This window comes from Prosopis cineraria, unplaced genomic scaffold (genome assembly GCF_029017545.1).
Source record: "Prosopis cineraria cultivar Desert tree isolate PC_DT_omini unplaced genomic scaffold, ASM2901754v1 PC3, whole genome shotgun sequence".
NCBI lineage: Eukaryota > Viridiplantae > Streptophyta > Magnoliopsida > Fabales > Fabaceae > Prosopis > Prosopis cineraria.
In genome coordinates, this window is record NW_026555334.1 from 3,719,106 (window position 1) to 3,863,284 (window position 144,179).

The window sequence follows — 144,179 nt, forward strand, 5'->3', positions numbered from 1 at the left end:
TCAATGTAATTTAGTTCGGCTAAATTTCAAATAAATTATACCTTAGTCTTTAGATTCTTGTTATCCATACACCTATCTATGTATGTATGCAAGAGAGAAATAAAAGTTTGGGGAAGTAGAATGCTCAATGAGACCAAGACATGTCTCTGGACTTGAAAAATGATTATAGAAATACTTATAGATCACTCATCAACAAGGTCTTTAGATTGACAGCAGAATTTGATTTCACAACCTCATGAGTTATGGGACAAATCCTTACTTAGTAGACCAACTTTTATTGCCGTTATCCATACACACACATATAATTCGCTAAATCTAGGAAGTAAAGCATTAGCAGGGTAAAAGTGAGTTAGAAGCTATCAAAATATATATATATATATATATATAATTTATGCAAGAAATGATCAAATCATATCAACCAAGTCATTAAGCTCGAAGCATTCAAATATAACTGCCCGATGCATCATCCAACCTACAGAATTTGCTGATCATAACAAAAAAGGCAACTAAGGAACTCAGTGACCAGTCCAAGACATGTAATTATCCCTGTTGGAATACTGAGTCTAATCATCATCCACTGGATTGTGGTCGTTCTTCACAATCTGCAAGGAAAGGAAAGCATTCATTCCGTTAGAACTGCAGAAAGCCTAGCTCAACCGATTGGCGCATGCTATATACAACAAAGATAATGTCATGAATTTTTCAAAAGGATTGTAATGAGCCTGAGCCTTGTTGTAGATAAATACAATGACAACATGCAATCCAAGTACTAACCTCATTTAGATTAGTGTTGATAAAAGCGAAAGATGCACTCAAAACGCAAGGTCTATAAAATGCCTTAAGCGCAAGGTGCTAGAAAGGCGCGTTGTCATGGGGCCATTACTCTTTCCCCAAAAAACTAGCTCCATGAGGCATATAATGCACTCATTTATACAGCTAGAACCCTCCCGAAGTCCTTCCAATGTAGGATGTAACAGCATGTCCAAGTGAGGTGAAGTAATGCCGTGTGAAAATGCATAATGGACATACAACAAGCCATAGATAAAAAGGCAACTGTAAATTTACTTGACCTTCATGGACATACTCTGAAAAATTATGTCATATAAAGAAAACATAGAAAAAAGTAGCAATCATTTTATACATCATGAATAATATTATGGGGAATTGCAACTAGGCACCAAAAGGCGCCTGTCTTTTGCTTGAGAGAGGCGCACACAAGGCACCCAAAGGCAAGCACTTGAGCGTACTCATCGCCTCTCTTCACATGAGAGGCGATGAGGCTGTTCTGGGCACAACACTAATTTAGATAAGGCTTGTTATTGTCATTATTTAATGCAACGAGTCATATAAAAACGAATCCAGTAATAGAGTATTCAACTTCATTTACCTGTATAATTTTTATTTTTCTTAAGAAATAAATTACTAAAATAAAAGCATACCATCACCAACACTGCATTACTCATTAAAAATGTCCTATTTTCTTTCCACGAATGAATCGTCAAGGTAGTAAGGGAAAAATAAATCCCCATTAACAGATGATACTCAGCTTTCTACCAAAACCCTAGAGTGAGGGAATGCGCCTTAAACTTCATTAATGAAAGACAAAATATCAAGATTCAACTTCAGCATGATAGAAGAGAAACTGATACGACCCTCTATTCTAACAAGCTTAAAACAATCAAAAACCAGAAAATACAGTACAAATGAGACTGAAAATACTCTTGCTGAATAATGAAATCAAATTACAATGAAGATAATGATTCAAGTGAACCCCAACTCTCTTATACAAGCACTGAAACTACAATCATATAAAGTTGAACAGTACACCGAACTTTACAAAATACACCCCCACAGAACAGGAGCACAAGACATCAGCCACTGGACTTTTGAGAGGCCAGTACTCTCCCAAACACACTCCACTCTTCAAAAGATGGAACTCCCTCCCTTTGGCAGAAATGAAGGATTTAAAGACCAAAAAGCTACAAGTCTATACCCTAGCTGTACGTAAGTCCTACTCACATGCCACTTCCTTTCCCATACACAGCCAGGAGCCCCAGCATAATTCTTTTGTCCACTGGAGTTGCTCTTTCCTACACCATTTCCCTTATTATAGATTATGCTATAGGCCCTAGGAAATGATTAATAAATCTTTTCTAAATCTTCAGCTCTATCAGAAACACACAAATTGAGGACATGACGTGATAACAACAGTAGACTTTAAAAAGTTAAAACACTTGATTTTAAACAAATAAAGATGATGCCAAATACCTTGTTCATATCTGACAGAAACATCCTTAGAAAACACATGAACAGAACATCAAAGGGTCACCAGAGATAAAGCCACATCGCACAGAGCATTTAAAGACACAAGCACTTGATAAAAAACCAAGGCATCTAAAGATAAGGCTTTTTTTTTTTTTTGTCAATGCTAAAGATAAGGCACTTATCGCCTACTATTGAATTAAATAAACAGAAGACAATGACCACAAAACCTTGTATAATTTACATTCAAAGACACTACCTGAGATACATATTCTTTGATCTTGTCACTAATGGGTCCATCTAAAGCTCTTTCAGCGAGTTCATAATATAGAGTATTGCCCTCAGGACCATTGACGTTGTCCTTCTGTAAATATCTGCAAACGAAAAGATAACCCAAGAGTTACTTTATTCTTCTTGAGACAGTTTTGGCAAGTAGACGCACCATAAACTGCAACAGCTCATTAAAAAACCACAAGATTGAGCAATCACCTTTGCTGAACAAGAAGTTCTAATGCATGCTTGACGTTTCCAAATAGGGGATGGCTTTCTTCATTTTCAGACAAACCCATTCTCCTCATATGGGTAAAGAGACTTTCTACAGAGCATTCTCAAGAAAAGGAGTTCTAAGGTTACAGACAAAGCAGCTGAATGGGTGAAAATATTATTACTGAGAAAAAGGACACAGAAAGAGCAGATAATTTTATTCCATCATTGAACCAATGCTTCTTTTATGCATTACACATAATAGGCACTTTATGAACCTAGGCCAAAAAAATTTACAATAGAATCTCTAAAAGTAAGGTTGTTGACAATAAGCTCCAAAAATTCGAGAAAAGAGAGGGGGAATAGGAATGCTATTCTCTCACTCAAGATGAGAGTAAATATAAATCATGCCCAGTTTGGATTAAGTGAACATCAAACTAGGCTCTTGAAAAGAAAACCAACTGTTTTTTGATGTGTAGGCGTATAAATCACTGCAATCATATGGTTCTATATTTTTGTTTCAAAAAATGCCAATCAAGCTCCTGGTTCTATCATAATAGACTAGATTCTTTGCACCATATAGTTTGCATTTGAACTATATATTTTCAGATTCCTTCAACACCGAAATAATCCATCTGGACACTACAATATAGTTGCATTTGACTATCAAAAGTCTACCATTTGCTCATGCATACATAAATAAATCAGGTTTAAAAGACTAAATCTGCAATATACCCGCAGGAATTTTCCCACCAGCAAGATGTACAATGCTAACAATGACAAAAGTGAAACCAGTCAGATGTGCAGTATTTACATCCACAACATATTTTTTGTAAACATTGGGAGGTAGCTGACTAATGAGGATGTAGGATTTTGAATCTGCAACATCTGGAAGAAAGCAAGCAAGTATAATTAGCGAAATGGATAGCAACAACTAGAAGAGGAGTACAGACAGATTTGAATGTAAAAGCAATTTATTACAGTTTTTTTCACTTTTTCTTTCTTGCTTGCTTCTCTTTAACCATATATGCACACCTTATTACATTACAATATCAATGAAAACTTATCATACTTATCATATACCAATACAAGGTAAAAGGTTTTTCCTCTTTTTGTTTGACCAGATGTGCACACGCAATATCAATAAAAAATCATCATATACCTATCCAATGTAAAGGTATCCATGTCAGTTTACGTTCCCAACCCAACCATAAAATATACTTCCTTAGAGCTATATCTTCCTATCATTCATAAAGGTAGAAACCACATAATTTTTGAACCATCAAAATTCATTTTAAGTCATTATGATCCATAATGCCCACAAAAACCAATGTGATCAATGAGAAATATGCATAAAACATTAGCAACCAAGACCATGCATGATATGATTAAAAAGAAAAAGGTCCATATAGTGGTTCCATTAAATCTGCATAAATTGCTCAAATTATTCATTAAAATTTCAGCCAATATGGGGATTCAAGAGGCTGCCTATTGTAAAAGTCTTGCATAACAAGAACAACTTGATTTCTCACTTTGTTGAGAAAGCTGTGACTGGTTTTTGGACGACGGTTGGGATCTTTGAAGCTCTCTCATTTCATAGCCGAATATGCTAGAAAGCTTATATGTGGCCTCATTTATCACAGAAGCAGGAAGGTTACGCTGGTGATAATTTTTAGTAACCAGTTGAGTAAGCTCAGTTCTCTTAATTGGGCACCCTGAGTTTTGATGAGTTTTAAAAAGCATATAACGGATTACTTCTCCAACAAGCTTGTCTTTTTCCTGGAAGGAAAAGGTAAGTTTTGATTAATCAATTTATCTGACTCAAATATTTAAAAAAGAAAAAATAACGAGTGCTGGAGACACTCACCTCCATTGAAATTCCATACTGTGACCAATCCTCCACTGTAGTTGCCATTCTGCCAACAAGATGCAATATATTACATTGATTTCACTGTCTAACCAATAGGGAATAATACGTCATGATAAAAAAAAATAAAGTTTAAAGGATATCCTTGGAGGTGAAAGAAAATATATAGAGAAGCCTGAGCTAAACAGTAAACAGTGTTCCAGTACCAGTTTATTTCACTATCTTCTATATAGCCTACACACCATTGAGTAAAGTTCATATATGAAGTTTATAACTTCAATTATGAAAGTAGGTTCTCATAAATATTGATATTGACATTAAAAGATGAAAATAGGAAACCAAATATGTATTTGTAAACGCACATATCATATCATGCAAGTTAAACATCAACAAGCTGAAAACCATGAGGGGTTTGTCACTGCACAAGAAGTATCTCACAAGATTTACACTTAGAGAAGAAGTAAATGTTTTATATACAACAGTAGATTAATCCAAGAATTTTTTGTTAGAACAGACCGTGCAACTGTAACATAAAAAATCAATATATCAAATATTAAAAAAAAGAAAGAAAGAAAGAATGAAAGAAATGATCATTTACCAGTGATCAAATTAAACCATCATGTCTAAACCCCCCAAAAGAAAAACACCAATAAGAGGCCCTTTTTAACTCAGAATCACTAAGTTGGATACACATCTAAACCGCAGAATCACAAGCAGACATATTGCAGGAAGACAAAGAACTTCAGTCACTTATCCACTGAAATCTTTGAAATATCCATAGTTGATATACCTTCTAATTTTTGTTCCAGATACTTCCACACAACTCGAGCCAAGTCATTTGCAAGATCATAAATCAGAAATACCTCCAGAATTTTCTAAATTGATGATGAAATAAAGAGATTAATAAACAGAATGCCAATACACAGCAAATCCAACATTGCAAAACAACACAATCAAAAGCATACAAGTCGCTAGCAATCAAAATGAAGAGGGCACAATTATAATAGCCAATCACACACCATTCAAGAAACAACTAGTAAAAAAACAAAGAAATTAAACTCAATCTGTAAATATTCCCAAATTCAAAAGCGTCAACATTCAAACAATTGCACCACCAGATTCGAAGTCAAATTGAAATGAAAAATTCATAGCAAAGCAAGAACACCCACGCAGGGGGGAACAAATTCAAATCTAGCTTCAAATCCAGATTGAACAAATCAATCTCACCGGATTTTGGGAAAGACCCAGAGTTCGAGCCTTCTACACTACTTGTCTGAGAAAGAACAACCACGCAGGGCTGACAACGGTGGACGGCGTCCGACGGAGTGTGGAATGCTTGTCCTTTTCTTTTCTTTTGTTTTTTTTTTGGGGCTAAAGTGGTGTGCTTGTCCTTTTATTTATTTATTTATTTATTTTGTTTTTGGCGCCGAAGTGAAATGATTGTCCGTCCGCAAAGAAAGATGGAATGGAGTGACTGACAAATGGTAATGTCGTAAAATGTATTGGGGAAAGGGCTATTAAAGAGCACTCTCTCAGAAACCCAAAAAAAAAAAAAGCAAAAAAAAAAAAAAGAATACCCCCTCCTGATTTAATAAAATATTTCATTTTAAAATAACTATAAAATAATTTATTTAATAAAAACAATAACAAAAATAATTATATTTTAAAAAATTAAAAATATTTTATATTTTTAAACATCTAACCCCTCAAAAATATCTTATATTTTTTAATAAAAGGAGTAAGAGTTACGTAATTAGCTTATATATTTAATATATTTATATCTAATTAAATTATGAAAAATAAATCTCAATATATTAATAAAATTAATAATAATAATTTTTTATAGGGAAAATAATTTATAAAAAATTTACATATATTAATTTAATTAAAAATAAGTACATTAAATATATAAATTTTCTTGTTATTAAACGATCGGATAAGCAAGGCCAAGAGTAATAACAATTTATTTAGTTGTTTTTTTGTCAAAAAAGAGTCCATTTTATTAATCACAAATACTATAGGCACCAATAACCGAAGCTAAAAAATACTCTAAAAAAAGTTACATACAACCTACCACAACACAACTCACTGAAAAAAGAAAAAACAAACAAAAAAACTAAAAGCAATTAAACAATTTTAACTTTGTTCAAGTCATCACAAGAACAATCAAAAATAAAAATTCTAACAACACTTAAATCAGCAATCAAAAAATCAGATAAAGAAGATGTAACTTTTAAAAGCCATCTGTTAGGACACATTCTCTTAGAACCCATCACTACCAACAAGTTAATAGTTTCATTGCCTTGGCAAACCACCAAAAAAAAAAAAACAAACATCCTTGCATGAATCCCAATCAACTTGAATATCTTGCAACAAATCAATACAATACCTATCATAATCACTTGAAATCTTACCCATAAGAATCTAAAAAAGCACCTCACAATCTATCTTTATAACCACTTTTTTATCAACAAAAGAATTAGTAATTTTTAACTCTTCTAAAACTGTTAAACATTCTGTCATAAAAGGTAAAGAATTAGTCACAATCTTCCCACAACCACCTAAGAAATCACTACAAGAATTTCTACAAACCAAACCAACACTAACTCTCTTACCAAAGTCAGCAAAAGACCCATCAACATTAATTTTAATTTCATTCTCAGCAAGAAATCTCCAAGTAGGACTTTTAGATAATGAATTATGATTACAAGATGGCCCAACAAGATTCAAAAATTTCTTCACACTTCCATACTCAATTACAATCCTTCTAGCATTCACAATAACCTTCGTAGCATCTATTTTATCACTATTAAACACCCAGCTACACCTACTTTTCCATTTTTCACAACAAATAGTAGCTATTAATGCCCTACCTGAAGAATCAATCTGCTAATTATCACATAACACATCCACAAACCACTTAACAACATTTGAGCTATCATAATTAAGCATCAAAAATCCCAAACTATACCCAAAGCAGTAAGCTCTAACTTAAGGGCAAGTAAATAAAAGATGTTCAGTTGATTCAATATTGTCAAAATAGATAAGGCAAAAAACAGAATTAGAACACTTCCTTTTAGTCAAATCTTCCTTTGTAGCTAATGCTTCATTAAGAACCCTCCAAATAAAATGTTTAATTTTAGGAGGAACCTCTAATTTTCAAACACCATTCCAAAGACACCTAGAAGGAAGATAAGAATAATTTTTCTATTATTTTACTGAAACCAAGTCAGCATTTTTAGCCACAAAATAACCAAACTTAACAGAATATGAACCATCCTTATAAGGGATCTAGATCAACTTATCCTTCCCTACCATAACAGGTAATCTGATTTTCAAAATCTCTTCTTTATCCTCTATAGAAATCAAATGACAAATAGAATTTAAATCCTAACAACCATTAACAATTAAAGAAGAGACTCGAACCTTTGTCATCTCCTCACAAACACCTTCACCCTTCAAACACATACTTTTCAATCCCAGAATCCAAGTATCTTGCCAGATACACACCGAATCCCCATCCTAGATTTTCCAAACAGAATTATTTTTCAACAAATCACACCTTCAAGAATACTACTCCATCTCCAAGAAGGTCTTCTCCCCTTCTTAGCTTCAAACAGATAACAATTTAGAAAATAAAGATCCTTTAAAATTTGGCACCAAAAATCATTAGGATTTTGAATCATCCTCCAAGCAATCTTAACAAGAAATGCCTTAGTAATAGCAATAAAATCCCTAAAACTCATAAACTTTTAGTGGCTGTCATTAAACTCCATTTTCTCTAATGAATCTTCCCACCACTATCATCCCCATGACACCACCAAAAATCAAATATTAAACTATCTAACTCTTTACAAGTTTTAACTAGAAAGGCAAAACAAGCCATTGGATAAATGGGGATTGCATTTGCTACAGCGTTAATTAACAATTCTCTACTAGAAAAAGTTAACAGTTTTTGTTTCCATCCTTATATTTTTAGACCCACCTTATTTATAACAAAAGCAACTAAAGTAGCTTTAGCTCTGCCCTAAATAATAAGATGACCTAAATATTTACTTGGCTAATCAATATCAGAAATTTGCATAACCTTAAAGATTTCTCTCCTCAAATTAGTTTAAACATTAATAGAAAAAAAAAGAGAGACAAGATTTCTCCAAATTAATTTCTTGTCCTGAAGTTGCATAACACATTAAGAATTTTTTTCAAAACCAAACAATTAGCTTTCTCTGCCTCAATAAAAAATAGAGAATCATCAACAAAAAATAAATAAGACAACACAAGACACCCCTTTGCCAACCTTATGCCCTTCAAATCCTCATTCTCTACATGAAATAATATCATTTGAGACAAAACATCAGCCATAATAACAAATAAAAGAGGAGAGAGAGGATCCCCTTATCGTACCTTTAAGGGGCAAATTTATCAACTCATCTGCAATCAGCAACTCAAATTTAGTAGAAGACACACATTCCATGATCTTCCTTACCCATACTTCACTAAAACCCATTCTCAACAAGACAACCTTTAAAAAATCCCACTCAACACAATCATAAGCTTTACTTATGTCAACTTTCACTGCTAATTCGACCTTTTTACAATCCTTTCTTCCTTCCAAATAATGAAATGATTTATGAGCAACAATAATATTATCATGAATCATATGACCAACTATAAAACCTCACTGTTGTTGAGAAATGCATTTATTCATTAACTCATGCATTCTACTAGTCATTATTTTTGCTATGACTTTATAAATGACATTATAAAGACCAATGGGTCTAAATTGAGGCACAAATTTAAGTCTGTCAACTTTCAGAATAAGAACAATACTAGTCATATTAATCTCATTTAAACTAGTATCATCATTAAAAAGTTGAAAAACCAGCCTACAAACTTCATCCTTCACCACAAAGCAAGAGGATTGGTAAACAAACCTGTTAAACCATTAGATCCAAGGGTATTTGTTGGATTCAACTAAGATATTTCCATTTCAACTTCTGTAATAGAAATAGGAGCCAGTAGCATAGCATTATCTTCAACAAAAAAAACCTCACGAACATATTGCAATGCTTCCTACATAGGTCTTCTACTTACAGAAGAAAATAATCTTCTATAAAAGGCAGAAAAATAGTGTTAATCTCATCAGAATTCTCCAACCAAGTCCTATCATCAACTTTTAACCTTAGAACTTTATTTTTGGCCCGACGTTGTAACACTGTGTTATGAAAAAATTTAGAATTCTTATCCCTAAAACTAATCCAATTAACCCTCGCCTTTTGCCACCAAAAAAACTCTTCTCTTTTCCATGCTTCTTCAATTTGTCCAACAATAAAATCAGCATCAACCTTTAAATTTTCATCCCAAACCCCCTGATTATAGTGCTATAATTGTTGTAATAATTCATCAATTAGCTTATATTTATTAGGGAATTCTTTCTTGCTCCACTTCCACAAATCTCTCTTGTAGGAATTCCGACAAATAACAATTTCTTGAGTAATATTAACCCAACCCTTTCTTCTTCTCTTCCGACTTGCATCCACCATTGTGAAGAAATCTTCTTGGGATACCTAATTAGCATCAAATCAAAATTTCTTTTGTGATTTTTCCTCGATATGATAGAAATCAAGGAGAATAATGTGATGGTCCAAACTAACATGGTCAAGATAAAAAACCATTGCCTTTTCAAAGGACTATCTAAACTCTGCATTTCTAACACACCTGTCCAACCTCTCCTTAACATGATCCTCCCCTAATCTCCTATTAGTCCAAGTAAATTGTGGACCATGAAAGCCAATATCCATTAAACCACAATCAGATAAAGTAATTTAAAAATTCATAACCATCCTTAGGGCTCTTGGTCTCCCTCTCATTTTTTCAAAAACTGAAGCAAGATCATTAAAACCCAAATACAACACCAAGAGCCAACAACCCCTCTAGCTAAAGATTTCAACTTGTTCCAAACCACTTTCCTTTCACTTTCCAAAGGATGGCCATACACAAATGTAATAACATGTGGAACAAAAAAAAAAACAGAAGAATAAACCTTAGTATGAATAAGGTTTCAAGAGTGAAAACCCATATCAATAGTTGCTACATTCCCACCACAATGATAGGCCACCAAATCTCCCACAAGGATTAATAGAAAACTCATTTACAAAACTGCACCTTCTCTTTATTTTTTTTCAACTTCTTATCCATCATTTTGGTTTCCATAAGGAAAACTATTGAGGGCTTAAATTTTCTATTAATCTCCTTGAGATTTTTCACTGTCAAGGAAGCCCCCAAGCCGTCAACAATTGTTACTTGATCTTTCTCATAACTTTTTTGAAAAAAAAATTAAAGGGCAATTTGACTTTTAAACTATAGATTTAAGAACATCTAGGATTCTAAATTTATTTTTTATATAATATTTTCTTTTAATTTTGAAAATAATGTAATTTTTATTAACAAAAGTTAACTTTAAATTCTTTTTTTTTACAATGTTCTTTTTACAATGTTCTTTCTCAACTTTTAAAAACAGTGCCATGTAACTCATATAATTAATAAATATTAACTTTAACCATGCTAACTAAAATATAATAGAAAAGAATCCCAAAAATTATAGAATTTCTAAAAATTGGGTCTAACAAAATTATACTCCCTTTGTTTAAAAATATAAGGCATTTTTAATCAAATCTCACCTCCAATAAAATAGTTACCTACTTTCAAACTAACCTTATCTTTTCATATTTACCCCTAGTAAATACCTTATAATAAATATAAAGTCATTATCAATAAGGAAACTTTTGAAAAAAGATAATAATTACATCTCAAAAGACTAAAAATGCTTTACATTTTTGAACATTTAACTTCTCAAAAAATATTTTATATTTTTTAATAGAGGAAGTATAAGTTTTTAGATAAAATTAAATTTTGTTAACAGTAAGAGTTACATCATATTATTTTCAAAAATTGAGGAAGCACATTGCACAAAAAACAAGTTTAATATCTTATATACCCTTTGGACTTATAATTTAAGAGTTAAATTGCCTTTAAAAAAAGTTATATCGTATTTTTATAATACTACTACTTCAATGATACGAGTTCCACATTCTTGTTCCTTTTCTTACCCTTTTATTAATGGGACATAAATTTTTCGAAAATAGTTTCTCTCCAAGCTTTGTCTCCTGAACCTTTCTTGCCCTCTGAAAGTATTTTATGTATGATAGGATCGTAGGTTCTTCAAATACAAAAGTCCAAAAAAAAAAATTGTGTAGAACTGTTTTTCCATAAAAACGACGAGGGCACATCAGAGAAACAACAGGAGAATTGCGTTGCCCAAATTTTTCTTGGAAAAATGCTTTCCATATCAACCACTTTTTTACTTTCAATTTTCCTTTTTCCAAGAGCCCCAAATTTTTCCTTAAAAATGGTCCCAAATTTTTTCTCCTCTGACCTTCATCATTAACGGGCCTCTCAGATTAACTCACAATTTAAGAAAAAAAAGTCGTAGGCCACCAATAAAAACCCTTGCAGAAGGACAACCAATCAAATCATGTCACAATGCCAAAGATTCCTAAATTCTAACGAAGGGGGATCAAATTTTAATATATAAACTATCATGTATTGCTTGGTAAGTAAATCAATCAATGCACATACGTGATTGAAAATAATCATTCAATCTCTCATTATGAAATATTAATATTCTTTAAAATTTTAAAGAACGGGTGATTCTGGGAGAATTCATATTAAATGAGTACAAAACTTTAAAAGAATCCTAAGTAAATGTTAACTTGAGTGAGCTTATTATTCTAACAAAGGTTGAGGCCTTTAAGGATGGCCATAAGTTCATACATCAAATTTGGAATGTTTAGAGTTGTACTCGTCCCAATTGACTTATACATATCCCGTTTATGTTGGGATGGGTTTGTCTCGGCATGAAAAAACACAAGATGGGACTCAAAATATTCTTTTGGACTTCCTGTCCTGTCTCGACATTATATATATTCTTTTATCATATATCTTAATTATTATGCTTTTTTTGGTTATATTTTCTGTTTATTTTTACTTTATTTAATTTTGCATTGCTCTGTGATGTTCGATTTAGCCAAGCAAGTTGCGAGATATATTTTCATAATTATTGATATTGATTTAAAAAATTAAAAACACAAATCTAAATTGCTACCATTTAAGTAATCTAATATGTTTATTTTTTAAGTTTATGCCTAGGCCTAGTTGTTGTTTATTGTAATCCAAGTTTACAATAGATTCTAACCAAATAGCTTCCACATGCATAAGGACTGTTGAATTAGGGTGTCTTGTATCCTCATATCTATCTATTTGTGTTAAAACTCAAGTGATTAATTATATATACAAAAATATGATTATCTATATGTGTTGATTGAATATCACTAATCATTTGAAGATACAAATAAGAGAGGCTAAAGAAAGTAAGGATGATCACCAATACATGCTAGTTTTGTCCCAAGCCTATCGAAATAGGACAGGACAACATCCAAAACTAGATAAAAAACGAAACAAAATTCAAGTACTAATCATTAAGACACAAGACAAGAGTATCATAACCCTGTCTCATAAACACCCCTACATCAAGTAATAACCGAAATACTTGGTGAAATTCTTTATCCAATTTTCTTAATCATCCTAAATGAATCCAACACCACCATAATTATTGATAGATTCATCGATATCAAGCTTAACCCACCTTGCTTTTAAGAGGACACTCGTGGTCTTTTTTTTTTTTAAACTCTACTTGTTAATGGGTCACATGATCAAGTGCCAAAAGATAAAAATATGGAAGGAGTTTAGTAGAAGAATTGTGTAAAGCGTAATGCTTGTTAAAAAAAATGATATGAACATTAGACCGAAAAGTGACGAGTGTATTAATACACTAACAAAATAAGCTAAGCATGGGGATTGTATAATTATCCACCACTAAATAAAATGGATACATTAATAATTGATCGAATCTAGGCAAATTAAAGAAAATTAATCACAATTATTTCATCTTAGTTTTAGTTTTTATTTTTTGAGCTTTCTTCTTGAAAGGCATTGGATTCAATAATCGCTTGAAAGGTGATAGATGCATTCCGCTCGTTGTCCCCCGCTTCACTCTAGATCTACCTACAGATGATGACAATATAAAAATCCAGAACATCAGTGCCTTTGTTTTTCATAAATAAAGCTCAATGCAAGTTATAGTTTATTGCAGTTACCATGACTCTCTGAAGAATAAAACAATAAAGATGGAGTACAATGAATTACATATGACCCACATATCAAGAAATAACTTGATTGTAAACGAGCAGGTCTGATTTTGAAAATCAACTTTGTTGGCAGCTCAGCAATGTGAAAAGAACACAGCCAGAATCATTTTCTCAAGTTGCAGGATCGCATAATGCAATATAATTATGATCAAAGGAAGCATAATGCACAAGGCTTGCTTATGATAGTAGGAGTCATCACTGCTCAAAATAGTTAAAATGGTTTGGGGGGAGGGGCGGGAGGCATATTTTTGAAAAATGAAATAATAAGCAAACTTAAGTCTAGGGATACCTGGCATAGACTGAACCTTGCCATGCTGGTGAGAGTAAATGCAACCTTCCACATGCTTTTGATCTTTCATAGTTATATTTGCTGTTATTTGCGTTGCAATTGAACAATCATCTTCCATTTGTACCTCATGACATGTTTTTTGTGACATCTCACCAAGTTCAATTGCTTCAGATTCATGTCGTTTAAATTGTTCATCCGCCATCGAAGTTTCACATATAGATTGGTTCATCTCCAAGGCGGTACGCTCTCCTATTACAATATCCTCCTTTGGCCAAGTTTCCTGCATCTTGGCGATCCCTGCATTCAAATAGATGTCAGAGGTTATCTTAATCTTATTCTAATTATATGCAATGGCAGGAAGATCAATTTCTGTAGATTGGGTGATGATTTTTCTTTTTTACCATGAATATCGTGTGTCCCCTCCAGTTTGGCATCTGCTGAGGATGTGTCCAGTTTCTCATCCTCCTCTGGAATTATACCATCCAATGCAATACTAGTGATGCATTTATCTGATGCATATTCATGTGTTTTTTCTTTTAAATAGGTGCAATTTTCATCTATATAATTTAGACATTTGAACTCTAACTTTGTACCACTTGTTGGAGTCTCTATTTCTTTAGTGACTCTAAAAGCTCCAGAAGAGCCGTTAGTGCAACTTTTCAGTGTAACACTGTCACAGTGGGAAACATGATGTATTGCTGGAGCATCAGATAATCCTTTGTCTGATTCAGGACAAACGTCAAGAGTGGATGACTGCTCAATTGGGTTGTTAAGCACAGCTGTTGAGGGAGTTACTTTTTCAGTAACATGCAGGGAATTATCGTTATCATCTACGAAGGTAGGGGCAGAATTAGCAGCAGATAAGAAGTCCCCGACTTGAAAACCATGAGATGGAATGCTGCCAATTGCAGAAGCAAAGTCAATGGCTTTTGTAGTTCTTGATGCCTTGCAGGATAAAGAAAATGATTTGGCCATGTCATCCAATAGCAGATCACCTTCACCACTAGAGATGGGATCCCACTTAAGCAACTCATTATGCCAAGCTTCTTCAAACTTAGATGCTGCAGCAGATGGTCCAACTTCTACTTTTATTGCCCCTTTGTAATATTGCTTTTTCCTCAAGGAATTTGTTAAAAGTGTCCTGCAAACCATTTGAAATGATATGCAATATACCTTAAATGAATCAGACATTTGAAAGACGTTGGCAAGTTGTCACATTCATACCTACAGTTTTTAGAAATGGCTGCTTTAGCTTTCTCCTTGGAAAGCCCAAGTAATGACGACAAATTAGCAACATCGTAAGGCCCTCTAAGCTCATTAACTGAAGGAGCAGCACTTGATAATATAATGTTTTTTCCTCGAGTCCAATCCACCAACAACTATACATTTAATCAGATTGTAAGCTACTTTCTTGAAAATTTGGGCATGAATGAGCAAGATATGAGCATGTAATTTGAATTCCAACACTAAAACAAACAAACTTCCACTTCTAGAAGCATTTCTAGATCTATCCACTTATAAGTTGAAACTTAGAAGAAAACTATACTGACTTTATTCATCCGCAAAGTAAGACAAATCTATGAGTGTGGCGTCCTGTCTTCCAAGTTCCAAGTGCCAGTTTAACAAACCTCTCGTCTAATATGAATGGGGTGTGAGAGTCAGGCAAGAAAAGAAAAGATGGCAAAACTTCCATAGTTCCATCCACATCCTTTAATTCAATAGAAACAAAACCACCAATCCAGAATGTCCTAGCAAGTTTACTCGATAAGGCCACATGACACAGTGATCGAGACCAATATAAGTCACAATAAAATAAAAAATGCACTATGAAGAATACACAATCAAGGTGTTCCAAATCTTCTAATGCGTTTAGTGATTTAGCAATTGGAAAAAATAGAAAATATAGAGGAGTCACCATTACCTTGGCATTGCATATCAACTGTCTCCTTATTTGAGTATCCATGATTAGACCAGAGTAAATAACTTCAAAACAAACTCCCCGCTGCATATCAATAATCCCAATGTTAATTTAGATATTGTCTGAATCATTGAAATGCTCTTCTCATTATTATCTTATTTTAAAAGAATAAGAATTAAAACGAAAAAATTTATGGTTGAGAACAAACCTCAACAGCTGCTTTGACCATAGGTTGCTTCAGTCTAAAGGGCAACTTGCCAGAGAAATCTATCGAAATGATATCCACCTACAATAACATTAAGTACCAGAGTTTCAGGATCTTCAGTTGCTAGTAGATTGTCATCAGCTCATTGCTAGCAATTGTTTATTTATCTCTCCTTTACCACATGCCTTTTAGCAATTGTAATGAGACTACAATTGATAAAATGCAAGCTACTATTTCCACGAAGGATTCTGCAACTAACACAATTTTGGAAAAGGAGTGCCAAAAAGGAATTATCCATTTTCCTTCCTTTCCAATAATCATATGTTTGAAAGCAAATAAAATACAACAAACCTCCATTCTTTCACATGCTTGATCAAACACAGTCTGATTCAATGGCCTTATGGCCACCAAATCATAGGTCTTCAAAATGGGATTTCCTGAATTAAGAGCCTGAGCCTGCAATGAGTTCTCCACGCAAACAGTAAGGCGTGTATACTGACGGAACGGGGCAGCTGATGGGATTCCTAGAAGGTCACGGTGGAGCTTGACAGACAAGGAAAGAGAAGGAGCAACCTTGAGGAGAGACGAGAGGGTGAGTAGAGGAATGCAGCAACGGTGGCTATCAGACATCACACCCTTGATTGTACGGTTATAAGCAATTCCTGTGTAGCCCAACTCCATAGCCTTCACGACAATCTTTATACGTTGTCTTTCAAGAGTGGCCTTGTCAGTCGGCAAGCGTTCTAGGTACGGTACATTTAGGTCGAAGAAACCCATGTCTCTATTGAGATTCAGAGAAAGAGAGGAAGATAAGAAGGATGTTGAGAAGTTCTTGCAAACACTGAGAGCATCACCTCAGCTGTTCTCTGCCCAATCAGAATACAACAAGTCACTTCATTTTGATCCCAGCTAGCTGCTAGATCAATTCAAATTCTTAAGTAAGTCAAATTTCAATTAAAATAAAATAAAATAAAAAATCTGAATTTAACTTGCATCAGGAAATTTTGACAGAAGAACCCTAACCCCAACAATATTGATAATTCCCTAAAGCATCCAAAGGCTAGCCAAACTTGCCATTTCAAGCAAGTCTGATGCTTGAAATTGATTTTCTAAAAAGACATCATGTATCATTGTTTAAGGTAGCTCAGTAGCTGGAACAAACTGAAATACATGACAAAAGAGTGTTCAAATGGCAAAGAGAGCATCTTTAGGCATAACAATGTTCCTTAGAGAGCACAATGTAGAGACAAAAAACTCTGAAATTTACTAAAACTGATAATGCGCCCTGAAGTTTACTAAAACTGATAGATAGATTAAATCTCAAAGTCCAGAAGAGAATAATCCAAACCACCCCTGCCCGCTGGAGTCTGTTCCTTCACTTCAGGTTCCCATAAGATAATTTTGTTGTCAACACTATGGAAACATTACAATCCGTTACTTTGGAAATTAACTCAAAAATTACAAAGCTCGAAAAATTATAAAGACCAACTACGCTAAACCAGTGATCTGGCAATTAAAACCCTCATTCTCCAGGATAAAAAGCATCGCTCTTATAAACACAAAGTTGTCTCTCATTTTAAATTCTTCACTTTTACAATAGAAGTATACTAAGGCTGGTGAAATCACATTAATATCAGCTAGACCATAGTTTCTCCCCACAGCCAATCACACTCAAATTATTCCCGTAAAAAATATACTGACACTTAAAATAGCAATCCCTCACCTTCGATAGGCACATTAAGGTTCGAATCTCAAGCACACCACAACAGAGTCGAGATTCGAGAAAAATAGGAGAGGCGACGAACCTGGAGCAAGAAGGCAGAACACGAGAACTCACGATCACTAAGAGGAAGAGGCAACGGCGGAGGGCAAAGAACTCGAGCACAAAAGGAAGGACGGCGAGAAGCACAGAAATCAGAAGAAACACGGCGAGCGAGAAGCTTGAGCCCGTCGGTGCACGAACAGGAACACGATGAAGGAGGAGAGGCGACGACCAACGGGCGACGGGGCGAGGCGGAGAAGAGATTATTAAAGAGGGAAAGGCGGAGGCGTCTAATTTCTTTCCTTCTAAAAATTAAGCTTTGTTTGGTTAAGAGGGAAGGAAGGGGAATGAAGGGGAGGGAGAGGGATTGGGATAGAGCTAATGATTCAGATAAAATCAGGCTTATTTAAATTAAATTTAATTTAAATCAAATTTATTTAAATTGAGTTTAAAGAATTTTATTTTTTAAAAAAATTTATATAATCAAGCCTGATTCTAACATTTTTAAGCTTCGGGTTTATTCAAACTGACTCAAATACTCAAAACTTTTTAAAAGTATTATTTTTATTTTTTGAATCAATTTTAATTTTTAAATAATTTTATTAAGTGTAAAATATTATCTTAATTTTAAAAAATAAAATAAAAATAACTTATTAATTTTGTATTTAAATAGCTCTGTTATTATTTTATAGTATTATGTATAATTTATTCATGACTATTTCCTTTACTTGTAAATTAATGTCTTAGTTGTTTAAATATTGCTCTTATCATAGTCATATATAAATATTTTATATATTTTAATTAAATTATATTATTTTAATTATGATTAAGTTGATCTCAATTCAATCATAATTAAACTACTAACTTAAAATTATTATCCCAATTAATTTAAAATTTTTAATAACTTTTAGGTAAATTATACTTTTTATTTTTATGGATATAAAAAAATTGTTATCATTATATTATATAAAAAAATTATTTAATTATGAGTAAAATATTTTTTTGAAATTATTTTTTTAACTTTTTATATTGTTTAACTCTTATATATAAAGAATTTTTTCTCTAGTTTACTCTTAATTTTTAATTAAATCTAGCATGAAAAATAACTAAATAATTATTTAAGAATATTATTCTATTTATTATGTTTATTTAGTAGTAGAATCGAGAATTCGTATATGCCTAAATTTTATTTTTAAAATTATTTTTAATTTTATGTTTACTTTAAAATTAATTATCTTAATTTATAAAAAAAATAAAAATTTATTTTTTTATATGCAAATGATTTATAGGACTCAAAATTTTGTTTAAAAAAAATTGGGTCTTAAAATATAAAAATCAAGATTAAAATATATTTTAAATATTATTTTAAGCTATTTTATTGATTAAAAATAATAAAAATATGAAATATAGCTATTTTAAATTTTTTTAAAAAAATAACTACATTAAAACACTTATATATATAATATTTTCGTATAAAATGATATAAAACTTAAAAAATTAATTAATATTTATCATATTTTATATATATTTTAAAAATTTATTTTTTTATTCGAGTATTCGGGCCAAGCCCGAATCCAATTGGGCTTGGCTCGAATTTCCTTAGGCTTATTCAGGCAGAGCTGGCTCGAACAATAAAAAATTACTTTTTTTTATTTGGCCCTAAATTTTTCAGGCGGGTTCGAGCTGGCCCGTCGGACTTGGTCTAAATTACCGACTCTAATTTGAGAAGGGACGGAAGGAAAGAGGATAAAAAGGGGAGAGGAGGGAGGCATCTCCCATATTGAGGGGAGGTTTTAAAAGAAGGGGAGTAAAAATTTTGAAAAAATCTCTCTTATTCTTTCTTCTCCTCAAACCAAACACTATGTAGAGAAGTAGAAAGAGAAGAGAAGAACATATTTAAAAAACAAGCTAAATTATACATTGCTTTCCTAACTTTAAATCATATATACATAATCTTCTTAGCATTTAAAATTTTAAAATGAATCAACTTCAATTCTTATATATTTATACAGATAACTTTATACTATTAATTTTAATATTTTATATCTTAATTAGCTATACATAATTTAAAGTTAGGGGTTATTCATATATCAGTCAAAATTTAAAGTTAATATATATAAAAATAAAGTTTAAGGGATATATAATAAATCACAAAGAATTATTTATATGAATTTAAAAGTTCAAGGAGTTTTATTATTAAATTTTAAAGATTAAAGAAATTATTTATACATGGTTCAAAGTTTAGGAGAGTTATATATAATATAGCCTTAAAAATAAGATAAAATAAAAAGAATATATATATACATATATATATATATATATATATATATGTATATATATAGGTTTTGATGAGATGTTATAACTGTTAGTCCAAACGAACTTAATTTAAGTTGGACTTATTTAAGCTAGTTCAAATAAGCCTAAATTTATATTAAAGAAAAGTTCAAATAATTAAGTCTATGTTAATTTCCTTAGATTTTCAAGCCAACTTGGATACAAGATTATTAAAAAAAATTATTTTTCTTAAATCAATTTTAATTTTCACCTTAAAATCAATTATTATTATTATTATAAAAATATAAAATATATTTTTTGACACAAATAAAAAATATTGAAGAAATATTGAAGACTCAACTTCTTTAAGTTCAAAATATATGTTCAAAATTATTTAAAGTATTTTATAAATTAAAAATGATAGAAATACAACAATATGACTTTTTAATTTAAAAAAACTATTTATAATAATGTGCTCAGGTATATATATGATCTCTTTGTGTAAAATGTTTTCATTCATAAAGGATTAATAAATATTAACTATATATTCCATAAAAACATAAAAAAGATAACACATGGATATTTGGGATGAGATTTGGCCTAAACTTTTTTTAATCCATTTAAGCCAAGAATAGGTCCAAATGTTAAAAGATATTTTTTCAATATAGACTCAATTTCTTTAAACTTATTCAAGCTAGTTTGTTGAGTTTTATTCAAATTACTAGCTCTATCGAGACCAAGCTCATAAAAATACCTCATTTTTCCACCGCCTTAAATAGTTGGTATGCTTTTATAATTGTAGGAACATAGACTTTAGGAGCTATCAATTATCATGTAGTTATAAAGAATCATAAATATATGTCCAATTATAATAATCACATTTCAATCCCAAGATAAATAATTCAAAATATGTTATGTACTCATGATCATCATTTTCAAAAGAATAAAATTCTATAAATATATATACAGCAGGGGATATGACTTTTTCTCAAATATTCCTTCCATAAAGCGCGGGGTATAAAATCCAATTCATCATTATAAACATGTGTATGTAGATAAACATACTTTCTCAAATCACTTTTCTAAGCCACTTTTTGAATCTAGATAACTTCAATATAAATTCATAACTTTTCCAATACTAAACGGCATTCAAACTAACAATATAATTCTAATCTTTTTCTAAGGCACCAACATCGATATATACATTTAAATATCATTTTTCAAACATTATATATATATATATCATAAAATTATACTTAATCAATATTTATGTGGCTTAGTACCAAAAATAAGGTTCATATAATGAATAATATTTCTAAAAACTCCCACAAATTTTTGAAAACTACTTATGCTTGCAGATGTCATGATAAGAATTAAATCCTAATTACCTTAACCCTTCAATTTAGAAGGGCAAAAGGACTAGCTAGAATTGCTTCAACAACTTGAACAAACACCACATGGTGATCCAATAGCAACCACTTGAATATTCAAAAACCCAATTTGAAATTTACAGGACCTATAATAGCAATACATACCACAATTAAGGTTTAACCAAAGAAAGACTAGATAACATAAAAATACAAGCTTCTCAACCGGCTAAATTTATATATTTTTCAGGTTTCATAAACTACAATTATCCAATTATAGTCAAATGGTCAATGATCCTATCAATTTCAACCACCCAAATCAACTTCACAATTTATTTTCAAATAAGCCCTTTTTAGAGTAAAAATCTCAAATTCAAAACAATACACCAAATTAATTCAAAATCCAAAGAAATTTTAGACATAGTACTTTGATACCTAAAGTTTCTAATTGAATCAATTTTTCTTTACATAATATTTTATTTGTTTGCTCCTACCAAAAATCTCTAAAAAATTTGACATAAATTTCAAGGAAAAAATCTATAGAACTTTCAATCCAACCAAAAATTATTGTTCCAAGAGGCTTAACTAAGTTACTCATAGTTAGAATTTAAAGTTCTAACAAAGAATTTACTCTCAAAATCAAAACCCCTTTTTATATAACTTAGGGTTTGAGCAAATGGGACAAATTTTAAGTTTTCACTATTTAAATTAACATCATAAGCAATAAAAACCTTTATTTAACTCCCCAAACCATAAATCAATAACCAAATAACTCAATTATATCATATTTCCAACCTCAAGTTTGGATTCGAAAGATGAAAAAATTATCTTACATCTATTCAATATTAAATTTTTATTAATTAAACATGTTTAGAGAATTATCAATATTCTAAAACAAGTCTTAATTATGTAGGGTGTTACAATGTGCACTTCCCTTATATGTAGTGTTTGGTTTTGCAATAATAGTTGCATTTAGTAATCAATTACAACTTTTCTTGTGTAGAACATAAAAGGGGAGAAAGGGTGCAAAATCAAATGACTCATCATGTTACTAACATGTATTTGCCTTAGAGTCTGTTTGGTTTAAAGGGAGGGGAGGAAAAGGAAGAAGAGGTGAGAGGCGAGGAGGGAAGGGAGGAGGAGGAAGGGAGGGGGGCTCCCCCCAATTTTGAGGGGGGAGGTTTTGAAAGGGAGGGGAGGAGGGGAAATTTTTAAAATTTCTCCTTCCCTCCACCAAACTAAAGGAGGGGAGGGGAGCGCCTCCCCTCCCTCCCAACCAAACATAAGCTTAAGGTTATGGTTATGCTACAATATAGGAGATAACATTAAACTTTAGTGAGAAAATACAAATTTTAGAAGAGAAAACAAATTGAATGAAAGGTTAAATGAAAAATAATAAAGACAAATCATGTGCAGAAAACTTAACAATAAATGACCCTGCGTTTGAAAACAAAGGTTATACGAATGAACGTGCTTTTTAAGGTAAGTGCGAGATTGCTGGCTAAGTAGATCTAATATCAATGGGAGTGTATGCAATTGATATTGGAAATTGTTGTTGTCTCGTTAGGCTCTTCGTAAGTTAAATAGTATATCTATTTCTTGATGTAGTTTGCACCTTGATATTTTTTTTCCTTAGCAATTAGATCATTATAAGAGTTGATCAAATATATTATTAAATATTTTTGTGTTATCAAAAAAGAAATTTTACAAATTTTATGATGACAAAGCAAACAAAATATTAAAGGTGGAGAAAACCAATAGTTTGAATGCTTTTAAGTGAGAAACAATTGAGGATGTGCGTGTGTGTGTATTGTTAAGTAAGTTTATTATTGAAATTGTGAGAAATTTGGATAATATATACGTTGTAATAAATCACAATGCAAAAGGCAACATAGAGATTATACAAGCAATGATGAAGTTTAAAAAAGTCATAGGAAAATTGTACGATCAAGGGCAACGACTATATCATATAATCAATAGAGTATATTGATGCCACATAGGGGTGTTCAATCTGGACCCGTCCTGATTGGCCCGGTATCGTCCCGATCATATCGGGATGGGTCTTGTCCCGGCCCGAAAATAATCGGGACGGGACTTTACGGGACGGGACAGAAAAGGGGTTCGGACGGGACGGGACACGGGATTACCATCGGGACGTCCCGTCCCGTCCCGAATATTATATATATTATTTTTTATTTTAAATATATTAATTATATTAATATAATTTATACTTATATTAATTATATCAATTATAATTTTAATACTTACAATTCTTATTTAAAAATAAAGTATTTTTATATTGATAATTTTAATGGTATGGAGTAAACATGGCGATATCTTTTTTATAATATATTAATTATATTAATATAATTTATCTTATATCTATCTATTTAATAACTTTTATTTATAACATACTTCTTGCTTATTTTTAGAAGAGTAATTAGTTTAGTATATCTTCACTAAAGTAGAAGAACAATTATTTGATGTTGTATTTGACTTGCCTGTTGTTGCTAATTTTATAGCATAAAGATCACTTGTATTTTTTATTATAATATGTAGTTGTGATTAAAATAATTCAATAATTGATTTTAAATTATTGTTATTTATGTAATTGTGTTATTTTGATTTTAAACTTAATAAATTATATAATTTAAAATTTTAATGAACATTATTATCCAGATTTTTTTTCGATATTATTTCATTTATCGGGACAGCGGGACGTCCCGATCTTATCCCGATCCCGTCCCGACTCTTAACGGGACGGGACGACTTTCGGGACGGGACGGACACGGGACCAAAATTCAGTCCCGATCTTTTTTTCGGGACAGGACACGGGACGGGGGTGTCCCGTCCCGTCCCGTGAACACCCCTAATGCCACAAGTAGCAGGAATACCACGAATAATTGTTAATTAATATCGAATATCGAATATTGAATATTGATTTTTTTTTGTGGGTAAAAGATTGGAAGGTTGACTAAGTAATGATGAAGGAAAATAATTTGATGTAAAAGAGGTTTTTTTTTTGACCAAGATGTAAAAGAGGTTAATCATCAAGAACATTCACATATGAAATGAAATTTCTACACAAAATTGGATGTGCATACTTTAAGAATGTGTAAACGACGCGTGCTTTGATGTAAGCATATGAATATGATAGGGATGTAAAAATTAGTGATATTTAGGTTGCGTTTATATGGATGGATTTAAGTTAAGAGTTTGAATTTAAAATTTCACATTTAAAATTCATAAATTCAAAATTCTTTATTCGAATGATATAAAAAATTTTAAATTATAATATTAAAATTCTTTATTTGGATCTAAAGAAAAATTTTAAATTTTAAATTATATATTTGAATTTAAAAGAAATTTGGACGACTGGTCAAAATTGCCGATCCAAATGGCCAACTTTTACTAGGATCAAACAATTAAAGCCGACTAGGACTGTAGCACTAGCCATGACCAAGACAGGACGCCCGACTTTCATGGGGATTGAAGCGACACGATGACGAGTATTGAATGGTTGACTTCCATCGAGACCAGGCCAACAGTAATGACGGGAATCAGATGGTTGACTTCAATCAGGAGCAGATCGATAGTAATGACGATGACCGAATGACCAACTTCCATAGGGACTAGACTGATGGCAACCACCAAGATTGGATGAGCAACTTCAACTAAGATCGGACCAATGGCAAAAACACGAGATAGGATGGCCAACTTCCACAAGGATAGGATGGGAACTTTCATTAAGATCGGACTTGGTGGAAGTCGGCCTTTCGATCTCGGTAGTAGATTTCTGTTAGGTTCTAGTGGAAAGCAATTGTTTAGTCACTATCATCACTGTCAGTCCAATCGTGGAGGAAGTCGGCCGTCCTATCAAAACTATTGTCATCAATTTGATCCTTGTTATCATTATCAGTTTAGTCTAGTCTTGGTAGAAGTCAATTATCTCGTCCTGGTCGTTGTTGTCAGTTTCAGTCTTGGTGAAAGTCGGCTGTCTCGTCCCAATCATTGCCATTAGTTTAGTCTTGATAGAGTCGATTGTCCTGTCCTAATCGTCACCATCACCGTCAATTCGATCAAGTCCCAGTGGAAGTCGGTTATCCTGTCTCGATCGTCATCGTCAATCTAATCAGGTCTCAATAAAAGTCGGTCATCCCATTTCGATAATCACTGCCTGTCTGGTCTCAATAGAAGTCAGTTGTCTCGTCTCGATTATTGCCATCAGTCCGGTATCAGTGGAAGTCGGCCTTCCGATCTTGGTCAACAGTGGCTTGTTTTTGTCAACTTTAAGGGTCCAATCTAATTACTGTTGACGGGCCAATCAAGCCTTCGTTGATTTGGTTCAAATTATAAAAGAGATTGGATTAGAATTTGAAATAATAGGAGTTTGTAAAGAATTTCAAATTATAAAGAGATTAAGATGGAACTTAGATTTGGATTTGAGCCAAATTCATTATTTGGAGATTTGACCTAAATTCAAATCTATATATATTCATACATAACATTAAATTATTGTAAAAAATTTTTCACAAGAAGCTAAAGGGGGTGGAGTATGTGTTAGTATAATTGTATTATACGTTTGCCTATAAGGAATTTTTTTATTATTATTTAAAGTTTGCAAAAAACAGGGTTGACAAAAATTGTTTAGTGAATAGATAACTTTTTTGTGTTTCAAAGATTTATGTCAAAATAATTTTTTGGAGAGTTAACTTGTAAAGCTTATAAATGACACATTGTTATGAATAAAATATAGAAAGAATGAAAACAAGAAGACAAGGAGGAGGACAATAAAGAATAGAGGCAATAAAAATAAGTATAATCTCTTTTGTATTTTTTTTTTCATTCTTTACAATATAAATAGCATGCCCTGTTTATAGGCATGATTAGGGTTACACAAGTGATGATGAAAAATAAAGAATAATTAACATTCATTAATGGTAAAAGTTTCATGGGAGAAGATGAAATAGTGAGGAAGATGGACATTCACGTGAGTTTTAATATTCATAACACTTTTCATTAAATGTCCATTACATAAAAATGTATCTCATTAAAAACTTCAACTAAAAAAAATCTTGTGAGACAGAAACTTGGTAGAGGAAAAGAGTATATCATTTATTTGTAGTATATTATCTAATACTGTCTAATTAAAAATCTTATTAGAAAAATCCAATGGAACAAAACTTTGGTTAAAGAAAAAAGAGTACCATATGTATTTACTCTCTCTCATGACAATATCACTTTTAAATAAAAGTGATAATGAAAAATAAAAAGTAATAAACACTCATCAAATGGTGGGGGTTTCATGGGAGAAAATGAAAATGTGAGAGAGATAAACATCTATATGACTCTTAATATTCATAACACAAATGTTTTATTGAATACCTTTTTAAAAGTATTTGTGAAAGCTAGAGATTCTCCATAGAAATCAAATAATGTTATTTCTTATTTTTTTCACACCAAGAAAATTTATTTATTAAAAGAAGAAAAAACTTATGTACTTAACCTTATATATTTAAGGTGTTTATTTTCAATTAAATCAATATATATGAATCATTTATATATTATTTATTTTATAACAAACTCTTATTATTAATATTATTAATACATTAATATCAACTTATTTTGATTTAATTGGAGAAAAGTACATTAAGCATATAATGTTAAATACATAGGTCTTGTCCTAAAAAAATGTAGAGAGAGTAATTGTTAAGCTTTACTTTTAAAATTCAAAAAAGATTTTATTTACAATTTTTATGTCGTTTTTCCAATAAAAAATGAAAAGTTTTGAATATGTACAAAATCTTGAGATATATTTTCGCACTGTAACACGTCTCCTTGCGAGGTAGAACTTGAATCCCATAAATTCAACACTCACTTTGAAGGTGTTAGAGTGAATTGAAAATAATGTGATATAAAATTTTAAAAAATATGATGGGGAAAAAAAAACCCTCCTTTGTAATTATCATCGGAAGATTACTGTTGTTCTACAGTATTAGTATTAAAAAGCAGGTTATATATAAAAAAACTATGTGGGCCCAGTTTATATATAAACGTTTTAATTAAGAAGGCAACGGTATTAATATTAAAAAAACAGGTTATAAAAAATTTGTGTGGGCCGTATTATATTAAAATCTCACTCTATTGTATTACGGTTGGCATCTGACTTATCTTTTTAATATTTTTTTATCTATAATTTTCTTTATTATTATATAATAAATAAAAATAAAAGATTATAAAGGCTTTATAATAAAGTGGCATAGGACCCACGGTAAAAAATGAGTGGCGAATATAAATCAATACTCAAAAAATATTTTCTTTTAATTATGATATAAGATAATTTAATTTGTAATGTAGGGTATTGAGTAATTTTTATAATTGTATATATAGATAAGTATAGTTTAAAATTTGTTAGTAATTTTATTTACTTATCTCTTTTATATTTTATCTATATTAAAAATTTTAATCTTCTGCTTATTTTTAGAAATTGATCTCATTAAAATTTTCTTTCCTCATTATTCAATTCTATTGCAACTGAAAATTAATATCCCATGTATTATATAGGTATAAAATCTAGTTATATGTAATAACACGTTTGGATCCTTGTATTATTATAATGTAATAATAGAGAAAACTTATTGTAATAGAACTCTTTTTTTTTTACCTATAAATAGAGGTGCTTGAAATTTATTAAAAAGCCATATTTCATCATTACATACATATATTATCTTATATATAAATAGGATCTTGTTGATTTATGGTACGATTTTTTAATTAAATCAATTTATATATACCAAACAATTCATAATTGGGGTGTTCTAAATAGGTAAAATTTTGCAAGTTCAATATTTATTTATCGATCATTTTTAATATTAATGTTGCCACAAATTTTTAAAATTTAATATCACTAAAGCTAAGAAATTGTAGTGAATGGTGTTTTAAATCAAATGTGCACGATCATATAAGTTTCTTAAATGAACTAATGAGTATGAGTATTATAATAATTTTCAGTTCGAAATAGTGGTCAATGATCAATATGTATATAAAGATCTTGTTAAAGGCAAATAATTTTTTGTTTGACCAGGTTTTAACTTTTAATACTATACCATTTATACCATGTAAGATTTGAAGTTAAAAAAAAAAAAGATGGTGCAATGTCTTTGAAATTAAATTTTAATATCAAACGTAAAAAATTATTCACATGATTTTAACTAAAGGTTAGTCTCTCACGCATTATATGGAAGAATCAGTCGGATTGCTTGTTTTGGCCAGGAAAAAAAGGGTGGCATGGATTGTGTGATATGAATCAATAATAAATGAATAAATATGAGTAAATATTTTTTTTTGAAATTACAAAACAAGTCAAAAGACTGAGAAATAAAAAACTAAGCGTTCTTATCAGCTAAATATGGCACAAAGCAAGCCAACGGTGGTGTGCTTAGCAGAACGAAGTCGGCAGCGTTGTTATGAGCTTCCCTGGCCAGAAGTTCAGCCAATATAAGTAAATAATTGATTATTGAGTTTAATTAAATGATAAATAATTTATGGGCAGAGTCTAATATAATGGTATAATTTAATCTAATGCAAAAATTTAAAACATTAATCAATCAATCAAATCAATAATAAATCAAGGTTAATAAACACAAGTGGTATATATGTCAGCGTAAGAATACTGTCATCGGTATTCGGTAAACTCGACAGCCGAAACCTCTTGTGAGTTTTATCCTCGCTTGCCATGGAAGCTGTCGTTGAGCTCTGAAACAAGGTAACGAAGAAATTTGCCTTTTCCGTTGTGATTGTCACATGCTCTGAAAATTATCCCATAGCTTCCTTCTTTCATCACTGATCATTTATCCGGCAGCGGTGGCGGCTGGGGCTCCTAGATGTCTATTATCGAGACCCCGACCGTCGAATGCGTTCATCAGCGCGGCGGAGGTAGCGCCGATCACCATCGTGCTTCCACTAAACGTAAATTTGATGATTTCGCAACTGCCTTCAACGATGACGGTGAAAATTTTGTCGATTTTTGTGATTTATGTGACTTGGTGTCGGTGAGAATGAGGAAAGACGAACCGAAAGCCGTAAATTCTTGCAATTCTGAAACTTTTAACGGGTCTGTCCCAGATGTTGTTGATACTAGGATATCGGGCACTGCCCCGTATGCTTGTTCATCGCGGTCCGAGTCCACTCGGCCGTGGTCGAAACTGCAGTTTTTCATTCGATCGATGTCAGAAGGAAAAACTATGGTACTGGATGCTTGTCCACAAGATACTGTAAGATCGATTCATGAACGTATCCAAGCAATTACGGGCATTCCGCTGTTTGAGCAGAGATTGATATATATGGGTAAACAGCTCCAGTGGGAACAGACTCTGGTCGAGTGTGCAATTGAGAGAGATTGTCATCTTCAATTGGTTGGGCGCATGCGCAGCACAGAACATCCTCAAGCTTGGCAGGTAATCAACGATATGGTTTCTCTAATTTGGCGTCTCTGCAGGGGTGAAGTGGAGCATGATGCCTCGAAAATTATCAAAGGCCTTATAACTGACTATTTAAAAATGACTCCTAGAATTGATAATGATTCAGCTTCTGGTTATTTCCAGATATTTTTGTCTTCATCTGCCCCAGTTGTGCTTGTTATGCTCTATATGTCACCCTATGTAGGTAACAAAGAATGTGCTGATTGTTCAATTAGGCATTTTATGAGTTCCTGTCGCAGCACCTTGTCTAAGTCATTGCATACTAAGTGCGCGAGTGTAGTGTTGGAGTTTTGCAAATTACTCAGAAGGGCGGGTCCTGAGGATCCTTTGTATCTCTCTTGTCGGAGCACCTTTGGGTCTTTATTGGAGACTGCTAATATTTCCCATGTTTCAGTGAGCGACAAGGAATTAATTATAATTAAAGATATTCTCCCTTTTGTTCGAGAAATTGCAAAGAGATTGCTGAGGGCTTTGGATATGAGTATGGAATCCCCCACTAGTGTAGGGCCATTGTTGAGTGATGTTCGGGATTTTACTGCATTCTTACTCCCTCTAAGGACTAGAATCAGCAAGCAACAAGCTTTCAAGAGTCTATATTCTTCCAAGTCTGATGAAAAACTAAATAAGCTCCTGTTACTTGTGGAAGAGGATGATATTCATCTTATATTTAGTGAATTATTGCAAAAAATGGATCAGTGCCTTAAAAAAATGCAGGAATTTGTGGCTGCCAAGGAACGAGAGGAGGGAGATAATCTTCCGGCATGGTCTCAGTATCTTTCCATCTTGAAGGAATTGTATCACCTTTCTCAGCTCTATGAAGGAGCTGAAGAAGAATTTTGGTCAGTTTTGAGACATCAAAGAAGTATGCTGGTTCTACTTATCACCCAGTATGCAAAGCGAACTGATGATCATCAGTGGATTCTGGAGCACAAGCATGTAACGAATTTTGAATCTAGGAGGCATTTAGTGATGCTGATGTTCCCCGATGTAAAAGAAGACTATGAAGAATTGCATGAGATGCTCATTGACCGGTCTCAGCTGTTGGCAGAATCATTTGAATACATAGCACGGGCAGAGCCTGAATCTCTACATGCTGGTCTGTTTATGGAATTCAAAAATGAGGAAGCCACAGGTCCAGGTGTACTGCGAGAGTGGTTTTTCTTGGTATGCCAAGCTTTATTTAATCCACAAAATGCTCTTTTTGTGGCGTGCCCAAATGACCAGAGGAGATTTCTTCCAAATCCTGGTATGTTCCATCTAGAATATCAGCTCAAATGCATTTTTCTCCAGAGTAATTTTCTTTCCCATCTCTGCTATTTACCCTGCAGTGAGAGTTTTTAGTTTCAAATGTTATGTACTTGATTAGGGTTTGTGTTGTATAAATCTATGGAAACTTTTAATTTGGTGATTTCCAGCGGTGTTGAATTATAAAATAATCCCTTTTAAGTATTCTTAAACCTAGAAATAAATTGATGAATGCAAGAAAGCACCATATCCTGAAAATTTAAATCTTGCAATAAACCTATTAGCTACGTTAAAGTTTGATAGTATAAATAATCCATCCACAAACAATGTCACATATTGCAAAGAAAATCATACAAACATAATCCATAATTCCAAAATTATGATATAAAATCTATATAAATGTAATATCCGACAAGTCAGAAATGAAAGTAGCCATTTTGCATCAATCAGTGCTCATGAGCCTTCTACTTTCAGTCACACCTGAAAATCTGAACTATATATAAAGAATCAATTATCAATTATATGAATACAAAGAAATGTCTACTAATAAATGTAAAAATGAATAGTATGAAATTGAGAACATTATCTTATTGAATGACATCATCAATCTCCTCAAAGTTGTTAAATTCATGAAGATTAGAGATGAATTCTGGCTAGATTCTTCAGTACCTTAATTTCTCCAAGTTAGGCTTGCCAACAGTCTCTCAAAATTGTTATTCTTGAACATTCAGCTCTCTCATGCTTACACTAAAGCACTTTATTAACGTGTATACTATAATGGATTAGCGGCAGAACAACGTATTTATGTGTAACACACCTTATTTACATTTATAATGTGTGTGTGTGTGTGTGTGTGTTTTTTCCCCCCCTTGTCTTCTTTTATTGCTTTTTCTTGCTCCTCTTACTTGATGTTTTCCTTGCTTAAATCCCCTATGTGGCAAAGAAACTCAATTAATACAGTAATCATGTGCTAAAACTCACCACAAATTAAATTATTGCTCCCCATTAACCAATTTGATAATTTTTCTCTTTTTAATTTACTTCATCTATTCAAATAAATTTGATGAATTCCTAATTACTATGAAAAAATTATGTTAGTTAATATCAAATATAGGGATTCAGCATGGGATAAGGATCTCGATGGGCAGAATGGGAGGGATTGATTGAAGAATTTGGTTTAATATAGGGATGTCACTAAACAATGATGTATTAGAAGAAATTAAAAAACTATAATGAGCCCTTGAGGCTGTAGAGTACATTGGTGTAGAGTGATCCATATAGCTTCGAGCCAAGTTAGGCTTCTTAATCCTAACTGCTAACTTAAAGCTTGGTTTGACTTGAGGGGCCAACCTTCCCCCCCCCCCCAACTTGTGTTGTGCTTGTCTTGGTTATTGATATAGCACAATAGTGTCGTGTAATCCTTGTAGCTAACTCCACTTACTAGGATAAGGCTTGTTGTTATTATGTGTTGTGCTTTTCTTCTCTTTTCTTGACCAAACCTAGCTTGAATTGATCAGGTCAATTTAGGCTTGCCATGTCTTTAGGTTCTATGCACTGTCCTAGTTAGTGGCTAATATTTAGTTTCTGTGCACATAGTTTTTGTGAATTCCTACAACTTTTTGTTCTGATCTTTACATTTTCAAACTATTCTTTGAATTCTTTGTTCTTCTTGATGTAACCTCTTTTGTCATTCAAGATTTAGCTTGAGTCCTTGTGAACAATTTAGGGCTGATATGGAAATTGCCTAACCGTAGTGTGATGACATCTTCGATTACCATCAATCTTGTATGTTGATAACTCGATGACAAAAACTGTGAGAGCCCAATGCATTGGAGAAAGTTATCTTGACAAAGCTTGATACGACCAATATGCCCTTGAAACTTTGATGATGATGATGATGAAGAATGTAGAATTTAGATTTGGTCCACTAAGCTACTGTTACATGGAGATTAGTGATTAGTCAGGAAAGGCTTAAGAGAGTTACTTAGTTAGTTAGTTAGGAGGCTCTTATTAGTGTAAATAGGAGCATATATTGATGTGATGAGAGTCTTATGGCTCAACAACACACTTTTCTACACTCACTACAGTATCAAATCTGTTTCTTCAGCCAACCAGCACCGTTATTGGAAACATGATCCATGATGGTGAGGTTGAAGCAAGAAACAATTGCAGAAGATTACTGAAATAAGTTTGAAGCAATTCTATGGGAAACTGATATACCAGAATCCATGACCATTAATTGCTTGGTAAAAGGACTTTGATTAGATATTCAAGGAAGTGGAGGGAAGAAATTCAACCTTGAAGGTTAAGCAGGAATGGAGGGCTAAGAGTGCTTAGAATGTTAGTGGGGTGAAGTGGGGAGGTATGTGGGATTTTTGGAGGCACCAAAGGGCAATTTTAGTCAGTTGACTGGCGAGAGAATTTAGAGCAAAGATGGAGACGGGTCAAATAATTTAAGCAACGAAATGGGGATTCCTATTACATCTACAAACAATAGCTGTAGTACAGCCAGGGACTTTTTGATGTTGAGCTTAATAGGAGATGAGAATTGGGGCTATGTTTCAAGTCTGAAGCAATTATGGGACCCAATCACAAGTGCAATGGGAAGCAATTTTAGATGTTGCTAGTTACAGTAGAGGATGAAGAAGAAATGATTTAGACTGAGCTGCAGAGTTGGTGGAAGATATATTTGAAAAGGTGATCGCAACCATGAAGTTAAAACTCACTTCAATCGTGGGATTCATTGGCTGCAATACCATGAAGTTAGTTTGAGAGTTAGGAGGAAAGCATGTGGCAGTTCTCATTGATAGTGTAGCCACTCATAATTCCATATTACCATACAGAGTGAAGTAGTTGGTAACTGAAGTGCATGAGTCACGCTATTATTTAGTGATGGCTGGGGATGTTAGAAAAAGTTATTCCAAAGACGAGTGTAAGGAAGTTGAGTTAGAGTTATAGGGCCACAAGGTCAATTTTTTTTTTAAATTTTATTCTTATTTTTTCCTCCTTCAGTCTTGAGAATGTGGACTTGGTTCTAGGCATAGCTTGGCCTGAGTTCCTTGGTGATATGAGAGTGAATTTGGGACAACTGTACGTGAAAGTGAAGGTGGACAGAAAATGGATCTGTTTAAAAGGAGACCCAATTCTCAGTCAAACCCAAGTTTCATTTAAAGCCATCAAGAAGACCTGAAGAAGGACAAGGATAGGGGTATTTGCTGTAGTTTAGAGCTATTTCACTGGAGGTGAAAGAAACAAAAGCATATGTGTCATTAGAAATTTGGTGTTTATTGAAGCAATTTTAAGAGGCCTGTGAGCCAATTAAGGGACTACATCCCCCCATTGTTTGATGGATTGTTCCCCAGCGATGATGGAGCAGAAATACCTAGTACAAGACCCTATTCCTGTGCCCATTCTCAAAAAACTGAACTAGAGAAATTAGTGAAGGTAATGCTTAATACTGGGATTTTTTGGCCAAGTAACAACCTCTACTCTAGTCTTGTATTGCTATTGAAGAAAAAAGAATCAAGTTGGATATTCCATGTGGATTTTGGAACCTTAAACAAGGTCAGAATCACTAATAAATATCCCATACCAGCAATAGACGAACTCTTGGGTGGGTTTGGAAGTCCTTCATTGTTTACAAAGCTGCATCTGAAGCTAGCTACCCCCAAACTAGGATTAGACTTGGTGATGAGCCCAAAACTGGTTTTAGAACCAATAACGGGCATTATGAAATTCTTGTAATCACCTTTGGGCTCAGTAATGGCCTGTCAGTATTCCAATCTTTGATGAACGACATATTCCTAAATTATTTGAGGAAGTTATCTTTTATTAGTTTTCTTTGATGACGTTCTAATATATAGCTTTAATATGAAGCCGCATTTGGAGCATTTGACGGTTGCTTTAGAGGTAGAAGTGTCATTTAATTAATTCAAAGAAGATTGCATTTGGGCAAGTGCTTGAATATTTGAGTCACATTATTTCCTCAAGAAGGGTATACGATGATCCATCAATAATTGACGCTGTGGTGAATCGGACAGTTTTCAATAGATGCAGTAAGCACTTTGGGCACAGCTTCCATTTGTAGGCTCGTGGCCCTGATTCTTGTTGCCATCACTGTGTCGTGAGGGAAGAATGGTGGCTAATGTGCTGTCACTTTAGTGGGTTGGATAGCCAACTGTTGTAACCTTGCTAGAACATCTAATGATGGAATATCTGGACTAGAGAGAATTTGAGTATGAACAAGAGCAAGGTCTGCTTTAAGGGATGCAAGGGTAAGAACCATGAAGAATCTCTTTCTGGGTCAATCTTTCCCACAAAAGTGTTCATATGGTTGGTGTTTCACTGCTTAAAGTGAACATCTTAGTAACCAAATCATGTAAACACTGAACATCATTGCTATACATTGACTTGGATTTTTACCAAAAAGAGCAACAGGTCCTTTAATTGTGATGGATGTGCCACAACTTTTAGTCATTTGATTGCTATAATAGGGTTCATAACTAATTATCAATTTTCTTCTTAGTTGACTGGTCATTTCTATGACATTCTCCACTGTTGTCACCTAGTGCTTCTTATAGCTTTATTCAAGGAATCAGAGCGCCACAAAAGTTTGCCATGTTCTGTAATTAGGACCATCTAATTCTTCTGGAGCAATAATGGGAGTGTCTGAAATGAGATGAGAAAAATGCTCATTTTGGGGGCTAAGCTCACTTTGGTGATCGAAAATTCTGCTCCTCTGTTTTTTCCCCATTTTTTTTGTGTGTCCAAGATGGAAGAAACTTTTAACACAAAAATGCTGTTGTTAGTGAGTTTCCATTGCCATCTTATGCCCACCCAAGGTTGCTTATTCGCAAATTTGTGTGGCATGCAGCATGACATATGAGTATGAGTGTGGAGGACTCCATAATTCCCAATATGAGGGGTATAGGATGTGAAATTGTGTATAATTAGAAGAAAATAAAAGGTATGTTACTTTCGTAAAAAATGGAGTGAGGAGAGGTGCTTTTTATTTGTTTATCTTGTGCCAATATAGCTATTATGATTCAAATAATATATTTTAAATTATATACATTAAAATAATGCATAATGTTCTGTCCCCATTGAAGATTTTTGAAGGCAGAACAACTTAGTTTATTTGATCAGGACTAGTATAAATATAGGGGAAGTAGCCCACAAGTCAGCGACTTCCTAGAATCTTGCTAAAATCATGGAGATAAATGTAATAAGAGTAGCAGTAGAATTATTCTGATGTGGGTTGAAGTGCAAGGCCCATTGAAAAACAAAAGGAATTAAATAATAAGACCCTGATCTATTATAGGGGAAAAACTGAGCCATTCGACGGCCATCGTCTTTCCTTTTATATCTTCTATCAAAATTAAAAGCCAAAACTCATAATCAATATCTCAGTTAGCCAATATGTTCTCTCAACCATTCTCTTTGATGCTAAAATCCCAAGATATGATAATTAAAATTAAAAATACATTCAATAAATATATCCTAGTAAATAATTCATTAATATATAATAAAGTAAAAAACTATGTCATTAGAAAGACCAAATAGATAAGGACAGCTAGACCTAACCACCTGTGGTCCACTTTTGTATCTAGAGTCTTCCTGTTTGTGGATTATGGAGGCCAAATAAATTGCCACAATTATAGCCTTCAGGACTCGGGTAAAATAAAACAAAGTGTACAAGAGGAGATGAATGAGTCCAATGACTGATAAGACTGATACATATGTGAACCTTGATTACTGTCAAATGCTAGACACACAATACAGACACTATCACATGACAATACTTGGGTAAGGAAAAACAAATTGTACAAAAAAAGATGATTAAGTCCAATGACTGATAACACTGATACATATGTGAACCAACTCTGAATACTGTCAAATACTAGACACACAATTTAGACACTATCATATGACAATATATTATAAAGTGTAAGTATGATTCAAAGAGCTATTTTATTCATATCATGTGCCAGTCACATAACAGCTTCATTGTTAAATTTTGTTTTATGGAGGACATCTATGATCATCTTTCAGGCATGTAAGCAACTAGTATGCTGCCAACCATTCTTGCCTATTACTTTTCTGCCTTTTGTGTTCGAATCAATTTTAATCCTCATATGTTGCTCCTCTCTCTCTTGGTTCTATTATTGCCATTTCCTTTTTCTATTCTTTGGTTATGATAGTAATCATCTGATAGCAGCTACTCCTTGCCTTTGTGGTTTGCTGCTATGTCTCAAACTTCAAAATACAAGTTCGAAAGCTGGCATCCAAGAAAATTAATCATATCTTAGTTTATTCATATAAATTATAGCTATATATGCTTTGTGGAATTTGTAATATATTAATTTATTCAATATATACATGTTTTCTCTTTTCTCTCTCTGTTTTTTTTTTGGGTGCTCTTACAATCCTAATGTATATGCTCATTTTACAAATGTAGGACAGGAAGACCCTTACAAGAAGTGGGAAATCTTAAGATATTAGATTGGTTTTGGTATCTTTATTTTAAATTCTTAGAATTTAAATTATCTTTAAATAAAGTTAGTTCGGATTAGGACCTATAGGAGTTATCCTATTATCCTTTTGATGCAGAATGAGGAAGGGGAAAGGGAGAAGGGAAGTGAAAAGAATAGAGAAAGAGAGCAAAGAGAATATAGATGGGAGAGAAATTCAGAGGAGAGGCAAAAGGATAGCAATTCTTATTCAATCAAAGGCGTGTACAAAGCACTTGAGTTAAGGTGCTATTTATTGGCTTCAAATTTAACCTTAGAAATAAATGCGAGAATATTCTAGAAATTTTAAATTAAATGTAAATATTATAAATGATAATAATAAATGCAAACATCCTAAAATAATCTAAAATATAACCTAGTAACATGAAAGATTACATTTATCCAAACTAAATTGAAATATAAATATAAGAAATCATTCTAATAAAATAAAAATATTAAATCTAATTAATCCAATATCCCTTAATTTCTTCCCTACTTGAAAGAACTCTCCTTTGGAGAGTAAAATTGGTGATAACTCTTGAAAAGCAAGATGTGGGTTGAGTATTCCATTCAGTGCTTAGGACTATGGTGTGTGGTGATGACAAGCTTTGATTTTTTTTTTTTCAAAGGCTGTGATAACAAACTCAGGTGATTGTGGTGGTTTGGCAAATGGAGGTTTTGGAAGGAAATGATTTGGCTCTAACAACACTTAAAGTTCAAGCTTTTTTAACAAATGTTTGAAAAAAAGATTTAGGAGTTGAGATGACTTTTGGCAACGAAAGTGAGGTGGGAATTAGGCTCTAATACCAATTGAGAGAAATTCAAAAAGGCAAAAGGATAGCAATTCTTATTCAACCAAAGATGTGTACTAAGCAAATGAGTTAAAATACTATTTATAGACTTTAACCTTAACTCTAGAAATAAATGCCAGAATATTCTAAAAATCCTAAAATTAAATGTAAATATTCTAAATGATAATAATAAATGCAAATATCCTTGAATAATCAAAAAGATAAGTTTGTAATTTGAAAGATTATATTTATTCAAACCAAATCAAAATCTAAATATAAGAGATCATTCTAATAAAATAAAAATATTAAATCTAATTAATCTGAGATCCCATTACTTATCTTATCCAAGATTATGTTATTTACTATTATTTTAGATTTTATCATTTATTTTTATGTTATATTTTAAGATTTAAGATTAGATTTTATTATTTTAAATACTTGTTACCTATACCTCTATAAATTGCCCCAAGCTCTCTTCAATCGTTAGGCCTTTTTGATGAATTGAATAAACTTGAGAATTTTGTTCACTCTTCCTTGAGTTCTTTTCTCCCTCAACTTCATGCATCTATTTCTCCCTCATTCCTTTCAATCTCTCCCTCCTTTCTCTTCTCTCTGTCTCTCTCTTTCCCCTTTCTCCCTTGTCAGGATGCCTCCTCACTTTGGTTGTCATAAAACTCATTGGAACTATAGCCTAAATTGTCCATTTTAACATAGCGCTTGACATTTGATCCTCCCATAGCAAGAACCATAACCAGTATTAACTGCTTATTGAATGAAGTTTATGCTTATTAGATACTGCTTCTGGACCACAATGCAAGGCATCTTCTGTGTGGTCCAAAATATAGGACAACAACAAGCTTTATCCCATTAGGTGGGGTTGGCTACATGGATTATATGATGCCATTGTGCTCTATCATTACTAAACTTTTAGAAATATTAATTAAAAGGTCTCACTCAATAATCTCCAAAAGTATTTTCTTTGGTCTTCCTCTACCTTTTTTGACAGGGCTTAAAGTCATCTGTTCCACTTTCCTCACAAGTGCCTCCCATGATCTTCTTTGTACATGTCTGAATCATCTCAAACGATTTTCTATCATTTTTCTTTCAGTAGGTGCTACGTCCACTTTTTCCCGTATTCGCTCATTTTGAATTTTGTTTTTACATGTATATTCACACATCCATCTTGACAGTCTCATCTCTGCTACTCCAATTTTATACTCTTGCTGTCCTGTCAAAGCCCAACATTCACTACCATATAAAATTGTTGGTCTTATAGTAGTTCGATATAACTTTCCTTTAAGCTTATCGGGTACCTTACAATTGTAGATAACAACTTCAACACTTCTCCAATTAAACCACCCCGCTTGTATCCTATGTGCAATATCTCCATCTTCCAAAATATAGAACATTGAGTAATTTTTATAATTGTTTTTTCAACTATACCTCTACTTTATTTATTACTCTTTTTGAAGAAAATAATGCATTAGAATTTTAATTATTATTATCAAAGCACTTATATAGGGTAATGAGGGTAAAATTGAAAAGATGTAAATTTTTGTTAAGAAACTAAAGTTTCAACTATCCTTTTTGATAACCATTAATTAGTTATCAATGCCTTATATTTTGGTTCGGGGGGAGTAATTGAAGAAGTTCCTTGCATCATCCAGTGGTCATGAAGTATTAGGAAGTTCTTTCAGGTGGGGGAGAGTGGTGAAAGATGGAAAAATCCTTCAAGGAGTAGAAGACCCTAAGATATTAGATTGATTATGTGTTATCTTTATTTTAAATTCTTAGGATTTTTATTATCTTTAAATAAATTTAGTTTGGATTGGGATTTATTGGATTTGTCATATTATCCTATCTTATCTAGGACTATCTTATGTAGGGTTATTTTAGATTTGACCATTTATATTTTTATTATCTTTTAAGATTTAGATTAGATTAAATGTTATTACTTTACACAATTGTACCATGGCCGTGCATTAGTTTGGATTTCCATTTGTATGGCTTCTTTGAAAAGATTCAAAGTTTTCATTGTGTTTGCTTAGCTCTATCTTTGAAATTGCTAAGCCAGATAGCCACACAAAGCTTTAGAAGGCTTTGTCAAGCCACACTAATAGTTCTTCATCAATTTTTGTATCTTCCTTTTTTGTGTTTCGAGCCCTCCCTATTTGCTATGATCAGAGCACTTGCAGCAATCTCAACTGACTTGCCTCATCTTTGGAGAAAGGAATTGGCAATCATGCATGTAAGGGTTTTTAAAAAAAAAAAAAATTGCAAGGGGTCCATTTGCTTGCCTTGTGTTACTAGGTAGAAAGAATGACTCCAGATGGTACTTCTTTGTGGACTACGTGGACCTCAACTTGATCACCTTACCAGATAAGCACCTAATGAACACCTCAATTAACTACATAGTCTCTTCTTTGTGCCCACCCGGGGCCCAAGAGAAGTTGACATATCATCAAAATCAGGTTCACCTAGTTGACCAATTGCATTCAGTTTACCCACTATAAATTTGTGGTAATGTCGCTTGCATTCCCACATTTCAGGCATCCATGAATGATTTTGTCCATCTTTGTATCTAAATTCATTTTGGTTTTCTTCAACAACATCTTGATTTACAACTAAAATCTTGAGTAGGTTTTCTCCACACTCTTCACACTTATGCATACTTTGCTTGTGTCAGAAAGTGTTTGTCTGGCTAGCTGCAGGTAGGGGTGGAAATAGGCTAGGCCGAGCTAGGCTTTGACTAAATAGGCCTGAGCCTGTGTGGTAAATTAGAGGCTTGAGCTTGGCTTGAAACTTGTATAAGATTTTTTTTACGGCTCAGGCTTGAGTTTACCTAAAGTCTAGTGCTTTGGCCTGGCTTGGCTTGGCTTGAAAGAATTTAAAAGTAAGTCTTTTAAATAGGCTCGCATTTTGGTTTTAAATGTCTCAAATATACTTTAAGACTATCGTAGTATACAACATATAACCTGATTTATCAATTACAATATATAATAATTAAAAGGACTTACCAACTATAATACAATAACATAATAAAGTAACAACATTCAAATTAATATACAAGTCTAATATGATTGAAAATATAAAAAAGAATAAATTGATTTAAAATCAAATAGTGAAACTGATGTATTTGTGATATATTACATTAAATGTGTGTGTATAAATAGGCTGGCTTGTTGAATTTGTAGGCTAGGCATCAAAAAATAGGCTTGGCCTATTTAATTGAATAGGTCTAATTAAAAACCTGAGCTTAGCTTGAGCCTGTTTATTAAATAGGCTAAGTTGGATCTGAAGTAAGTTATTGGCCTGTTCTCACCTCTAGTTGTAGGTTCGATTTTTGAGCCACTTAATTTCTAATGCTAGTGTGGGGATTGATCTGTACGAAGTCAAAGTAGTACTCTAATGGCTTTGCCTAGCATTGTTGCATAACTATGTAGCTTTCTATATTTAACCAACTACTTATAGTAGTTTTGCTCTAAAGTGGCACTTTTGCTCATCTATGAATAGACATTACCAAAAAGAATAGGTTCAAGTGGTTCGCAAGAGTAGAGGAGGCATTTCAGCATCAAAGTTAGGTGCTAACCATTGTTCTTGTGTTGCAGCTACCCAACTTCACCAATGATATTTATGATTGAGGTCAATGTATATTAGGTGGTTCGAACATGTACAAAGAAGACTACGGGTGGCACTTGTGAGGAGAGTGGAACAGATGACTTTAAGCCCTGTCAAGAAGGGTGGAAGACCAAAGAGAATACTTTTGGATGTTGTTGAGCGAGATTTTTTAATTAACAATATTTCTAAAAACTTAATAAATGATAGAGCATAATGGCATCATATAATTTATGTAGCCAATCCCACTGTTGTCAATGTATACTTGAGGAGTAGGAGCTATATTTTGGCAAGCAAAGCATCTTATTGCTTATTTCAATGTGGGTTTATCTTCTTCAAATTGTTATAAATTTTTTTATGATTGTGAACTCATGGCTGGACTTGCCTTTATCTATGAGGCTACTTGTTCTTTGTCAAAAATGGTCACCACAGCCTTTAGCATCTTCAGCAATATGCTACTACCAAGCAAAATTGCTTAATCCTGAAGCTTCTCCATTTTGATTTCACCAACATATAAATATAGCTTGTACTCCTTTAATATAGGCGTCAAACTTGATCATAATGGTGGGTAGAAGTTGCTTATGAATTAGAGTTGCGCCAACATCATGTAAAATACATCCCATGCTTCATGTATATCTCCTTTGTTCTGTGCTTGAGCACATACCATCCAGACCGCCCACCCCTTTGCTTCTTTCAGCTGACTGGGATCTTCATACATATCATGTGAAAGCTCAAGCAAGCTGGTCACCCGTGTCTTGAAATCTTAATACAACTAGTAGAACATGATTTGATTGCTCAGCGATTTCCTTCTTGCCTTGAGTACAAGTTGAATTTTCAAGGAGGAGTATTATGAGCCTCAACATGCATATGTCAGGAGAAAGAAATGTAGGGCAGAGGATAATGAGGCTGACTATATCCTGCCTTCTTTGCTTAAAGTCAAATTGCATTAGATGGGGTGTGAAAGTGGAAATGTGATGCAATGCATGGAGGTTTGGACCAACTTCTCCCATTATATGCTGTAGAGATTCCATGTGCCCCACTTCGGTGAGTTAGGAATTTGGTATAAATAATAGCTCATTTGGGCAACATAATATGTATATATACAAGCGCACGTGCCTCTTAGGGTCAGTTTATGATTGTCAGATCAAAATTTGTGGTTTCTATTGGGAGCTTTAATCTTATTCACATGAACTTTGACATTGGGGAAATTTGTAGTTTAAGATTCCTGCGTTCAAAGTTCTTCCAATGATAACATTTACTCTCTGGATCCATTTTCAATTCTTTGGGAACTTGTGTCTAAGAGGAATGATGTAGCTCCTCTTTGAACTTGATCTCCTATTTATTTATTCATTTGTAGTCTGTGTTCAACATTTTTCCATATTGATGTATATGTTGTATCAGTAGTCATTGATTATCATTCTTTGGACAATCAAATTTATTATTATATCCTTTCTACATGCCTGCAGCATCTAAGGTGCATCCTTTGCACCTTGATTACTTCACCTTCTCTGGTCGAGTTATCGCATTAGCTTTAATGCATAGGCTACAAGTGGGTATTGTTTTGGATCGTGTGTTTTTCATGCAATTGGCCGGAAACTATATTACTTTAGAAGATATACGGGATGCTGATCCATCTTTGTATCGTAGCTGCAAGAAAATATTGGAGATGGATGCAGATGTCATTGATTCAGATGCTTTAGGACTGACCTTTGTTAGAGAGGTTGAGGAATTGGGATCCAGGAAAGTGGTTGAGCTTTGCCCTGATGGGAAAAGCCTTGTTGTTAATAGCAAGAACAGGGAGAAGTATATTGATCTTCTTATACAGGATCGTTTTGTAACATCTATATCTGAGCAGGTGTCACATTTTGCTCAAGGTTTTGCTGATATTCTTTGCAACCCCAGACTCCAACAGTTCTTTTTTCGAAGTCTAGATCTTGAGGATCTCGATTGGATGCTGCATGGGAGTGAAAGTACCATTTCTGTTGAAGATTGGAAGGCACATACTGAGTACAATGGCTATAAAGAGACAGATCCACAAATAACTTGGTTCTGGGAGGTATGCAAGTTATTCATTCATTCATTATCTTGGTTAAAAAATTTAAACTATAATATCTTTATCCGTTTGTTTTCTAATTTTATTTTCCAGTTCCGTCTTTGGTGATGTAATTTTATTTAGGGTTAAAGTGCAAAAATAGCCATAAAATATTTTGTGAGGGGTTATGGGCATCCTTAACTCAAGTATGGTGCTATTTTACCCATCAACTCTATAAAACAGTGCAAAAATCTCAGATTTGCAATAGAGACCTAATGTCCGTTATGTAAATGGGTTGGGGAAAAAATATCCATCCATGAAGTAATATACTATGATGCAATTTTGCTCGTCAATTATAAAAATGGTGCAAAAATCCCCCATTCGTGACAAATGTTCTTGTTAGAAAACATTGACCATAAATATTAGAAACATTGAAATTTTATTTGATATGAATTGCATACATAGAAATATATATATGTTAAAATTTGTCCTAATTGGTTGAAATTAACGTTAGGCATGACTTTTTATTTTGTCGCACATGATAGCCACATGAGTATATTTTTATTCAAAACTCACCTAAAAGCTATCCCAACTCTTGACTCTCCTCTCCCTGCTACCCAAGTTAGTTCAAACTCAAAGTCACTCCCCTCTACTCTTGACTGTAAGGTGTGATAAAATAAAATATTATGCTTAGGGTTTGTGTTGGTTAAGAAAAATTTGAACACATATATTTCCTTATTTACATTTTGGGTCAAATAAAATTTGAAGTTTTTGACATTCACTGTCGATGTTTGCTGACACGTCTTTGTTTTAGAATGGAGTTTTAGGGTTTTGGGTAAAATTGCACCATGGTGTAGTGCACGATGGATATTTTTTCCCCTAATCCATGCATACGTGGCAAACATGTGGGATTCATGATGGTTACTTGACGGATGTTTAACTTCTGTTACTTGACGGATGTTTAACTTCTGTTTAATTTCATGATGGTTACTTGACGGATTCATGATGGTTGATGTGTAAAAATTGTATCATACTTCAGATAAGGGTACTAGCAACTTTTCATAGAATACTTTGTGGGTATTTTTGCACCTAAATCCTTTTATTTATTCTCCTCTCATTAATTCAAAGCTCTTGTAACGTCGCATGGAACCACAGAGATATTTCCCTGACGATCTCCAATAGTGAAATACTATGCTGACATCACATTGTAATGCCTTGTCCTTGTTTACCAAAAGGGCAGCACCATAGCGCTGACATATATGCCGTTTACAATTTCTTTTTTTCTTTTTTCTTTTTTTTTTAGTTGAGTCTGGTTGCAATGTTTAATTCAAACGTTATTCAGTTTTGAGATGATTGATACCTGTTTTGCCTTTTTGGGGGAGACATAGCAGATTGTTGGGAAAATGTCAGCAGAGCAAAGGAAGGTTCTTCTGTTTTTTTGGACATCTCTGAAACATTTACCCGTGGAAGGTTTCAAAGGTTTGTCTTCTCGTCTCTACATTTACAACAACAAGGAACACAATGATCACCTTCCTTCATCGCACACTTGCTTCTTCCGGCTGTGTTTCCCTCCATATCCTTCTTTCTCTGTCATGCAAGATCGTCTTCGAATCATCACACAGGAACACATTGGCTGCAGCTTTGGTACTTGGTGAATATACTTGCATTTTGGATAGAGGTGATTATGACTGCACATAGAAATATTGGCTCTCAACTCTTTGTACAGATTATAGGATAAACTTGTCTGTCTGTCTGTTTGTGATCAATGTAAGAAGGCGCTTTAGTTATGGTGTTCAGATATAAGGGTAGCGAAGTCATTGTTCTCCTCTCAAATGTTTATATGTTTAGGGTATCAAGGAAAGTATGATTTCAGAGGGAAATGTAGTATGTTTCTGTGGTTTATCTGTCTTGTCGTAACTCTTACTCTGGACACTGAATATCTGTTGTCATTAAACTCTGTAGACTGGACAATTATGCTCAAAGAGCAACTCTTTCCGCTTATAGTTCTATAATTATAACTAGTGGAAATTTTCTACTTTGTGATCCCTCCTCTCTACAATTTCCCCACTAACTAAATAGTTTCATGATTATTATCTTTATTTATGGATAAAAATGTAATTGATCGACTTCAACATGACTGTAGTTATGGGCGTGTGTTTGTGTGTATTTTGGGTAAAGAACTTATGGTTATGGTTCTATTTTTGCCAGTGATGTCATTCATTTTAGGTTTTTCAGACATTGATAATTTTGTTTACCCATGTTGTTCATAGAGCAGCTTTCAAAATTATGTATTAATTATTTTGTCCAATATATGCTGGCACTTGGTTGGGTGGTTATTTTTGCTTCACTCATTCCAGCAAATATTTCTCTTTATTAAAAATTGGTAGGAGTGCAAAAATTGGAAGAACTGACAAGAATACTTAAAAGGGATAAATTAAGTGTTTAGAAAACTTGAATTTTAAGTATTTTTCTGAACCTTCCAATCAAGGCAAGTTATTAACTCAATATAGATGAAGATACATCATTATTTTAACAAGGGAAAATCACTAAATTAGGACCACAAAATATTGCAAATGACAAATCAGGACCATAAAATATTGCAAATGACAAATCAGGACCACGAACTTTTGAAATTGAATGAGATCATGGTATTCTTTTGCAATTAACAAAGGCTAATTTATACATTATTCTCCTGAATTTTGAATCATGTATGCATAACTTTCTTAACTTTGGAAACTTTACAATGAATCTCCTTGAACTTTTATATTTATATGATTAATTTTATATATTAATTATCTACACATAATTTAAAATTCAGGAGGGTTACCTGTATATCAATTAAAGTTTGGGAGCTTAAATGCCTACAAAAGTAAAGTTTAAGGAGGCATATAAGTAATGGCTTGGGATTATTTGTATAAACTTGAAAGCTTAAGGAAATTTATTGTTAAGTTTTAAAGGTTAAAGGGGTTATTTATATATGATTTAAAATTTAGAGGAGTTGTGTGTAATTTAACCATCAATAAATATTTGTTGTGACTGAAATACTCAGTGAAACTAACAAGCTTCAGACAACTATCAATCAGCTTAGAAAAAAATATCATTCTACAAGAATTATGAAAATTGCAACTAATGATGGCACAAAAAATAAATAGAAGTTGGTAGTGCTGAGCAGATTTGGCGAAGCTTCATGTTGCCATCCTTAAATTGGAAAAAAGGGCATGCAAACTTTATTGATGCATTGGAAGAATGAGAACATGCTATTATATGGTCCCTATATCACAAGAGCTAGCCACTAAATTGCACATCTAAGCACATGCTATGGTATTGGAGACAAACTTGATAATGGATCGACTCAAGAACTGCTACAACTATTTTTGTAGTAAGTATTCACTTTCATTATTATTATTATTATTATTATTATTATTTACAATTGACATCCTTATTCCTTAATATCTTATGAATTCAAGAAGACATAGGAGACTTGTAGGAGTTAAGTCTTCAAAACCCTTTGCAAATACTAATAACATATTATCAACAAAGGGTTTGCTAGGCCTAAGACCAATGTAACATATTGCTCATGTTAAGAGAATGCTGCTTCACAATGGTCCCTCAATCTACTCCACTTCTAGCAGACTTGCCATGCCCACATATTTCTCAAGGTAGACAAAGTAGGTAATGTTGAGGCTATTTGTTTATATAACCATCTTCTGTGGTTAAAGATGAAGTAGAACAAGACTAAGGGGCCCTATCTTCTAACTTGTTTACTCGTTCCCACCAGCTTAGCTCTCTAAACATTAAACAATTTTGGGTCATCTATATCTTTATTTGATGATCCAATGTTATTTGTAATCTACTGCAATAATTATACATTTGAACTTGGAAGACCTCAAGGGAAGAATCTACAACTCCACAACATTTGACTCCTTTATGGAGTCTCCAACTTTTTATTTAAATACCCCACTAATTGCACCAATTTTACAAAATCATTAGAATCTTAACATGAAAATCCTACAAGACAAGAGCGACCATGTGTTATAAAAAGACTAAGATGTAATATCGGAAACCATTATGTATAAATTTTTTTTGCATGTGAAAAATTTAATCTTTAATTATTATTAAAATTTAATAGTCTTTTGTTATTACTAGCTCATTTATGTTAGGATAGGTTGGCATGCAAGAGGAGGGTGAATTGGGTGACACTTAAAAACTTTTGAAAACTTGAAAAGAGTGAAGAATTGAAGTGTGAAGGAAGAAAATGAAACACATGAGATTTATACTGGTTCAGCCACAAACTTGGCCTACGTCCAGCCCTCAAGATCACACTTGAAATTTTTAACTAAGTTCACAAGCTTCAATGGGTGCTTACTACATAGTACAACTCTCAAGACTAAACTTGTCTTGATTCACTCAACAAACCTTGCTACAATCTAACAAGTTGTTACAAACACTTGAAATTTTTTTTTTCAAATTTTTTGAGAAAATAAGATAAGACTTTGCAAAAAATTCTCCTAAAGAGTAAATGAGATTACAATTGAAAGTTTATTAACTTAGGAGAGCTTTTCACAATTCTTTTCAAAAATAATTAATGAATGTAAGATGTAAAAGCATAATTTGAAAGCTTTTTTAAATGTATAAAATGATAATTTTTTCACTCAAGGATTATTAGCTCTCATTTTAGTTCAAAATGAATCATTTATGTAGTTTTTGAACGTTGATAGATTGTTGGAACAGTGATTCTATCCGTTGATGCATTTTCTTGTAAGTGTTTGGTACAATCATGCGTGAATTTGCATTGGAATTGTTCCAAAAAGCTATATGTGATAAATTATGTGTGAACATCTTGACCGCTCACGCATGGTTTTATACTCTTGAACAATCATCTAGTTATGTGTGCCAAAACTCATATGGTACCATATTGCTTTCTCGCGTGGTTTTGCACTAATGAATACACATTCAATTTTATGTGCTAAAACTCACATGGTACCTTATTGCTCTTTTGCTTGGTTTTGCACTTATGGATATACTCACATATCAGAGTGCTAAAATTTGCAAGTGCGCCATTTGTACATAAGAAACTAACATTAGTTCTGTGTGACAAATCACGCGTAGAGCCTCTTCTCTCTCACACACGAAATGGGTGGCAGAATGCAAAGCCATTCTGTGTGATAAAACTCACGTGGAACCAGAAAGCTATCACTCGTGAAATTGCAAGAAATAAAGCACAAACTTGTATTTTCATGTGTAGAACTTCACATAACTTAAGCAAAATTTTGCATGATCAAGAGATATAGATTTGTGAATCAATGATCATACATGTGAACAATTTTAGCTTGGCTTGAGAAGACTTGAGACTCAATAAAGCAAAATATGATTGTGCAACAAGTGACAAATCACGTGTGGTTACCATTAGTTTCACACATGGTTTTGCACTTTGACACAATGCAATGAAGCATGGATGCTAAAACTTACATGGACAACACAAGCTTTCACGCATGGTTTTGCATGTAGAATCAAAGCTTGACGCATCACATAACACAAGAGCTTAATCACGCGTGAATCACTTCTTCATACTTGCGTAATCTAGTAGTTAGTGTGCCTAATATGCAGAAACTCATGAGTGACCTATAGAATCATGCGTGATTCTGCCTCTCACAATGCAATAGCTTCTATGAAATTCAACACGCAAGAAAGATATTGTTTGCAAGCTTTAACACACTTAGATGAGTCTTAATGCATGTAAATAGGACATATGATGCATTCATTTTATGATTATAAAAGGTGACTAAGCTCTCTAAGTTTTCACATTGAATCTAAGAGAATTTAAAAATAACTTATCCTAAAACTTCTTCATCTTCTCTTGATTTTTCATGCTCTTGGGGTTTTATCTTTATCCATGATTCTTTATGTTTGCAACACAACAAATACTTCTTCTTTTGGTTTTGTAATCATCAAAATACATGATCCAACAATCTCTCTCTTTTTGATGATGACAAAACCTTAAGATAAAAGTTTTGAAAGTACAGAATTATTTAACTCGAAGTAAAGAAATTGAACACATGAATTACAAACATGAAAATTTCATTGATAACAAATATATTACAATTCATAACAAGACATATTATTAATGATTAAAGAGCTACACAAAAAGATTTCTTCCTAAGGCTTAATTCATACAGCTTTCCCTTAAGCTTAGCCTACTCTCTATATATCTTCTCCCCTTTTAGCATTATCAAAAAAATGTAGGCCTTCCCAAGAGAGAGGAAACACGATATCTAAGATGGGCTTCCAAAATTTCTCTATCAGATAGAGAATCTGGGTTGAAGGTAGGAGTTGACAGAACTATTGCCCATGTAGAAGAATCATTTGGATTCATAGGTGGAATGGGATCCAATGCTTTAGTTGAGCCATCAGTAGCTTGAGGAGAGGATGGAGACAACTCTTGATCAACATTTTCAACTTGTCCTTTAGGAGGTAAAGAAGCTTGATGTTGTCGAGGTTGATCTTTAGGCCCTTGATCCTCAGGTTCTTCAATAATGGGTTTCTCAATAGTTTGGCAAAGGGAAGGTTTTGGTTTGTCTGTGTTTAGGGATTGATTTCTTTTCAAATATTTTGGTTACTGATTGAGCAGAGGAAAAGGCAGGGAAAGTCATTGGCATTTGTATAGATGAAGGTGTGGCAGGCTCTCTAACATTTTGAGTGAGTTTACCAACAAGCTTGGTAAGACTCATATCATCAATGTCTTCAAAGAGCTCTTCAAAAGATAGTGTTTCTATAGTTTTAGCTATGTCTGAGTATTTTAGTGGAGAGGGAATATGAGGGAGTGGCATGCCATCAAAAGAATGAATAAGCTTTAAGGTATCTTGATGGCTTTGATATTCTAGTTGGGAGTCAATAGGTTGAGCCGAATCCAGAGGTTCGTTTTATAGGTAAAGGTGGATGGATGACCTTTGGTCCTTTTGAGAAAGAAGATTTTCTTGCTGTTGAGAGAAAGGGTCAACAAGCAAGAGCATTTAGAATGGAGAGTGAGGTGGGTTAGAAGGATTTTGGAGGTTAAAGATGAATCCACTATGTGAATCAAACCTTCTCTAAACTTTAAAGGACTAGCCTCATCTTCTTGTTTGATAATTCCTCCTTGTGCCTCAAAAATTCTAAGGTGATCCATGATTCTATCCAACTTGTCATTTAAATATAGCATCATATTAATGTCATTCTTGAGATGCATCACTGCTTGATCAAGCTTTCCTTTAATTCCATTGAGGATTTTGTAAAGAAAAGCACTTGACATGTTAGGTGGAGTGAGCATTTGAGGTAAAGGCTAAGATGAAAATGCTCCAGCAGCTTTAAATGTTCTAGTAGTAGTCTCTTAGGTATTTTCTTTTCTTCCTTGCTACAATAGGATCAACGAGCTCTTCTCCTCTTTTGGAACAAAATTGTTCCCTTCCAGCTTGAATTTCATTTTGTAGAGAGCAGTATTCTTAAATTCTTTTAGCTCCAGTACTGCTCCTTCAGTGTATTTGATATGAGATCTTTTAAGGATAGCAGAAACAACAGATGCAAAATAAAGATTTCTATCCTTCTTCTATTCCTTCTTTCTCTTGGTGTCAACCTTAGAGGCATGTAACATCTTAGTCAATATATAGTGACAGATATTGATCTTTTGCTTCTTAATCAACCTTGTCAAGAACTGAGTCTTGAACTCAGTGAAAGTGTTAAAGGAAGTCCTTTTGTTAACAAAGAATCTTTCCACAACACATGCTAGCATTTGGTGCTTGAATAGGAATGAAGTTGGTTTGAAGATGAATCCAGGCTTTAAAGCTTCTTCTTGCACATCTTCTGTCATCATGGTAGCCTTATATTTCTCTTCATTCATGTGTTATCTAGGAGCATTCCTTTAGTTGGCATGATCAAACTTTTAAAGTTTCAGACCCCTTACTTCAAGACCAAGTATGTGTCCTAAACTCTTTGGAGTGAAGTACATTGGACACCCTTGAACATTAGCCTTATAAGTCTTCTTATTTTTATCTCATCCAAAGCTAGCATAGAAGGCCTTCACAATATCAACTGAGTAACAGAGATCAAGCTCCAAGAAGCCTTTATAGTCATTCAAATATTCATCTATATCAAAATTATGAGTTTTGATAAAAGAATCATATTTGGTATAATGACTTGTGACCACCATAGCAGAGAAGTACTAGTTGAGTCTTATCTGATGATCGAAGCTAAGAAGCTTTCCTTCTTGGATACTTGCCTCTGAAACTTCACTTGGAGGCACGTTGCTACAATCTTGAGATAATTCTCTACCGAGTTTGATCAAAGCTTTTTCTTATTAATCAGTCGATGCAGGCTCTGATGTTGAAGTAGGCTCCTTGGATTTTCTTGGAGTTTTGAGTCTCTTAGATGATCGAGAAGGTGATTTACTTCTTTCTCTAATCAGAGCTTCAGTGACTTTCCTCTTCCTTATTACCTCCTCACTGGTTCTCTTTCCAGTCATATTTGTTCTTGCCATCACAAAGATTTTGAGAGAAGAGACATATTTAGGTTAAAGAAAGAGATGAAATTTGAGTGAACTGAGGGACAATAAGTAGATTAAAAGAGATGGGTAAATCAATTCGAGTACTAAAATAGCCAGAGAAGAATCAAGGAGGCAGTTAAGAAAGAAAGATAGAGTAACAGTTAGAAAAATGAACATTAGTTCACACGTGAAAATGAAAGGCAGACGAGGAAGATATATATAAATAATGTAGGATTACTGTTAACCTCTAGAATTTCATGTTATTTCATCACATTTTTCTTAAATTCTAATCCATTTTGGCTCAATTGTGTATGTTTTTATTGCCCAAATTAGGAAAATGTGCATTTTGTTTTGGGTTTGTATTCTTAGCTTTAATTTGATATTTTTAGCCTAATTTCATGTTATTTTAGTTGAAATTTTGATTAGAAGCATTTCTGGAGCTTTGTGAATGTTTTTAGAAGGCTTTTGGATGAAGAAATCAAGCACAAAATCAATGATTTTCGTTACCTGCAAAAACAGTGCAAAACTGCCAAAGTCGTGACTTTCGTTTGCGACTTTTGCCACTGTCAGAAAAACGCTGCGTTTTATTTATTAGAAATTGGTTGGCTAGGACATATATATGCTGAGAGCTTGACCCAAAACGTATTCTTCAGACTTTTAAACACATTTGGAGCTTGGTTGTGCTAGGGTTTGGGTATTAAAAGAGTTGGGATCAAGAGATTGAAGCCTTGAAGACATTTAGAGCTCATTTTCTTCGGTTTTTCTATTCCTCCTCCCTTTCTTCTCTTGTAATCTGAAATGGGTCTACTTATTTTATATATTTGTAGCTTGTGGATGATTATGAGTAGCTAAACCCTTTGTTCTAGGATTATTTGGAACCCTTGTATGGATTAACACTATATTTCTCCTCTCTTTTTATGATTAATGATATATATGTGTTTATTTTACTCTTTCCTTAATGCTTGTAAGTGATTGGCCACCATTTAGATGTTGGGTTCATTTAATTGATGCTTGAGAGGGTTAGGTTGAGTGTAGAACTTGGGTAAAATTGTGTAAGAACTTGATATTTGCATGTTGAATGGATGGTTTTGCTAGTAAGACAGAGATATACTTGCTAGCTTTGCATAGCCATATTAGAGTTGGTGTTTAAAATTGAGTTTTATTAATTGTAACAAGAGATTGAGCAATTAATTTAACTAAACATTTGTTCATGACTTGAGAAAGCTTGTCCAAATATTTTTAGAACCCTAGGTTAGCACTTATTTTCATTAAAAGCATTTATGAAAGGAGGTGATTTTGGTGTTATAAAATATAAGGGTGATAAATAATCCTAGGTCTCAATTTTGGTTTGAAGTTTGTGAATCATTCATTTTCTTTATTTTCTAGTGTTAGTTTCATTTGCAAAATCATTTTCACTTAACTATGTGTAGCTCAACTTGATCGAATTTGCTTAGTCTTTTGCTTGATTATTGTTTTTGAACAAATCCTCGAGAGAACGATACTTTACTTTCATTATATTACTTGCTACGACATGTGCATTTGCAGTGAGCAATAAGTTTTTGGCACCATTGCCAGTGATTTGCTTTTGAAAATATTTTGATCAACCTTAGATTAGTGATAGTAGATTCCACTTGAGCTTTGTAGATATTAGTTCTAAATTTTTATTTTGTCTTTGTTTAGTGTTTTTGTTTTAGTTTGATACTTTTTTGGTTGTTTTCTTCTTCAGGTACCCATTTGGCATATGCAAGCCATAGGCCCAGAAGGATTGGAAGTTATACTTGAAGGATTAACAATCTTTGAAGAAACTGAGTCTCCTAATTCTAAAAGAACTCCTAAAACTCAACTTGAAACATAGTAGAAGACCAGTATGACACCGCCTCAATCAATGACTTTGCTAACTGGAATTTAAGGGGTACTCAATCTTATATTCGAATGCCAGAGTTTCAAGCACATACTTTTGAGATCAAGCCCACCATGATCACAATGCTTCAAATGAATGGTGTGTTTCATGTTCTATTCAATGAAGATGCTAACAAGCACTTGATGTCTTTTGTGGAAGTATGTGATTCTTTCAAACAAAATGGGGTGCCTAAAGATGTCTTGCGCTTGTGGTTATTTCCAATTTCTCTACAAGACAAGGCTAAAGAATGGTTCAACAATCTTCCCAAAGGTTCTATTGGTTCATGGGAGGATCTTGAGAACAAGTTTAGAGCTCGATTCTTCTCTGATGATAAAATAGTGGAAGCAAGAGATGAATTTCTTAGCTTTAAGCAATATTCAGATGAGCATCTCTATACAGCTTGGGAGAGATACAAGATGTTGATGAAGAAATGCCCTAATCATGGGGTGGATAAATGGGTAGTATTTTAAATTTTTTGTAACTATCTGAATCCATCTTCTAAGGCTATGGTTGATTCTATCACAAATGGGAGATATCAGAATGTGCCTGTCAATGCAATTTTTTGCCTCTTAGATCAATTGTCTGCAAAAAACACTCAAAACATAGATAGAAGGAATACATCAATGGTGACTAGTGTTAAAGATAATTTTTCTTCCCAAATTATAGCCATCTTGAATGCAATGAACAAGAATTTTAATGTGTTGGAATCTTAAATGCAAAGGGAAAATTCTCATAATGTGCATGCTATCTAAGCCATTCTAACTGTGTGCAATCAATGTAATGATATTCACATGTCCGATCAATGTCCTCTTTATATGACCACTAAGTCTGTCAACTATATGGGCAAGCTTCAAAACCCTCACAACCCTTACTCTTAAACATACAACTCAGGATGGAGGAATCATCCTAATTTTTCATAGAGTCAAGGGAATTCTTTAAATTAACCTTCATCCTCTAATGTCAAGCCAATTCACCCTCCAGGTTTTCAAGCTCCACCAAAGCCAATGCCGATTAAGGAAGAGGAGTCTAGAATGGAAAAGGTATTAGCACAAATCTTGAGTAATCAAGAGTTTGCAAGAGTTGAAACTAAGGCAACTCTTACTCTTTATGATACCATAATAAAGAATCTCATAGTGTAAATGGGGCAATTGGCTTCACAAATGAATGCTATGTCAAGAAGCAATCTATCTAGTGACACTATTCCAAAGCCTAAAAGGGATCGTAAGGAGGAGTGTAAAGCAATCACTTTGAGAAGTGAGATGCAATTACTCGAAGTTCTTATGCCAAGTGCAAGTCATGTGAGTAGTGGTGCTACTAAGATGGTTGTTAATGATGAAGTGATTAATGAAGAAATTATGGTTAAAGAAAGTGACAACTCAAAGAATAATCAAGAAGAGAAAAAGAATGAAGATAAAGCCAAAAAAGTTGGTGATGAGAAAAAGCAACAAGAGGCCAAGCCAAAATATGTGCCTTCACCACCCTTTCCTCAAAGGCTTAGGAAGTAACAAGAAGATGGCCAATTTAAAAAGTTTCTTGATATGTTCAAGCAATTTCATATCAACATTTCTTTTGTGGAAGCTTTGGAGCAAATGCCCAAATATGCTAAGTTCATGAAAGATGTGCTCTCTAAAAAGAGAAGGTTCAATGAGTTTGAGACAATTGCTCTAACCAAGAGCTATATGGATATCATTAAGTAACTACCTCAAAAGATGAAGGATCCCAGTAGCTTCTCAATTCCATGTTACATTGGAAATAAATTTTTGGGTAAGGCATTATATGATCTTGGTGCTAGTATCAATCTTATGCCTTTTTCTATTTTCATTAAATTAGAGTTAGGTGAAGCTAGACCAACAACCATGACTTTGCAATTAGCGGATAGAAGCTTGGCTTATCCACGTGGTGTTATTGAAGACGTTCTTGTAAAAGTAGATAAATTCATTTTTTCAATTGATTTCATTGTCCTTGATTATGAGGTGGATCGTGATATTCCTATTATTTTAGGAAGACCATTCTTGGCAACCACTAGAACCTTGATTGATGTTGAAAAAGGTGAGCTTACTATAAGGGTGGACGATGAGCAAGTCACTTTTAACATGCACAAGTTGATGAAATCTCCTAATGATCTTGAGCAATGCTTCTTTATTGATATGCTTGATCAAGTTGCACAAGAAGAATTCGATGAGGCAATTCCTAATGATTTTTTAGAAGCCTTGTTGGTAGGAGCTTAATTAAAGACTCAAGATGGAGAAGAGTATATGGCTATCATGAATGCATAACTGAGTTATTCTAGAAACTGTGTCTAATTTAAATCTCTAGATTTATCTCTTGGTAGACCATCTTTGAAATCCTCTATTGAAGAGCCACCATCTCTTGAGTTGAAGATATTACCTTCTCATCTTCAGTATGTCTATTTGGAAGCCAACAACACCTTGCTAGTGATTAACGGACTTGAATGCACCATAAGAAGAGCAACTTGTGGAAGTCTTGAAAGCTCACAAAAGAGCTATTAGGTGGACTATTGCTAATATAAAGGGTATTAGCCCTTCAATTTGCATGCATAAGATTTTCCTTAAAGACAATCATAAAGCTTCTGCGGAATATCAAGAAGGTTAAATCCTATTATGAAGGAAGTAGTGAAGAAGGAGATCTTAAAATGGCTTAAGGAGGGCATTATCTATCCTATCTCTAATAGCTCTTAAGTAAGCCCAGTTCAATGCATTTCAAAAAAAGGAGGCATAACTGTAATGGCTAACACCTACAATGAGCTAATTCCTACCCGCACTGTCACTGGGTGGAGAGTATGCATGGATAACCGAAAGCTAAATGCGGCTACTAGAAAAGATTACTTTCCTCTTCCCTTTATTGACCAAATGCTTGACAAATTAGTTGAAAGGGAATTCTTTTGCTTCCTTAATGGGCATTCGGGCTATAACCAAATTGCCATAGCTCCAGAAGATTAAGAAAAAATGACATTTACTTGTTCTTATAGAACTTTTACTTTTAAGTGCATGCCTTTTAGGTTATGCAATGCATCGACCACTTTTCAGAGATGTATGATGGCAATTTTCTCTGATATGATTGAGCAAGATATGGAAGTCTCCATAGATGACTTCATAATTTTTAAGGATTCATATGATGAGTGCTTGATCAAGTTGGCCAATGTGTTGAAATGATGTGAAGAGACCAACTTGGTCTTGAATTAGGAAAAATGCCCACTTCATGGTTAAGGAGGGCATAGTTTTTGGCCATAGAGTCTTCAAAAATAGCTTGGAGGTGGATAGACCTAAAATTTTAGTGATTGAGCAACTTCCTCCACCTACTAATGTTAAGGGTGTAAGGAGCTTTCTTAACCATGCAGGATTTTATCGCCGCTTCATCAAAGACTTCTCCAAAATAGTCAAGCCTCTTTACACTCTTCTTGAGAAAGATGTTGAATTTAAATTTGATGATTCATGCTTGAAAGCATTTGAAGAGTTGAAGAAAAGACTTGTGTTTGTGCCTATCATGATGGCTCCTGATTGGAGTTTTCCTTTCATTATGATGTGTGATGCTAGCGACTTTGCTATGGGTGCGATGCTCGGTCAAAAGAAAGAAAAAGTGCTTCACCCAATTTACTATGCTAGCAGAATACTTGATGATGCTCAAAAAAACTACACCACAACTAAGAAAGAGCTACTTGTAGTGGTGTTTGCTTTTACCAAGTTTAGATCATATCTTGTGGGTACTAAGGTGACAGTTTACACTGACCATTCAGCTTTGAAGTACCTATTCAGTAAGAAGGAATTTAAGGTAAGGTTAATTCAATAGGTACTACTTCTACAAGAATTTGACTTGGAGATTGTTGATAGGAAGGGTATTGAGAATCAAGTAGCAGACCATCTTTCTAGGTTGAGTACTGATGCTCAACTTAAATCTAATATTGTTATTGATAAAGCTTTTCCTGATGAGTAACTCTTTAAGGTTGACAACATTCAAGCACCGTGGTATGCAGACATTGTCAATTATCTTGTTTGTAGCATCTTGCCCTTTGATTTGAAGTTTCATCAAAAGAAAAAGTTTCTTCATGATGCTAAGTTGTATTTTTAGGAAGAACCTTATCTATTTCACTAATGTGCTAACCAAATGATTAGAAAGTGTGTTCTTGAGTGTGAGCAACAAGAAATTCTAAGATGTTGCCATTCTTCTGATTATGGAGGCCACTTCAGGGGTGACAAGATAGCATCTAAAATCTAACAAAGTGGTTTTTATTGGCCCTCTTTATTCAAGGATGCATATGACTTTGCTTTAAAGTGTGATAGGTGCCAAAGGATAGGTAATATCTTTAGAAGGAACGAAATGCCACTCAATAACATGCTTGAAGTAAAATTGTTTGACGTATGGGGCATAGACTTCATGGGACCATTTTTCATGTCTTTTAACAATCAATATATCCTTGTTGTTGTAGACTATGTCTCAAAATGGGTCGAAGCGACGGCATTTCCCACTAATGATGGTAAAGTGGTGCTCAAGTTCTTGAAGAAACATATTTTCACCCGCTTTAGAGCACCAAGAGCCATTCTGAGTGATGGTGGTACTCATTTTTATAACAATCAATTTCAATCTCTCTTGAAGAACTATGGTGTCAAGCATAAGGTTGCACTTGCCTACCATCCTCAAACTAACGGGCAAGCTGAGATTTCTAATCGGGAAATCAAGAAGATACTTGAGAAGACGGTAGGAGTGACAAGAAAAGATTGGTCCACTAAACTTGACGATGCATTATAGGCTTATCAAATAGCTTACAAAACTCCTATCGGCATGTGTCCATACCGGTTAGTGTTTAGGAAATCCTGTCATTTACCCGTAGAGTTAGAACATGGTGCTTATTAGGCTATCCAAGAGCTCAACTTTGATTTTAAGGCCGTGGGTGAAAAGAGACTTCTCCAACTGAATGAACTTGATGAATTTCAGTTCAATGCCTATAAGAAGGCTAGGAAATACAAGGAAAAGACAAAGAGATGGCATGATAAGAAAATTTTATGCAAAGCATTTGAGCTATGCCAAAAAGTACTCTTGTATAACTCTAGATTAAGATTATTTCCTGGCAAACTCAAGTCTAGATGGTCAAAACCGTTCAATGTGGTCCAAGCATTCCCTCATGGTGTTGTTAAGCTAGAGAGCATTGAAGGAGAAATATTTAAAGTCAATGGGCAACAATTGAAGCATTGCTGGCATGGTAAGGTAGACCGTGAAGCAATCACCTTGCCCTTATCCGATGCCTCTTGAAGAAGAGAAGAGTCAAGCTTAATGACTGTAAAACAAGCGCTACTTGAGAGGCAACCCAAGCTTTAAACCTTCTATTTTGATTTTTCTTTTGTAGTTTAGTTGTTTTGGTGAAGTTATGTGTGATCTTGTCTCTTTTGTAGGTTAACAAGAAGATATGAAGAAGTATAAGCCTTTGGAGAAGCAAGAAATGTAGCCAAAGAACAAAAGAGCACAAAAGAAAGGAAAATTTCAAGGAAGTCGAGCCATTTAAGTTGTTCTTATGCTTATAAACTTGTCTTGGCAATTATTTTGAGCTTATTGAAGTAAATGCAATTTTTTTTATGGTTTGATTTCTATGAAATTTTGCCCTTTCCATTCGAACTACACTGTTCACTATAGCTTCCATGCCCGTCTACTACTGTATCTCCCTCTCTGTCATAGCTATTCATGGAGCTTAAGGGTGTTTTTGGTGCCATTCGTCCCTATTTCTCCCTCTCGAGCTTCAATCCCTGCTCTAGATCTGAACGCCATTGACCCTGAGTAGCTTAAACCCAATAAACATCATCGCATTCCCCGTCATTAGCCCACTTGTCCGCTATAGCTGTAACAGCTTTCACTTTGTATCTTCCTCGTCTTGGCTGTCAGCTCAAGCCGGTATAGCTAATTCTCTTCCTATATTCAATAGCATTTCCTTTTCTTGATTTGAAAAATCCTGCTGTGTAACCTTATCATTTTTTAATGTATTTTGCTCCTTATGATTACTTTCGATTGCGTTTTTAGTTTTGAATGAAATTTTTAATGGTAAATTGCTAGAACTGGTCTGGCTTGGGATTTTATTGCTGTGTAAATTTTGATATTGAATGCCAATTTAAAGTGTCGTTGAAGAAAATTTTCCCAAGCATTCATAAAACTCAAGAGTGATTCATCAATCTATGGCTAGCTAGATTCATGTTCTGATTTTAGGGTGTCAATTTTGGAATTTTTGTGGTCTTGACAAATTGCTTAAGTATGTGAGCTGCTGTTGATTAAAAATGCTCAAGGAAATACTATTGTTAGTTTATGGGTCTGGTAATTTTCTTGTTAAAGGATTGAATTTTGATTGATATGGAATGAAATTGCTTAATGGGATGTTTTCAATATATTTGATTGATCTCATTGAATTTGGCTGTTGGAAGATTCAAATTACTTGAGGCATGTTTTGTAGGTTCTATGATCTAAATTGGCAAGAATTATGTAATCGTGCTGCTGTATGGTTCTAAATTTGGATAGTAAGGAAATGTGCTATGTTGAATTTTAAGCTCTATTACTGGCATTTTTTCTCTCAGAGTTTTATGGGTATGATTGGCTATTTACATATTGATAATTCTATTTTTGGCTTACTCAGAAGGATTGAAAAAGTGATATTGTTGGCATGCTTGTACAAGTTGAATTTGGTGAGCATGAATGGGCTATATTTCTTTAGTTGAATGCTCTCATTATTAAACTTGAGCTCATGATTGTAATCAATGTTTAGCATTCATTGTCATGCCTTCTAATTTTAGACTTAGCATTGATCCTCATGTTTTGTACCCTTTATTAAGTTTAAATCTTTGTATATGGAAGCTAGACCTTATTTAAACATGTTGTACAAAGTGTTGTTTTGTGCTAGCTTCATTGAATCTTGTTTGTTCTGATTTGAACTTTTGTCATTACTTATGCTGGCTGTTGCTTATTAGTGTTGCATTGAGCGCTTTCTTGTAGGTAATGGGTAAGAAAAGTATCCCACTTTCTAAAAAAGCCAACGTCACTAAGGTTGGTAAAAGTTCTAAGGGATTGAGATGGGATAAAACCCGATTTGCCACTACTGCGGTTCAAGATTATTTTGAGCAATATTTGAAGGAGAGAAAAATAGTTCAAGAAAGACCCTTCCCTTTAAGATGGTTTGAACAATTTTACAATGATTTGCATGATGTCTATCATGCCACTAGCCTCATCCGTGAACAGAGCCATACCTCTCAGCCGCTTGTTGAAGCTTACTATGCCTACGCTGCTTGCAAGGATACCTTACAATGTAAGGTACGGGGCAAATGGTTAGAGATCACTGAGGACACATTTCAAAAGGTGTGCAACTTTTCTCCAATAGAAGAGTGCCAATATATCATTTACAAGAGTGATAGAAATCAATTGCCATTTGATGATGTAGTTCGAGTGCTATACCTTCCTGACAAAAATATTTGGCAACATGACACCCATGGCAATCCCAAGAGTATTCTACGCTATAATTTAAACATGACAACTCATATATGGTGGCACTTCTTGGCATCTAATGTTATCCTAGTGACCCATATGAGCGATGTGACTGTTGATCAAGCTGCCCTTTTATATACCTTGATAATAAGGCAACCTGTCGACTTTCCAAAAGTCATGTTTGAGTACATGCAGAAGTTGCCTAGAAGCAGATATCGCAAGCAGGAATTTGGATTCCCACACTTGATTACTCAAGTGTGCTTAGAAAAGAAGGTTCCCATTTATCTAAAGGATCTTATACTCCCTCCTTTGCCAAAGTTCAGTTATAGAGAAATTCAATGTGCTGAGGGACTAAGAGAGGTGCCAGATCAAGCTGCAGATGGCAGGAGGCATATTAATCCACCTCATGTAGAGCCTACATTGAGCAACCTCATAGCACTCATCCAGAATATGCATGAGGGCTTCCAAAGCCAGCTGGATCGGATTGACTTCAGGCTCCACCGCATTAAGCTATTCTTGCGTCAGAGATTTCAGATAGATATGCCAGAAGAAGAAGAGGAGGCCAAGACCAAGACTCAGACACTCACACTAACTAGCTTCACCTTTCTTTACTTTACTGCCTTTTATTTATGTTTTTAATTCTAATTAGCTATTGATTAATTCTTTTTGGGTAAATATGGTTAGCCATTATCTTCTAATATCTTTTGTGTTGGGCTAACTTTGAATTTTTTGTAGCTAATATGTGATACCTTGACTAATCTTTCGCAACTAATTATTTTATAATAACTTGTCCATGTGCTGGTGCAGTTAGTTGTATTTTTAGACTGTCTGTGGATATACTTCAAGTATACTGTTACAGGTTTCTAATTTTTTGTGCCTCTCATGCACCTTTTTGGTTGTTAAGTTACATGAGAGAGGGCCCTCATTTTACTCTTTTGACAGTGTGGACACTGTTCAATTTAAGTTTAGGGGTGAGGGTATTATTTTGGTTAATTTGACATGAATTTCAATTTTAAAACTTAGCTATTTACTATTCCTCTTTTTTGAAATTTAAGCTAGATTGAGAAATTATTTGTTGAACAAAATGCATGATCCAATGATAGAATGTTGCTTAAACTGTATGTTTTATAGGAAGTTGTGATCAATATTTTGGCATGCTTGATTTGCAGGGTTAAGGCTTACTTTTTGGTAATTTATGAAATTTTCTTTTGCACTTTTGAATCAAACAATGATTTGAATGCCTCTGTTAGGAAATTTTATGGCAAGTTGATGTGCATTTTCTTTCTCAATTGAGAAACTCTAGAACCTATCTTGGAATCTCTTGAGGCATTTTAATCACTTCACATGATATTAAAATATGATTTAGGCATTCTTTCAAATGCATTTGAACCTTGCAAGCCTACCTATTGTATCATTTTCACTTGAACCCTTTTTTTTAGCCTGGAATTGAAAATCTTATGTATTTTTCTTTTTGAAACCTATATTAGATCCTAGCCTCTACAACTTGAAAAACCATGAATTACCTTACTCTTGAGATAAGTGATAAAAAAATTGTGTGTGCTAGTGATGAAGATTGGTTTAGTTGTTCAAAGAGGTGTTGCTGTTGTAAATTTGGGTGTGAGGAATGGAAATGAAGTTTGAAATTCTACTAATTGTGCTCCTAAAAAAAGTATAAAAAATAGAAATATACATGAAAAGAAAAAAATGCAATGAAAAAAAAAAAGTTTCAATATCAATAAAGTTGGAGTACAAGGAATGGTATTTGAGATAAGTTTGGAGGAAAGTATTTGTCTAGCAAGGATGGAATGGTTGGCTTCTCATTATCATTTATCTCAAGTTTTTTAAATTCCATTTATTCTTTCATTTCAATTAGCCAAAACCTTCGGCCACGCTATAAGCTTACAAAGTCCCATTAATTTTGAATTATGTGAAATGATCTTTTAGTAGAGAGAGAAGAAGAGTTTAGGCATATGAAGTCTTGATATTGAGCTTGTTTCATGCATATTGAGTTGTTACATCTTGACTTGATAGTTGCAGGAAAATCATTCTCTGGTCTCACATACACATATTTCTAAATTGTTAGAAAGCATGATCTTAATTTATGAATCGAGCATTCCTTTATATTTCACTACTATTCTCTTTAATATATATTTGGAGCAACTAGTAAGGATATTTTCATGCATGCTTAGTAGATGAATAATTGGTCAATCTAGTTGTTTTATTGCTTGTTTTACTCGAGGACGAGCAAAAATCTAAGTTTGGGGGTGTGTTAACCTCTAGAATTTCACATTATTTCATCACATTTTCCTTATATTCTAATTTATTTTGGCTCAATTGTGTATGTTTTTATTACCCAAATTAGAAAAATGTGCATTTTGTTTTGGGTTTGTATTCTTAGCTTTGATTTGATATTTTTAGCCTAATTTAATGTTATTTTGGTTGAATTTCAATTAGAAGCATTTCTAAAGCTTTGTGGATGTTTTTGGAGGGCTTTTGGATGAAGAAATCAAGCACAAAATGAATGATTTTCGTTAGCTGCAAAAACAATGCAAAACTGCTAAAGTCATGACTTTCGTTTGCGACTTTTGCAGCTGTCAAAAAAACGCTGCGTCTTATTTATTAGAAATTGGTTAGCTAAGACATATGTATGCTGAGAGCTCAACCCAAAACATATTCTTTAGATTATTAAACACATTTGGAGCTTGGTTGTGCTAGGGTTTGGGCATTGGAAGAATTAAGATTAAGAGATTGAAGTTTTGAAGACATTTGAAGCTCATTTTCTTCTGTTTTTCTATTCCTCATCCCTTTTCTCTCTTGTAATTTGAAATGGGTCCACTTATTTTATATATTTGTAGTTTGTGGATGATTATGAGTAGCAAAACCCTTTGTTCTAAGATTATTTAGAACCCTTGTATGGATTAACACTATATTTCTTCTCTCTTTTTGTGATTAATGATATATATGTTTATTTTACTCTTTCCTTAATGCTTCTAAGTGATTGGCCACCATTTAGATGTTGGGTTCACTTAATTGATGCTTGAGAGGGCTAAGTTGAGTGTAGAACTTAGGTAAAATTATGTAAGAACTTGATATTTACATGTTGAATGGATGGTTTTGTTAGTAAGATAGAGATATATTTGCTAGCCTTACATAGCCACATTAGGGTTGGGGTTTAAAATTGAGTTTTATTAATTATAATAAGAGATTGAGCAATTAATTTAACTAAACATTTGTGCATGACTTGAGAGAGCTTGTCTAAATATTTTTAAAACCCTAGGTTAGCACTTATTTTCATTAAAAGCATTTATGAGAGGAGGTGATTTTGGTGTTATGAAATATAAGGGCGATAAATAATCCTAGGTCTCAATTTGTGTTTGAAGTTTGTGAATCATTCATTTTCTTTATTTTCTAGTATTAGTTTCATTTGCAAAATCATTTTCACCTAACTATGTGTAGCTCAACTTGATTGAATTTGCTTAGTCTTTTGCTTGATTATTGTTTTTCAACAAATCCTTGAGGGAACGATGCTTTACTTTCATTATATTACTTGCTACAACCCGTGCACTTGCAGTGAGCAACAAGTTTTTGGTACCGTTGGCAGTGATTTGCTTTTGAAAATATTTTAATCAACCTTGAAGAATCTCTTGCTGGGTCAATCTTTCCCATAAAAGTGTTCATATGGTTGGTGTTTCACTGCTTAAAGTGAACATCTTAGTAACCAAATCATGCAAACACTGAACATCATTGGTATACATTGACTTGGACTTTTGCCAATAAGAGAAACAGATCCTTTAATTGTGATGGATGTGCGACAACTTTTAGTCATTTGATTGCTATAATAAGGTGCATAATTAGTTGTCAACTTTCTTCTTAGTTGACTGTTCATTTTCGATGACATTGTCCACTGTTGTCACCTAGTGCTCCTCATATCTTTATCCAAGGAATCAGAGCACCATAAAAGTTTGCCATGTTCTGTAATTAGGACCATCTAATTCTTCTAGAGCAATAATGGGTGTATCTGAAATGAGGTGAGAAAAATGCTCATTTGGGGGGTAAGCTCACTTTGGTAACTAAAAGTTCTGCTCCTCTTTTTTCCCTATTCTTTATTTGTGTGTCCAAGATGGATGAAACTTTTAACACAAGAATGCTATTGTTAGTGAGTTTCCATTGCCATCTTAAACCCACCCAATGTTGCTTATTCATAAATTTTCGTGGCATGCGGTATGACATATGAGTATGAGTGTGGAAGACTCTATAATTCCCAATATGAGGTGTATAGGATGTGAAATTGTGTATAATTAGAAGAAAATAAAAGGTATGTTACTTTGGTAAAAAAATAGAGTGGGCAGAGGTGCTTTTTATTTGTTTATCTTGTGCCAATATAGCTATTATGATTCAAATAATATATTTTAAATTATATACATTAAAATAATGCATAATGTTCTGTCCCCATTGAAGATTTTTGAAGGCAGAACAACTTAGTTTATTTGATCAGGACTAGTATAAATATAGGGGAAGTAGCCCACAAGTCAACTACTTCCTAGAATCTTGCTAAAATCATGGAGATAAATGTAATAAGAGTAGCAGTAGAATTATTTTGATATGGGTTGAAGTGCAAGGCCCATTAAAAAATAAAAGGAATTAAATAATAAGACCCTAATCTATTATAGGAGAAAAACCGAGCCCTCCAACAGCCATCATCTTTCCTTTTATATCTTCTATCAAAATTAGAAGCCAAAACTCGGAGTCAATATCTCAGTTAACCAATAAATTCTCTCAACCATTCTCTTTGATGCTAAAATCCTAAGATACGATAATTAAAATTAAAAATACATGCAATAAATATATCCGTAATAAATAATTGTTTAATATATGATAAAGTAAAAAACTATATCATTAGAAAGACCAAATACATAAGGACAGCTAGTCCTAGCCACCTGTGGTCCACTTCTGTATCTAAAGTCTTCTTGTTTGTGGATTGTGGAGGTCATATGAACTGCCACAATTGTAGCCTTCAGGACTTGGTAACACAAAACAAATTATACAAGAGAAGATGAATAAGTCCAATGACTGATAAGACTGATACATATGTGAACCTTGATTACTGTCAAATGCGAGACACACAATATAGACAATATCATATGACAATACTTGGGTAAGTTAAAACAAATTGTACAAGAAAAGATGATTAAGTCCAATGACTGATAAGACTGATACATACGTGAACCAACTCTGAATACTGCCAAATACTAGAGACACTATTTAGACACTATCATATGACAATATATTATAAAGTGTAAGTATGATTCAAAGAGATATTTTATTCATATCATGTGCCAGTCACATACCAGCTTCATTGTTAAAGTTTGTTTTATGGAGGACATCTATGATCATCTTTCTGGCATGTAGATACATAGTTATTGATAGTGGCTGCAGAGTTCCCATGTTAATGTAAGCAACTAGTATGCTGCCAACCATTTTTGCCTATTAGTTTTCTGCCTTTTGTGTTCGAATCAATTTTAGTCCTCATATATTGCACCTTTCTCTCTTAGTTCTATTATTGCCATTTCCTTTTTATGTTCTTTTGTTATGATAGTAATCATCTGATAGTAGCTACTCCTTGCCTTTGTGGCTTGCTGCTATGTATCAAACTTTAAAATACAAGTTGGAAAGCTGGCATTTAAGAAAAGTAATCATATCTTAGTTTATTTGTATAAATTCTAGCTATATATACTTTGTGGAATTTGTAATATATTAATTTATTCAATATATACATGTTTTCTCTTCTCTCTCTCTCTCTCTCTCTCTCTTTTTTTGTGCTCTTATTCATTTTACTCATGTAGGATAGGAAGACTCTTACAAGGAGTGGTAAATCTTAAGATATTAAATTGTTTTTGGTATTTTTATTTTAAATTCTTAGAATTTAAATTATTTTTAAATAAAGTTAGTTTGGATTAGGATCTATAGGATTTATCTTATTATCATATTGATGCAGAACGAGAAAAGGGAAAGGGAGAAGGGAAGAGAAAAGAATAGAGAAAGAGAGCAAAGAGAATATAGATAGGAGATAAATTCAGAGGAGAGGCAAAACGATGACAATTCTTATTCAATCAAAGACGTATACAAAGTACTTGAGTTAAGGGGCTATTTATGAGCTTTAAACTTAGCCCTAGAAACAAAGGGGAGAATATTCTAGAAATCGTGAATCAAATGTAAATATTATGAATGATAATAACAAATGCAAACATCCTAAAATAATCTAAAATATAACCTAGTAAGATGAAAGATTACATTTATCCAAACCAAATTGAAGTATAAATATAAGAAATCATTCTAATAAGATAAAAATATTAAATCTAATTAATCCAATATCCCTTCATTAAAGAGCACAATGGCGTCTTGTAATCCATGTAGCCGACCCCACCTAGTGGGATAAAGGCTTGTTGTTGTTGTTGTTGTAATCCAATATCCCTTCATTTCTTCCCCCCTTGAAAGAACTCTCTTTTGGAGAGTAAAATTGGTGATAACTCTTGAAAAGCAAGATGTTAGTTGAGTATTCCATTTAGTGCTTAGGATTATGGTGTGTGGTGACGACAAGCTTTGATTTTTTTTTTTTCAAAGGCTGTGATAACAAACTCAGGTGATGGTGGTGTTTTGGCAAATGGACATTTTGGAAGGAAATGATTTGGCTCTAACAACACTTTAAAAGTTCAAGCCCTTTTAACAAATGTTTGAAAAAAAGATTTAGGAGTTGAAATGACTTTTGGCAACAAAAGTGAGGTGGGAATTAGGCTCTAATACCAATTGAGAGAAATTTAGAGAGGCAAAAGGATAGCAATTCTTATTCAACCAAAGATGTGTACTAAGCAAATGAGTTAAAGCACTATTTATAAACTTTAACCTTAACCCTAGAAATAAATGCGAGAATATTCTGAAAATGCAAAAATTAAACACAAATATTCTAAATGATAATAATAAATGCAAATATCCTAAATTAATCTAAAAGATAAGCTAGTAATTTGAAAGATTATATTTATTCAAACCAAATCAAAATCTAAATATGAGAGATCATTCTAATAAAATAAAAATATTAAATCTAATTAATCTAATATCCTATTACTTATCTTATCTAGGATTATGTTATTTAGTATTATTTTAGATTTTATCATTTATTTTTGTTATCTTTTAAGATTAGATTTTATTATTTAAATAATTGTTTCCTATAGCTCTATAAATTGCCCTAAGCTTTCTTCAATTGTTAGGCCTTTTTGTTGAATTGAATAAACTTGAGAATTTTGTTCACTCTCTTCCTTGAGTTTTTTTCTCCCTCAATTTCATGCGTTTATTTCTCCCTCCTTTCCTTCGATCCCTCCCTCCTTTCTCTTATTTCCATCTCTCTCTCCCCCTTTTCTCCCTTGTCAGGATGCCTCCTCAGTTTGGTTGCCATAAAACTCATTAGAACTATAGCCTAAATTGTCTATTTTAACATAACGCTTGACATTTGATCCTCCCACAGCAAGAACCATAACTAGTATTAACTACTGATTGAATGAAATTTGTGCTTATTAGATATTGCTTTCGAATCACAATATAAGGCATCTTTATGAAGTTTTGCGTGGTTCGAAACATAGGATATTGAATAATTTTTATAATTGTTTTTCCAACGATACATCTACTCCATTTATTACCTTTTGGAAGAAAATGATGCATTGAAATTTTAATTATTATTATCAAAGCACTTATATAGGGTAATGAAGGTAAAATTTGAAAGATGTCAATTTTTTTTAAAGAAACTAAAGTTTCAACTAACATTTTTTTGATAACCTTGAATTAGTTATCAATCCGGCAATGCCTTATATTTTGGTTCGGAGGGAGTAATTGAAGAAGTTCCTTGCATCAATTAGTCATCATGAAGTATCAGGAAGTTCTTTCAGGTGGGAGAGAACGGTGAAAGATGGAAGAATCCTTCAAGGAGTAGAAACCCTTAAGATATTAGATTGATTATGTGTTATCTTTATTTTAAATTCTTAGGATTTATATTATCTTTAAATAAATTTAGTTTGGATTGGGATTTATTGGATTTGTCTTATTATCCTATCTTATCTAGGATTGTCTTATGTAGGGTTATTTTAGATTTTACCATTTATATTTTATTATCTTTTAAGATTTAGTAGATTTATATTAGATTAAATGTTATTATTTTACATAATTGTACCATGGCCGTGCATTAGTTTGGGTTTCCATTTGTATGGCTTCTTTGAAAAGATTCAAAGTGTTATTGGCGTTCTTAGTGGAAAATGATGAAGTTTTAGAGGCTGAAGGAGTCAACTTCCTGTTGCTCTGGGTCCCACCACTTAACAAAGCACTTTAATAAGAACTCCAAGTGTTTTGAGCATTATGTGATGACAAATTAGAAGAGGTGGCCATGTGCGAAGGAACCTGGCCACTCGTCTTCCTCTTGGTTTGTCGCTGTAGCATGATTTCTTGCGTCCGAGCTAAGGATCGTGCTTCTTGAAGTATGCATGGCTTGAAAAGTAGAACTACCTGCGCAATCTTCTGCTAATCCTTCCATATATGCTTTGACTAGATAATCTTGTAGGAGATCCATCTTACAAGCTATAGTGTTAAAGGCATCGTTGAAGTTTGATAAAGATCCCTGTTGACGAAGATGCGTCAAATCGGCCATGGGAGTCTCATGCATTGGACTGAAATGCTCTCGTAAGGACTGGGCATATTGTTCCCAGGAAGGTTCGATACCATCCCATATTTTCTTTACCGCGATATGCCATGACCAAGCCTTCTCGTCCAGATGAATGCTTGCCATCTGAATCTTGTCATCATCGGGAGTACTATCAAGATTGAAAAATTTTTCACAGTGCATGAGCCACCCCACCACGTCAGAGTGCGAGAATTTTGGGAATTCCATCTTCATAAACTGGGTCGACTACCTATAATCTTCTCTATAGCATGGTCCATTGTCTCTGTTCCGACATTCTTCGTGTCTGTGTTCACATCAACCTCGTTTGTCATGGTTATTCAAGCCACCTTCTCTATCATGCATGAGCAACTGGAGTTGATTAGAGATACCCTCTACCATTTCTAATAAGGTATCTAATTTTTTGAATCTTTCTTCCAGTCTTGCAACTCTATCATCCATTTCTTGCTGCTTTTAGGTGAGAGTTTTCACCATATACCATCGAACATGAATAAAGGAAGTGCCAAGGACAGTCTGGCTCTGGATACCGCTATTAGATGTTTGTAATTTTAGAATTGATGAATATAGAAGAGGGTAGGTAAAGGGAAGAACAGAGAAGAGCAAGAGAAGAAGAGAGACGAGAGGTTAGAGAAGGAAAAGAGAAAGAGAGAGAGAGAGATGAGAGGTTCTGAATAATCTAAAGTCTATTGATCCAACAACAATAACAATATAATTGAATAGAGAAGTATTTATAGGACCTTACAACCCCCAACAGCTATACCGAACTAACTAACTAATTTCATGTTAGAATTATAAAAACATAACACAAGATGCTTCAGAAGGCTTTTTCAAGCCACACTAATAGTTCTTCAACAATTTTTGTATCTTCCCTTTTTGTGTTTTTCGAGCCCTCCCTAGTTGCCATGATTAGAGCACTTGCAACAATCTCAGTTGACTTGCCTCATCTTTAGAGAAAGGAATTGCCAATCACACTTGCAAGTAGTTTTTTTTTTTTGAAAAAATTGCAAGGGGTCTATTTGCTTGCCTTGTGTTACTAGGTAGAAAGAATGACTCCAGATGGTACTTCTTATAGATTACATGGACCTCAACTTGATCACCTTACTAGATAAGCACCTAATGAACACCTCAATTAACTACATGGAGTCTCTTCCCCCCCCAAAAAAGAAGTTGAGGCATCATTAAAATCAGGTTCACCTAGTTGATAATTGTTAGTTGACCAATTGCATTCAGTTTGCCCACTATAAATTTGTGGTAATGCCGCTTGCAATTTGTGGTAATGTTGCTTACATACCCATATAGCAAGCATCCATGAATGATTCTGTCCATCTTTGTATCTGAATTCATTTTGGTTTTTCTTCAACAACATCTTGATTTACAACTAAAATCTTAAGCAGGTTTTCTTCACACCAATGTTTTGAAACCTGGACCGAACATCGAATTAGAAAGAGCAGCGAGTCACGATTCTCACAGTTCAACCGGTTAGACCGGCGGTCAAACCGGTGACATAAAAATTAAATAAAAAATGATATTTATATGCATATATATATATATATATATATAAACAAGACATTAATTTGACCAAAAAAAACAATAATATATCAAGCAACACCACAAATCCACATTGCATAACATGTTTTAATTGCTCAAAATCTCAAACAATGACATCACAAATCCAAAATATATGTCTCAAACATGTTCTAATTGATCAAAGTCTCAAAAAAGATACCACAAATTCAAAATATGTCTCAAACATATCATTGCAAAGTTCACAACATCAGAAGTTTAAATTTTCATGGCTTATCAAATATTGGGGAATCTTGGTTAATCCAAGCATGTGCAGGCTCAAAAGCATCAACATCTTCACTAGAGCTATTAACATCCTCTTGAGAAAATAATTGTAAATTAAGTCCACCAATGGCTTCACCATCTGCCGTGTTGCCTCTTTGCTCATTATCTTCAAAAACAAACATTTAATGTATATAATCAAATTCATGAGAGTCACATGATAAGTGATAAAAAAAAGTGAAAACATTAAGTAAAGAACACCAAACCTTCCTCATCTTCTTGATGAATGATAGCTTTTGGTAGCACTGTGTCATTATAAATGAGATCTCGTTCTATCTCATCAATATTGAGTAAAGAACAATCATCTTCTTTCATTACCCAATACTCAATCTTATCAATACTTTTATAATCAATAGGGTCCAAAGCTTTCTTCTTAGCAACTTTAATAAAAACACATGATAGTAATAAAGCATAAAGATTCATGTAACTTATTTTTTATAACTATAAATGAAAGCAAATTACCTATTCTTTAATCAAAATAATAAATATAGACAAGATCATTCAATCTTTCATGCTCCAACTTATTCCTTTTCTTGGAGTATATTCTTTCAAAGACACTCCAATTCCCTTCACAGCCCAAGGAAGATGCAGTTTGGCCTAATATCTTAACAGCCAAGTCTTTAACATTTGGACAGCTACTCCCAAAATGCTTCAACCATTCATCTATCATGAGAAAAAATAAGTCATTAGAATATATTTTAAAGGTAAAAACAACAACAATCAAAGATAAAAGTATAAAGTTTACCAGGTCGCATGGTTTTTGCGGATTCTATAGCTAATAGATGACTAAAGCTTCCACACCTTTTTTGGTATTGTGTGCCTTCTAACAAAAACTTGGTCTTATTAGAAATTTTTTTTCTATCTATCACATTAAGATATCCTTGCATAACCTCTGGCTTTCTAGAAAAAATTTTCTTATCATAAAGGAAAGCAGGATTGAAGAGATATGCTGCTACATGAAGATTTTGTCGAAGTTGAGAATCCCACCTTCTCTTAATAGTACTTGTTTAAGGCTTGTACAGAGATTTTTTGTGCCTAAAAGTATTCTTTATAGCTCTTTTTGCTCTGTACATGCCATCATAAACATAGCCAAGTGAAGGCCGATCATTAGAATCAACAATTCTCAACAATCTCACAAGTGGTTTTACAATTTCAATAACAATTTTACAATTATTCCAGAATTGATTGTCCAATACAATCATTGTCACATCCTTTGCCTTTGAATCCTTGTAGTATCTAGATTTTACAAATGTCTTTCTTGTTATCAAAGCTTGAATATCATGCTTGTGCTTATAGATACTTTTCAAGGCAATAAAAGTAGTGGCAAACCGTGTTGCTCTGGGGCGGATGATTTCTGTCCAACCTTCTCTTTTCCTTAACCAAGCTAGCAAAAAGACATGGTTGTAAATGAATTTCAAAACCATGGATGCACGTGTTGCTAAGCTACTAACAATCTCCATTTTGCCAATATCTGATAAAATCAAATTTAAGCAATGGGCAATACAAGGAGACTAGAAAATAGAAGGAAACTTATCATTTAACAACCTTCCAGCAGCTTTATAATTAGATGCATTATCAGTTACCAAGTAGACAACATTATCTACACCAGCAAAAGCAACCATATCCATGAATAAGTTACAAAGATTTTGAGCATCCTTAACAATATCCGATGCATCAATAGATATAATGAAGACCATTCCTCTAGGGCAGTAAAAAAGAAAATTAATCAACTATCTATTTCTTTGATCCTGCCAACCATCAGCCATTATTGTACATCCAGTGTTAACCCAAAAGTTTCTACATTCATCAACCAATAATTGCACCTTCTTTTTTATGTCTTGCAATAATTTGGTTCTCACAGCATGGTAAGTTGGTCCTTTATAACCAGGGCCAATAGCTGAAATAGCATCTATCATAGGCTGATAATAAATAGAATTTACAGCATTCATAAGAATGCAACAATCATACAACCACCTAACCACAGCTAAATCTGCTTTATGCAAAGCTTCTTTACCTGCAAATACCCTTTGAAATCCTAGCCGTGCTACCAGGTTGTCCTTAGGGCAAAGAATTTGTCTCCAGCTGTAGATGCCTTGTTTTTAGTCGGTTTAGATGAACTTGGAGGAATTATTTATTGTACAATTTCATCATCCACTTCCAATGGATTCTCTTCTTATTTTCTCAATTGCTTAGCTGGTCTCTTTTGATCAATTTCTTTCAAGTTTTCCTTCAGTCGATAGCGAACATCATGTGGCACACTTTTATAACTAGTTGCATCTCCTTTTTTCCTAGCAAGGTGTTGTTTCATTTTGTGTATTCCACTACTACCAAATTCCTTTCCATATTATAGGCATCTTAAGCGAGGTTTGCCACCGTTTTTATTTGGTATTTCAGTGCAATGCTCCCATATAGATTTGACTTAGCTCTAATAGATTGTGTAGATGCAACACTAGATATTTATTCAGATGACATTTTGTAAATTTAAATTGAAAGCACAAGTAAAATGTGAAAAAGAGATCCGAGCTAGGAATTAGATCATATCCAGAATAATTAGACCATATCCAAAATTCTAGATTAATAGATAACAGAGCAATGAAAAATAAAGCAAACAAGCATACATAGATAAATGGATGGACGAATCGTGTATACATACTGCTAATTATACAAACTCAAATACATAGATAGAATATAGAATCTAGAAATCAAATCGGAAGGAGAGCAGAGCATGCTGAGAATCAAACAAGCTGGAGCAAAATGAGAATCACGCAGAGGCAGAGGCACGAGTTGGAGCTAGGAGGAGCTGGAGGCAACTTCACTAGAGGTAGAGGTACACGAGCTCAATATCTCGACGGCGATGCAAAAATGGCAAGAATGGCGACGCAAAATTTGGGTCTGGGCTGAGAATGGTGAGCGAGATGTGAGAAGGGGATGAATCAAAATCAGAGTACAAAATGAGATTTGAGTGAGATTTTGAATTTAAAGGCTTGATACCTTGATCAATTGATTGGAGATGAGAAACAGAGAGAGGCGAGAGCGAGACCAAAGGTGCGACTGTGCGAGACGGCAAGACTCGAGAGACAAGTTTGAGCTTTAAGGGTGTGAGAGTGAGATTGTGAGTGTGAGAGGTCAGGCGAGAGCGAAACGCCGAGACTACAAGTACGAGACGGTGAGACTCAAGAGACGAGTCTAAGGCTCTGAGCATTGAGGGTGTGAGAGTGAGACTATGACTGTGACTATGAGAGGTTAGGCGAGCTATGGTCGTGAGAGTGAGGTCTTAGACTCTCAGTCTCTCAACTCAGGTCTGTGACTCTGTGGCGTCTGTGGCTCTGTGTTTTCTTCATTTCTTATTTTCTTAAGTCTTGGACCAACGAGTTACGTACCGTGTCCGAGCCCTAACTTTTTTTTAAAATTTTTTATTGACCCAGATTGACCCATATTGAACCGGATCCAGGTTTTGGGTCAACTTCGGTTCAATGAAAATTGGATAAGTTTGTCCAGGTCAATCCGGTCCAACAGCTTAAGTGGTTCAATTGGTTAAACTAGACTACTTTATTCAGCGGGTGACGGTCCGACCTTTCGGTTCGATTCATTTTTGACAACACTGCTCCACACTTTTCATACTTATGCATACTTTTCTTGTCTTAGAAAGTTTCTGTCTGGCTAGCTACAGATAGGAGTAAAAATAAGCTAGGCCGAGCTAATATAGTAAATCAGAGACCTGAGCCTGACCTAAAGCTTGTATTAAGCTTTTTTCACGGCTCAGGCTTGAGCTTACTTAAAGCCTGGTGCCTGGCCTGGCCTAACAGCATACTCAAAAGTAAGCTTTTTAAATAAGCTCACATTTTAGTTTTAAACGTCTCAAATATACTTTAGGACTATCATAGTATACAATATATAACTTGATTTATCAATTACAACATATAATAATGAAAAGGACTTGCCAACTATAATACAATAAAATAATAAAGTAACAATATTCAAATTAATGTATAAGTCCAATATGATTGAAAATATAACTAGAAATAAAAAAGAATACATTGATTTAAAATCAAATAGTGAAATTGATGTATTTGTGATATATTACATTAAACGTATGTGTGTAAATACGCCAGCCTATTGGACTTATAGGCTAGGCCTCAAAAAATAGGCTTGGCCTATTTAACTGAATAGGCCTAATTAAAAACTTGAATTTGACTTGAGCCTATTTAGTAAATAGGCTAGGCTGAACATAAAGTAAGTCAGGTCGTCCTATTCTCACATGTAGCTGCAGGTTCGATTTTTAAGTCGCTTAATTTCTAATACTAGTGTGGGGGTTGATTTATACAAAGTCAAAGTAGTACTCCAATGGCTTTACTTATAGGAGCTATATTTTAACAAGCAAAGCATCTTATTGCTTGTTTCAACATGGGTTTATCTTCTGCAAATTGTTATAAATCTTTTTATGATTGTGAACTCATGCCTAGACTTGCCTTTCTCTATTAGGCTACTTGTTCTTTATCAAAAATGGTCACCACAGCCTTGAGCATCTTCAGCAATATACTACTACCAATGAGCAAAATTGCTTAATCCTGAAGCTTCTCTGTTTTGATTTCACCAACATATAAAAATAGCTTGTACTCCTTTAATATATGCGTCAAACTTGATCATAAACGGTGGGTAGAAGTTGCTTATGAATTAGAGTTGCCAAGATCATGTAAAATACATCTCATGTTTTATGTATATCTCCTTTGTTCTGTGCTTGAGCACATACCATCCAGACCTAGAGCCGGGAAAATGGGCCAAGCCCGTAGGGCCTACCCGTTTAAGCTCGTATAATAGGAAGGCCGGGCTTACAATTAAGACCTTAAAATGGAAAATGGTCTCAAACAGGCTGGCCCGTTTAGGCCCTAATTTAAACGGGCTGGCCCTAAAGGGCCGAGGGCCAGCCCGTTTAAGCCCTTGAATTTTTTTTTAATTATGGACATAATGAGTGAAGGATTAATGGGTTGGACAAAAATTGTGTAAGTTGGAGCCCATATTTAGTTATTTACTAAAGGACAAAAGGAGGAAATTTAAAAAAAAAACTAACCCTAAGTTCTTGTTCTCAGAATCTCGCCCTCGGTCTCATTTTTGTCAGTCTCATGCTCTTACTGTCTTAGTTTGTGGCTTCGTATCTTGCACAGTGGGTGGCCGGTGGCAGTGACAGACGGCGATCTTTCTTTCAGACTTCATTCTTTAATCTTTCTGACTATCTTGAGGCTCTCATCTCGCTCTCACCTCGCTCTCACTCTCGTCTGTTGCTGTAGCAGCTCCACCGTCGACCGTCGTCAGATCTGCATTCTTAATCTTATTCTCAGTCTCACTTTTGTTAGTTTGTGGCTCCGTGTGCAGTAGGTGGCAATCATTTTTCTCTTTCAATCTTTGATCTTTCTGACAAGCTGGAGACTTGAGGCTCTCATCTCGCTCTCATCCATTACTGTAGCAGCTCCAAGCTCGAATCAACGTTATCTGATCTACATTTTAAGCTGCTAGCTGTTGTGTTTTTTGCACAGCTCTCCATCGTCCAATCTCCCTCCTCAGCTCGAATCAACGTTCAAATCCTGTAGTTCTAATCCTCACCGTGGCGTTGATCTTCCACCGTCTTACTGTTACCGTCGAGGTCGTGTAATGAGTTCTCTTTTACTTGCGTGTTCTCTGATATATTAAACATGTTGTTCACCAATCTTTGTTCTCGCGAATTCACAGCTGTATTATGCTGAGTTCTCTATTTTGTGTGCTGAGTTCTAGTGTTCTTTGTTCCCTCATCTGTTGAATCATGCACAATCGCTCGCACAGGTTTAAGCTTTCTCCTCTTTTGCTTGGGTTTGGGTATTTGAGTGTTCTGTTCTAGCTTTGATTTGTGAGTAATTTATTCCTTTTACTTTGATGCAATGCAACAGGAAAAGAGTATTTGAAATTTATAATATCTGCTTCACAATCACACAAGAGTAAGAGCAAGGTAACCAATGTCTCTAGCAATGATTTAGCCAAGTATGATGATAGAACATTGATAAAGAGTGGTATGGTCCCTAGTTTAGCTGCTGGTATAGTTCAAGAGGCAGAGGACGTGCAGGTGGATGATGAACTAAAAGCTAAAAGGTCCAGAGGTAAGTCATGTTCTTCTATTCAAGAGACCGATGAATCCAAGTCTAAAAAGGCTAGAACTTTAACATCTGATATTTGGAAGTATTTTACTATAATTGAGGTTAATGGAAAACCTAAAGCAAGGTGTAATGGCTGTCAAACTTTATTAGCATCTGGTGGGACTAATGGTACTTCACATTTAAATAGGCATGCTAGATCTTGTAAAGTTTTGGACAAATTTCATGATATTGGAGTGATGTTATTGGATAAAGAAGGCAATATTAGGTGTCGAAAAATTAATAATATGCGAATTCGGAGGATTATAACTATGGCCATAATTGAACATGATCTTCCTTATTCCTTTGTTGAATACAAGTGGATCAAAGAACTACTTTTGACATTGAATCTTGATGTTAGGCTTTTTACTAGAAAAACTGCTGTTGCTGATGTTATGAAATTCTTCCTTCGACAAAAAGAAAATTTGAAACAAAAGTTGAAGAGAAGTAATAGTAAAATTTGTTTGACATCTGATTGTTGGACTTCTGTGAGTTTTGAAGCGTATATTTGTTTGATAGCTCATTTTGTGGATGAAAGGTGGAAATGATGTAGTAAAATACTTTCATTTTGTAAAATGGAACCTCCACATTCTGGGATAGAGGTAGCTAGAAAAGTGCATGAATGTTTGACTGATTGGGGGATTTAGAATAGAATATTCTCCATTACTTTAGACAATGCATCTGCAAATGATAATATGCAGGACATATTGAAAGAGAGGTTGAGTTTGCAAGATGATTTCAAATTAGTGAGTAATGGAGAATTTTTCCATGTGAGGTGTTGTGCTCACATCCTAAACTTGATAGTTCAGGAGGGTTTGAAAGTTACAAGTTCTGCTTTGTATAAGATTAGAGAAAGTATTAAATTTGTGAAAGCATCAGAGGCAAGGTCAATTCTTTTTAAACAATGTGTTGAGCAAGTTGGTAGTATTGACACCTCAATGGGCTTGCGACTAGATGTGCCCACTAGATGGAATTCCATCTACACAGTGCTTGAAAGTGGAATTAAATATCACCGTGCTTTTGCACACATGGCTATCAATGATACAAATTACAAATTTAGTCTCACAAATGATGAGTGGGCTAGAGCAGATGCAATGTGCAGCTTCTTGAGGCCATTTGAGAAGATTACAAGGTTGATTTCTGGGTCATCATATCCTACATCAAACTCTTATTTTATGCAAATTTCCAAAATTGAGATGTTACTTGATGCAAATATAAAAAGCCCTGATCTTGTGATTCAAGAGATGGCTAGGAAAATGAAACAGAAGTTTGACAAGTACTGGAATGAGTACAGTGTCATTCTTGTACTTGCAATAGTTTTTGATCAAAGATGGAAGTTTATTATAATACAATATTGCTATACGAAGATTGACCCTATCACTTGCCATGAGAAGGTTACTAATATTAAGAGCAAGTTAATATTCATGTTTAATGAATATTCAAGTATGGGGACATTTACCAATCTTGGAGTTGATGGGGCTGCAAGTGGATCATGTTATAAAGCTTCAACGGTCACTACTCATCATTCTGCCTTGGCTTCAAGTGTTTCAACATCAACCTCTTTTGATGATGCCTTTAATGTAAGTTTTAAATTCTTTGTCTTTTAAATTCTTTCACCTTTTTCATTAATCTAGTATTTGTTTGATATTTTTTTAATCCTTTATAAATACATGATGCAGGATTATCAAGATATTTATGCAATTATGGACCATTCTTCCTTAGATAAGTCTGAACTTGAAAATTATTTGGAGGAACCAATACTAAAGCCTGATAGTTGGAAAGAATTGGATGTCTTAAACTAGTGGAAGAGTAATCAATATCGATATCCAATTCTTTCAAGGATGGCGGCTGATATTCTTAGCATTTCGATCACTACAGTAGCAAGTGAGTCAGCTTTTAGCATCGGTTCGCGCGTCCTAATAAAGTGTCGGAGTTCCATTCTTCTAGCTAATATTCAGGCTATCATTTACGTTTGTAATTGGTTACATGGTTTTGTGTACAATGGTAATTTTAATTTTAATTTATTTTATTTTTTACCATACAAATTACAAACAACATGAGAAATAATAACTATAATTGTGTGAGTATTTTTGTTTATTATTTATTGCAGATAATGAAGGTGAAGAAGAAGAAGAAAGTCTTGATATTTTTGCCCCTGATGAGCCAGCTGTAAGTGGATCACAATCAAATTTTGTTGAGCTTGATGATAGTGAAGAAGAAGAAGATAATGATGATGCTACCAATATTTGAGTTATTGAGTATTTAAGTGTATTTATTTAAATATTTTCATGAGACTATAGTTCTTGGTGGTGGATACTGTACTGGATAGATTCAGCTCATCTTGGCTTCATTGCATGCTATCATTCTCATTTAGATTGTGTTTCTAACATCTAGCTCATTTAGATGTTTTATTTCTTTGGATATTACTACTTGTTTATTGTGCCTAGTTTGATTGTTTATTGCTTATTGTTATTTAGCTTATGTCATAAAGGAATGATTGAACCAATTTTAATTTGAGAAAAAAATATAAAAAAAGGCAAAAGGGCTCGAAGCCCGCAGGGCCGGCCCTAAGCCCATTATGCTTAGGGCCAGGCTTCAGGATTGAACCCCTCAAAGGGAACTCGGGCTTAAACGGGCTGGCCTTTTTAGGCTCGAGCCCTTCAAAGGTCAGCCCTATAGGGCCGGGCCAGCCCATTTTCCCAGCTCTATCCAGACCGCCTACCCCTTTGCTTCTTACAGCTGACTGGGATCTCGATACGTATCACGTGAAACCTCAAGCTAGCTGGTCACCCTTGTCTTGAAATCTTATTACAGTGGGTTTACAGACCATAGGAAGAGGCAAACTGGTAGAACATGATTTAATTGCTCAGCGATTTCCTTCTTGCCTTGAGGACAAGTTAAATTTTCAAGGGGGAGTATTATGAGCCTCGGCATGCATATGGCAGGAGAAAGAAATGTGGGGCAGAGGATAATGAGGCTGACTATATCCTGCTTGCTTGGCTTAAAGTCAAATTGCATTAGCTGGGGTGTGAAAGTGGAAATGTGGTGCAATGCATGGAGGTTTGGACCAACTTCTCCCATTATATGCTATAGAGATTCCATGTGCCCCACTTCGGTGAGTTAGGAATTTAGTATAAATAATAGCTCATTTGGGCAACATAATATGTATATATATAAGCGCATATGCCTCTTAGGGTCAGTTTATGATTGTCAGATCAAAATTTGTGGTTTCTATTAGGAGCTTTAATCTTATTCACATGAACTTTGACATTAGGGAAATTTGTAGTTTAAGATTCCTACGTTTAAAGTTCTTCCAATGATAACATTTACTCTCTGGATCCATTTTCAATTCTTTGGGAACTTGTGTCTAAGAGGAATGATGTAGCTCCTCTTTGAACTTGATCTCCCATTTATTTATTCATTTGTAGTCTGTGTTTAACATTTTTCTATATTGATGTATGTGTTGTATCAGTAGTCATTGATTATCATTCTTTGGACAATCAAATTTTTTATTATATCCTTTCTACATGCCTGCAGCATCTAAGGTACATCCTCTGCACCTTGATTACTTCACCTTCTCTAGTCGAGTTATCGCATTGGCTTTAATGCATAGGCTACAAGTGGGTATTGTTTTGGATCGTGTGTTTTTCATGCAATTGGCCGGAAACTATATTACCTTAGAAGATATACGGGATTCTGATCCAGAGTTGTATAGTACCTACAAGCAAATATTAGAGATGGATGCAGATTTCATTGATTCAGATGCTTTAGGACTGACCTTTGTTAGAGAGGTTGAGGAATTGGGATCCAGGAAAGTGGTTGAGCTTTGCCCTGATGGGAAAAGCCTTGTTGTTAATAGCAAGAACAGGGAGAAGTATGTTGATCTTCTTATACAGGATCGTTTTGTAACATCTATATCTGAGCAGGTGTCACATTTTGCCCAAGGTTTTGCTGATATTCTTTGCAACCTCAGAGTCCAACAGTTCTTTTTCAAAGTCTAGATCTTGAGGATCTCGATTGGATGCTGCATGGGAGTGAAAGAACCATTTCTGTTGAAGATTGGAAGGCACATACTGAGTACAATGGCTATAAAGAGACAGATCCTCAAATAATTTGGTTCTGGGAGGTACGCAAGTTATTGATTCATTCATTATTTTGATTAAAAAATTTAAACTATAATATCTTTATCCTTTTGTTTTCTAATTTTATTTTCCAGTTCCATCTTTGTGATGTAATTTTATTTAGGGTTAAAGTGCAAAAATAGCCATAAAATATTTTGTAAATGTGTTTGGGGAAAAAATATTTTTAGGGTTAAAGTGCTGTTTTACCCATCTACTCTATAAAACAGTGCAAAAATCTCAGATTTGCAATAGAAACCTAATGTCCGTTATATAAATGGGTTCGGGGAAAAAATATCCATCCATGAAGTAATATACTATGATGCAATTTTGCTCATCAATTATAAAAATGGTACAAAAATCCCCAATCCGTGACAAATGTTCTTGTTAGAAAATGTTGACCATAAATATTAGAAGCATTGAAATTTTATTTGACATGAATTGCAACATAGAAATATATATCTTAAAATTTGTCCTAATTGGTTGAGATTAACGTTAGGCATGATGTTTTATTTTGTCGCACATGATAGCCACATAAGTCAAAACTCACCTAAAAGCTATCCCAACTCTTGACTCTCCTCTCTCGGCTACCCAAGTTAGTTCAAACTCAAACTCAAACTCAAACTCAGTCCCCTATACTCAACTATAAGATGTGATAAAATAAAATATTATGCTTAGGGTTTGTGTTGGTTAAGACAAATTTGAACACATGTATTTCCTTATTTACGCTTTGACATTCACAGTCGATGTTTGCTGACATGTCTTTGTTTTAGAATGGAGTTTTAGGGTTTTGGGTAAAATTGCATCATAGTGTAGTGCATGATGGATATCTTTTTCCCCTAATCCATGCACATGTGGCAAACATGTGGGATTCACGACGGTTACCTGATCGATGTTTAACTTCTGTTACAAATTGGGAAGTTTTGCACCATTTTTAGGGTTGATATGTAAAAATTGTAGATTTAGGGAATATTTTGTGGGTATTTTTGCACTTAAACCCTTTTATTTGTTCTCCTCTCATTAATTCAAAGCTCTTGTAACATCTCTTGGAACCACAGCGATATTTCACTGATGATCTCCAGTAGTGAAATACTATGCTCACATCACATTGTAATACCTTGTCCTCGTTTACCAAAAGGGCAGCACCATAACGCTGACATATATACTGTTAACAATTTTTTTTAGTTGAGTTTGGGTGCAATGTTTAATTCAAACGTTATTCAGTTTTTAAATGATTAATACCTGTTTTACCTTTTGGGGGAAAACATAGCAGATTGTTGGGAAAATGTCAGCGGAGCAAAGAAACGTTCTTCTGTTTCTTAGGACATCTTTGAAGCATTTACCTGTGGAAGGTTTCAAAGGTTTGTCTTCTCGTCTCTACATTTACAACAAGAAGGAACACAATGATCACCTCCCTTCATCGCACACTTGCTTCTTCCAGCTATGTTTCCCTCCATATCCTTCTTTCTCTATCATGCAAGATCGTCTACGAATCATCATGCAGGAACACATTGGCTGCAGCTTTGGTACTTGGTGAATATACTTGCATTTTGTATAGAGGTGATTTTGACTGCACAGAGAAATATTGGCTCTCAACTCTTTGTCCAGATTATAGGATAAACTTGTCTGTCTGTCTGTTTGTGATCAATGTAAGAAGGCGCTTTAGTTATGGTGTTCAGATATAAGGGTGGCGAAGTCATTATTCTCCTCTCAAATGTTTATATGTTTAAGGTATCAAGGAAAGTATGATTTCAGAGAGAAATGTAGTATGTTTCTGTGGTTTATTTGTCTTTTAGTAACTCTTACTCTGGACACTGAATATCTCTTGACATTAAACTCTGTAGACTAGACAATTATGCTCAAAGAGCAACTCTTTTCCCTTATAGTTCTATAATTATAACTAGTGGAAATTTTCTACTTTGTGATCCCTCCTCTCTACAATTTCCCCAATAACAGTAAATAATTTCATGATTATTATCGTTATTTATGGCTAAAAAATGTAATTGATTAACTTCAACATAACTGTAGTTATGGGTGTGTGTGTGTTTTGGGTAAAGAACTTATGGTTATGGTTCTATTTTTGCCAGGGATGTCATTCATTTTAGGTTTTTCAGACATCGATAATTTTGTTTGCCTATATTGTTCATAAGCATCTTTCAAAGTTATGTATTAATTATTTTGTCCAATATGTGTTGGCACTTGGCTGGGTGTTTATTTTTCCTTCACTCGTTCCAGCAAATATTTCTCTTTATGAAAAATTGGTGGAAGGAGTGTAAAAATTGAAAGAACTGACAAGAATACTTAAAAAGGATAAATCAAGTGTTTAGAAAATTTGACTTTTAAGTATTTTTCTTAACCTTCCAATCGAGGCAAGTTATTAACCCAAGATCAGAAGAAGATACATCATTATTTTTACAAGGGAAAATCACTAAATAAGGACCACAAAATATAGCAAATAACAAATCAGGACCACAAACTTCTGAAATTGAACAAGATCATGGTATTCTTTTGCAATTAACAAAGGCTAATTTATACATTACTCTTCTGAACTTTAAACTATATATACATAACTTCCTTAACCTTTGAAACTTTACAATGAACCTCCCTAAACTTTTATATTTATGAATATAACTTTATATGATTAATTTTATACATTAATTATCTACACATAATTTAAAATTTAGATAGGTTACTTATATATCAATTAAGTTTGGAGGCTTAAATACACAAAAGTAAAGTTTAAGGGGTTATATAATTAATGACTTGGGGTTATTTGTATAAATTTGAAAGTTTAAGAAGATTTATTATTAAGTTTTAAAAGTTAAGAGATTATTTATACATGATTTAAAGTTTAGGAAACTTATGTGTAATCTAACCATTAACAAATATTTGTTGTGACTGAAATACCTGAGTGAAACTAACAAGCTTCGGGCGACTATCAATCAGATTAAAAAAAATATCAATTTGCAAGAAACATGAAAATTGCAACTAATTGATGGCAAAACAAAAAAAAAGTTTGGTAGCGCCATCTTGCCATCATCAAATTGGAATAAAGGACATACAAACTTCATTGATGCATTGGAAGAATGAGAACATGATATTATAAGGTCCCCCATATCACAAGAACTAGCCACTAGATTGCACATCCGAGCACATGTTATGGTATTGGAGACATACTTGATAATGGATCAACTCAAGAATTGCTACAACTATTTTTTTAGTAAGTATTCACTTTCATTATTATTATTATCATCATCATCATCATCATTATTTTTACAATTGACATCCTTATTCCTTAATATCTTATGAATTCAAGATATGGGATACTTGTATGAGTTGAGTCTTCAAAACCCTTTGCAAATACTAATAACATATTATCAAGAGAGGATTTCCTAGGCCCAAGACCAATGCAACATATTACTCATGTTAAGAAAATGCTGCTTCACAATGGTCCCTCAATATGCTCCACTTGTAGCAGACTTGCCATGCCTACGTTGAGGCTATTTGCCTACACAACTATCATATACGATTAAAGATGAAGTGGAATAAGATCAAGGGGCCCCTTCTTTTAACTTATTTACTTGTTCTCACCAGTTTAACTCTCCAAACATTGAATGATTTGGGTCATTTGTATCTTTATTTGATAATCCAACATTATTTGTAATCAAATACAATAGTTAAACATTTGAACTTGGAAGACCACAAGCGAAATATCCACAACTCCACAACATTTGACCCCCCCATGAAGTCTCCAACTTTTTATTTAAATACCCCACTAATTGTACTAATTTTACAAAATCATTAGAATCTCAACATCAAAAGCCTACAAGACAAGAGGATCCACGTGTTATAAAAAGATTAAGATGTAACATAGGAAGCCATTATGTATAAATTTTGTTTTTTTTTTGCATGTGAAAAATTTAATCTTTAATTATTATTAAAATTTAATAGTCTTTGGTTATTACTAGCTCATTTATTATTTCATACTTTTAAAATTATTATTTATTCTACTTCAATCTAAATTAATTACAAATAAATTATCATTATATAAACAAAATTTCATTAAATAGTAGGTTATCATTCATTAATTAACAATAAAAAGAACTCATTTTTGAAGAAAATAAATCATTAATCATAAAAATAATCATTTTTAACAATGATTATGTCAACAAAATTAATAATCATAAAAGCATACTTTTGAATAATGAAATAATGTTAATAATCATTTCTTTAATATTTATAATTGGCTAAAGTATATTTTTAATCCTCTAATTTTATATAAGGTTTCAATTTAATTATTTAATGTTGTAAAGTATTTTTTAGTTCTTTAATCCTAATATCGTTTGTTTCAAAGATTATTTTTTGTGTAAATCATTATTATTTTTTTAAAAAAATAAAATTAATATGTTAACATTTAAAAATATTTTATCAATATCTAAAAGCTCATTATAAAAATTTGTTGAGATGAAACTAACAGTGTTAAGATTAAAAGGATTAAAAAAATATTTTATAAAGTTGAGGAATTAAAATGAAATATTATATAAAGTTAAAGAACTAAAAATATACTTTAACCATTAATAATTAAGTAATAGTGGATTTTGAATAAAGGAAATCGGTTTTAACACAACCAAGCTGTAAATTATTAAAGAAATTAGTTTGAATCAAACTATTTTTTTTTCAAAAAGAAAAACCAATTTGTAAGTTATAGCATTTTTGAAAATATTTCTTTTGATTTAATTGCCCAATATTCTAAATAACAACTGGGAGTATTACTAATGATGATTTTATGAGTATCTCAAGAATACCTTTAACATATTTATTTAATGTAAATGGATATTTGAGAATTAGAATTCAAGAGCTTAAAATAATTAAATTGATTTTTTTATTCTTTAACTTCTAACTCACTTATAACTTAGTTCCTCAAATATAATCGTTGTGATTTAATCTCTCAATTATGACTCGATGAGTCAATCTTTTAATTTTTAACTCACTTATAATTTGATCCTCATTTTTTAATTTTTTTTAAAAATTATCCTTATCAAAAAAGAATGATAAAAGAAATATTTATATCTTACTTTAAAATACCATCCTCTTATTCTTTAATGTGGGATCTACGTTAACATTAAAAAAAAACTAATAAAAATTAAGAGATTGAGTCATAACAAGTTATACTTAAAGTTTGAGGGATTGAGTTACAAATGAATTAAAATTTAAAAAATTAAAAAATTAATTTTTTCAATGATTTAATATAATTCTATAGAGGACCAAACATTTTCACGTGAAAATATTTTTTGTTTTGTAACATGTGGGTGATTTTTTCCTTTTCCTATAGCATGTTAATTTTCCCGATTGGATGGAAGCTGTGATACTGATACGTACGACAAGACCATCGAAGACTTGACTTGCTCGCGGGTGGGACCCTATCCTATCTTCAGTTTTTCTCCTTCGTGGTCCCACCTCACCAATCCCCGTGGGTCTCTGCTACCAGACCCTTTTATCGTGGTTTTCTTTCAACTACCGTTTTGTTTTTTATGAGAACTGTTAGTTCATTCTTTATATATTCATTTTCAAATCATTTTATTTTATTTTTCACAAGTATTTTTCTTATTGAAAGAGATTAGAGTGCCAAATATGAATATCTTTAATTTATTATATTGTGAAGAATTAACTCTTTATACTAGATCAAGTGACGGACGTACATATATTTGAGAGGGATTGTGATATTTCATGTGAATATAAAATGGGTTTAAATTTGCCCCACTAATATATTAGTTTTGAACCCATTAATTCAGTGAAAAATAAGAGAAGAGGAAGAAAGAGTAAAAATGTCAATAATCTAGATCTAAGTAAAATGTTAGAGTGCAAAATTGGTTAGGGGGAAAAGGGAGTATAATTGGAGTTAGAACTTTAGATTTAAAATATTGAAAAAAGTGAGGTTGATAAGGAAATTATGAAAGTTTGGTACACTAGGTAATTGATATGTTAGAATAATTTAAATATTATGAACAATTTTTGTTTAGACTTTTATTTGAAGCTTTTTGATTCTTATATTTTTAGTTGAATCATTTATTTTATTTTCAATTTTTTTTATATTTTTATTAAAAATATTTGTATAGTTTATAATAATTTTGATCTTTATATGTTCAATTTGTTATTTAATTTTTTAGCAAATCAATTTGTTATACATGATATGAATTTATTATTATTTAAACAGGTTTTTGGAGTTTGACCTCAATTGTTGTGCAAGCACACGCACGTAGAAAAACTTAGTTTATATAATTTATATGGTTTTATATATTGTCAAATTAAATTTTATTATGAATAAAGTATATATCATTCGTGTCTAACCAACCAAAAAAAAAAAAATTTGGTCCCACTGACCTTGAGTCCTTCATCTGCCATTGACTAAATCCACGTTATTTGTCGGTTTCAAATCATTTTAATAAAATATAGTTTATGAACTTCATGTTCTAAAAAATTTATTTTAATACATTTTTAGTATTTAAAAATTATTTTTATCATTAAAAAGTTAACTCTTAAATAAATTATAAGTCATTTTTAAATAAATAATATATCCTCTTTTTTAATCTTTAATTAAAAATATAAAGTAATTTTTAGACAATTATTATTAAATTTCTTGCTTAAATCATGGTAACTAGAGAAATACATAGTGAATTAGGTGCATTACATCATTTGTAGTCTGTTTAATTAAAATACTTCAAGTAATTTAAATATATCTTGTGTGATATTTTTTAAATTGATTTTATTTTTATAATAAAATACATTTTTAATTTCTTGTATTTTTTCTCTCTACTATCATTTAATGTTATTTAAATATTATATTTTTATTGAATAAATTATGAATGATATGGTGTATCTAGCCTATTTAAGTATTTCTCTAGTAATTAACGGTGAGACAAGGGCCAAGTGAATTAAAAGATAAAATAACAAATTTATGCTTTTTTAAAAAATGATATTTTTTTCCAGTTTTTTTTCTCTTCATTGCAATAATTGACCATAATTAAGTGCTCTGTTAGAATTATAAATAAGTTAAGACACAACTGATTAAAATTCTAAATTTAAAATAGTAATAAATGATAGAAGGGTAAGTTTAGAAAAAAAAAATGTAAACACATTTCCTTGTATTTTGGACAAAGCAGGCATTGTAAAAGTTGCCCTTTGACAGGAGGGAGTAGTTTGCAAAGAGATAAGAGAACATGAAAGTTTTGATAGTTTAATTTTTAAATTGTAATTAAAATTCTAACATTTTTAGGTTTTACTTTTTTATTACTTGTATCTTGCTATCCAAACTTGTTTGATGCAATACAATATTAAATATAAAAATCTTTTTTAATATGAATGTTTTGGCCAACTATTTTAATATGAATTCAAATCTTAATTCTTAGAGATTATTCAAATCTTAATTCTAAACGCAATCATCAGTGCCTGTTAGAATATTTTTCTCATTATTTTCTACATTCTCTCACATTTATTAAGGCATGTCACGTCACGTTAGCATTGCACTCTCACAAAAAAAAAAGGGGGGGTGGTGGGGCCGCATTCCACAGCTATCCAACGCCATCTTCATTGGGAGTAGGTGGAGCTCTGGTTCATTCATAGCCGAACACCATTTCCCCTTTTCGTCTCAGTTGGTTGGTGAGCCCTGTAGCAGACTCCATCTACCAACCACCCCTTTTCCCAATCCCAAAATTAGTTGTAACCAAACACTTCTTATAGGTTTTAGGCAGAGAGAAATAGAGGATTGAGATTTGAGCACAAAAGACTGAGCCTTTGCAATGGCTCAAGTTAGTAGAATCCATAGTTTAGTTCAGAGCGCTCAGATTCTCCACAATGCTTTCGATTCCCACAAACCCAGATCTTCCGGTTCCATTTCATTGAGGTCTCAGCTCTGGGGCTCCTCAAAATCTTGGAACTTGAAGCATAGTAATGGATACGCAGCGGGAAACCGCAAGGTGGGTAGGTTTAGGGTTTCTGCCTCAGTTGCGGCAGCAACCGCGCCGGAGATTGTGTTGCAGCCCATTAAAGAAATCTCCGGTACCATTACCTTGCCTGGGTCGAAGTCTCTATCCAATCGAATTCTGCTTCTTGCTGCTCTCTCGGAGGTGACTCTTCCATTTTTAGTTGTGTGTTTGGAATTCCAGTTTCATATGCATATTCTTGATTTTGAATTTCAATTCAATTTTTCCCCCATGTGTGATCATCAATGATGCCATTTCAGGCTAAAATCGGCTATATTGAGCAATGGAAAAGCATGTTGCATGTGTGCCTAATTAGCTTCCCTTCTACTGTTTTCCTGAGTTTAACCGTTACGATTTTATTGTTCTGCTAGAATTTTTTCTCTTCGTTGCAAGAAATGATTGAAAAATGCGTCCTCATTTTGTGCATAATTACTGCATTTCAGGATTAGCAATCGAGTCATGATTCATGGGCAACTTATTACATCTATGAGATAGAGTCTTAAATTATTATGAGATGAGGTTCTCATGACAAATAGACAGTGTCATAGATCTCATAACGGATGAAACAACTGTGACATAGAGGTAGCTTATATCCACATTTGTGTATGTGTATTCACCACACTAGTCCTCTATTTTGAATGCTGGCTCAAACAAATTTAAATCCTTGTCATTATATCTATTGTGTATGTGTATTCACCACACTAGTCCTCTATTTTGAATGCTGGCTTGTACAAATTTAAATCCTTGTCATTATGCCTTGCCTATTATTATAGTTTCTAACATTCCAAGTACACCCAGAAAAACCTTATATTAGTTTGCACCCAATAAAAGCATTTAATTTTTTGTCCATTTGAAGCATGCATGCATATCATCAGAGTCCAAGCAATTGTTGGTGCCACAACTGCACTTAGTGCGGATTATCCATTTCATGATTTATTTTGACATGGCTATTTTCCCCAAGCAGCCATAGGGATAATCAAGCTTAGTAAATAGCAAATCATATCCCATCTACCATGGGATAAGGAAGACAAAATGAAGGCACCATTGTTATCTTGATTCAGGAAGTCTATAAGATCACAGGAATTGGAAGCAAGTTTGCGAGGAGATGAAGAAACTCCTTGAGTCTAAGAATTCCTAAATTTTGTTCCTTAACTACAAAATGTGCTGGTAAATCATTAAACTATCCATGGACAAAGCAAGATGATAACTAGTGTTAATCCACAAAGATGACTCCAAAACATCTCATCCTCCATGTTATTTATTTATTTTTTTTTAGCATCCACCCAGGGAAAAAAAAAACTTTCCTTGGATTTGTATAGTTTTTAGTTGCAATTTTTAGTGAACTATCTAATATAATACATTTACACACACACCAGATATGATATGAATTGGATTTTAATATGTGAATGTTTTGTAGTCGTAGACAGATATTTGTTTTTCAATCCATACTTGTCTTTTATTTAAGGTAACAGTCCCTGCTGGTAAAGTCTTTTGGTATCTCTCTTAGACATTGATTGAATTCAGTGTGTTCAATTGTGGATTAAGAGCTGATGAAATGGAGAGGCTGGCTCTAATTGAAAAGACTATTTTCTCTTTTCTTTAGGGAACAACTGTTGTGGACAACTTGTTAGATAGTGAGGATATTCATTATATGATTGGTGCACTAAGAACCCTTGGGCTACATGTGGAAGATAACAAGCAAATCAAACAAGCAGTTGTTGAAGGCTGTGGTGGAAAGTTTCCAGTTAGCAGTGAATCAAATAATGAAGTTGAGTTATTCCTTGGAAATGCTGGTACAGCAATGCGCCCTTTGACAGCAGCTGTGGTCGCTGCAGGTGGAAACTCAAGGTCTGTCATTTGTTATTCATCATCTTCTTCATCTTTGCTGGTCTTACACAATGTGTTGGCTTATAGAGTTTTCAATTAACTTCAGCTACATACTTGATGGAGTGCCACGAATGAGGGAGAGACCAATTGGAGATTTGGTGGCGGGTCTCAAACAGCTGGGTGCTGATATTGATTGTATTCTGGGCACAAACTGCCCACCTGTTCGTGTGGTTGGCAAAGGAGGACTTCCTGGAGGAAAGGTGAGGCATGCATTTTCTAACAGTGTTTCATGATTTTTTGGAGAAGATTACCGTTCTTACCTTTTTTCCTTGTCTAAATTGTTTTAAAACTTTAAATTAGTTTTGGCTGCTATGTTTTTTTTGATTCATTTAGAAAAATTATTTGTGGAATATGACTGGCTAGGATGTGATAGGAGTTCACATTGTAATGTATTCAGTTTTATTTAAATTTCCTTTTCAGACCAAGATCTCATTCTTTCTTATGGTTGGATACTTGGTGGATTGTCCTTTTATTCTGTCTTTTTTTCTGCTTTCTCCTTTTTCTGAGGGGCTAGAGAGACTACAAAATGCATTAGTATTTAAAGAAGGAATGTATATCTGTTCAGAATTATGAGGATATTGGACAACCTCTTTCCAGTTTATCGATTTCAAATTATTATCTCGACAGAGAAATCCTTTTTGACAGCATAAAATGTTGTTTGTGTATTAATCTGCAGCTATAGAATTAAAGACCTTTACTCCTTATTCTACCTGTAGGGTGTAATGAGTGTTGTTTAACATATTTTGAATGTCATTTTTGCTTGTAGGTGAAGCTGTCTGGATCACTTAGCAGCCAATACTTAAGTGCTTTGCTTATGGCATCTCCTTTGGCTCTTGGTGACGTGGAAATTGAAATTATTGATAAACTGATTTCTGTTCCATATGCTGAAATGACTATAAAATTGATGGAGCAGTTTGGAGTTTCGGTGGAACACAATGATAGCTGGGATAGATTCTTGATCCGAGGAGGACAAAAATACAAGTAGGTTTTGTGAATTCTGAGCCATATTGCTTTGTGCCATCTGGTTGAAATGAGATTAACCATTTAGTTTCCTAATCAGGTCACCAGGAGATGCTTTTGTTGAAGGTGATGCCTCTAGTGCCAGCTACTTCCTTGCAGGTGCAGCTGTAACTGGTGGGACAATCACTGTTAAGGGCTGTGGAACAAGCAGTTTACAGGTATCTATGCTTGGAATTATTTGTTGTAACAATTTATTTTCCTGCAGCCTTTTGAGTATGTCTTCTATTTAAATGCTGACATTATTAATATTTTTCTTTATTTTTTCCATCTGCTTTTATTTACAAAAGCTTGTGGATGTTGCCTTTTATCACTTCAGTAGGCTTTTTAATCATTTTGATGTTCACGAAGATGTTACCGATATCTTTCAGAATCATTGTCATTGTGTGAACTTCTTTTTAAGTGTATGTATTTTTCTTCCATGGCTGTTTTACATCATATGTCCTTATTGCCTGATATACAACAGTCATGAACGTTTACTGCATCGAAAAAGGATTTAAGAAATTGAATGAGAGACTAGAAGCCCTGTCTTGATGAAATAATAAAAGCTCTTCCTAGTTGTTTTTAATATACATGAGTGGTTTCATTTTCAATTTTGTTGTGTTGTGTTCTATATCAAAGTGAGGGTGTTATTTCATTATCAATTTTATGGGTGTTGTTGTGGAGTTTAATTTTGGCCTCTAGTGTGCACTGTGCTGGTAAGGAGAGGATTAATTGTGGTAATATGATCATTAGTTGCTTTGATCCAAAATCTAAGAATTCAAAAAGAATTCTTAAAATGAAGCGATTTAGTCCTGCCCATTCATGATTGAGTTATCAGGATTCCTTCAGCTCATTTTTACATTAAACTTGTGATCTGACTAAATGGGTTCCTATTCACGTGCAAATCTTGACCGTTCATATAAGAAAAAAAAAATCAGTGTTTAGGATATACATCTCTCTCTCTCTCTCATAGTGAACTAGAACTTGCACCAGATCCATCCTCCTACATACTCATGTACATGTGTTAATATATATATATATATATATATTTAATTATATGTGTATAACTTACTGGCATTGCTTTGCTTTCTTTTGTTTTTAAATGTCCTTTTCTTTTGTTTATGCTTGACAGCTTGAGACATGTAAAATGAAAGAGCTTGACCCTTGGACTTGGCTTTTAATTAGTCTCTATAGAACATAAAAATGTTTTTATATATTATACAGAAATTGGTGTCTATGAGTAGCAATGTTTTGAAAATTCAACCAGTCATCAAACCATGGTCAAACTGGTTATAATCAAATTAATATATTTTTTTATTTATACTAGTTATTTTAAGCAACAGAAAATAAGAATAATGATGTAAAATATAGATTTTTAATCAATTAATTGCAATAAAATAAACAATTGAAACAGAAATATTAGAAAACATAAAAATATACTTGTGATTATAAGGCTATAATATTTAAATGCATTTCTTGTAATCTTATTGTATTTAAATTTAAATTAATTAGACAATGGCAATATGCGTAAGATTATAATAGCAGGTAACTTGGATTTGGAAAGGAAAAAAAAAAGGAATAGTTATATCTGTAGGCACCTCGTATTAGTGTGCTAGCTCCTGTAACTTGGATTGAGAAACAAGAGGTGCAGGTTTTTATTTTTTCTGACTCTCTCTTCAATGTTTCTTTCCCTCAATCCCTCTCTCTTCGTCCCCCCCCCCCCTCATTTCAAAGACAAAGCAAGGGGACTCAAGCTTTTTGGTGTCAACGACTTGAAGTACAGGGGAGGAAGAAAACATGTCAAGCTTGCTTTCTGCTTTGTTCATATCTTCTCGCTTCTTTGCTTTTTTTTGTTTTTCCTTTAAATTTTCTTCTCATATCCTTTCATTTTCTCTTCAACAATCTTCTCCCAGCCTTAACATGCTTAACCAGTTGGGCTGTTCACACCGGTTTTGCCAGGTTTTACTGGTTCAAGGCCAGTTCACTAATCCTCTGGTTTTTCCTATTTTCTGGACCGGACACCTGACCGGTTCAATCAGCCAGTCCAGTTCGATTGTCAAAACTATGTTGAGTAGAAAACATCACATGAAATGGCTGATTGTGTCACATGACAAAGTTTGACGTGGGTAAGTGAAGAAGGTTTGAGTGGTGGGATAATAATCAGGACAATGTTTGACTAACCTGTTTTATTGCATCCATTGTCAAGCAATATATATGTTGTATTTTTCTTTTGCATTTAATGCGTGAAGTCATGCTTTTCTGTAACTTGATTATTCCTTTTTAAAGGGAGATGTAAGATTTGCTGAAGTTCTTGAGAAGATGGGGGCTAAAGTTTCTTGGACAGAGCATAGTGTTACTGTCAGTGGACCTCCAAGAGATTCTTCAGGTTGTAGATTCTTGCAAGCCATTGACATCAATATGAACAAGATGCCTGATGTTGCCATGACACTTGCAGTAGTCGCGCTATTTGCCAATGGTACTACCATTATAAGAGATGGTATGATTTTTCCTCTCATATGTGATCTATACGCTTTCGTCTGTTACTTATTAAAAGCTTCTAACATGTAATTCTTGTGGGAACTTTGTTGATACAATAACGCATGAGTATTTTAAATTGGAATAAAATTTTCTTCAGTCTTAAGCATTGCATGTACTTGAAAGGTTTTTAAAGTGATATCATTTCTTGTAAGAGCAGAAAATCAAGTATGTGTGCTACATGGTTGTACAAAAATCAAATCCCTTGCTGTTCTAAGCATGTTGTACAGAGGACATGTAGCAAACAAATAAAAGTTTCAAAAAAAGGGCCCACATTCCTTTCAGTCAGATGATGGCCTTTGGTAGTAAATACTTGCGACATCTGCAGTATAAACTGTATACTCACTATGACCACTTTGTCTTTTTCAATGTAATTATAGAATGGGCAAAGTTATTATCTCTTGTAATCTCATTTTATGATGCATATAATGACCTTTTCCCTATCCGAGCGCGTCAACGTCATTTTATCAAATTTGTTCTCTGCTGACATGGTATTGATTGTCTCTTTGTAGTTGCAAGTTGGAGAGTCAAAGAAACAGAAAGAATGATTGCTATTTGCACAGAGCTTAGGAAGGTGAGTGAGTGCCTTGCCACATCTATAGTGAAGAGGAATTATCAGTCACACATACAGTAGATAACTTGTGTTTTGTTGAAACTACCTAGACTTTTTATCTATTTTCAAAACTCACACAGACCAATCATAAAAACTAAAAATTGATTATATGGACCTCCTTTGAGTTTTATTGAAATTAGACAAATCTCTTTTCTATTTTTGAAACATGGGCAAATCTAATCTCCCATGTAAATAAAGATGTTTCACTCAGACTAAGTTTTTCTTAAATTACAGACCTTCCTTCCATTTTTAAGAGAAGTTTGTGTACTTTTTGAAAATCAAAGGGATATCTCTGTAATGTCAACAAAACCTAGACTTGCATGGTTGATATTTTTTCGAGATGTTTGAGTAATAGAAGAGCGATGTCCAAGATTTTAATAAAATTCAAGGGAGATGTGTATTGATTTTGAAAATAGAAGGAATGTTGATGTGATTTCAATGAAACAGAAACTACGTATATAATTTACTCTCAAGGTATAGTGCAAGAAACCGTAGTATAGAAATCTTAGTCAAAGCGTTCAATTGAATTAGTAAATTATTAAACTAGCGTCTTAACTAGTTTAATAAAATGTTTTGTTTATAATTTTTTTTATCATGGTTTTGACCATTAACCTTTTAATCAATGTCTTAACTAGTTTAATGATCGATTCAATTTTTAGTACCTAGCAAGAAACCAATAAAATTCATAGTAAATGTTCCAATGGTGGGGTATGGGTAAGGTTATGTGGGAATGAGGATTTATGACATTGATCTAATGATCTCTCAATGATTTAGTTTGTTATTGTTTCAGCTCGGAGCGACAGTTGAAGAAGGTCCTGATTACTGTGTGATAACCCCACCTGAGAAATTGAACGTCACATCTATCGACACATATGATGACCACAGAATGGCCATGGCATTCTCTCTCGCTGCTTGTGCCGATGTTCCGGTGACCATCAATGATCCTGGTTGCACCCGGAAAACATTCCCTGACTACTTTGATGTCCTTGGCAAGTTTACCAAGCATTGAACAGTCTCTGTACATTCATGAAAATGAGAGAGCGAGAAGATTCTGGATCCTCTGAAGTACTCGAGTACGTGAACCTTCTGGAAGTGTAGCGTGCTATTTTCTTCCTATATCTCTCTACGCCACCTATGAATTGCTTCTGATGATTCAAATTAGAGGTGAAACTATCAGAAACGGTGAGGATGTGGTTTGCCATTTTCTTTTTTTTCTTTTCCCTTTTATCATTTGCCTGGGACTTGATATAACTTGTACTTCTAACAGGGGTACTCTTTCTTTTTGTATCAATATGAAAATAAAACATGGTTAAGAAGAGATTAAATCTCTATTCAGTTTCTGTCTGCATTATAAAGGACTCGGATCATTTTGTTGTGATGATCTGTGAAGTGTTCAAGCAATGTATTGGCCATGCTGAAAGTCTCAGGTGAAGCAATAGGTGGTCTAAATTTGAGTTGGAATGTTTATTTATTTTTTAGGGAAAAGTACCTTTGTTTTTTGCATTCGAATTATAAAGTTTGTTATACAAGTCTTGTGATACAAAAATCCAAGCCTTCAGGGAGAAAAGGATGAAAATTAGAAGCAAATTTATCATTTAAACCTGGAAAAATACACATTGACCAAACTAATGTAACCTTGTTGACCTAGCTAGCATTAAGCCCATATAATCTCTGCATGAATTTGAAATTTGAATGTCGCATCTTTTCAAAGTAGAAGTTTATGAAGTGTTTTGGGGTAAGAAAGAAATAGTGGAAAACAGAGAGAAAATGAACTGGAAAAGTTATCAAATCCAGATTCCCATTAGTTCAAGCATAAATATAAGATTTTAAAATTAAAATTCATTAATTTAAGCGATACCTTATTCTTACTATTTTTTTGGGTAATTTCTAGACACTTAATGTTTTGTGAGGGCGGTGGTGGAGTTAAATTTGCATGTATGCTACTTGACATTTAAGCTGATGGAGATCAGTTGCGTGCATATGATAAATTAGCATATCATAAAAAAAGAAGAAAAATAATAAAACCATTTCCTTCACAAATCACAAAATTATGAGCAAACTTAAAACCAAGCAGCCTAATTTGCTCCAACCTTTTGAGTGAAGATGGGAAGTAAGGAGTTGGTCTTTCTTTCGGTTTCTTTTTGGGGGAAATAAAAAAAAAAAAACAAACATGCCAAAGCTTACTTAGGGTGCGTTTGGTTCAAAAGACAGGGAGGGGAGAGTTTTAAAGTTATCTTATTTGGTTTTGTTGGAGGGAAGAGGATAAGTTTTTAATACTTTTTTGTTTGATTTAAGAGAGGAGGGGAGGGGAGGTAATAACTAATTTACTATTATATCCTTATATATTAGTTTAAATTTTTTTTAATTGTTTGTTATAGAAAATAATTTTACACCTCAATTTAAATTGCATGATTTTTTAAAAATTCACTCTCATCCTATCATATTGTCAATATGTGAATAAAAAATTAAATCAATGATTATGATATTAACAATTTTTTATAAAAAATAAATAACCCCCTTAAATATATAATAAAATATGATGAATTGGAATTTTTAAAAAAAAATCCAATGAGATCAATCAAAATATGAGAGTAAAGTACAATCTAAGATGAATGAGAGTTTTTTTTAGCTATGAATATATTTAAAATATTAAAAATAAATAAGAGCAAAATAGTCAAACAAAAATCAGCTCCCCTCCAAAAGATCGCAATTTAAAGGGGAGCAATATGAGGAAAGAGGAGGGGTTATTTTGGCTTCCCTTCCCTTCAAAAACTCTTAACCAAATAAGGGCCCTTCCCTCCCCTCTAAAACCCCAACTAAACACACCCTTAATGCTTAGTTGGAGAGGCAAAAAAGATATAAAACATAAAAATAAACCCAAATATCAGTCTTGAAATGGAAGTGAAAAAATGCTTAAGAAAAAAATAAAAATACACCAACAAAAGTTGGTTTAAATAGTAAGAATTTGGCCAATAATTCAAAAGGTTAAAGGATCAAATGCCTTTATGATATGAGGTCCTTATTGATAAATAATTTGTAAATATATCTATAAGTACTCTTTAAGTTTGAAAGCATAGCCTGGCCTTAGTAAGCCTCATGGATTCAACTTACCTAAACTTTTATTTATAATAAATAAATAAATAAAAATAAAGTCCCAAAGCTGATGACCACCTTCCGTTAAAGAAAGAAATTCCGGAATTTTTCTCTTTAGTTACAAGGGTAGAATAAATTATCTTACATTATATACAAATGATTTAAAGGAGGAAAAAGAGCAAAGAAAAGGTGGGAACAATCATAAAAGTAAAAAGAAATATATTCAAAGCTAGAGAAATCATTCACTTAACCCAACCCTGCTAGACCAGCATTAAGCTTCCAATCTCTTGCATAATTTTGAATCTTCTCAAAATAAAAATTTATGATGCACTTTAAAAGTAGGGAAAATGACAATAAAATTTTACTAAATATATGAATGACAATTAGGTCTATCTAAATGTCATAATTTTTTTGAAATCCCTGAATACTTTTCTGACATTAATTTTTTAAGTTAAATGACTAAATTACCCCTTATTTAAAATAAAAATAACAGGTCTGGCTCCATTTTTTTCAATCACAACTTCTGTTTAAACAATCACAACTTTTGTTAAGTGAATCGTAAAAATTAAACAAGAAGTCATAATCTTTCATGTGGAATTTCTTTTATAATTGATAAAGAAATTTTGAAAATAACCAGTTTCAATCATAACCTTTGTTTTAACACTTACAACTTTGATTCTTTAATCAATTACTCACTAATAAGGTCTTCACATCAATAATACAATAAATTTTATGTAAAAAGTTGTGATTTCTTATTCAATTCTTACGATTTATATAATAAAAGTTCTAACTACTTAAACAAAAATTATTATCAATTATTTTCATAAGTTGGAGATAATAGAAATTTTCATACAAAAGTCCAAGTTCTAAAAATAACTAGTAACAACTTTTGTTTAAGCAATTAAAACTTTTATTATGTAAATAGTAAAAATTAAATAAGAACTCATGACTTGCATGAACTTGTTATTTTTTTATTTTAAACAATACATAATTTATTTATTTAATCTAAAATCATTGATGTCAAAAAGATACCTAGAGACTTCAGAAAAATTATAGTATTTCAAAGATTTGATTATTACTTATATATTTTGGTTAGATTTTATTATATATTTTTTTAAAGTATAAGTTGAACAAACAAAAAAAGAGTTGAAGGGACATACATCATGTATGTTTTTACTCACTCTCGTATATTAAAATTTTAAAAACATTTCAATAATTAATAAAATAGGGTAGTCTTTGCCTGGCACTTCTCTACAGAAGAGAGAGGCGCATATCCATGCCCATACAAAAACATGTTAATACCTAGTTTGAACTCAGGCTTCTTCCAAATGAGGGAGGTGGCGCTGCTACCATGACATGTTATCGTTAACAAAAATAGGCGAAATTTAGATAATCATATGCCCAAATCATCAATATCGCAAACTCATGAGTTCAAGACCTTTTCACCATTATCAAATATAAAATTACTGAGAGAAAGCTTGTGAAGTCAAGCATGCAAAACCAACAACAAAGCATGAAAGCCAAAGATACGTGGATTTAAATCCACACTTTCATTGAAACGTATAGAGAGGGAGGGAGGGAATGAGGGAATAGTGAATCCCAAGCTATATTCTCTCTCTCTCTCTCTACGCTTTACTTGAAATGCCTCCCTAAGCTTCATCAGTTCCTTCAACAGGAACATCCTTCGTGGCTCCGTCCTTGTCTGCTTCCACTTCCTTCTTCTCTTCCTCTGCAACTGATGATTCTGTTTCACCATTTTCCTTATTCTCTTCCTTCACTTCTTCATCAGCCATGGCTTCATTTGCCTCTTTATTGGTCTCTTTTTCTTCTTCAACTTTTGCAGCAACATCGGTGACCACTTGTTGTTCAGAGGTTGTTTCCTTTTCATTGTCTTTCACTGCTTGGGCCACCTGCAAGAATTCACCATTATTAAGAGTTATCAGAAGAACATTATTGTATAAGAGCATCACAATATATTTCTTCACATGTAGATTCAAGTGTGTCAATATTATATTATCAATGATCTGCACTTAGGAAGCCACTGATCTCTCAGAACGGTGAACTTTATATATACTGTAGAAGTAAGGAGTTCATCTTCAATCTGTGAAAGACATTAAAAACCTGTTCCACTGGAAAGTTCCTGTCCTAGTCCTGCTAAAATTTTGATGACCCATGAACAGAAACATATGTACAAGATCAGATCGAAGAGAAGAGAAGCGTTGCTATAAACTACATCTATCTTTGAGAAATGTACACAAAACCAGAAATGTGTGTGTGTGTGTGTTTATTGATTAATTTGATAGATAGAGAGAGAGAGAGAGAGAGACACACACACAGTGTATACCTCAACACTAGCCATTTGGGAAGCAAAAGGGGGATTGTGGAGAATGAGAAGGCAAAGAAGGAGGTAGAAAAGAGAGAGTTTGAGTGAGTGGGATGAGAAGATGACCGAGATAAGGATGATATATATAGAGCCGAGTGATGACTCTCTGTAGTTACAGATCTAGAGAGAGAGAGAGCGCTTGGAGAAGAATCTTTTTCAATGAGACACGGAGACCTCGTACGAGATTTCGTGAAATAACATTAGCATGTACAGTGACCACCACTAACACTGTTGGTTGGTCTATTATGTTTGAAAAGGAAGGTGCTTTGGGAACAGAGCAAAATCGTCAAACTGAGACTCGAACAATAATGGTATTCTCTTTGGTTTACAATGTTAGATATTTTCTTGATTTTAAATGTAGAATATTTTTTAGCTTTTAAAAAATATCTTTTAAAGTTATTTTTTATTTTTCAAACCCCAATTATAACTATTATTTTGTTTATTTTGTGAATTATTATTTTTAATAATAAAAATTATATTTTAATAAGTTATGATTTTTTGTTCAACTCTTTCATTCACAAAGTAAAAGTTATTAGTCTTAAAGCAAAAGTTATGATTGAGGCTTATTATTTTTAATAAAGATAAAATCATTTTTTTACTTTAAAATTTATTGATTGATAAATTTGTAAAGATTTTAATGAAATTATAACATTTCAAAAAACTAGTTTGTCATTTATATAATTCAAGAAAATTTTATTACCATTTTGTTAAATTAATAAATGATGTGCTTATATATATATATATAAGAACTTAAAAAAGTACATAGCAACAAAAATTAATCTTATTAATAAAAATTTGGTTTATAATTTATAAAATTATAAAATTAAATCTCCTTGCCAAATAAAAATGTGATTGATGAGTGATTTATAAGTATGACTCTAAATATTTTTTAAATTTAATGACATGTTTTAATTTTAATAAACTTTGAGACTCCACTCATTTTAACTTTATTTTTATTTTATTAAAAAACAAAAAGTTAAAGAAAAAGAAAAAGTGCATGGGATGCGGGTCCGACTCCAACATCGATCATCATAAAGGTCGAAACAGAATGCTGGAGCTTTCGAGCGAAGAAGGGCATCAAGCTCGCTTCATTGGACGAGCAGGCAGGCAAGAAGTATGCATCAGGATTTGTAATCTTTGGTCAGCATGCCACGTGGCATATCTTAATTAGTGGGAGGTTTAAAGATAGGAAGATGAACGGTAGCAAGTCAAATCAGTGGGGAATGTGGGGTCCACAAGCTGAGGAGGCAGTCCACCGACCATTACTTTCACCGATCATTGTCGCTAATAACGCGGCACTTGGCCTCAAAAATGGGATCCTTTGAATAAAGAATTTCTTTCTAATATATATATATATATATATATATTATTTAACTGTAAAATTTTGTTGATGTACTTTTTTTTTTGTTTACCAACAATCATTATAAAAAAATTAACAGTAAATTTTGCTTTTGGTCAAAACAAAACAGTAAATTCTGCTTCTTATTTTTTATTTAGGAATATAAAATATATAAAAAAATATAATTTTGGGTCCTTTTATTTTTTTTCAATATTATAAGTCCCAACAATTTCGTTTTTTGGTGTTACTTAAGAATTTAGGATATCAAAAAAATTACAAGAATCTATAACAAAACTCGAATAAAGTGAAGGATTCAAAGTCATGTTTTTTCACATGTATATGTCATAGTCTTCATATGAATATCTATCTCATTTTACTTTGTTTGGTTAAAAATACTAAGATATTGAAAACCGAATTGGTTATTGAATCAATCAAGCTAATGGGTTACAGGTCAGTGATTCAACTAGGGTTGAACTGGGGGTCAACCTAGAGGAAAATTCAGTTATAATTAAAATAATACAATTTAAATAAAAAAAACATTAATCATGAAAACATTCAAACCAAATTCAAGATTAATCTCTAAAACAAGATACAAATACAATAATAAATTTAGAATTACAACCACCAAAAGTCTAACAACAATAAAATATAACTTTCTAAATATTTATTCTTACAATTACAATTTACAACCTTTCAATTATTAAAAAGTCTAAAACTAATAATCACTAATGCTAAAATCAACAACAATGACAATCATAATTCATAAATGCTAAGTAACAATCAGACAGATAAATAACAGTAAATAATAAAAAATTAAAATAATTAAGGTACAGTTAACTTAGAAGAATACTGAATCTTTCAAGTCAATTAAGGCCTTCTATTCAAAGTTCAAACCACAAACAGTAAAATCTAATTTAATTGTCTTGCCTTCCATTGCCTCGCTTTTTTAATTTTCAAAATGAATTTTTTTTACTTTTTATTTAATTTTTTTAATTTAAAAAAATAATAACAAAAAAGTAACTTGGCTGACCTAGCAACCTGGTCGGGTTAGCTAGGTTATCCCGAGTTAGTGGCTAACTAGTTTAGGTAAAAACGCAATCTAGAAAAGAGACCAAGTCATCAATTCATGAGCTGAACTGGCCAGTTCGATTCGGGTTTTTATACAATAAAAAATACTTTATTTCATTTTAATTCATCCTATCAATAAAACTAGAATTGAAAATATAAGACGGGTTTGTTGAGCTATCCATTTAAGCTTGCATTTGTTTTTACGCCTAAAATATTATGTATTTTACATTTTTAGATTGAATTTAGAATTTAAGATATATGTTTAGACTTTAAAATTAGAATTTACATTACTCATTCTTAATTTTTGAACATTATACTCCCTTTGCACCACAATATACCTTATTGGTAACTAATTTATAGTTCTAAAAAAAGTTAGTTAAAAACCTTAATTTCTTAAAAAAATTACATTCTTTCAATTATACTATCATTAAATATTTTATATAAGTGTCTTAATAATGACAATTGAAATTTTAATGCATCATTTTTTCAAATAGTTATAAATGAGGCAGGATTTAGTTGAAAAAAATAATTATAAAAATTATCTAATGTATTATATTTTGGATCAAGTAAGGCTTCTAAAAAATGCTCTATATTGTGATTTAGAAAGAGTAGTTTGTAAATATTTTTCAAAATGAATATGTAATATTATAATGTAAAAAATTAAATTTTAAAAGTAAAAAAATTTAAAAAATAAACAAAGAATAAACAAAAAATAAAACAAGCTTCCATGCCCTGTCTTAAGCCTGATTAATAAGGGTCAAGTTTGAAGAAATAGCCAATGTTAAAATAATAGGATTTTTGGACTTAAGGTCATATATAGGTCAAACTCATCTATTTACCAAGTCTAGATGAAATAAGTTGTAAGTAAGTTTTGACATTATTTCTATTGTTGCTTTGTGATTGCAAGCATGTTGGAGGAGCCGATCCTTGAGCATTATGATAAACTTGGCTTCTAAATCAACCAATGAGTTCTAGGGATCTTTATCTATAATTTTCTCGGATGCAGGAGCTCACAGGTCAAAAAAAAAAAATGAAGAAATGGTGATGGAGCAAAATGTAAGAATTGCATAATGGGAGTAGACATAATACTGTTACTTTTTGAAATAAATTATAAAAATTATAAGACAGAAAGATTGAGAAAAAGTAGCAAGGTTGTGGTTCTACGGGACTTCTTCTCTCCATTAATCTTTCCCTCCATTTTCCCTCCACTAACTAAAATAAAATTTAGACCATTCATATTTAGTATAGACTAAATTTGAATGGTTCAGATTTAAAGTTTTTATTTTTATTTATATTTTTATGTTATACTTATTAAATTTAAAATAAAAAATTTTAATAAATTTATTTTATCACTCATCAAAATAGTCCAAATTTAATTTAGAGGATTCAAAAATTAATAGTAAATTTTTATAAATTAATTTTTTAGATTTACTCTGAATGATTTGGATTTAAATTTTTTAACTTATAATTTTTTATAAAAATATTTTTTTAAAAAGTGTCAGTTGGCAGATTATCTTCACTTTTAATTTTAGGTTTATCAAAATAAAAATTTAAAAAATTATAAAAAATTTTAAAATTGAATTGAATTGGACATATTAAATTTAGATTGTTCAAATTGGTGATAAAGTGAATTTATTAAATGTAAAATAAAAATAAAAATATTAAATGTAGACCATCCAGATTTAGTTTTTACCAAATCTAAATGGTTCAAATTTCATTTTAAGTTAGTGGAGAGGAAATAAAGGCAAAGGTTAGGGGAGAAAAGTCAAATTCGGTTCTACAGGGTGTTGTTGCTCTACTGAATGCCAGATACTTACTGCTCTATGCTAGATGCGTGCTGCTGTGGAGGAATTTAACATGATCCTCAAAAAAAAAAAAAAAAAAAAACGAAGTGTATGTACATTGTTTCATGTTGAAGAAAGATCCTTGTATGTGTGTCTTGCTTCCATTTTTATAGATAAAGTGGAGCTTGATCTTAACGCTATGTCTCACTTTTTTAGAACCACTTACTGCAGTTTTATCCAAATCTTCTTCCACTTGTCCCATTTGCCCAAAGTGCATCAGTTATTACTTCCTCCTCTTATCCTCCTCCCTTCTAGAAACATGAGTTGGCCTTGGGGCAAAAATTTGGTCAATTCCCATGGAAAGTTAAGTGTATACACATATTTAAACTATGCATTCCTTCCTTATGCGGCATGGAACTTGGAGAACTAGCTCTTTTCAATCATAGTTTCAAGTGGCGGTTCTGTATAAGGAGTTGTACGTGTGGATTTAGCTCTTCAACTAAAGCTGACTTCATAAAGACCTAAACAAGTGCCCTGGCTCTTCATCTGATTTCTAAAGCTTGAAATTCCCCTCTAGCACTCATCAGCCTTAAAAAGTTGATCTTGAGAATTGCCTAAGAGTTGCTCCCTAGGCTCTTCATCTACAACTTGTTTCAAAGGCTTAGAGTTGACCTCCAGCTCCTTGCTTGCAACTCGTTCGGCTTAGAGTTGTCTTCTAGCTGGTAGTTAAATGGCCCTGAGCTCTTTGAATACGACCTTCCCCTGCTTCTTTTGTTTATCAATTACTATCTTGCAGTTCTCAAGGTAATTTCTAAGCGTTTCCCCCTCTCATTGAGCTCTACGTCTTTTCGCATGCACCTCTTCTTTAATGAGTTTTCTCATCATGCTCTTGTAGCATTCATGAAGCCATGTCTCAGCTCTATGTTTTACATCTTGCTTGAAATATATGTAGGACTCATCTAGAGCTTTGATGATTCACCCTATTTGCTTCCATTTTTATAGATAAAGTGGCAGCTTTATCTTAACGCTATGTCTCACTTTTTTAGAACCACTTACTACAGTCTTATCCAAATCTTCTTCCACTTGTCCCATTTGCTCAAAGTGCATCAGTTATTACTTCCTCCTCTTATCCTCCTCCCTTCTAGAAACATGAGTTGGCCTCGGGGCAAAAATTTGGTCAAGCCCATGGAAAGTTAAGTGTATGCACATATTTAAATTGTTCCCCCCACTATGCATTCCTTGCTTATGCCGCATGGAACTTGGAGAACTAGCTCTTTTCAATCATAGTTTCAAGTGGCGGTTCTGTATAAGGAGTTGTACGTGTGGATTAGGCTCTTCAACTAAAGCTGACTTCATAAATGCCCATGAGCTCTTTGACTATGACCTTCCCCTGCTTCTTTTGTTTGTCAATTACTATCTTGCAGCTTCTCAAGGTAATTTCTAAGCGTTTCCCCCTCTCATTGAGCTCTACGTCTTTTCGCATGCACCTCTTCCTTAATGAGTTTTCTCATCATGCTCTTGGAGCATTCATGAAGCCATGTCTCGGCTCTATGTTTTACATCTTGATTGAAATGTTTGTAGGACTCATCTAGAGCTTTGATGAATCACCCTATTAGATCTTGGATCTCCACTGGCTCTGAAGGTGTAAGGTTCTGCACTGGCCCTGCAACTGTGTAGTTCCGCTCCAGCTCTACAAATGTGTTGACTTATTTGGAAGTTGTGTTGACTCCTAATTCTCTCACTCTCCCGCATCGTCCTTTATCATCGACTCATTTGAGGGATTTGATTAGAGAGACAAGGCAAGCTTGGCAACTTGAGAGAGAGGGTTGGAAGGGGTTTGAACTAATTGGGCTATGAAGAGAAGAGAGTCGAGAGTTGGGATAATTTCTAATTGAGCAGATTTTGAATCAAAATGTGTTTATATGACCGTGATGTGTGACAAAATAAAAATATGTGCGTACAGTATTTGCTAGGTAAGATAAATTGGGCTACATGTGCACTTTATTATATCAAATAAAATATCAATCTTTTCTAACATCTACTATCAATGTTTGCAAGCATTGCCTCTATTATGAACTGAGAAGTTTTGCAGTGTCTATTTAGAATTGATGAGCAAAATTACATCATAATGTAGTATTTTTTGGGTAATTTTGCCCATGATTTATTTAAGAAAAAACATAATTTTAAATTCCTACACTTTGCTTGAATTTTGTTTAGAATCTTGCATTTTTTTTTAGTGTTCTATATTTCTGTACTTTTATTTTTTAATATTTTAAGTCTCTATAACATTGTTCATGGAGATACTTAAAATATTGAAAAACAAAAATGCAAAGACCTATAGCAAAACTCAAGCAAAGTGTAAGGACTTAAAATTATATTTTTTTTTATTTAAACATGACATAGCATGTAGGACCATACTTAACAAATGTTTGACCTTCCTTAGAAATTGAAGTTTTTTAAGGTTGGTGAACAAAATTACACCATATTGCAACTTAGGATGCCTATAACTACTCATAAAAAGCCATACCATAATGTGTTGTTAAAGATCCTTATTAACTCCTCACAAAATGTTATACAGGTATTTTTTTTCCCCCTTTGCACAAAATAAAATAAATGAAAACCATATGAATAGATTGATTTATAGACTCACTATTTGGAAGAACTACAATTTAAGCTTTCGTAACTTATATTGATGATGACCAAGTTTTTTTAAAAATGAAAGTTTGTCGCCAAAATTGCAAAAATAAGCTCCCATTTAGTGCTGGTCCGAAAAAGTAAAAAAGGTAGATTATAACTTTAAGAAACATAGTTATAATTTTTTTAAAAAATATTAATAATAATTTATTTCTGTAGTTCAAACAAGAAATTATCTTTAAGCTCTTCAATTGTCCCTATTTTCTTTTTTAAAAAAAAGGAAATAAAAAACTACATCTGGGTTCTCAAGTATCATTTTTCCTTTACTAATTTAAAGTTCTGGACCAATGTATAAATACCCAACAGTCAAAATACGTGGGGCCATAAAAATATTCATAATTCAAACTACAAAAATTTCCAAATTAAGAAATAGTCTCTTGTTAATTGTACATAGAGAGTTTATGGAGGCTTTAAATAATACTCCTAATATAATAGAGATAAATTATTTTCAATAATAGAGAGTTTGTGGCGACTTTAAATAATAGAGAAATGGGTGATTAATAGACAAATGGGGTGATACCTAAAAAGTTCAGAGATTGCTCCAAATATAATCAAGCACCAAAGTACATTCCATTGTATCTGATGTACAAAGAAGAAGCTTCTCAATGTACAAAACATTCAAGTCGTTCAACTCAAGCTCAGTTTCCTTCAGCTTGGTAAGAGGTTAGACATTGAGAAGTAGTAATTAAGATAAACACAGAAAACCTAAACCAGGGAAGTGGCATAAGTACCAAATACTCCTTCCCTAGCCTGGGAGTTATATCATCATTCTAAATAATCATCCTAGAACTGTCAGACAAACACATTCTAATTCTAATCCACCATGTCATTGCACAGAAGATAGAATTGTTAGAAGTTACATGAACCAACATAAAAACACCTTCCCCAGCCTGAGAGTTATATTATCATTCTAAATAATCATCCTAGTACTGTCAGATAAACACATTCTAATTCTAATCCACCATGTCAATGCACAGAAGATAGAATTGTCAGAAGTTACATGAACCAGCAGAAAAGTTCCAAGCCATCTGATCTAACTATAATAGTAACCAGATATCGATGTCTCAGTGCCCCTGCAACAGAACAAAAATAAAGAAAGGATTGTTAGTCAAATCTCATGCGTAGAGTCACTCAACGAGTGAGCCCTACTTTTGGAGGACTCGCGTGTATAAAGGTTGGGGACTCAATTCTCTTTAATTTCATCCCTCTAAAGTATTTCAGAAGATTCGAGTCCCGCAAAATCTGAAAGAGGTTCGTTTGAAGTATCTTAGGATAGAGTTAGAGAGATAAAAAGAGGAGGGGCCTATTCCTCTCTTCGTATCTCTCTCTATAGGTTCATCCCTCTAAACCTTTAAAGGATTCAAATCCATTAAATTTTGGCCAATCTTATCATCTTGGCATTTTGAATGGGCATGACACATGCCCGACTTACCTAAGTCCCTAAAAATAAATCGCATCTCAATGCCATATTTGCATTTCTTTCACCTCGTTACTAACTTAACTCTTTTTGTTGGCATAAATCTGAAGTATATAGAGTATCCACATCGTACTTCGTTGTCCATGTCACTAGCAACAAACATTTGCATAAGTTTTATACAAACAAACAAACTTCCGCCGAATAATTCAAATAACTTCACATTTTGTTCTGAATAAGAGAATATAGCTGCAGGATGAGGCAGGGAGATATAGAGGCAGAAGTTTAAGATACAGAAATGCTTGGGAGGTGCTAAAATATTCGGTAAGAATAACAGAAACAGAAAGCAATATAAAAATGAAAAACATAGGCAGACAAATTAACACTATATATATAATTGCGCTTCAACACTTACGGGAATCAAGATCACTTGAAAAAGTGATTGCGTGCTAACATCTCTTGCATCCCTAGAGCAGAAATACTTTCACATCCAAGCAGCTCCTGAAGCTTTGCATCACACAATATCACCATTGAATTTAAAGGATCCTACAAATAAAAAGGAAAATTAAAAAAAAAAGTTGCTGGTAAAAAGAAAAGACATTAAACAGTTATATTTCCAAACCAAATGTCACAGCATACTCACCTCCAAATGATTCACTTTAATGTACTCCCAAACAAGTCTTATAGGCTCAGATTGTTTCATCTCCTTCTCCCCAGTGCCCAGAAAGTTGGCAAGAGCTTCAGATATAATCACAGTAGTTGAACCAGGATCAGCTCTTTCAGTTGCAGATTCAACATCCAACTTCAGCCGTTTAGCTTGTGACTCCTCTACGGTAACAAGAGTGAAGTTTTTGATATAAAAAATATCATAGGAAACATATTAACCTATTATTTTATATTTCTGTAGTACTTACTTGCTGGTGCAAGTGGAATAATGTGCTTTGCTAGCAGTTTGTTCATCTTAAACATGTCAGTGCAGTCTGTCTCAAATACCACACGCAGAGCATCATCACAAATAATCTTTCTTTTGTTACTAGGATCCTGGAGGTTGTTTTTCCTTATGTATGCCCACAGTTGCTTCACAATCTGCACTTCATATATCAAATAATTTAAAAAAAAAAAACTCAAATAATGATAAAGGCTTGCTAAGAGAAGAGCAAGTGATATTTATTGGTTAGCTTGGACATCAACAACCTCAGTTCTTGGCAACGCTGGTTCGCCTACTATCGCCTGAAGCTCAGGTGAAACACCACAAACTTTGTTCAGACCACCAGCACCGCCTCTTTTTTTCCCTCCAGTTGGAGTGCTGAAAAATTATTCGTAAAGGAACCAGACTTAACAGGCCATTCATGTTTTTTTAAAAAAAAAAAAAATCTATCTACGGTTTTCATTTCTTTTCTATAAAGTTCTCCTATAAAATTATGGTAAGAGAATCTTGTTAAAGATCAATACCACATAATTGAGTCTTTCGCAAACTTTTTTCAGACACATGTTTTGATGGGAAAATTTGGTAGCAAGCAGCTATATTCAGAGTCCCATCAGTGAAACTCAATGCATATTGGAGAGCTATTGGTTTCATGCTTAAGCCTAATGAATACAAAAGTCAGATAACAGCATTCATAAGTATAATAATTAATACTACTCATGATATTAGCAAAACATTAAATAACGAATCTAAATTGAGGGAAAAAAATTATTACAAAAATCATTTCTTGGTCAACGAATGTGAATAAACAACACGAATACAAACAATGGCTCAAAAAGCAAAAGGCTAGCAGACAAAAATTAGAAAACTAAAAACGGGGAGGGATGGGAACTTCGAAGGAAAAAACTATTATTCAAATTTATAACTATTTTGCCAAAAGACTAAGGCGACAAAATGTCAACAGAAGAGCTACAAAATTCCGATAAGTTAATGCAGAACTTGATGAAAAAGTCACGCATAAGGGGTTTCCAGAAATGGGATAAAACTCCATTTTCACAATCATAAAGCAAACATTTGACTTAAATCGAAGCCAAACAAGACCTTGGATCCAATATTCCAATATCGATCTAACATTTGGTTCTTGAATCAGCCTGATTGAGCTTTATTCCCTAATTTGTATTTGATGCAACCCTTAAAAGACCTACCTTTCCTTCGGCAGTTGATTGGTGGCAGTAGCGGCATTTTGAACATAGGTCACGCCCTTAACCACCTGTGGTTGCGGTGGCAGGGAATGCATCTGCGTAGGCTGTGCGGCGGCCGGAGGCGACTGCGGCTGCCGGAAGCTGATCTCATTGGACTGATGATGAGGATGGAGGGTAAAATGGGAAGGAAAGTGATGGGGGTGGGTGGGTGGGAATTGTGGCTGGTGTGGGAGGGCAAAAGCGTCTTTCTGTTGCGAGGAAGCTGGCGGAGGAAATGCTTGAGGGTTTGAAGAACGAAGAAGAAGGTCGATCTGGTCTCTGATAAAACCGGCCTTGTGGGAGAGGTCTAACCCTAGCCTGGCCTCGAGCTGCTGAACGACGCCGTTTAGAGTTGTGAAGGAGTTCGGGTCAGAGTTACGGATCAGAGACTCCACCTCCTTCGCTATTTCCTGGTCCGACACCATTGTTGCTGCTTCACATTCATATAGGAGTAACTGAAATAACGGAATCAAACGGCACTATCCTCTCCGCACTTCCTCTCTCTCACTCACTCTTCTTCTCTCTGTCTCTCTCTTCTTCTCTGTGTCTCTGTCTCTCTCTTGGTCTCTGTCTTTCTCTCTCTTTTTATTAACCCCGAAATCACGAAGCTGCCCCTGGATTTTGAAGGAAAACCACGCCTCATGGGGCCCGATCGAAGGGCAAAAGTGTAATTTAAGGAGGTCCGGCCTGCTTTCTTCCTTGTCGCTGGTCTTCTTTTACGGTGGTTATCGAAATGACAAAAGAGCCGTTAAAGTTGGAAAAATTACCTGAAATTTCTTGGAACTTGAAAGCATGCGGTGGACGTGGATCCCATGAAACATTGAATCATATTCATTGAAATATTTGTAAATGTTGTTATAAATTTTGTATTTTACGTTAATAATTTTATTTAATCCGATATTATTTATAAATTATTTTTATATATTTTATCAAAATTTAAAAAAATAAAATTCACTCTCACTCTCTCTAATTTTTTTTAAAAAATAATTTTTTCTGTATTAAACATAAGTATTTTAATCATGCACTTTACATCATCAACATTTAATGAAATAAAAGAAAAAAATGTAATAAAAACCATTAATGTTATGTCTTATAAATATTATAATACTTTTTATTTTATAAATATAATCAAGAGTATATTAATATTGATATGAATTATTTTTTTAAAATATTTAATTTTTATTCTAAAATTTATAAAAACAATCTGTCAATTGTCAGACATGTAAATTATATTTTATTTTTAAAAAAATTATTTATACGACTTGAAATACTTATGCTATAATTTTATTAATCAAATAATAATGTGGATATTGACCTATTTTGGACCATTTGAAATCAAATAAGTTTGACAATTTCTGGAATTAACCTGAAACTCGAAGCGCTGAATCATTTTGAGCTATTATGATAATTATTATTCTTTACTCATGCTGTAGTAATAAGAATATTTATTCAATTTAAAAAAATTAATGTCAACTTATTTTTAGATTGTTATTGTAAAATTTTGAGTGTATGATTTTTTAATATGCATTACATCAACTGAACTGGAGAGAAAATTGAAGACCTATTTGTTTTAAAAGGACAAATGAGAGGAAAAATATACATATTAGAGAAATGAAAAAAAATAAAATTTGATATATTACGATTGAATACCACTGAATTGGGAATGACCTAAAATTTTAGATTAATACGAGATCTGTTATTATATATAATTAATAATAAATAATATAATTTTAATGAATTTATAATTTTTGGCCAAGAGGGTAATGAATTTTATATTAAGCTATAAAGAATATTTATAAACAAAGTTTTTTTAATTATATAGAATAAAAAAATATTACAAATTTCAATTTTTAGCCACGGAAGGAGTGGTTGAGGGTAGAGGTGTAAAATGGTGGAAAAGGTTGCCGAAGCATCTTTATTTTCTTTCGTGTTCAGTGTCAAGTAAGGGGTAAGGTGAAAGCAATGTCAAATGACTAAAGTGCCCATAATGGTAAAAGTGAATTTAGATTTCCTGCAGACCATAAGGTAAAAAATGTTCACATTGTTTTGTATTATGGGAAAATTTCTCTCATGTAATATACAAGTAATTTAAATACATAAAATTTTTATAGAATCGTAAAATTATGTTGAAGTTTCATATTTTTTATTGAAATTGTCAACCACTGCTGGATTTTTTTTTTTGTTAAAAGATAATTATTAATCATTATTATTATTATTATTCAATTGTCATCTGAATAATTCCACTAACGATTTTCAATAATAAGCTATTTTAATAAAATAAATTGATAATTTCAGAAAAACATATAAAATATGAGGATAATTTTTTCATTTTATTGGACTTTTATACATTTAGATTACTAGAAAAAGACTTTTGCTCCAAGATTTTTCTGTGTATGGTTATTAAATTTTTGTGAACAGAATATTTCTTTATTCCTTTAAGCCAAGTGAAGAGAGAGTAGCATCTTCCATTCCTCATGAATTATATGACCTGTTTGGATAACTTTTAAAAGCACATTTAAATTATATTTAAAATGTGTTATTACCAAATCTAATTAGTTAATCTTCTAAATAATCTTTTACCATATATAAACTAAAAACCAAACACATACTTAATCAAAATCACTTCACCATTCACTAATATCATTTGCAACTCTAATTAACAATTAGGAGTAACCGTCCAAACAAAACAAAGTTTGAGGACTCAATAAAAAAGTAAAAAAAAAAATATATTGTAATGACCTACTTAAATATTAGATAAAAATTTTGGGATTGGGAGATTAATTTTTCTCTTTATTTTATTCATAATAAATTCATCTCTCTCCAACAAGACTTTAGCGGATGAGGGGAGTGGTTGAAGTTGAAATCAGGTTAAAGTAGATAGAAATTATTATTATTATCATAATTATTTTTCTTTTTTGCTTTTTTGCCCCTTTTTTCTTTTTTTCTTTTGACTGAATGAGTAGTTCACTTATTTGGTAGTTAAAGGGATTGGATAGGTTTGGTTAACTAACCAGCCTTTGCCCTTTGGTGGCCTTCTGTCTTCCTTTTTCTGTTGTGGGTGAAATATGATAATGAAAGAAAATGACGTTTAAGTATCTATTATAATACATTAATCACGTTTAAGAAATTTTAAAATTAAATTAAAATTTTGAGTATAATAAAATGATCCTTCCAAGTTTGCTAAAGTTACAAAGATTTTTCTCTGTTTTCAAAACCTATATTTTTTTCTATTTTTTAACATGTTAGGTATATTCCATTTAAGATTCTAAAATACTTTATTATATTAATTAAAATCTGTGGAAAAATTAAAATCATTAATTTTCCCTCATAACGTCTTCTCTCCCCTCCTATTTCTAAGAATATTATGGTTATATTTACATAAACATTTACAAAATATTAAAATTAATACACATAAATTATATTAAAATTAATAAAATAAGTATAAAATTTATTCATTAATTTATCTCTCATTATATTGAATTTATAATTATTTTTTTCCATTAAATTTTCTAATTCATTAAACTTTTGTTACTATATGTTTAAAATATTATTTTTGGCAATTTATATATTTAAAATTTAAAAAGAAATTACTCTCTTCATTTAAAAATACAAGACATTTATGAATCTCACCCCAAAATAAAGTAGTTACTTGTCTTTCAACTAAGTTTATTTTTTCATATTTATCCCTATTTAGTAGAGTGTTTTACCCTAAAATAAATATAAAGTGATTTATTCAATAGAGGTATTTTTGAAAAAAAATAGACAATAATTATATTTTAAAAAATTAAAAATATTTTATATTTTTTAACATCTAATCCCTCAAAAATTACTTTACATTTTTTAAATAGAAAGAGTGTATTATAACTAAGTTTATATAAATGACTCTTAAAATCATATATTGTATAAATAAGTTTATTTATATTAAATATTATTTTTATCAATTTACATATTATAATTATCGTTTAAAAACTTAAATGACTTTTGAATAACATTTATGTTAAAGAAGGATATTTTACTTCAAAATATATGATTTAATGGCTAATTAATGGTTGAATTGATAGAAATAGATATAAGATACTCCATTCATTAAAAAATATATGGTATTTTTAATTGAATCTTATTTTTAATAAATTAGTTTCTTATCTTTATACTAGCTATATCTTTCCATGTTTACACTTATTTAATAAGTGTTTCGCCATAAAATAAATATAAAGTGATTTATTTAATAGGGGCACTTTTGAAAAAAAAATTAATGAATATACCTTAAAAAATTAAAAATGTCTTATATTTTTAATACCCAACCCTTTAAAAAATACCTTACATTTTTTGATAGAGGAGTATGTATTATGTAAATATTGATTTCAGGTTTATATAGATTTTAAAAATAGAAGTGAGATCTCTATAATTAAAGTAAAATATGAGATATTGGTGTATTTTACTCTAAAATTTTTGTGAAAGATCTAGATTCTTTTGCATATGAAAATCAAGATTACTGCATATACTTTTCAAATTTATTATTTTTATTTTTCTAAACCACAAATTTAGGAGCTTGTATTTTTCTTTCCTTTTTCCTTTTGGCCAAAGCTTGTATCATACTCTTCGAAATACTAGTAAGTGTTATTATAGATTTTGCATATTATATTAATATTGATGACATGCACGATTTATTAAAAAAATTTAATTTTTTATTGAAATTTATAATAACTATTTGTCAAAGGGATAAATTGTATGACTTAACTTAAAATTATGTTCTTTTACCTAAAATACTTTGATGATAATTTTATGGGATAATAAAATTTTAATCCCTCGAGTTTGCCTCAATTATCATTTTGGTCTCCCAAGTTTAACTTTTATAAATTTGGTCTCTTATTTTTTTTTTTAATTATCATGTTAACCCCTTATATTTTCCAATTAATTTAATACATAAAGTATTTTGAAAACATGTAAATGTAGTTAAATAAAAACAAATTGTATGTCTTATAATTATGTTATGTTGGCACGGCTTGTGAGACTGTTCTCCTTGAAGCCCGAGTGGTTTGGGCTCTCAATCTGAATGCTCAAACTTCATAGCTTTCGAGTTTCACCACGTCAAACCCGAGCGGTTTGTTCCACTGTCATCCCTATGTTTTTGTTAATCTCCTCTTGTTGTTTTATAATTGAACAATTGGGCCAATAACACCATTAGACAAATCTTGCTTTGATAGAATCTTACAACAACTAGTGGGATCGTGTTTAATGAAAAAGATTAATTCTTCATAATATGATCGAACTAATATTCAAATTTTTGATAAAAAAATTCTCATATTTAATGTTTGACAGTACCTTAAATAAAATTGCCTTCAATTACAAGATACATGTGGGTAAAATAAGAAAGAAAGAAAAAATCCTACACTTTGGCGGTGGCTCTATAACACGACCTTCGAGCGTGAAGAGCGAGCTAGTTGGCACATATGTTTTAAATGAATAGTCCCCAAATCTATTGAGAAATATGGAACGTTATGTGGCTTTTTTTCTTGTATATATATAGGCATGTGATATTATAAAGTCCTCTTTTAAATTGAGAATATACCCTTGTCTTTCTATAGTCTTTGGTTCTAAATACATAGGATCAATCCACAATCGTGTATTGAGATTTAAGATGAAATTATTTGAGACTTATAATATATTGTAATTTATCTCTTTTCATATCATTTTTCTACATTTTTGAGTTGCATAATCATATATTATAATCCTGTGATCATACAATTCTAACATTTCACTCTTAATAAATAATATAATTAATCCATTATATTTAATCTATTACGTCAAATGATTGATTTTAAATAAGATTTAAACAATTTTTATTTCAAAAAACTTCTTTTAATACTGTAAATAACATTCTATAGGAAATAATATATGTTTTTGAAAAAGAGTCTAATTTTTTAATATAGTTCAATATTTCAATTGGAATGTTAATTTCTTCAGTTGACATTTAATTATAAAAATATATCAAAACACTGTTACAAAATTTGCTATTTAACTCTAAAACATTCCTCACTTGTCATTTTCCTCTAACAAGATGGTTCAAATACTTAGACTTGTTAACATACTTGCGTGTTAAAACAGGTTGGTTACTTGATTTTTTCCGAATGGTTCATTCGACTTTATTTCCTTTCCACTTGCAGGTTTTTTTTTTTTTTTGGTTGTCTTTGCTTCTTCAATCTTAATGAAACGTCAAGGACTGGAGAGCGAATTCAGAATTATTTTTTCCTTTTTCTAAATTTAAACGCTATTTTTTCTTTGGGCATAAATTAATGTAAACCCGTATTGTATTATGTAGAGAGACAGAGAGGATCTTAATATATAAGGACGAAACTTGTAAAGTTTATACGCATAAGAGCATATTCTGAACACATACAAATAAAACCTTATTTATTTGTTACACATGCAAACCAATATTGTTCCCTTTCAAGTACACTACAAGGGTTATTACAAATGATTATGGCAAGACAAATTAAAGAATTAGAACCAATGAACATGTGGTGTGAAAGAAACAACAACAAACATCAACAGAATAGAGGCATAATAATAAAACAACTAAACAAGTGAAATTCATAGAGCAGAGGTGAAAGGCACATTAGTAGCAGGAATCCATGAGTTTCCACCAATGAAGTTAGCAACAGTGAACTTTGAAGCTTCCGAAGCACTAGTAATCACACGGTAACCTGACCACTTAACTCTATTTGCTGTTGATGAACCTGGACCCGTGTTCATATACTCTCCATAATATAAAGTGTTCAAGGCAAAGTTACCACTCCATTCCATCCAACCAGCCTGGTTTATCAAGCCATCAAGATAAGTCTTCATAAACACTGTTCGAGAATATTGTTTCCATGGCCTTCCAAGATAGGTTTTTACAGAGTTCTGAACTGGTTTTAGATCTGAGGCAGCTGTAACCCTACAATTGTGGATGGAAATTCCAGTGTTTTGGTTCGGATCCGTTCGACCTTGGGCCGTGATCGTGTTGACTTTGTTTGGAGGGTTTCTGGCAAAAATGTTGCAGTTTTGGAAAACTGCTGCTGCATTTCCAAAGATGAAATCCACAGTGCCATAAATGTTACATTCTCTGTAGAATTGTCTATCAGAGTGAACATATAATGTGTCTTGGTAACCTTCAAAGCTACATCTGTAGAAAACAGATAAATCTGATCCAGAACGAAGTGCCACGGCTTGATGGTTCGATGCTCCAGCAGTATTCCTAAATGTTATGTCTCGAGCAATAAACCCATCTCCTACGACAGCTACAATAACAAGATACAATGGAACAGTTTAGGGTCAATTTGTTTAATAAGCTTTAAGATTAAAAAAAAAAATGAGTGGGTTTTAGATATTTTAGAGGCTTTATAAAAAGAAATATATGGTGGAAAGATTTCACATAGGGAAGGTATCTTTGTGTATCTCCGTTCATAAAAGAAGTTTTTTATTCATTTAGTATTATTTTTGAATTCTATGAAATATTTTTGTGTGTATGACTATGTTTCTATGATTATGAAACTCTTTCTTATCTGGCATATTTGAATATTTTCAAAAGTTGCTTAAAATTTCTTCTCAAAGTCATTAAAAAAAACTACATTTTTTCCTTATGTTGATCATTTTTAGGAGTTTAAAAAATCATTTTAATTTTTCCTCCAAACATGTATAAGTGATTTGTTCAAGAAAAAAAAAATTAAACAACCATGCCTTTAATTTCTCAACTGATTGATCAACTATTTATGACTCCCTCCGATTTGTAAGATATTGAAAAATATAAGGAATTTTGAGTTTTTCAAAGTGCATTTAATGTGTTTTGTCCAAAAACACCCTTAATTAGGGGTATAGTTAATTAATAACATTTTCTAATTGAGATACCTTATTAAATAAAAATAAATATAAAAAAAGTGCAATTTTGAAGACAACTAATTAATTTTTTGAGGGTGTAATTCAATTAAAAAATCCTTAAAATTATTAACAGAGGAGCTTAGACACAATTTTCTTACCAACAGTAGCAGATCGGAAGGTTGTGGTGCCTCCTCCAACACTTTTGCTTCCAGTGATTATAGTCTTCCCAATACCATCTCCCATCAACATGATATTCTTTGCCTTTATCTCAACCTGTTCATTGTAAATCCCAGCTTTCACGTATATCGCATATCTCCCACTGTTACTCTTTGGTGCAGCATTTATAGCAGCACTCAAAGTCGTGTACTTGCCAGACCCATCTTTAGCCACCACAACGTTAGCCTTAGTAGCTGTAGAACTAGAAGATCTCTGCAATAGCTTCCTATCACCAGGCTTCACCCATGTTGGGAACCCATCTTTATTATAGTAACTCGGTTCATCTTCTTGATATTGAACCTTATTTAGAGCCAAAGTGTTGCTCAGAAGCTTGGTAACGTTGTTAGACATCAAGGGCAACACGTAGTCTTGAACCCCAAGCTCGTAGAACCCGGCCCGGCACGTGTCGAGGTTGGTGACAGCTGCGCTGAGCCATGTTTGAGCATCAGCTTTGGAGCATTTTGTGTTGGGGTCTAGGGTTTTGTTGAGTTTCTGAATGGCTTGCTCGTAAAGCTCAATGCAATCAGCCCATGCAGCTTTCTCACGTGAGTTTCTGCACTTAGGGCCTAATGAGAGAGTTGTTGCATGACCTTTCAAGGCTCGCTCTTGGGCAAGTTGAAGTGAAAGTTTGAGAAAATCATCTTTGTGTTTGATGATAATCTTCTGGTTGTGAATTTGATTGTTGTTGTTCAGGAAATACTCACATGGTTGAGGATTAGGTGTTTGGTTGCACCAAACCTTAACATTATTAAATGAGTACCCGGAAACAGACGAGCAAAACAGAAATAAGGGAACAAACACAAGGGTTATGACGACGATGACTAAGCGAAAAGCTGCCATACTTACAGCTTTTGAACTATAATTCTGATATATGGTCTGTGAACAATTTCAATGAAAGAAAAGTAGAAAGATAGAGAAAAGGATTTTTGGTTTCCAGTGTTTGGATGGGTTTCGATGTTGTGAGTGGCGTGCCTTTATATAGAAGAGGAGAAGAAGATGATTGAATTGTTGGCATTAAGATAGCTCTTCATGAGAACGCATACTTTTTTTGTCTTGTCGTAATGGTTTTCGTTTTCCCCTTTGCATGCATATGCTTAATTATTATTTGATTAATATGATCCATTGTACTATGTTACGTTGTTTGTTCATGATGAGCATCTTTGTCTTTGACTTTTACGTGCGTGGCACCTATCTTGAATTGACTTTTCTTCCTTTCTTTAAGCATAGCTGGTGCCTGGTGAAAACGTGTTAAGCAGTACGTCTACTGTTTTGGTATAATTTGATGGATGCTAATAGTATTTGAATCAATGAAGATCATAGGATTTGCATTGGCCACTCAACGAGCATCTCAAGAAACACACTGACAACTATTTGATTTAATTAAATAACTGTAAGAGATTTTGTTGTAGAATAAATTTAAAAAGTATCAAATTTCAGATTTTTAGAAGGAACAGCAATTATGAGGAGTGCTTTTCTGATTGATCATAGATATCCTTATATTAAAGACAATTATATTTAAAATACTGTTATGTACTCCTTTCAATTAGAATTTGAACCTTTTTAGAAGGAGCAGCAATTATGAGGAGTGCTTTGTTCATGAATATTGTTGTTTTGAATTTTTGAAAAAAAATATATTTTGATAATGTTTAAACAGTGATAAAATGCAATAGTTATAATTGAAATGCTCATTGAATAAGTGGATTTAAGTTATTCATCAAATCTAGATCCATACAATTGAATTGAATATTTAATTAGCTAGTTTGATAAGATGACTTGAAAATTTTCAGTTTTATGAAAATAAATGTGGGGAATAATCTCATTTTTTTCGATTGTGTATAAAATAAAATAAAAAAGAAAGAAAAAGAAAAGAAAAAAATAAAAGAGAAATTCTTATATCAACTCAATGCACCATGTCATTTATATAATATCGAATAAAAACATGTTATGTAAAATTCATTTAAATGTATGTGTTATTCCTCACTGATACATATCACTTTAAATTATTTTAATTTATTGGCTTTTTTCTCTCCCCTCTAATGATAGAGAGATAAAAGGTACTCCCTTTAGTCTAAAATATAAATTGCTTTTAACAATAATTCAATACCAATAAAATTTTTATTCTTATAAAAATATATAATTTTTTTTTTACCCTCAGCTTCAATTTATGACGAGTGAGAAGAAGATTATAAATTCATAATCACAAGAATTCTTGTTAAAATATAAGGGGTGAAATAAGAAAAAATTTCTTATAAATATTAAATTACATATATTTTGAATCAAAATTAGTTGGGAGAAAATGCTTATATTTTAAATCAAAAGAATAAGAAATTAAAGAGATACTATATTAAAAAAACCATTAAAAATGACAATATATAGAGAATTTTATTTGATTTAACCGATACAATTTTATTGGATAGAGAATAAATGAAATGTTACTAACGGTACATTCAAGAATTTCTAGAAAATGAACATAATATTTCCTAATATTTAATTGATGATGTTGGAATAATTAATGAGTGAAAATCCAATTGTGAAGAAAGTAATTAATGATTTGACTTTCAAATCAAGAAGCTCAGAGTTATTGTTATTGACTTTTGAATCAAGTGGCCCAGCCATCAGCTGATCAGAGAATTCCAAGTGCGCAATGGGGTTACTTGCGGCCCGGTATTGACTGCAGAAGATGCTGATGCTGATTTTTTTCATGAATTCTAAAAGTTTGTTCAGGAAAAAAACATTTAAAAAATGTTATTTTTATGTTAAAAATGTTCACATTTTCATTATTTTTAATTATTAATTTGATTAACATATTATGAAATTAGTTATCTTGATTCTTTTAAAAAAAACAGTCTTTAAATATAATTTTTTCTAAAATTTTGATATTTGCATATCACATTTTTAATTATAAAAAATTGAATTTATGCGAAAAAATATGATTGCATCCTCTGCAGTCAATATTGTGACTGTCTGCAGAGGGCCTCTTGTGGCACCCATTAAGAAAAGTTTGGTTTCAATAAAAATGAAAATGAAATTTTCAATTTATATTTTTAATTATTAATATAAATATTCATAATTTTTTTGGATTGCATGCAATATTCTCCTGTTGAAGGCAATCTCACCTTAAATATGGTGGGATACTAAAGATGATTATTACAATTTTTTAATTTTATATTTTTATTAATATTTATAATCATTATTTTAATTAATATTTCCAATAACTACAAATCTACTATGTATGTGAAAAAATGAACATGCTTGTAAATAATAAATAATACTACAGGAAAAACGAAGCGGCTGACTCTTTTTCTGGGAAAGTTTCAGACTTCTAAATCAAGTTGTTAAAGCATTGCTTGCAAACCAAAGGATCCAAACAACTGTTTTAGGTAATTATCATTGGAGTATTTATTACTATAATTATTGTCATCATCATCTTCATCATGAAGGAAATTTTTTTCCAAGCATAACATTTTAATAGTGCTCCCTCCTCACAAATACCAATAAAATTTATTAAATACATCATATAATTTTATGTTTAAAAATAAAAATATAAACATTTAAAAATGTCTTTCATTTAATATTTTATTTATGAACTAAAAAGAATATAATAGGCAGGATAATATTAAAAAAAACACTATCAATGAAACCTTTTTCTGTCAAAATGTTTTATGTTTTGAGATACCAAATCTCTTTAAAAAAATGTCTTATAATTTAATAGGGAGATAATATAATATAAAAATCACTGAAGGACATAAAATTGTATTTCGAGAGCATAACAGTTAATCACAAATAGAGTCATTTAATTATAGCGAAGGTCTTGATGAATATGCTAAAAGGAAATTAAAATGCTTGAAAACCCCTTTACAATTTGCAGTTAGTTAGAGCAACTAAATAGGGTGGTTAGCTTAATTAAGTCTTAGGGCTCAATAAAAATTATATTTAAAATACTTAAACATATTTAAAAAAGACTTATATAGCCAGGCACATTCTTAAAAACTCTAGTTATTTGAGCCAGCCCGAATGCGCAAATAACTAGTTCTTTTTTATTTTATTTTTTAAAGCCAATTTTAATTTTTATCCTAGAAATTTAAGAATTTTCAGGTAACATAATATTACAAGATTACTTTTTTCCCTATCCTTGTTACTGTGACACCAAGTATTAAAGAAATAAAATGAAAGGCAGAATTAACCTCTTGTATTTTAATTTTTCTTAACACTTTAAAAAAAGATTCAAAAACAAATTATTGAAAAATTAAAACGTTATTTAAAAATGTAAAATATGTAGGAAGTGCAAACTAGGAGAGGGAAAAAAAAGTAAGGCAATGACGTAACAGTCAAAACGGCAATTACGTAATTGCCATTTTAGTTTTCGGATAATGATAATTTTTGAAACTAAGACGTGGTGCTTTTGATGGAAGCCTGTGTGCTTGTTGGCATTCACAATGTCAAATCATCATCAAGAAGAAGATAAAGTTGTCATTCTCAACTTAAATGTCATTTTCCCTTGTGCCTCCTTGTCTCTGTGTTGGCAGATACAACATCCATCTACCAAATCTCTTTTTAATTATTCCTTTCCTTAACACTATACATATATTAAAGAGGCCCTTAATCTCCATAGGTATCATTATATCAATATGTTACTGTTACCGGTCGATATTACCAAAAGCATAAAATATAGATAAAAAAGTCTCATGAAATATAAATTCGAATTAAACATAATTTCTGATCATGATAATAAATATATTTATGGAGCTCAAATCTGATTTTTGATTGATTTATATCATTATTTATCTATGATTTGCAGCAATCAGTTCAAGAACATTAAGGCTTGATAGTTACTCCATACTTTTAGGCTGTGAATATGTTCAGCATTGATACAAAATGTAATAATCTTTAGGTTTTTTTTTAAGCTAAGGAATAATTTTACGAGGAGAATAATGTGTGGCAAGTTTTTTTTTTTTTTTTTTGGGCAACAATGTGTGGCTAGGTTGATGAAAAGCATATTCTTCGTCCTTTGGATTTTAATGAGGGAACTATTATTTTCCTTAAAGTATATTGATAGGCCAATAATAACCCTCTAATCAATTTATTCACTTCTTTATATATATATATATATATATAATTTAGGTAAGTTAGGTTTTAAGGGCTCATCATTAAGGTCAGAGCATGACTCTACACTCAAAATACCTACCAATAAGGTTTTCTCATGGGCATCAAGATTTGCTTCTATAACCTTGTGGATTATAGACCAAATTTTAACTAATTAGATCCACTTTTGTTAGTCTAATTAATTAGCTTCACTTTTTTCAAAAACACATTAATTAAATTACAACCTTTGTTGTTTATAATTTTATAAATTTTTATTTTGATAATAAGATATTTAAAATAAAGATAATCTTTTAACATTCACTTGCCAAAAACAATAGTTTTTTAAAAATTTACAAGTTAAAAAATTTAAACATGAACCATTTAAAATAAATATGTATAGTTAATTTATGAAAAAAAAAAATTAATATTAAATTTAGACCATTCACATTAATTTTGGGCGACCTAAATTGTTGATCTAACAATTTATTAAATTCCTTTATAATTTTATGAATTTTTATTTTAATAAATATAAAATAAAAATAAAAAAAGCTTTAAATATGAACCATCCATATCTTATCATGGGACAAAGGAAGGGCATTAGAGGGGGAGTTCAAAGGAGAGAAGCTGAGTCCCGTGGAGAATGCCCCGTCAGGTTACTTAAATACTAATGAAATGCCAAAAAAAATTATCAAGTTAGCCCAAACAAATCTTTATGATGTGCTCATATTTAATACTTGCTGATTTGCTAGCAACACACTTATATGAAATAGGATTGCCTTTGATAAGAACACGCCTATATGCAATAAAAAAATAATTTTTATTGGCACAGTAACAACAAAAGAAGAACTTAACGTAGACTCTCTGTGTTACTACAAATAAATTCATAACAAAAGGAGGAGGAGGATTTGAAAAAAAAAAAAAAAACCTTGTCCCCCATGAACTGCAATTAGAGGTGTTCACGGAACAGGACAGGACTGAGACATCCCCGTCCCGTGTCCCGTCCCGAAAAAAAATCGGGACTGAATTTTGGTCTCGTGTCCCATCCCGTCCCGAAAATCATCTCGTCTCATTAAGAGTCGGCACAGAATTGAGACAAGATTGGGATGTCCTGGCATCCCGATAAATGGAATAATATCAAAAAAAGATCTAAATAATAATGTTTATTAAAATTTTAAATCATATAATTTATTAAGTTTAAAATCAAAACAACACAAGTACATAAATAACAATAATTTAAAATTAATTATTGAATTATATTAATTACAACTACACATTATAATAACAAATACAAGTGATCTTTACGCTATAAGATTAGCAACAACAGCCAAGTCAAACATAACATCAAATCATTGTTCTTCTACTTTAGTGAATATGTGCTAAGCTAATTACTCTTCTAAAAATAAAGCAAGAATTACATTATAAATAAAAGTTATTAAATAGATAAATATAAGAATAAATTATATAATATAATTAATATATTATAAAGAAAGATATCACCATGTTTACTCCATACCATTAAAATTATCAATATAAAAAAAATTTAGTTTTAAATAAGAATTGCAAGTATTAAATTATAATTGATATAATTAATATAAATATAAATTATATTAATATAATTAATATATTTAAAATAAAAATAATATATATAATATTCAGGACGGGACGGGACGGGACGTCCCGATAGTAATCCCGTGTCTCATCCCGTCCTGAACCTCTTTCTTGTCCCGTTCTGTAAAGTCCCGTCCTCATTATTTTTGGGCTGAGACAAAACCCGTCTCGATTTGATCGGGACGATATCGGACCAATCGAGACAGGTCCAAACTGAACACCTCTAACTACAATGGTGTCGTGGAAGCCAAATCCCAAGCCATTTCCAAACCCTAACAAATCTCCAACTTCATCTGATAAATATTTTTGATACATCTTTATTTAACTAGATTAAATTTAAGTATTGTCAAATTTACTTAGAAGTATCTTTCTTAAGATATTTTCTGAATTCACACAGTATCGAACCAACTAAAACCTGTGTTTAAGCAATCATAACAATTTTCACTAAGATTAACACCGGTTGATAGCCGATAAATTTACTTGCAAAATGACAATATGCCCTTCATTATCTTAAAAAAAATTTCTACAAATTTTTTATTTCGGTTTTATCTTAAACTGTTAAAATGTGTTTCTTGATTTTATATTTTAGTTTTCCCAATTAAAATGATCATTCTATCTATTCGAATAATTTTAAATTGCAATCTTGTTTTCATTACTCCCACCGTTCCATTTTAATTGTAATTTCAGCAAAACAAATTGTCCCTTTTTATTTTAATAAATTTTTCAATTAAAGGGTGGTTCTTAAATACTATGCAATCACAACATTTTTTTATGCTAACACAATCACGTCAAAATTGAAAAAAAAAACAGATGAACCGTAAAAAAAATAGAGAGAGAACATATGGATAATTTAGTAAAAATATATTTTATTAAATTATTATTGCATTTTTTATTCCTTCACCCAATATCTCGAGAAAACATAAAATATTATCACCTCCTGCCCAAACTAACTCCAACTCTTGTTGTATGAGACTGTTATTAGCAATAGTGATCTCACAAATACTTTTAGAATGCTTTTAATTTATATTTATTTAATGTGCTTGCATATATATTCCACATATAAATACACACACATATTATTTTGATCGTTCCATATAAAATATAAGGGCTTTAGCAAATTTAGTTAACATTATATGGTTAAATAAAACTAATAACTCACCTTTTCTTAAATTAAGATAATGGTCGTTTTTTAATTTACCTTTGATACAAAAGATAAAACTACCCTTTAACATCACAATACCCTGATTCTTCCTTTTCACACTGGTTTTGCTTTCACCCATCTGAAGATGTGGAGACGACACTGCACTCTCGATCACAAATGATAAAAAAATTGACAGTAGACAACAGAATAGCTCACACCAATGGATAAATGAAATTAGAGATTCAGTTAGTAGACTACAATAATGCAAGGCAAGTTAGACTGAAAGGTATAGATTCAGGTTGAAAAATCATGAATGCAAGGTGAGGAAGTCCGAAACTGCAGCTTCTACACAAAGCCACACTAAAGCTGCAGATCCAAGGTGAGGAAGTTCAGTTAGACTTTGTTATAAGAGTCAGAGTTCAAATGAGGGTTTCCTAAGATTTTGTTTGATCTATTTTGAAAAAATAATTATGTATTTTTCATATTATTGATCTGTAATACTACATCATTGATATACGACTATATATCAATTATAAACAAGTTTATGTCTGATTGGCTGGTCATATTGATCTACAATAGTATATCAGTGATGTAAAAATATATATCACTAATATATAACCATATTAGTAATTTTAACTTATTAATTATTTATCATTGATATACAGTCGTATATCAATGATATAGTATCGCAAATCAGTAATGGAATTTTTTTTTTAATGTCTAATGTTCTCTTCATAATATTTGGAAAAAATAAAGAAGGAGAGAGAGGAAAAGCTTTGTGATGAAGATGGTGATTTAGAAAAATTAGATAAAAAATTTTAATGAAGAAAAGCACTGTATAAGAGATGAATATGATTATTAAGAAAAATTAGATTTAAAATATGATAAAGAAAATATTCAAAGATGATAAATCAGAGAAGGAGCACACTCAATATGATTTTTGATGATAAAAATGAAAGATCCAATCAGTTAAAGATTAGTTAAATTAAATATATTTTATTTTAATAATAAATTTATTTTGAGGATAAAAAATACATCTAATTAATTTTATAAATGAGCCATATTCTAAAATATTTAAAAACTTTATCTATAATTATGAGAGTTGTATTTTTTAATGTCATTAAGCTAATTTTTTTTAAAATATATATATATATATATATATATGTATATAAACAAAATGTGGTCGCAGTCTTGACCAAAAGCAACAAATCAACATAGCGACACTCTTTCTTTTCATAACGATTACGGATGCTTTGACTATATACAATTCCGTTAAAGAATGGGGGACCCGCTTGAAAATTACTTCACGCATGTAATGCCGAGTTTCAATAATGATAACTACTAGTCATATATATTCAAATTGTCTGAGTGATGGAAACACCAAGGAAAATTACAATAATTGGTATAATAAAAATTATTTTTAGGGATACTCTATAACTTTTAATCTATTAAATTTATTTCTATTATTAATTTGATCTTTTAAGTTTATTTTAATTTTTTATTTGATAACTATTATTTTAAAAAAAGGTAGCACGATTAAAATCTACTGATATAAATAATAAAACATTGATGGTAACCTTGTAAATTAATAAAAAGGGGTCTGATTGTTTAAAAAAAATAACAGGACGAAAGATAGCGTATGAGATTATATTGATAAAAGATAAATTGATTTGAGGGCTACTTAATCTCATTTAGCTACATGCATGTATATTCATAATCATCAATATACTTAATACTTTAAATTAAATTAATTTGAGAGTTAATTTGCATTCCAAAATTTTAAAAACTCACATGATAATTTAAGAAAATATAAAGGGCCAACTCAATAAAAATTAAACATAAAATACCAAATCAATAATTGAGGCACGCTTGAGGATTAAAATTTTTATTATCCTTTATTTTTGTTTAAAAATTTATATTATAAAATATAAGCATTTTTAATTCAATATTTTACATGGAGGATGGTCAGTAGAATTATCATAATGACTTGCTAATCCATATTATTTCAGTAACTAATAGATGTCGTTGTCGTTGTTAGCACTACCTAATTACCTAAAGCTCCTCAGATCATTCTAACAGACATGGTTACGAAATGTCCAAAAGTCATTATAGTGTGCTAGAGAATTGTTGTCTTAGAGTTTTTTTCCCCGCCACGTAGTTTAGGTAAATGTTAACAAGTTCAAAATATCAAACAATATATTCGTAACTTTCAAGATGGCATAAGAAAAAAAAAAACAAACATAATTTTGAGAATCCTATACCAATTATAATCAAATTTATAAGGGACTGTTTGTTTTAGCTCATTTTATAAAAAATTATTTTTTAAAAAAAATCTATTTTGTGAGTTTTCATGATATTTGTTAAAATTTTTGGAAATAATCAAAATTAATAAAAAAAATAAAATTCTTGGTTATTTTAAAAAGCTACTAAAAAATAATCTAATGTGATAGATATGAGAGAGTATTTTAAAAAAGTGGGATAAGCTAAGATATCATAAAATTTTAAAATAATATAATAATAAATTATTTTTATAAAATAAAAATCAAGGATGATAGAATAAAATTTAAAAATAACTGACCAATAATCACTTTTTTAATTATTGTAACGAAACATAAAATAATTTTTTCCTTTTATAAAATCTCTATTAAATAAATCTCTTTTTTACATAATCTCTAAACAATCTAAAAATCATTTATTTTTTAATTTTAAACAAACAAGCCCTTTAAAGCTCATGCTATAGCTATTCATAAACTATAAATAATGTCTTTCATTTCTTAAAGATATAATATAATGTATCTATAAAAATGTTTCCAATTTTATCTTAACCATAGATAAATACTGGTGTCAAACTCTTGAGTTAACTCTTCAAATTTAATATTTTTATGTTTTTAACTTATAAAATTTTGTTAACTCATTTACAAACTCGAATTAAATAAAACTTAGATAAACTCGCAAGTTGACTATCCAAGTTTATTATTTTTATATTTCTAACTTATAAAAACAGTCTGCTCATAAACTCATTAAACAAGATATGCATATATTGCATAAAACTTAGTTCATAGAGAAGGTAGGATTTGATTCAATGAAAAATAAAAAAAATATTAATACAAAAGAAAACAAAAAATACCAAAAACAAGTTGCTATGTTTTGAAATTTCTATGTATGAATGTAGATGGATTTAATTTCAATGGTTTATTTTTCAATTATTTAATTATTTAATCATATATTTTTAAAATTAATTTATTGATAAAGGTAAACTCAATCCAAATTTACATCCCTATCATGAGTTTAACAATCTTGCATATAAATATACATAGTTTTCTGGCAAAAAAAAAACAAAGTATGTCTAGTATCTAACATATTTATAGTTGCTTTATATCAATTTTAGTTGCTTTATTATTTTTTGCCAACAATAATTCTTACATTAATTTATGCATTAATTGAAAATAAATCTTTTGCCGAAAAGTCTGGTGTAAGTGCCTGTAGAATTTGGACCTGAATAATGAAGGAAAAGAAAATGTAGCAGCCATTCATCAAGACAACTCTTGGGGTCTTAGTTTCTGACTGCAAGATTGAATTTAATTATAGTCCATAACATTATAATTGTTTTGAATTTTATTATCGTCTAAACTTTAATTTTCTTTATAATTTTCTGTCTTCCTTATAATTTTTTTTAATTTTATAATTTTAATTTTCCTGTTGTGGTTGTATTTGGAACCAAAAAAAAAAAGGTTAATTAGAAGTTCTCTCTAATAATAAGCAGATCACCTGCTTGGCAGCAAACGAGAGCGAATATATTCCATTTAAGCTAATTAATTACCCTGCAGGCAAAAGGGCCACTTGTCCTACTTGTAACATTTTTCCAAGACATCGATATTGATTGTACTTTTAAAGCGAAGAATCTAATTCTAAGTCATAAACCTTTCACGTTGGGCTGCATGATTCCTTGTCAAATCATCCATCTTGTATTGTTCTATGCAAATCGCTATGAAATTATAGGATAAATTTTGATGTTTGAGAAAAGTCTCTACATTTTCATGAATGAATGTTTCATTAAAATTAATTTCTTTATTTTACCATATACTTCCATGTTTTACTGACTTTTATTTCTTAGAAAAATAACAGATAAATCCCCTCAAAAATGAAAAAATAATAAAATAGTATCGCAAAATGGGATAATAACTTTGAAATCCTTAAAAATTTATATGTCGTAATTTTTTCAAAAATTATGTTTTTGACATTTTATAAAATAATAGAAAGCGTAGATGTTAAGACCTATTGTAGAGTTGGTATTAACCAACAATGTTATGACCAATTGTTGTTAATACTTAAAATAAATGTGTTAATTACTGAGCTGAAACTGTAATTTAACCATGCTTCCTATATTAACAATTTTACTTTAGTTATTGATAACTTTAATTTAGGTAACAACTATGTTTTTTGTTATTTCACTTAGCGTCATTCACAAAAAAAAATTGTCGGATAAATCTCTAGGAAATAATTACCGCATTTTGTGGTACTTATAAGTCATTTATCTGTTTTAATGTGATTTATTTATCATTCTCCCTTATATTTTTAATCTAATACCCCTAAGTTTTTTTAGTCAGAGGGAAAGTAAAATTTGATGCGATCTCATATAAATATAAATATATATATATATATATATAAAAGAACTCAATACAATCGGATTTGGATAATTAATTAGTTTAAAATAAAATTAATGCAAAAGCAAAATCAAAAATAACTTAGACAATTCCAAAAAGTCGTGCCGCCCTTTGAAAAAGCGATGTTCGTCGTAACAAATACAACCGTCACCTCTCCCAAATTCCTCTATAAAAGGAAGCTACCAATGGCACTAAAATTCTCATCCAAACACTTATCAAACCCATAAAAAAAAGCCTATTCGCAAGACCTGAAACAATAACTCGAGAGTTATTATGGCAACTCTGTTCTTCAACTCACTCTTATTATCATCACTTCTACTTCTTCATCAATTCTTTTTTTCCTCTTCGGTTTCTGCTTATTCTTTCAATGACGTCAAATTATGGTGCAGCCAAACTCCTAATCCTCAGCCATGTGATCACTTCTTGAATCAACACACGAATCTCCAACACAAACCTATCAACAACAAAGATGATTTCTTCAAGCTTTCTCTACAGCTCGCCCACGACCGCGCTCTGGCCGGCCATGAAAATGCTGTTTCGCTTGGCCCAAGGTGTCGGAATCAAAGGGAAAAGGCTGCATGGGCGGATTGCCTAGAGTTGTATGAGCACACCATCCACAAACTCAACAAAACCCTAGACCCTAACACCAAGTGCACCCAAGCTGATACACAGACATGGCTCAGCTCAGCTCTTACAAATCTTGAGGCCTGTAAAGACGGGTTTTACGAACTTGGGGTTCAAGACAATGTGTTGCCTTTAATGTCCAACAATGTCACCAAGTTGCTGAGCAATACTCTGGCTTTAAACAAGGTTCCATATGATGACAAACCAAGTTACAAAGATGGGTTCCCGACATGGGTCAAGCCGGGTGACAGGAAGTTATTGCAGAGTTCTTCTCCATCTTCTCAGGCCAATGTCATCGTGGCGAAAGACGGGTCGGGACATTTCACGACAGTTAGTGCCGCCATTGGTGCTGCACCGAAGAGCAACAGTGGGAGGTATGTGATATACGTGAAGGCAGGTATATATAACGAACAAGTTGAGATAAAATTGAAGAATATAATGTTAGTGGGAGATGGTATTGGAAAGACTATCATTACTGGGAGCAATAGTGTTGGAGGAGGCACAACCACCTTCCGTTCTGCAACTGTTGGTAAGAAAGAACAATCCCTTTGTCTCGTCGTTTTGGTTAAATATAATTTCTTTAAAAAAAAAATCACTTGCTCAGAAATTTTACAATATTTTTCATGAAAGAGAACTCCTCCAATTGAATTCAACAATACTCGAGTTTGATATCAACAGATAATTATATAAAAAAAACCTGTACACAATAAATCACATTTTATAAAATCTCCAAAATATTTTAAGATAACATTAGTTTTAAATTTAATTAAACAAGAGGACCTTCAGATTCAAGTTCTTCAAAACATAAAAGATCAATGAGAATATACACTACTGAGGGCTGACAAAGCTATATATGTTTGTGAAATAATATTACAGCTGTTGTTGGGGATGCCTTTATTGCGCAAGACATAACATTTAGGAACACTGCTGGAGCATCAAACCACCAAGCTGTGGCTTTACGTTCAGGTTCAGACTTATCAGTATTCTACAAATGTAGTTTTGAAGGATTCCAAGACACATTATATGTGTTCTCTCAGAGACAGTTTTATAGGGAATGTGACATTTACGGCACAGTTGATTTCATCTTCGGCAACGCCGCCGTAGTTTTCCAGAATTGCAACCTCTTCGCTCGAAATCCTCCGAACAAAATCAACACGATCACCGCCCAAGGTCGAACCGATCCGAACCAGAACACCGGAATTTCTATCCACAATTGTAAGGTCACAGCTGCCTCAGATTTACGGCCAGTTCAGAGCTCTGTGAAAACCTATCTTGGAAGGCCATGGCAACAATATTCAAGAACAGTTTTCATGAAGACTTTTCTTGATAGTTTGATTGATCCTTCTGGTTGGTTGGAATGGAGTGGTAACTTTGCCTTGAGTACTTTGTACTACGGAGAGTACATGAATACTGGTTCAGGTTCATCAACTTCAAATCGTGTTATATGGCCTGGATATCATGTGATTTCTAGTGCATCGGAAGCTTCAAAGTTCACTGTCTCAAACTTCATTGGAGGAAATTCGTGGTTGCCCGCCACTAATGTTCCTTTCACTTCTAGTTTATAGATCATTATTTTGTATGCTATATGATCATTAATTGGTTCTAATAATTCGTTGTTTTGAGTTATTGTGCCAAAAGAAATAATTATGTGTTTTCAGGTCCAAATGTTGTAATAGTGTCTTTGTGTTTTTAATTTATTTGTTGTCACTAATGTTGTTGTATCATACAGAAGTTACTTTTATTATATATAGTTCAAAGCCTTATTTTATTGTGCTGATATTGATGTTGCATTTGTTTCAGATAAACTATATGCAGTTTTGATTAATTTGTAATTGGGTTAAATAATAAATTTTCCTTTGAACTGTAGGTCTGGGATTATTTACGATACTAAACTCGTTTTCTGTATAATATTATTTTTTAACTTTTAAAAACGATACGATATTATCCTCATCATAAATAAAATGTTAACTTTGATTTTTAGTTTATAGCTCATTATTTTGTATGCAAAATGATTGGTTAAAATTCATGATTGTTTAATTGAGTCCTCCAAAATATATTATCAAGAATAGGGGTCAAGTATAGGTTAAGCTAGTAAATAATGGTGTGTCGTTTAAGCAGAATTTTTATAATAGCGTCTTTAGATTTCTTTTTGCTTTTTGTTTTGGTCGTTTGTTAGTGTTATTCTATCACTTTTATTATTAATGTTGAAAAGCTATATTGCCGATATTTCTGCCGTTAGAAAGTACTTTATTCTTGCAATCAGTAACAACTTATGTTTTTGGAACTAAGGCGCTATCATACTCTAAATGGAAAAGTAGTTACGACGAAAAAGATGTGACTTTACCGGTAAGTATATAATAATTTTTTTACCAACAATAAGTATATATTCCTGCGTCTCAAATTATAAGACACTTTTAGATAAAATCTTATATATTAATACATATTATTAAATACACTTAATAATTTTATATTTTCAAAACAAAATATAAACTTTCAAAAATACCTATAATTTAATATATTAAAAAGAGATTATAATGGACAGAAAATAATGATAGAGAGATAAAGGATAAAATTAAAATTGATGCATTTAATAAAACCTTAATCTACTCAAAATATCTTATATTTTCAAATAAAAAAAACTCCTTCAAAAAATATCATATAATTTGGGATGGAGGGAGTAATATTTAAAAATAAAACTATTTGATTGATTAATTACAAGAGTGGTTTATCAACCATTTTCCCAAGCAATGTGAATTCAATTCTCTCGAATTCATTGCTAGTAAATCATCTGATGGAAAGAAATCAAATATATTTTTTAAAATAAAATAATATCAATTATAAATTTATTCCAATATCTTGATATGTAAATAAAACTTTTTATTACCTCCTTTATTTGGAATTACAAGGTATTTTTAACTAATTTACAATCCTCAATAAGTTGGTTAATGATATTTAAATTAAAATTAAATGTATTTCTATATTTATCTTTATTTAATAAAATGTTCAATTAAACTTTTTGATTAATTATACCTCCTAACTAAGGGTTTTTTTTTAAAAAATTATTAATTACATCTTAAAAAAATATAAACTGTTTATATTTTTTAATATAATACTTAAAAAAGTACTTTATAATACTAAAGAGAAAGAGTATTATCTCTGCAATCCATCTCTTGCATTACTATCCTTAACAACATACTCTCTCCATCTTAAATTATAAGACATTTTTACATAAAATCTCACATAATAATAAATCTCATTAAAACATCTAACAACTTTATCTTTTCAAAATAAAAATATGCTTTTAAAAATATTCATCATTTAATATAATGAAAAGAAAAGTGATAGAAATTAATTGTAGAAAGAGAAATAATAATATTGAAATTAGAGCATTTAATGAAACATTAATATTCTTAAAGTGTCTTATATTTTGAAATGAAGAATCTCTTTTAAAAACATCTTATAATTTGAGACGACTTCGTTTTGCTTTAATGACCATACATGGGTCGCGCTCATTGCGCACTTTCCCTCGGCCAAACTAGGTCTTGTATATTTGACGCATCTGATTGTTTTTCTTTTTTCTTTTTTGGGTTTTGGTAGTAAAAGTTTGAGAGAATTGGATTCGAGTATGTCTAGTCTCAAAAAAATTAAAAAGTACTTACAAATCATGCATGTTGCGCACTTATTAATTATTTAATTAATATGATGCCTTGTATTATGTTGTTGGTTCATGATTAGCATATTTAATGTCTTTGATTTTTACGTGGAACCTTTCTTGACTTTTCTGCTGTTTCTTCTGGCAGCAAGTAAGTGTGTTAATTAAGCCGTCCACTGTTTTTTTTTTTGGGGTAATTTAATGGATGCTAATAGTATTTGAATGAACAAAAATGTTGCAAATCAGCCGAATCGTCGTTTTCATTTGTTAAAGGACTTGACTTTGTCCGCATATATAAATATACACAGAAGCGGATATCGATCAGGACGAAGAGAAAAAAGGTAAAAACAAAAAACAAACACGGAGAGCGAGGGCTAATAATATTTATTTGTCTGTGAAATTAATGGTTCTATAGGTAGCGGATCAATTTTTCTAATATCTAGATTGAGTATGTTCGAATAACTATTAATTACTAAGTGAAAATTTACTTATGAAGAAATTAATTATCAATGATTTGACTTTCATATCAAGAAACTTAGAGTTATTGACTTTGAGTCAGTGGCCCCCCATAAGTTGATAATGAAAAGAGAATTCCAAGTACGCAATGTAATAGGGTTTACTTGCAGCTCCCATTTAACAACTTTGGTTTCAATAAAATGAAAATTACAATTTTCAATCTATATTTTACTTTTTTATTGGGTCAAATTTATATCGTACTTTTAATTATTAATAATTATGGAAAAACTAATATGCATGTCTTTACAATTTTGCTTGATTTTAAATTAGGTCCTTGTATTTTATTTTATTTTAATATAATTAAGCCCTTATAGTTTGATCCAAAATAATAATTCTTGAATGTTAAAATTAATAATGAATTATTAAATTTCCCAAAATAAAATACTTTTGAATTTTATAAAAAATTGATTTAATATTTTTGGCAAAAAAATCATATTTATATTTATATTTATATTATTATTCAAAATTTTAATTAATCTTCCCAATAACGAAAAATCTACTATTTACGTAATGAATATGTTTGTTAATAAATAATACTAGAACTATGAAGAATGAAAGCTTGTGATTCTTTCAGCTTGCGAAAATCTTTTCTCCGAAAATAATACTAGTACTTACAATCAATGTTTTAAAAACTAGACTGAACAATGAATCAAAAAGATCAGTGGGTTATGGTTTCATGGTTCAACCAGTTAGACCGATAGTTAAACCGGTGATATAATAATTAAATAAAAAATAATATTTATATACATATATATTAAAAAATGGGTCAAAATGGTTCAACCATATCAGATTTTAGTTTTTTGTTCTGGGTCTTCAAGAAGCACCCAAGTCAAAGCAAACCAACCTAGGTCAATTGTCAGAACGGGTCAAATGGTTAAACCAAATTTTTTTTTCTCTGGATGATGGTTTGACTGGTCCGACCGCTCGGGTCGGTCTGAGTCTTAAAACAATGCTTACAACTTTAATTTAAGTTTTGAAATTACATTAAAGGATCACGATTTTTCTTTAAAAAAAAAAAAACTGCGATTCAGGGCCAGATTGGTCTTACTCGATTGGAAATATAAAATAATTTTTAAAAATCGATAGTCAAATTAAACAAATTTGTTAAGTACGTATGCGCCTTTTTTCTCACTCTCTATTTATTTTCTAACAATCACCAAATCAGATTATGAAATCCACACACAACATTAGAAGAAAAATAACACAACGTTAATATAACATTAATGAATTCGAATAATTCAACAATAAATAAAAATAATTACAAACACAATAAAACACTTTACCTTATACTCATGACTTCCCTACTAGGAAAATCATGACAAACTGAAGTAAAACAATTATAAAGTACTATTCCTCAAGTTTTCTTTACAAGTAATTTCTATCAATTTTATCAATGACAATATCAAAAAAGTATAATAAATAAAAGTGTATAAAAATTTCAAACATGCTTTCATATGATGAATCTAAAAAATAATATCATGTTATTTTTTTTTTATGAAAGATAATTTTAAAAATATTTTTTAAATGTTATTTAAAAAGTCATACCGTAACTTATAAATAAGATTAAATAAATTTTTTAACATATGCGTTATAAACAGCACCGGAGGAAGGAAGCACGCAGTTATTATATCATGCAATTTGAAAGACTGAGGGAATTTATAAGCTAGAGGTAAAACTACAGCAGCGTTTCCAAGATGAAGTAACTGTGCACATAAATGTAACATTCCTTATAGAACTGTCTCTCAGAACGAAGGTACAATGTGTCTTGGAATCCTTCAAAGTTGCATCTGTAAAAAACTGATAAATCTGAACCAGAACGCAGTGCAACGGCTTCATGATTTGATGCCCCAGCAGCGTTCCTAAATGTGACACCTTCTCCAACGTAACAACTGCTACAAAAATAATTCATAACTTGCTAAGTTTCATTTATTCTTGGTTTCATTTTAATCTTGGTAGCTATAAATGGGGTTATTAAATTGTTGAATTAGCTAGATTTATATTAGATTTGTCTTTCTTTCAAAAATAACTTTAAGCCAATATGATAGGATTTACCTTCATCTTATATATACACCTTCAATTCATTCTTTAATTAATCAATCAATGTAAAACACTTTTTTTATATACTGTAAAATTCTTTCTATTACTTTCTTTCCCCCTTTATTTATCTTTCATTTATTTATTTTTCTCTTCTCCCTATCATTTCTTTCTTCTATTTTTTCTCCAGTTCCAGATCAAATGGCTCGTATATATTAGGTGTTTTTTTATCAAAATATATAGCAAAGTAAACTAATTTGATAGGACTCCCCTTAATCTTATATACGTTTATAATTCCATCCTTAATTAATCAACACGCGAGAGCGAGAGCGAGAGAGAGAGAGAGAGAGAGAGAGAGCGAGAGAGAGAGAGCGAGCTGAACGGAAGGTAAAGGGTGGGGAGCCTCCTCCAATGCTTTTACTTGCTATGTGATTACAATCTTCCTAATACCATATCCCACCATTATATCCACTACTATAAAAAATACCCTTTTACTTCGTTTTTCCATGCTAGTTATATCGTTTTTCCATGCTAGTTATATTTAATTGATGTAGAAAATATTTTTCACATTGATTAAATAACTGTCATGAAGAGTCAACTTTCACTTTGTTTTTTTTTAAAACTTTTCTCTAATGATTTAACATAAAACTTTAAAATAACTTATGTAAAAAGTTTTTCTTACGGTAATATTTTCTTTGCCTTAATCTCCACTTGTTGGTTGTAAATTCCTACCCTCACATATATCACATATCTCCCACTACTACTCTTCAGTGCTGCATTTATAGCAGTGCTTATGATTGTGTACTTCCCAGAGTCATCTTTAACCACAACAGTTTTAGCCCAGAAGCTGAAGAAGATGATGACTGCAACAACTTCCTGTCTCCTGGATTCACCACGCTAGACCTATCCTTATAACTTGCTAGTTCTTGGTATTCAACCTTGTGCATGTGTTTCCGAACAACTTAGTGATGTTGTTGTGGGACATCAAAGGCAACATGCACCAAGCTCATAGAACTCGGCCGACACGTGTTGATATTAGTGAGAGCTATGTTGAGCCATGTCGGAGAATGATCAGCTTGGGAACATTTTGTGTTGGGATTTCAGGTTTTGTTGAGTCTGTGGATTGTGTGCTCGTAGAGCTCAATGCAATTAGCCCACGCGGCTCTTTCGCAAGGGTTTTGACAATTCAAAGCCATTCGGTCTATGGATTGCGTGCTTGTAGAGCTCAATGCAATCAGCGATGCGAGCTTAGGGATTTTTATACATAGGGAATAACAGGTGTGAGAAGTGCTTTGTTCACGAGGATTGTTTAAATTTTTGGAGGTAAATGTATCTTGATAATTTTAAAAGGTTAATGAATAAAATTCAATTGCTATAATTGAGATACTATTAAGTGAGTATAATTAGGTCATTCATCAAAATTCAAATCTCCTGATCATTGATAGGAAGCTCTTATAAACTTTATACTTTTCCAAGCCCCATTTGATTTTACTTTTGCATGCACGTTTGTCATTAATTATAATAATTTTTAATTAATTACTACTATAATAGCAGAAACAGCTCCACTTTGTTGTAAGCACAAAACTAGCTAATTAATGTCCTGCATTTCCTTGGTTTTCAAAACTTTGTCTGTTAACCAGTCAATGCATAAAATCAAAACACGGCAAGTATCCAACTAAAACTTGTTATGCATATTTCATTCTTATTTTGGCTTATGATTTATCAATTGTTAAGGCTAATTGTATTTGATAGATCCTTTCAATTTTTATCGTAGATAGTAAATAGATTGGACGCGTAAAACATGAAGTAATCAGAATTCCATATATATATATATATATATATAACATATAAATCTGTGTGAGATTGATAAAAAATATGAAGTTTTTTCTCCCTTGAAAAGTCTTAGATTTTTATTTATTTATGACGATCTTAATTATTGAAGCAAGCTTACTACTCCAGATTGATTTTGAACATAATTAATTCTATTTTATTGTAAATTGATTTATAAAATTGATTTTTATTTTTAGTATAATTGAAAACCAGGTAAAAACTATTGCTTTGAAAAAATATATCAAAACACCCTTATTACATGTTAAAATTAATTATAAATATTAAATAAATATGTGAACCCAAACCATTATTTTTTAAAAAAAATATCCAAACGCCTATATAATGTCAAAACTAATTATAAACCAAAAATCATAGTTATCTCAATATTCAGAAATTTAAAATCCAAAAATTATGCATGAAATATAAATAGGTTATTTGGTTTCATTCTTTTCATTTTGTATGCATTTCAGAGATATATGATATTTAAAACTCATAAACTAAAGCAGATTTCTTTTCATTTGAATTATACGAACATGTATTATACATTCAAATAGTGACAGCTTTGACCCGAACTGGGCTGCGCTAGCTTGTGGCTCAAGAATGGTGACCCGTTTAATTAAAATGTTGTTACTATTTACATTAATTTTAATGTTAAGTGTTAAATTAAAAAATAAAAATCAAATAGAGTTGCTGCTTTGACTATTACGTAATTTCCTGTTTTGTTTTGTTTTTGACTATTACGTAATTTCTCTCAAATATCGGCGTGAGCGGATGATGATAATTTTTCAAACTAAGACTTCGGGCTTTTGATGGAAACCTATGTGCTGAACATTCACAATGTCAAATCATCATTAAGAAGAAAATGAAAAAAGTGAAGAAAACGAGAGATGATTATGAAGTTGTCGTCTTCAACTTAATGTCACTTTCCCTTATGCCTCTTAGTCTCTGCGTTCAGTAGACAAATCATAACTTTATCTAACAATAAGTTTACTTGCAAAATTATCATATAACCCTTCAAGAATAACATGCTGGAACGCAATAACAAGTATAACCTCTCACGAATAATGACTTTGGTTGTCAGCATACATTAACAAGAATGGGTTCCAAACTGAAGGATATTAAAACAAATAATAATTTGGAAAAAAGAGTTGGTTCAGAATCTTACAAGATCTGGGCCTCGTAGAGTTTACCTAACTAGACACGCTGGATAGGACTATCGGAATCCTTTCTTTCATTGATGCACAACAGATTAACCAAAGAGAAAAAGAGAATGAGAGAAAGAACGAGTATTAAGAAGAGTGATATTCATTCTGGGTAAGTTTTCACTTCAGCCACCCACTGCTACTTACTTATAGCATGGGATATCCTCACGAAATGAGAAATTTCAATTGTCATATTCACCTCATGATAATGAAGGGAATTAATGTGATGAAATCTTCCACAATAAATGCAAAGGTAAACTTCCTATTTTGAATTCAATTTGGAAATAATTTACCATTAATTCCTAATTTCTGTTCAACTCTCATGAAATTATTACTCATCAATGCAATCTAATTATTCATTAATATATTGATTTCTACTAAGGATTCCATCAAGAATTAATTCACAATTAATTTATAATTTCCAGTCAAACTTCATTAAACCGAAATCTGAAGCTTGATAATATAGTAAATCAATTAGAGACAAAAATAAAACTGCTTTGAAAAATAAAATAAAAGAAGGGCATTTCCATACTTTTGGGAAAAAAATAATTTAACATCAACACGTGTTTGATTTAGTTTAATTCGGTTAAATATAAAAGATAATGAATGATCAAACATGGGATTAATTTCCTAGAATATTGGCATTCGTGGAAGGCAGTGCAAGAATAGGGAGGTTAAAAAATTGTTTGAAAAATTCCAAAAACTAAGGGTCACC

At 32.2% G+C, this 144,179-nt stretch overlaps 8 protein-coding genes and 1 pseudogene across 19 annotated transcripts; 3 read left to right on the forward strand and 6 right to left on the reverse strand.

Moving 5' to 3' along the window:
* Positions 1-345: 345 nt before the first annotated feature.
* Positions 346-5,999, reverse strand: LOC129305875 (uncharacterized). 3 transcript variants are annotated; one of them, XR_008592053.1, is made up of 8 exons: positions 5,840-5,999; positions 4,613-4,661; positions 4,278-4,524; positions 3,481-3,633; positions 2,752-2,857; positions 2,522-2,636; positions 775-955; positions 346-602 (listed from the first exon to the last, which is right to left on the reverse strand). XR_008592053.1 is itself a non-coding variant. In XM_054946044.1 (8 exons), the coding sequence occupies exons 3-8, from the start codon at positions 4,658-4,660 to the stop codon at positions 564-566; spliced, it is 708 nt and encodes a 235-aa protein (XP_054802019.1). In that variant the 5' UTR covers position 4,661; positions 5,403-5,487; positions 5,840-5,993; the 3' UTR covers positions 346-563. The 3 variants fall into 3 exon arrangements, 2 of the variants coding, with proteins under 2 accessions (XP_054802019.1, XP_054802018.1); XM_054946044.1 differs by lacking the exon at positions 775-955 and adding an exon at positions 5,403-5,487 and having other exon boundaries at positions 5,840-5,993; XM_054946043.1 differs by lacking the exon at positions 775-955.
* A 7,447-nt stretch (positions 6,000-13,446) lies between these two features.
* LOC129304428 (protein GAMETOPHYTE DEFECTIVE 1) lies at positions 13,447-18,393 on the reverse strand. 5 transcript variants are annotated; one of them, XM_054944076.1, is made up of 9 exons: positions 18,096-18,393; positions 17,335-17,399; positions 16,642-17,156; positions 16,294-16,371; positions 16,089-16,169; positions 15,392-15,546; positions 14,569-15,308; positions 14,168-14,464; positions 13,447-13,735 (listed from the first exon to the last, which is right to left on the reverse strand). In XM_054944076.1, exons 3-9 carry the CDS (start codon positions 17,065-17,067, stop codon positions 13,611-13,613), a joined length of 1,902 nt encoding a protein of 633 aa, XP_054800051.1. In that variant the 5' UTR covers positions 17,068-17,156; positions 17,335-17,399; positions 18,096-18,393; the 3' UTR covers positions 13,447-13,610. The 5 variants fall into 5 exon arrangements, with proteins under 5 accessions (XP_054800051.1, XP_054800047.1, XP_054800048.1 ...); XM_054944072.1 differs by lacking the exon at positions 17,335-17,399; XM_054944073.1 differs by lacking the exon at positions 17,335-17,399 and having other exon boundaries at positions 16,642-17,203.
* A 10,986-nt stretch (positions 18,394-29,379) lies between these two features.
* Positions 29,380-85,012, forward strand: LOC129306853 (E3 ubiquitin-protein ligase UPL5). 6 transcript variants are annotated; one of them, XM_054947615.1, is made up of 4 exons: positions 29,380-29,458; positions 29,555-31,419; positions 43,800-44,389; positions 45,757-46,400. In XM_054947615.1, the coding sequence occupies exons 2-4, from the start codon at positions 29,577-29,579 to the stop codon at positions 46,018-46,020; spliced, it is 2,697 nt and encodes an 898-aa protein (XP_054803590.1). In that variant the 5' UTR covers positions 29,380-29,458; positions 29,555-29,576; the 3' UTR covers positions 46,021-46,400. The 6 variants fall into 6 exon arrangements, 3 of the variants coding, with proteins under 3 accessions (XP_054803590.1, XP_054803591.1, XP_054803589.1); XR_008592266.1 differs by lacking the exons at positions 43,800-44,389; positions 45,757-46,400 and adding exons at positions 82,504-83,092; positions 84,358-84,445; positions 84,589-85,011 and having other exon boundaries at positions 29,388-31,464; XM_054947616.1 differs by having other exon boundaries at positions 29,388-30,149; positions 30,297-31,419.
* A 5,650-nt stretch (positions 85,013-90,662) lies between these two features.
* On the forward strand, positions 90,663-98,546 carry LOC129306083 (3-phosphoshikimate 1-carboxyvinyltransferase 2). Its single transcript, XM_054946425.1, has 8 exons — positions 90,663-91,207; positions 92,667-92,911; positions 92,997-93,150; positions 93,717-93,931; positions 94,011-94,128; positions 96,236-96,446; positions 96,997-97,058; positions 97,888-98,546. The coding sequence occupies exons 1-8, from the start codon at positions 90,881-90,883 to the stop codon at positions 98,104-98,106; spliced, it is 1,551 nt and encodes a 516-aa protein (XP_054802400.1). The 5' UTR covers positions 90,663-90,880; the 3' UTR covers positions 98,107-98,546.
* Positions 98,547-101,618: 3,072 nt separating this feature from the next.
* On the reverse strand, positions 101,619-102,693 carry LOC129307367 (uncharacterized). Its single transcript, XM_054948304.1, has 2 exons — positions 102,535-102,693; positions 101,619-102,100 (listed from the first exon to the last, which is right to left on the reverse strand). The coding sequence occupies exons 1-2, from the start codon at positions 102,547-102,549 to the stop codon at positions 101,840-101,842; spliced, it is 276 nt and encodes a 91-aa protein (XP_054804279.1). The 5' UTR covers positions 102,550-102,693; the 3' UTR covers positions 101,619-101,839.
* Positions 102,694-110,006: 7,313 nt separating this feature from the next.
* Positions 110,007-113,598, reverse strand: LOC129305022 (uncharacterized). The gene is made up of 6 exons (XM_054944920.1): positions 113,003-113,598; positions 112,067-112,178; positions 111,787-111,958; positions 111,516-111,700; positions 111,288-111,418; positions 110,007-110,531 (listed from the first exon to the last, which is right to left on the reverse strand). The coding sequence occupies exons 1-5, from the start codon at positions 113,461-113,463 to the stop codon at positions 111,299-111,301; spliced, it is 1,050 nt and encodes a 349-aa protein (XP_054800895.1). The 5' UTR covers positions 113,464-113,598; the 3' UTR covers positions 110,007-110,531; positions 111,288-111,298.
* A 5,751-nt stretch (positions 113,599-119,349) lies between these two features.
* On the reverse strand, positions 119,350-122,042 carry LOC129306410 (pectinesterase 2-like). Its single transcript, XM_054947012.1, has 2 exons — positions 121,054-122,042; positions 119,350-120,318 (listed from the first exon to the last, which is right to left on the reverse strand). The coding sequence occupies exons 1-2, from the start codon at positions 121,949-121,951 to the stop codon at positions 119,630-119,632; spliced, it is 1,587 nt and encodes a 528-aa protein (XP_054802987.1). The 5' UTR covers positions 121,952-122,042; the 3' UTR covers positions 119,350-119,629.
* Positions 122,043-133,836: 11,794 nt separating this feature from the next.
* LOC129306886 (pectinesterase 2-like) lies at positions 133,837-136,001 on the forward strand. The gene is made up of 2 exons (XM_054947665.1): positions 133,837-134,759; positions 135,107-136,001. Exons 1-2 carry the CDS (start codon positions 133,880-133,882, stop codon positions 135,793-135,795), a joined length of 1,569 nt encoding a protein of 522 aa, XP_054803640.1. The 5' UTR covers positions 133,837-133,879; the 3' UTR covers positions 135,796-136,001.
* Positions 136,002-140,073: 4,072 nt separating this feature from the next.
* Positions 140,074-141,628, reverse strand: LOC129304469 (probable pectinesterase/pectinesterase inhibitor 17; annotated as a pseudogene).
* Positions 141,629-144,179: the final 2,551 nt, after the last annotated feature.

Bases quoted from the DNA above. Each gene is read 5' to 3' on its own strand.
- LOC129305875 (XM_054946043.1), bottom strand. From the start codon at position 4,660: ATGGCAACTACAGTGGAGGATTGGTCACAGTATGGAATTTCAATGGAG. The intron at 3,634-4,277 runs GTGAGAAATCAA...GCTTTCTTCCAG, and splicing joins GTCACAGCTTTCTCAACAAA to ATGTTGCAGATTCAAAATCC. The intron at 2,858-3,480 runs GTATATTGCAGA...AATGCTCTGTAG, and splicing joins TGGTGGGAAAATTCCTGCGG to AAAGTCTCTTTACCCATATG.
- LOC129306083 (XM_054946425.1), top strand. From the start codon at position 90,881: ATGGCTCAAGTTAGTAGAATCCATAGTTTAGTTCAGAGCGCTCAGATT. The intron at 93,151-93,716 runs GTGAGGCATGCA...TTTTGCTTGTAG, and splicing joins GAGGACTTCCTGGAGGAAAG to GTGAAGCTGTCTGGATCACT. The intron at 96,447-96,996 runs GTATGATTTTTC...GTCTCTTTGTAG, and splicing joins TACTACCATTATAAGAGATG to TTGCAAGTTGGAGAGTCAAA.
- LOC129306410 (XM_054947012.1), bottom strand. From the start codon at position 121,951: ATGGCAGCTTTTCGCTTAGTCATCGTCGTCATAACCCTTGTGTTTGTT. The intron at 120,319-121,053 runs GTAAGAAAATTG...TTGTTATTGTAG, and splicing joins CTTCCGATCTGCTACTGTTG to CTGTCGTAGGAGATGGGTTT.
- LOC129305022 (XM_054944920.1), bottom strand. From the start codon at position 113,463: ATGGTGTCGGACCAGGAAATAGCGAAGGAGGTGGAGTCTCTGATCCGT. The intron at 111,959-112,066 runs GTTGTTGATGTC...TATGAAGTGCAG, and splicing joins CAGCGTTGCCAAGAACTGAG to ATTGTGAAGCAACTGTGGGC. The intron at 111,701-111,786 runs GTAAGTACTACA...TTGTTACCGTAG, and splicing joins TATTCCACTTGCACCAGCAA to AGGAGTCACAAGCTAAACGG.
- LOC129306886 (XM_054947665.1), top strand. From the start codon at position 133,880: ATGGCAACTCTGTTCTTCAACTCACTCTTATTATCATCACTTCTACTT. The intron at 134,760-135,106 runs GTAAGAAAGAAC...ATAATATTACAG, and splicing joins CTTCCGTTCTGCAACTGTTG to CTGTTGTTGGGGATGCCTTT.
- LOC129304428 (XM_054944072.1), bottom strand. From the start codon at position 17,067: ATGGGTTTCTTCGACCTAAATGTACCGTACCTAGAACGCTTGCCGACT. The intron at 15,309-15,391 runs GTATGAATGTGA...AATGGTTTGCAG, and splicing joins GCCATTTCTAAAAACTGTAG to GACACTTTTAACAAATTCCT. The intron at 14,465-14,568 runs GTAAAAAAGAAA...ATTTGAATGCAG, and splicing joins GGGGACACACGATATTCATG to GGATCGCCAAGATGCAGGAA.
- LOC129306853 (XM_054947615.1), top strand. From the start codon at position 29,577: ATGTCTATTATCGAGACCCCGACCGTCGAATGCGTTCATCAGCGCGGC. The intron at 31,420-43,799 runs GTATGTTCCATC...ACATGCCTGCAG, and splicing joins GAGATTTCTTCCAAATCCTG to CATCTAAGGTGCATCCTTTG. The intron at 44,390-45,756 runs GTATGCAAGTTA...GAGACATAGCAG, and splicing joins AAATAACTTGGTTCTGGGAG to ATTGTTGGGAAAATGTCAGC.